This window comes from Syngnathoides biaculeatus, chromosome 7, assembly GCF_019802595.1.
Source record: "Syngnathoides biaculeatus isolate LvHL_M chromosome 7, ASM1980259v1, whole genome shotgun sequence".
Classification (NCBI taxonomy): Eukaryota; Metazoa; Chordata; class Actinopteri; order Syngnathiformes; family Syngnathidae; genus Syngnathoides; species Syngnathoides biaculeatus.
In genome coordinates, this window is record NC_084646.1 from 19,748,044 (window position 1) to 19,892,222 (window position 144,179).

General features: G+C 41.2%; 7 protein-coding genes and 1 long non-coding RNA gene across 19 annotated transcripts in view; 5 read left to right on the forward strand and 3 right to left on the reverse strand.

The window, feature by feature from the left end:
• Positions 1–3,742: 3,742 nt before the first annotated feature.
• dynlt2b (dynein light chain Tctex-type 2B) lies at positions 3,743–7,965 on the reverse strand. The gene is made up of 5 exons (XM_061825499.1): positions 7,601–7,965; positions 6,202–6,335; positions 5,977–6,046; positions 4,688–4,751; positions 3,743–4,588 (listed from the first exon to the last, which is right to left on the reverse strand). Exons 1-5 carry the CDS (start codon positions 7,645–7,647, stop codon positions 4,541–4,543), a joined length of 363 nt encoding a protein of 120 aa, XP_061681483.1. The 5' UTR covers positions 7,648–7,965; the 3' UTR covers positions 3,743–4,540.
• Positions 7,966–8,207: 242 nt separating this feature from the next.
• LOC133503673 (5-hydroxytryptamine receptor 3A-like) lies at positions 8,208–26,632 on the forward strand. 8 transcript variants are annotated; one of them, XM_061825494.1, is made up of 20 exons: positions 9,029–9,889; positions 9,958–10,069; positions 10,144–10,198; positions 10,381–10,544; positions 11,324–11,368; positions 11,450–11,556; positions 14,248–14,417; positions 15,950–16,116; positions 16,217–16,427; positions 17,269–17,448; positions 18,130–18,314; positions 19,827–19,878; positions 20,395–20,558; positions 20,647–20,691; positions 21,341–21,447; positions 21,571–21,740; positions 21,856–22,019; positions 23,143–23,353; positions 25,043–25,249; positions 26,231–26,632. In XM_061825494.1, exons 2-20 carry the CDS (start codon positions 10,025–10,027, stop codon positions 26,527–26,529), a joined length of 2,748 nt encoding a protein of 915 aa, XP_061681478.1. In that variant the 5' UTR covers positions 9,029–9,889; positions 9,958–10,024; the 3' UTR covers positions 26,530–26,632. The 8 variants fall into 8 exon arrangements, 7 of the variants coding, with proteins under 7 accessions (XP_061681482.1, XP_061681478.1, XP_061681477.1 ...); XM_061825493.1 differs by having other exon boundaries at positions 10,016–10,069; XR_009795797.1 differs by lacking the exon at positions 26,231–26,632 and having other exon boundaries at positions 9,029–10,069; positions 23,143–23,168; positions 23,245–23,353; positions 25,043–25,170.
• A 3,087-nt stretch (positions 26,633–29,719) lies between these two features.
• Positions 29,720–36,563, forward strand: LOC133503507 (5-hydroxytryptamine receptor 3A). Its single transcript, XM_061825207.1, has 9 exons — positions 29,720–29,846; positions 31,941–32,104; positions 32,358–32,402; positions 32,707–32,816; positions 33,251–33,420; positions 33,490–33,650; positions 33,718–33,928; positions 36,011–36,274; positions 36,343–36,563. Exons 1-9 carry the CDS (start codon positions 29,720–29,722, stop codon positions 36,561–36,563), a joined length of 1,473 nt encoding a protein of 490 aa, XP_061681191.1.
• A 3,080-nt stretch (positions 36,564–39,643) lies between these two features.
• LOC133503509 (5-hydroxytryptamine receptor 3A-like) lies at positions 39,644–47,382 on the forward strand. Its single transcript, XM_061825208.1, has 8 exons — positions 39,644–39,721; positions 39,919–39,963; positions 42,064–42,170; positions 42,329–42,498; positions 42,731–42,891; positions 43,576–43,786; positions 43,929–44,135; positions 47,087–47,382. The coding sequence occupies exons 1-8, from the start codon at positions 39,644–39,646 to the stop codon at positions 47,380–47,382; spliced, it is 1,275 nt and encodes a 424-aa protein (XP_061681192.1).
• Positions 47,383–47,787: 405 nt separating this feature from the next.
• On the reverse strand, positions 47,788–71,564 carry rubcn (rubicon autophagy regulator). Of its 3 annotated transcripts, XM_061825184.1 has the most exons (22): positions 71,345–71,564; positions 66,798–66,951; positions 65,544–65,627; positions 65,036–65,195; positions 64,846–64,952; positions 64,556–64,766; positions 63,842–64,267; positions 62,104–62,199; positions 59,776–59,891; positions 59,467–59,665; positions 58,721–58,828; positions 58,095–58,169; positions 57,756–57,809; positions 55,982–56,042; positions 55,417–55,549; positions 55,177–55,322; positions 54,958–55,022; positions 54,626–54,864; positions 53,584–53,645; positions 53,302–53,455; positions 51,913–52,006; positions 47,788–49,710 (listed from the first exon to the last, which is right to left on the reverse strand). In XM_061825184.1, exons 1-22 carry the CDS (start codon positions 71,380–71,382, stop codon positions 49,589–49,591), a joined length of 2,904 nt encoding a protein of 967 aa, XP_061681168.1. In that variant the 5' UTR covers positions 71,383–71,564; the 3' UTR covers positions 47,788–49,588. The 3 variants fall into 3 exon arrangements, with proteins under 3 accessions (XP_061681168.1, XP_061681169.1, XP_061681170.1); XM_061825185.1 differs by lacking the exon at positions 57,756–57,809; XM_061825186.1 differs by lacking the exons at positions 57,756–57,809; positions 58,095–58,169 and having other exon boundaries at positions 71,345–71,563.
• A 172-nt stretch (positions 71,565–71,736) lies between these two features.
• LOC133503500 (uncharacterized) lies at positions 71,737–73,151 on the forward strand. The gene is made up of 3 exons (XR_009795749.1): positions 71,737–72,054; positions 72,715–72,743; positions 72,839–73,151. It is a non-coding gene; the product is annotated as an uncharacterized LOC133503500 (long non-coding RNA).
• An 8,174-nt stretch (positions 73,152–81,325) lies between these two features.
• On the reverse strand, positions 81,326–114,810 carry tsc22d2 (TSC22 domain family 2). 3 transcript variants are annotated; one of them, XM_061824239.1, is made up of 3 exons: positions 112,044–114,212; positions 84,318–84,369; positions 81,326–83,315 (listed from the first exon to the last, which is right to left on the reverse strand). In XM_061824239.1, the coding sequence occupies exons 1-3, from the start codon at positions 113,627–113,629 to the stop codon at positions 83,034–83,036; spliced, it is 1,920 nt and encodes a 639-aa protein (XP_061680223.1). In that variant the 5' UTR covers positions 113,630–114,212; the 3' UTR covers positions 81,326–83,033. The 3 variants fall into 3 exon arrangements, with proteins under 3 accessions (XP_061680223.1, XP_061680225.1, XP_061680224.1); XM_061824241.1 differs by lacking the exons at positions 81,326–83,315; positions 84,318–84,369 and adding an exon at positions 89,375–90,103 and having other exon boundaries at positions 112,044–114,805; XM_061824240.1 differs by lacking the exons at positions 81,326–83,315; positions 84,318–84,369 and adding an exon at positions 110,831–111,597 and having other exon boundaries at positions 112,044–114,810.
• Positions 114,811–139,294: 24,484 nt separating this feature from the next.
• Positions 139,295–144,179, forward strand: part of LOC133503088 (profilin-2-like) — a 13,967-nt gene continuing 9,082 nt past the window's right edge. The window contains exons 1-2 of the mRNA XM_061824242.1: positions 139,295–139,453; positions 139,588–139,724. Of these exons, the coding sequence (XP_061680226.1) occupies positions 139,593–139,724 (132 nt within the window). The 5' untranslated portion in view covers positions 139,295–139,453; positions 139,588–139,592. The remainder of the gene's footprint in view (positions 139,454–139,587; positions 139,725–144,179) is intronic.

Below are 144,179 nucleotides of genomic sequence, written 5' to 3' on the forward strand. Positions count from 1 at the left end.
GTGAGTACTTTATATACTATAGCGTCACGCCGGTTCCGTGTACCTTGGTTTCCTTCCAGTCCGCCCCTGAATCCACATTATCGTTTCAGAAAACTTCATCTCCTTAGAAGCTGCCGAGTGTTCTGAATTAAAGTCGTGGCTAACACGGTCGCAGATGCTTGAAGCAATTAAACCAATTGGTGAACAACATTAAAGCAATACTGAAATTCTGGAGGCAACCTGACAAATGAAGTAACAACCACTCTTGGAAATAACAGCCACGATAATCGCCACGTTGCCAGGATCTAATGAGGTGGAAATCCGGCCTCTTCGATGCACAGGCACAACTGAGACCACGAGAGAACAGCCTCAGTTGGACCCATCTGGAAGCTAAACGGAGACATACGATGCAATGTTGTTGTTTTTTTTCAACCATTTTGAAAGTTACCAAGTGTCAAAATACACGTGAAACAGAACTCCATTACCCATGCACAGGTTTGAATCCTTCCGGGAAAAAGTCACCTTTTATTAGCTTCCCCAGATGACAACAATATGCCCTTTTAATAGGTCAAGACTTAAAATTGCCCATATGTGTGAATGTGAGCAAAAACTGTTGTTAGTCCACAAGTGCCCTCCGAGTGAATGACTGGCAACCAGTCCCAGATGTACCCCCACCCCCGGAAGACAGCTGTGAAGACAATTAGGAGAGAAGATTGATGGACTGATAGAGGAAAACCTTCTTACAATTTATTTACATATCTAAGGGGGCATTTGGTCACATTAGCATTTTCTGAGAAAAAAAAAAAGAAAAGGTGACAGAGCCAAATATATTTTTCATGTTAATTATAAGGTATATTTGATCCCTGTTCTTGACATGACTGGACAATCAACAGCAGGGTTGAAACTTGGAGCAATTAGAAAAATGGGTTTCTATAATTATGGATATTTCCCAAAGGAATACAACAGTTACAGGAAGAGAAAATAAACACACAAAGAAATACATCACCATACAATAAATAGTGTACAGTATATAACATACAAAGAGTTGAGAAAGAATGATTAAAATACATAGGAAGAAAGTGGTGTGAGCTGAGCATTGATTGATTTCAGTGTCTTGACACTTATAGACATCACTATACCATATTTAAAAGCTTCAACTTCATTAAATGCATGTAGTCCTGGCCATCTGACCTCAGTACAGTGGAAAATCCTTCTTAATCGTTCTTTTTTTTTTCCCAAAACTTTAATTTATTTATTTATTTTTTTTAAATCAAACAAATCAGCCTGTGCCACTGTCAGAAAATAGCTAAGATTCACTTCCAAGACAGGCAATAATATCAAGTGACCTTTTAATATTATTACTGGTAAACTGAAATTAGTACTCAACCTTTGATGAGATCTTGCACTTTTTTTTTCCACTTGTACAACCACGGACTTGACAGGAAGATAATGTCATGGGCAGGAGGCACGGGCTAGACCCAAATGCAGGACTCCCAGCCAAAGGCATCATGTTGAAAGTGGGTTTATTCCAAACTGAGGTCATGGTTTGAGCAGTCCAAAAAGCCAGAGGCACAAAAACGCAAGGTTACAGGCAAAGTCCAATGACTTTGAGGCAAAATTTGGAATCGTGAACAAAAACGTAACGAGACTATGAAGGCACAGACTCGCTGTGACAAATGGATGCTCTACACAAGCCTTATGAATTTACGCACAATAGTGAAGAATCCAACATGCAGTAATGCAACGCAGCGAATTTGCAAATGCCGATGCCACATTCAAAACTTAAATGTCTGGTCTAATTAGCGTCTAATGCGAAGCAGCTGTGTGACAGATGCCAGAGGCGGTACTGCCCAGGGCAGTGGTAAGAGATAATTGTGAGTGCCTGGGAGTTGAGCCTCTTCATATTAAGCTCTATTCACTCTCACTAAATAACTAATAGTATTTCTTTTTGGGTTTAAAAAAAAAAAAAAAAAAAAGGATGAGCATTTGTGTTCATTTTGTCAGCAGCAGTTTTCTCTGCCATTAATGTTGTATTTGCTCAGTCTGTTCTTTCTTGTTCCGTCATGACCTCTGACCTTTACTGTGGCAAGAGAGGCAGGAAGTTCTTTAAAAGTTGTCCTCAGCTACTTTGTGGCCTCCTGGATGTGTCATTGACATACTCTTTTGTCGGCTGGGCACTCTTGGAAAGGTTCGCCCCTGTTCCATGTTTTCTCCATGTGAGGATAATGGTTCTACCTATGGTACGTTACAATCCTAAAGCTTTGGAAATGCGTTTGTGACCCTTTCCAGATTGATAAATGTTAGTTGTTTCATTTCTCAACTCTTCTGATCAGATTTTTTGTCTGACTTGATTTTGCCGATTGAGATTCCTTTTAAGGCGGCACGGTGTATCCGCTGGAAAGCGTTGGCCTCACAGTTCTGTGGTCCCCAGTTTAATCCCGGACCTGCCTGTGTGGAGTTTCCATGTTCTCCCCGTGCCTGCGTGGGTTTTCTCCGGGCACTCCGGTTTCCTCCCACATCACAAAAACATGCAAAATTAATTGGCCACTCTAAATTGCCTCTATGTGTGATTGTGAGTGCGACTGTCTGTCTGTCTCTGTGTGCCCTGCGATTTGCTGGCAACCGGTTCAGGGTGTACCCTGTCTCCTGCCCATTGACAGCTGGGATAGGCTCCAGCACTCCCGCGACCCTTGTGAGAATAAGCGCCAAAGAAAATGGATGGATGGATGGATATTTTAAATTCACTTGGATTATATATGTCTAATATTTACATTGTTTTGATGCTATTAAACAAAGTCGGTAAACTATGCAAAAATGTAAGCATTTCAGAAGGGGGGCAATACATTTTATTCATGTGCAGCACGTTTTGGAAATGTCAAGGTAACATCATGAGAATGAGAAGGTTTGTTCGCAACACCTGTGGTACCACAAATAGCAGGGGAAAGACTCCAATGCTATGTTTATCTAATCAGTACGAGTCATTTCACTAACTGATAGACCCGAGGTTGATCACTCAATTGCGCCCTTCTGCCGTGTTGGAATTCGCCAACGTTGTGGCAGTTCACTCACCTGACTTCCATGCGGGGTTCAGTTTGCACTCAGTGACAGGAATGAATGATTGTCAGACTGACTGCTTTTCACCCAAAGTAATCTGGGAAAGGCTACGGCTCCCTGTGACTCTGATCAGGATAAGCGGAATAGACAATTGAAGGAGAGATGCCTCATTTGTCTACTGTGGCCTGCGTGAGAAACATAATATTTTCCATCTGCTGTAGATTTGCTGAAATTGACCAATGAGGGAGCCCATCTACTGGTAATTCCTAAAGCAATGGAAAGAACCCATTCTTCAAGTCTCGTTTTCCATACAAACTCCAGATGGGATTTGAACCCTGGTCCTCAGAACTGTAAGGGCAATGGTCTAAAGCTGCGACAACATGATGCCGTTTCAAAAACAGTAATATTTAAAATTATTTGGTTCATGTTGATGACATCAGTCTTTAAGTTGTGTGGTGTACATTACCAAGTAATTGGAATGGTTAAAATTATTTTTTTAATGTGATAATTATAAGTGATAAAGATAAGTGAGACTACTAAGTAAGTAAAGTTTGTTTTTTCTAACCCAGTTACTTTTTAAATCAAGTAAGCAGTAGCTTCTTTTTCACGCAACTTTGGCGACACTTCATTTGAGTATGTTTTAAGGTGGAAGAAGACTAAAGCATGAGTCCACCTGAACGAATAAAAAGACATGAAGAGATTGCATACATCAAGTGGATTTCTTTATTTGGCTGATGCGTGCTGAATCTAAAATGGGTTCAGCATAGGAGAGATGCCATTGCTCATTATGATCTACATCTTAAATAAAAACTATGTTTGCTTCAAGACAAAAAGCTGTGAACATTTTGGAGTACCTCTTCAATCACTGAGACATGGAAAATAAATAACTATTTCCCATTTTAAATTACTTCTGTCTTCATTTTTATGCAAGGCACATAGTCTGCAACCTTTTGAGTGGGGAAAATACACTCACCGGACACTTCATTAAAACAGCACAATTTGGTGCGATTCTGTGACGATGTAAAGCAAAGTTTCTGACACTTTCTACAAAGCTAAGAATACTCATTTTTGACAATGTTGGATCAGTATTATTCCAACAATATGAAACAATTATTATTATTATTATTATTATGATTCTGATAGAAGTATTTAAATATGGTAATGAAATTATTTGCTTGTACAATGTATGTAAAATGTCATCCTCCTAAAATATACATTATTTTTCTCAAATCATTATTACTGTACATTTATTATAGTGATATACATGCATTGTTTACATCTTTCATTATATTTGAATACTTTTTCCATTGCCCTAATTTTTCTGTTCTCACACAGTTCTATTGCTTAAGTAAGAAACAAGTAGTCCATTTCAAATTTAAATAATAAAAGCCTTCACACAGTCACGTAAAGTTAAAGAAAGGAAAATCGGACTGACGTCGTGCCATCGGCAGATTCCTGTCTCATCTTTTTCAGTGCCGTCATCCTCCTCAATCGTCCTCCCAGCTCCTCAGTAGAAATAGCTTCCAAACACAGCCACCGCACAGAACAAGGTTTCCTGTTAACGTGACAAAAATATTCAGGGAACAAAAAAATACACCAACACAAATCCCCTACAAAAATCATACAGCAGACTGAGAAGAATAAAAATACTAACATTCATGAAAACATCTTCTGCGTAGTTGTCTGTATCAGCATCCCATAAACACCTTGAAGACATCCTGACAAAAGACACAAAGTCTTCATTAATTGGAATCCACATTCCAGAATATGTGAGTGACACAGTCTCAGTCACAGCACTGACTCGCTGACGGAGACTGTTTAACACAATGTTTATCACATTCTGAATGTTTACTGTAACACTAAACTGTAACTGTAAAGTGCTGTGATAATGTCGGTCAGTGAAGGAACAGATGTGGTGTCCATAAGATTCTAAAAGAATTATACATATAAATAAATGTTGACAATGGAAATGGCTGAAATGCTCGACTTCCTCATGAAAGTTATTACCACCAAGTATCACAAAAAACTATAAATGCATGGTGATAAACTATTAAATATACAGTTGCTCTGCTAAGTGGGGGAGTTGGTAAATTGTTGTTTCATCAAAAATGTCATAAATGTGACAAATGTTAAAGAAGTCTTTTTTTTTTTTTTTTTAACTCTGATGAGATGCTATACACTTTGTTAAAACAATGGTACATTTTCAACAGCAGACATACAACTAAGTTAGAATTTATCCATGTATGATATTATTATATCCATCCATTTTCTTTTACGGCTCATCCTCAAGAGGGTCGCGGGGAGTGCTGGAGCCTACCCCAGCTGTCAAAGGGTAGGAGGCGGGGTACACCCTGAACTGGTTGCCAGCCAATTGCAGGGCACGTAAGACAGGCAACAGTCACACACACAAAATCAAATCTCGGGGTAATTTAGAGTGTCCAATTAATGATGCATATTTTTGGGATGTGGGAGGAAACCGGAGTGCACAGAGAAATTCCACACAGGCACGGGGAGGACATGCAAACTCCACACAGGCAGGGCAGGGATCGAACCCGGGTCCTCAGAACTGTGAGGCCAACACTTTACCAGCTGTATCACCGTGCCGCCGATATCATTTTAATCTCTATGTATTCATACAGTAGGGATTGGCAGCCGTTCATCTATGAAGAATAAGTAGACTAGGACAAACTGGACATCATGGTTCAATTCCGGGTGCGGAGACGCTCGTGTCTACTTCCAAGGTGGCCCACAAATTCTCTTTTTTCCCCCCCTCAGAGTTTCCACAATTAAAATTTAACACCATTAAATATAAATTCCTAGTAAAGGCAATCCAAGTAAATAACATGCACTTTTTAAATGGTGATTTTTGTTTATCGAGGGAAAAAAAAGATGAGCTACACAGTTCGGAATGAATAATAATTCAAATAATAATTAGAAACTTACTTGACACCTTGTCCACGCTGCTCTCCAATGGTCACCTGCACAACAAACTTATACCTGTGAAACCCTAAATCTATGAATGAAGAAAAATTCAACAACACGGTGATCAGTAATGATGAAAACAGTCAATTGGACATCCAATTTGACATTTGATTAAGGATTTGTTTATTTTCACTGTCAGGTTAGGTTAGCATGCCTGTGTTTGTGTGGTGGACTTGTATCACTCACTCTTCACTTTATTCTTCACACAGTCTGCCACCGTGCGGGTGAGCTCAGGGACCTCGTCTGGGTCGTATTGTACTTCAGACAGGCGTGCCTTCACCGTTTCGCGGATGCACTCCTTTACGACTGCAGGCTTGAATCTAGAATAAAGACAATGGCCAGAAAGTGGCCCAAATACACCTTGACAATAATGAGGTGCCCAAAATTATACTTGATTTCCATGCAACAATTCGAGGAACATTCTTTCAAAAACTAATGTACAACACTCACATGGTGAAACAAATTTCTCTTAATTTCAATGTTCCTAGCTCCTTCCTTAGATGCTTCGAGTCCAACCCTGAACTTGTTGTCATCCTGCAGTATTAAGCAGTATCTTAATTCTGCTCAATGCAGCAAGTAACAAGGATCGAGACTCGAGGATGTTCCACGGAGGAGTTATGAGGAGGAACCGCTGATGCTTCAAGTACGGAACCGTTTTAGCCCCTGAACAGCTATTTCAGTTTGAATGTGCACCATTTTGGTGAGCCTGTTTTATTTTGGCTAGTATTCAAGGTTCATAATTTTGTCAAATACATTGATCACATCAGAAAAATGAAGTGTTGATGCTTCGATGTTCTTACATTCCACGTAATAAATGAGCTATGGGTGCAGGGAATCTACAATATTGCCGGTGGACTATAAATTTGATTTATGGTACACATTTGGACGTTAACGACCAATTGCAAATAATCTTGATGATGGCATTGTGTCTGTCTCATTGGGAAAATCGCTTCAAGCAAATTAGGCCACGAAGATTGCCAGCACCATTTTGTTTAACCTGACTGGCAACCAGTTCAGGGTGCACCCCGCTTCCAACCCGATGACAGCTGGGATAGGCTCCAGCGCTCCCGCGACCCTTGTGAGGATAAGCGGCTCAGAAAAGGGATAGATGGATTTCTGTGGTTCTGAGACAGATGAACATGTTCCTCGATTTCAGCACGGAACTCGTTTTGGGCTTCAGCCCCGTCAAGATGTATATCAATAGTAAATGATTATTTATTTTTTATTATGTTTGATGTAAATCTGACAGTTTGCTCTCTGTGTCACTCAAAATGAGATTGCTCGAACAGACATCGCCCTTGAAATATCTAATAGAAACTATCGTGTATTTCAGCAACGTTATTTGGCTAATACAACAGTTTCAAATTTCTTATAGTGCACAATGGTTCCGGAGGTGATTTGAAAAACGTCCCTGCGTCATTGTAAAATGTAACATGAGAGCAACAAGTAGTTCACCAGCAGAGGCTTCCCTCACAACCGGGAAGGAAAACCTCAGTTTACGGTAGCTGGGAAACGCGAACGTCAGCTAGGCTTCAGCTACACGCTAATGTCACAAGAATATGAGTATGGCTTTAAAGCAACTCACTTGTGCTGATAGTTGGGGCGTATCAAGTATGTGTCTGAGCCTTCCATAGCATTCAATTGATTCAATAACTCAACAAAGGAAAGGTAGCAGAAAAATAAAAGCGAGGACGCCTGTAAAGTAAGCACGACATCGCCGGAAGTTGATTACACTTTCAGCCGGCATTCACCGGAAGTGACCGGAGGAAACGATTGCAAAAAGTAAAAATGGGTCGTCTGTTGAACAAAGTAATTGCAGTAAATTTTAGGATTTTGTTAAATCTATAAATATAAAACAATCAAATAAAATCAAGACAAGGTCGTAAATGAGCATGGCTTTTGATTCCTAATAACACATGACGCCACCTCGCAAACTATTTCAGTGTTTAACGTTCATACACCTGCAAAGATAGATACGTCCATCCATTTTCTTAGCTGCTTATCCTGACAAGGGTAGCGGGAGTGCTGGAGCCTATCCCAGCTGTCATCGGGCAGGAGGCAGGGTACAGCCTGAACACCCACTCGCAGGGCACACAGAGACAGATAACAGTCACACTCACAATCACAGCTAAGGGCAATTTAGAGTATACAATTAATGTTGCATATATTTGGGAAGTGGGAAGAAACCGGAGTGCCCGGAGAAAATCCACGCAGGCATGGGGAGAACATGAAAACAGGCGGGGCCTGGATTGAACCCGTGTCCTCAAAACTGTGAGGCCAACGCTTTCCAGCTGTCCCACCGTGCCGTCAAAAAATAGAATTACAGCAAATTCTGGTCCATAGAAGAATCACATGAAAGTAAGTACAGGAGCATTCAATGAGTATCGTTTGAAAATTTGAAATATCATAATTAAAGTAAATGTTGGTATGAAAAAAAAACCTTGTTGCGCAGAAAAGAAAGTTGTCTCCAAATGTGAAGCTCATTTTATTTTCGTGAAATAGAAAATACGGCCAAACAGATAAACAATACAGAGAGATTTGGAAGGAATGATTCTAAGAGTGGCGGCACAGTGATTGATTGGTTCAAGCGTCTGCCTCAAAGTCTTGAGAACTGGGGTTCAAATCCCGCCCCCGCCTGTGTTGAGTTTGCATGTTCTACCTGTGCCTGCGTGGGTTTTCTCCGTGCACTCCGGTTTCCTCCCACATTCCAAAAACTGGGATTAAACTACTGGGATTGGCTCCGGCACTCCCGCAACCCTCATGAGGATAAGCATCTCAAAAAATGGATGAATGGATGGATGATTCTAAGACCGGTTGAATAATTGGTTCGAGTGTCTGCCGCACAGTTCTGAGGACTGGGGGTTCAAATCCCAACCCTGGCTGTGTGGAGTTTTTATGTTCTTGTCCCGGCGTCCGGGTGTACCCCGCCTCCTGCCTCAAGGTAGCTGGGATAGGCTCCCGTGACCCTTGTAAGGATAAGTAGCTCAGAAAATGGATGGATGGATGGATGGATGGATGGATGGATGGATGGATGGATTACAATAGGTATCACATTGTTAATATTCAGTTATATTTGCCAAAAAAGCTGAACAATTTTGTGAGTTTCAAAAAGCAAAAAAATAAATTCAACATTGCTCAGCACTTTTTCAAGTATTTTTAAAAACAAAAATATGATGACACTAGTAGACACCTCTTTGAAAACAACACATTGTTCTGATGTGAAAAATTTAAATGGCACCCCATTAATTCATGTAATCTGTCAGAGAATGGTGTGGGGGATTACGTTGTAAACTCAAAAATACATTTGGCTATTTTTTGCATTAAAAAACACCGGCCGTCTGTTTGGGAAGAGGTTTATTAGCAGATGATATTTTTTTTTGATTGATATTTTTCATCACAAGAAATAAAAACTGCAATGCCCAGAAGAGTACACAGCTTAAGAGATGTAAACACATACCAGTACAGTACTTCATTCACACCGTGATGACGTGATGACTGCAATTCATATTTTTTTTTTCCAAATTTGTTTGACGGTCATCTGGTGATGTTGTCAACCTAGTATGTTTGTAACAAAAATTTGTTTATTTTATCAGAAGTGCGGTGAGGGAAAAAAAATATTACTGGTTGTGTGTAGTCATAACAGAGCGTGTCTCTTCCTCATATGGTGGGAACACCGTATTTGTTTGTGACCAACAAGCGTGACAATCAATGACCGTGTGCACTGAAACCATGGTTCGTTTTTTTTTGGGAGGGGAGGGGATAGATTCCTTGCATTGTCATGCAGAGTTTTGCTTTAACCACATTATTTGCATGTTTTAAAAATCCCAACTTCCCGCTACAGTTGCAGTACCAGTATATATGCCATATGTACAAGGTAAGTGATAAGGATGACTTGAGTTTTCTAGGTAAGCACTTCTTGGTAATTAATGTTTATCCTGTCAGCATTTACAGCTATTTTAATAATATCATAAAGGCATGCTATATTACCGGTTCTCTGCAGCCACACACGATGAAGAGATTAGATGTTATGACCTTCAAAAATCCTTCACATAAGGTAGTTTGTTCTCCAATTGTATGTTTTGATCAACTTGTAACTAACTTGTAACTAACTAACTGTTTGCATTCTAGTGTGCCCTCCTCTCAATTAGGTCCTGGGTAATTATGCTGTTGGTTTTTATTCCAGGTAAATTTGTTTGCCACCATTAGAACGCACAGGACAGATCAGTATAGAGCGAGTAAATATAAGCTATTGTCTGTGTGGTGTGTGGAGTGTGAGTTGAATTTCCCCTTGGGGAATTTTAAAGCGTATAGTAAATTATATCTTCTTTTGTTTTAATTAAAGACCTGCTGTGTCTGACCTATCAGCTCCTTGCAGCACCATCACGATAAACTGCTCTCAACCGAACCAACTGGCGCTGCTGGAGGCCCTGAAGCCGATCTTTAAGATGGGCCTCATAAGGCCAGTCACAAACATGACAACCCCCACCAACGTCAGCTTACACTTCTTGCTTTATGGAATATTAGGAGTGGTATGTTGAGCTCATTATGAATCCATCTATAATGGTTCTATCCCATTTATGCTGTTCAAGGTCATGGGAAGCTAGAGCCAATGCCAGCTGACATTGGCCGAACGTTACAAAGAAACCCTCGACTGGTCTGCTGTAACTACTGTATATCAAATATGGTATTAGGGCTAAGTTTGGAGCCTCTTCTCTCAATAATTGGATTGGCTTTTGTATTTATGAAAAGTAATATTAGTGGATAATGGCACTATAAATGGTAGACGTTACTTTAGATGGCTTGAAAGAGAAACATCAATATTGTCTATTTATTTTAACAACCCCAGACCCATTGTGGATACTTTACTTAAGGCAGTTCCTACATATGCAGATGATGGAGTACTAGAAAAATAAGATTTGTTGCATAATTTTGTGATAATATCACCTTCATTTATGAAATGATTGGTGATTATTGCATTTGAAATATGGCAAGCTTTCCCCAGCACTCTTACAGTATGCACATAAGGTTGTCTGTAGGTGTGAATGTGGGTATGAGGTCAATTTTCCAAACAGCTGGAGACCAGTCAAGGGTGTGCCCCGCTTATCTTATCAAATTCAGCTCATGAGGATGGATAGGTGGATACATGGATGGATTAATTGTTGGGAAAATAAAGGCAACAGGCACTTACCTTTAAATCAGTACAAACAATAGGTGATATCAAATTAACGTATCAGAATAGGAAATTGTGTCAATTGCTGTAGTAATAATTGAATGTATCACTGAGATAATTGAAGCGTCGCTTCTTCAGGATGAGAAAGCCCAACTCCTGACAACTTATCTTTGGCAACATTTTGTAAGTAAAGTTTCCGTATCAGTTATTCTGTGATGGTGATTTATGATGCATTTATCATGTATCTTCTCATTCTTTCATTAGCGGTGGCAGAATGAGTTTGTCAGTTGGGACCCAGTCCAGTGTGGCACTGACAAGATTTCTCTTCCCAGACATAAATTTTGGGTTCCAGATCTTATCATCCGAGAATTGTGAGTTTCAAGCCCTAATTTTTGCATCACTTACACTAGATGCACAGGTACATCAGTATGTCGTCAGCACAGTCTTAGATGGCCATTATATGTGTTGTTTTAAAATATGTTTTAATGCCCAAATCAAAATGTTTTTTACTGACTTAATAAGAAAACACACAATAAGCAGTTTGAAAAATGGCGTAAAAAATTCATTTAACCATTTAGCTGTTTTCTTGAATTTACACATTTAAGGAACTTGGCGACCACACCAAAAAGCAAAAAACAACAATGTACAACAATACAACAACAATATAACATAATTATTATTATTTGATGCTGCAAATAACGCAATTACAATCAGGAAAACCTGAGAATTCTGTTTTTGGAGTGAGAGAGAAACCTATAATCATAATGTACTGATAATTCAAAACACACCTTTTCACAAAGGCTTTTTTGAATCCCCCTTGACTCTGTAAAGGGACCCTAGGTATTTTCAAAAGTGATATATGAATTGAAGTTATCATGACAAGTATTATTATATTTCTCTTCGTCCCTCTCGTTGCGCTCAAAAAAAAAAAAAAAAAAGTTTTCCCACCCGTTATCTGGGTGGGTTTGCACTCAGGCTCGGGTCCTTGACCTGAGGCCAAGGAGCTTGTGGGTTCTGTGCAGATTCTTAGCTGTTACCCATATCGTGCTCTTCTAGTTGGAGACATCGGACGTCAGCCATCCTCCCAGTTCACGGGTTACTGCCCCAACACCCCGATCACATCAATATTTCCTTCACCATCCACATTTTCTCCAGTTTATCCCCTAGCTCTTAGTAATTCTCTAGCTTTTCATGTTGCTTTTTCTGGATATTGCTCTCACTTGGGATCACTACCTGTATCACAACAGCTCTCTTCTGATGTTTCTCCACCATCACAATGTCTTGTGTGTCCTATGTCCTACATCACTCTGCTGTGATGTGGGGCACTGTCTCTCTCTACGACTTCCTTGCTCAGCCTGCATCTGGTGTCCTGTCTAATGTGGCCTCCCTCCATGGTGTCTTTCAGTGCAGATTTTTTTCAGCCACTTGGATGTTTTCTCAGTGTCAGGCAGTTCTTCAATTTATGGGTGATACATGCCATGCAGCGGCTTTTTTTTTCCTTGACAGCCCATCTGGTTCCTTTTTCTTACTGGGCTTCTGTTACCTGAAGCATTTATTTAGTAGCTCCTCCCGGAGAGTCTTCTTCTTCAGGTATTCTTAGAAGCCTATTGCTTTCTCCTGGATAGAATCTGGGACCCTCACTTGTCTTTTCCTCCCACTTTGTGTATAGGCATGGGATGCTGAACTTGGAGTCCAACCCTCCATCCATTCTAGGGAGCTTTCTTCTTCTTCCTTGATAACAGTGACTTCAATTTCTTACATTGGCCAGGGTATTATGCCAGTGGAATATGTGACTACTGGCGGAGCATTTGTGTGAATGGTGTGGGGTATTATTTTTGCCATTTACCTGACAATTTACAAAACAGTGGTGAGGCCGGCCATGATGTACAGATTAGAGACGGTGGCACTGAAGAAACAACACGAAGCAGAACTCGAGGTAGCAGAAATGAAGATGTTGAGGTTCTCGCTCGGAGTTACCAGGTTGGATAGGATTAGAAATGAGCTCATTAGAGGGACAGCCAAAGTTGGATGTTTTGGAGACAAGATTCGAGAGAGCAGACTTCGATGGTTTGGACATGTTCAGAGGCGAGAGAGTGAGTATATTGGTGGAAGGGTGCTGAGAATGGAGCTGCCAGGGAAAAGAACGAGAGGAAGACCAAAGAGAAGGTTTATGGATGTGGTGAGGGAAGACATGAGGACAGTTGGGGTTAGAGAGGAAGATGCAGAAGATAGGCTAAGATGGAAAAAGATGACACGCTGTGGCGACCCCTAACGGGACAAAACGAAAGGAAAAGAAGAAGACCTGACAATTTAGGATTTGTCTAGTCCTCTTTCTTTATTTGGCTTTGGCTGTACTTCCATTCTGCCTCCTTGTGTTGCACAGAAGCTGTCCTCCACATTCATTATGCTGCCGAAAGGTTGGTTGTGATAATCTTCCCTGGTCTAGATATTATTCTGCCCCACTTATCTAGTCTGAATGACATTCCAGTGTCATTGCTGCGTATACTTGTGACATGACCCGAGGAGTTGATGTCGCCTTTGTTGTTTGCTTACAGTTTGATGTCATCCATGTAGAGGAGGTGGCTGATTGTTGTTCTACTTTTGAACTAATACCCAAAGTCACACTTGGTTATGATCTGAATGAGGGGTTCAGGCCTATGCAGAATGCTTGGACATTTGACACTTATTCTGGGAGTTTACTGTGGTTCACTTGTAATTCTGCCCGGTCATTGGGCATTGGTATTGCATGACTACATTATCAGTGCATAGTCATTTATAAAAACTTACAACTTTCACATGGAAAAGAACGTTGCATAAACCAGCGGGTCATCCCTAAAACCTGTATATCTCCAGTTATTTAAAGAACTTTCATTTCATGTAATTTATTGGTTCCAAATGACGAAGGTGAACATTTTATTTTAAACATATATTTTTGTGGTAGTGTAAGACGATTGACAGGTTTGTACTAACACAAATGAAACATCTCCCTTGCTTTCGAGAGCTATAAACAAATGTAAAACATGATTTTGTACACTCCTGAGTGTGTATCTGATGTGTTTCAGTATGGATCAAGATAAAGCTCCATTTGTTCCCTATTTGAATCTGCACAGCGATGGAAAAATGCATGACTCAAAACCAGCCAGAGTTGTCAGTACATGTAACCTCGACATCTACACCTTCCCCTTTGATGTACAGGACTGCACACTTACCTTTGGCTCCTTCATCAACATGGGTAACGGTCTTTCCATGGTGACTTGATCAACTGTGGAACTCTGAACCATAAAGAAACTGTAAAAATAGAGGTTATTTAGATGTGATTTGTGTGTTTGCTGCTGAACTTGACAATTCAAGTGTAAACAACAAGTCAATTCAAGGATAGTGACATTGATTCCATTCTTAACATCCTTATGAAGTTTTTTGTGGAACGCATCCATTTCACTGTAAAAAATTACAGTCGAGATATTATGGGCTCAATTCTGTGCTCCAGCTTTTCTGTATAGTTATGTGGGTTTTTGCCTAGGTACTCCAGCGACCTACCACATTCCAAAACAGGCATGTTTAACTAACTAAAATAGTTACACCATATGTGTAAATGTGAATTTGAATGACTGTTTTTCTATATGTGCATTGTGCCCTACCATGGGTTGGGGGACAGTCCATGGTGTACCCCACCTCTCATTGAAGTCTCCAGTTTCCAACTCACCTGCATCTCTAATGAGGCCAACCGCGACAGAAAATGGATCAGATGGATAGATTTTAATTGTAATGCGAATACGTGACATAAATACAGTGTCATTGCCTCACTGTTGAGCAGAAGCCTCTCAAGTCCAAATTTAGTTAATTTTCGATTTTTCCTCAAATGGTCAGTGCCCAAATAAGTCTCTTATTTTTACAAATCACCAACCAAACAAAGTTTTTCTCTTTGACGATGCAACATTAGTGGTTCAAAAAAACATGGCTTTTTTTTCCCTAGTGATGTACTGTCTGACATAAATGACTTTGATGAAGGTGTGCGTACATTTGATTCCAGTAATATTGAAATATTAATATTGATTTATTGTCTCTTTAACAATACAGTATTGTACTGTGCACCCAAGATGCAACCAGTCATATGTACAAAGCAAAACACATTTGGAAGTAATCCCCCCGAATGGAAGTTTCAAACTCGTTTTTGTCACTATTCCGTTTTGATTGTGAAAACCGTTTGACTGTACGTATAGTCACCTTATCGTATTATTCCAACTGCACAGTTTTCTTTGCAATTGATTTTTAGATATTTGAAACACCAAGTTGAATTTCAAACCAGAAGTCATGTTAAGAAGGGATTTGGGTGAGGGAAAAGGCTTGTAATATCTGTTAAAAGTGAAGAAGCGCTCCAGTTTCAGTACAAATTTTCTGCCAAAATGAAAAAAAAGCAACACCTTTAGAAAGAAACAAAAAACACTTTATTTGGCCTTATTTCTAATTAGTGGTGATCTTTGCTTATGTTTTGAGGCATCTTCTTCAAAAAATGCTGCTTCAATTCTAAATTTGCGAATATCAAAATGCTACCAAAGAAGTATACAAAGAAACAAGTCCAAATTTAAAAAAAAAACCACAGTGAGTGGTGTCATTGTCTTGTTACTGATACTCTAAGAAAGATGACAGTTGATTGTTTGACATGCAGATCAGACTCCAAAATACTCAAACATTGTCATGTTCAATAATGCATATAGAATGTGGGTGGTTACTGGCCTTTAGAACTCAATGTTTTCCTGTCTTCAGCAAGTGACTTGAAGTTGTCCCTATCGACGTCTGAAGATTTTATCACAGCGAGATCCAAGAGTGTCATGACCACTTTAGGGGAGTGGGAGTTGCTGAACATTACTGCCATAAAGGAGATTTATCAACATGACAGCGAGGATGCCTATGTGGACAACCTTCAGTTTCATGTATGTCGAATTGTATAGCACACAAATGAATCGAATCCGACCTTCTGTGTCCAATGAACACTAATACTGTACTATTGAATGTTGTTTATTTTTCTGCTAGATCATATTGCGACGCAGGTCTACGCTGTACGTGGTGAACCTGCTTATCCCCAGCATTTTCCTTATCACAGTGGACCTATTTAGCTTCCTGCTACCTATACAAAGTGTGGACCGCTCCTCCTTCAAAATGACCCTCATCCTGGGCTACACCGTCTTCCTGCTCATCATGAACGACCTGCTGCCTATCACGGGGAACAGCATCCCCATCATGAGTAAGTGCCAGACTCGTGCTGAGTTTCCCTTTGTATAACGTTATTGAAGTGAGCATAAACATACAGGTTCATTATGTCTCAAACATATCATGATTAAATTCACCAATATCATGTGTGACCATCTGTCTACAGTATTTACTGTGTCAGGACTTACAAAAATGTGGTCCTCGCTGGCGTAAGTCAAGATTAACTTTCTGCCATAAAAATGGCACTCTGCCGGGCCCACAACCCTTTGCTCCACCAGAATGACTCAACAACATGTTCCACTGCAAAAATAGAGCGCGTCTCAAATGTGTCATCCACTTTAACACCGTTCCACAAAGAGATGACACCTCTCTCCACTCAGGAAACAATATAATGCCACTCGCTCCATGCAGTTAATGTGCTTCTTATAATCACATTTCCACAAGCCAGTACATTGCACCACGTGTAACAAGTCTGTTCTGGTTGTTTAGAAAATGTCTCCTTAGGAACAAAAGTGAAAAATGAAAATGATTGGATGAATGGACTTCTGTCACGGCTTTGCAATTTTCATTAATAAGTTCATGTTCAAAGCGCTCCCCCCTTAGCTCAATAATAGTCGCGCAACCTATGATTTTATAAACAAATGCCCGAGGTGCAGGAAGTGTGCTGTAGTGCTACAGTGGCAGTACTGAAAATTTGCATGATCCATAAACAGCGTGGGCAAACACGTAGGCCTACCCATTTCCATGTCTTCACAATTCAAATGCCAAGCAAACACGTTTTACCACGAGAAGCAACTTTTATAGGTCTCTCTGTTCATCTATGTATTTCTTCACCGGTGAATGTGTGTGTGATTTACCCCTGTCTTTCACAACAGATGTGTTCTTCTCTTTGTGTCTGGCTCTGATGGTGGCCAGTCTCCTGGAGACGATCGTCATCACCAACTTACTTCTCACCTCCCAAAATGTCTCTCCTGTTCCTCGCTGGATCCATGTGCTTGTTCTGCGCATTCTAGGTCGTCTTGTTGGTCTGCCTTGGGAACAAGTCAAAGATTCAGGTATTCTTGGATTGGTTCTGCTTAATACACACATATTGATTATAATACAGTATTCCAAAAAAGATTTTGAGATTTGATATACATGGTGTATCGGAAAGGTTTCAGGACTCATGTACCAAAAGATATTTCAAATCCAACCTACAATCTACAAGTTGTCTCCGTTGAAGTCACCCTCTTCTAGAGTTTAACATGTTCCAACAGCCGTGTGGTCCACACCTTCATGCACTGCTGAAAGGATTCTTCTGGGATCCTCCACATCCAGCTACTGTAAATGTCAGTATCCTTAAAGCAGGTAGACTGGATGACTCTCCCCATCCCACCCAAGCTTTGGAAAGAGAGGAGAAAAAAAAAAAATCACACGGCGCCAGGTCAAATAAGTAGGGAATTTGCTCTTGCACGGCGAAGATCTTCTCGGCTAGGAACTGTCAGATGCTCAGGTCATTGTGAGTATGTGTATTGTCATGTTGAAGCAGCCATGAGTTGGCCTGGCACCACTTTTGTCTCTTGTCACGTACTGAAGAGAGCAAATCCCGCAGGATCTTTTTCTAGACGTTCTGGTCGATCATCTGGCCCAGAGTGAAGGGGAAACCTCACAGTTTGGGTTTGAAATATATCTTTTGTGACACCAGTCCTGAAACCTTTCTGATACCCCTTGTTCACTGAATCTCTGTCAACCAACAGACACAAGAGGCAGCAGTGCGTCCACACACCATGGAGCTGAAGACGACCCTCATGAGGAGAAAAGACAAGCAGTGCAGGACAGGGCAGTGCAGGAGCTGAAGAGCCTTGGTGGAGACCTGAAGGTCCTCCGGCAGCAGGTGGAGCAGCAACTGGGGAGCAGCTGGAGCTCGAAGGAGTGGATCCAGGTGGGTTTGATCTTAGACCGCCTGCTATTTGGCATCTACCTTCTCTTCATATCTGTCAGCTTCATGACCATCATCATCATCTGGGTCAAGTCCTAAGCAGTACATGACAGTTGTGAGTCAATGTTTTTTTTTTTATATATATATTTTTGGTGTGTGGAGGGGGCGGTTGATTGATAGGTCATTTTGTCATGCTTATTTTATTAATTGTATTACTTTTAAGAGTAATTTTTAAATGATCCCTCAACAACAGTGCTGATAAAATGCTGTGTGAAGGTTTACAATGTTAAAAAAATAAAATGATATGAACAAATACCTCATGATTTTGGCTGGTATTCATTTCAATCATGTTATTCCTCTGAGACACTTTAATTTCAGTTACATATCCTTTCCAATATGAGAATGAGGGGGAAAGAACTAAGTCAATCAGACATCAGTAACTCAATAGATAATGGATAAAAATCTAACCATGTGATAATGTATTTGTCAATGTGAATGATAGTATGAATGTATGTTTGTGTATATGTCCCTTCCGATTGGCTAGTGACCAGTCTAGGGTTTACCCAGCCTCTCACCCAGTCAGCTGGCGAAAGTCCAGCTCACCCATGACTTTAATGAAGACAAGCCTGATAGAAAGCGATATAGATGAGTGGATGAATAGTGAGCACAGCATTTTGAAGACAATGGTTTTGGGTTTTTTTCCAAACTTGCATAGATAACTTCAATCTTAATAGCAAAATAGCAAAAAAAAAATTTTCACGTGTCAGAACCTCTTAACAGTTTTCAATGTCTTATTATATTTAAAATGTATTAAATAGCCCTTAATTATGGTGGGTAGAATTTTTGGGTTGCATGTCAACTAACAGTCAGATTTTTTAAAATGATTGCTTTAAAAACAAAAGAAAATGGTGCTGATTTGACATGAAACCTTTTTTTTTTTTTGATTAAGTGAAGAAAATGACAAAATAAAACCGCAATACTGTTGTAGACTAAAAAGTAATCCAGTAATGTGTTGCATCTGGAGGCCAGACTAAAGGAAGGTCACATCTCTTTGGCTGCGTCATCTCCGAGAAGAGTCTCAGTGTTCAAGACTTTGTTGATAAACACAGTCGTTAAATACTGTGGATATTTCCATTGAAAAGAACAGTATTTAAAATACTGAGTGAAGGGTTTCGTGTCCCTTTTGCAAAACACACACGCGTACACACACACACACGCATACTGGGAAAAAAAAAAAAAAAACACTGTAAAGATGTGCTTAATTACCGGTAATGTTTGTCCTGAATCAAAGATGCATCAATATTTACATTTATGACATGTGTCCAAATAAAATTGAATACCTAAACTTGAGTTAACAACGAAGCAAAAAAAAAGAAAAGAAAAAAAGTAAAAAAAAAACATAATTAACTTTCAGTGAATGGGAGCACTTCACACACCATCCAGCACGAGTAGCATAATTACCCTAACAACCACTTTTGACACACTGTTATGTAATATTTTTCGTGCTGCCCGCAGAAAGTCAAGCCTTCGATGGTTCTCTTCATCTTCGTCTCGCTCTTCATGCACGGTAAGAATATGCCGATCACGTATTTTTCCAACCTCCCTTTTGTTTCCGGCTTTGTGACGCATGAAAATTTACATGAGAGGCTGAATGGTTTTAAACATCTTCAGCGAACTGAGAGTGGCAATGAATATGTCCAATTTAATTACTTTCCTGATATTATGTATTGTAATTATCCATCCATCCATCCATTTTCTTTGCCACTTATCCTCACGAGGGTCGCGGGGGTATTGTAATTAAGTACAACAAATTTGTGTATTACCTTTTTGTTGAATGAATCGTGATCTTTCATGATAAATTATTGTGTTGTTATTGTTATTGTTCCTGTGGGAACGGTGTTTCTACATACCACTGCATGTTTGGAAAGATTTTTGGTAATCCTTCACCAGAAAACATCTAATGAGCTGTTTTTATGGAGCGCAAGCAATAACACTCTAGTTTTTGTTTCGTAACGGGTACCCAAGCTAATACATTTGCACTGCCTGCTCCCAATATTGCTGATGTTCTTTGGTCTTCGTGCAGCGTCATGCATCTCCATCATGTCGAACTGCTCTCGCCCGGATAGCCCCGCTCTCCTGGAGGCTCTTAGGCCTGTCTTGAGCCTCAGCTCCATTCGACCCGTTGTGAACATTTCAACTGCCACGCTTGTCAGTGTTGACTTTGTCCTAATTGGCATTCTCGGTGTGGTAAGCGACAATGACACCTATTACAAATAAAAGGTCACCAAGATCTCTGACTTTATGGCAACTCCGGCATTTTGACTTCTCCTTTCAGGATGAAAAGGCTCAGGTCCTGACAACATTTATCATCCAACTGTTGGTGAGTCATCACTTTCCAGTTTCTCTAAAACTGGACGATCTGCTGGCAGCATGGTACACTCTTAGTTAGCAAATCTGCCTCACAGTTCGGAGGTTTGAGATTCATAGCCTGGCTCCAGCTTTCCTGTGGTTGTGTGACTTTTCTCCATGGCCTCTGGCTTCCTCCCTCATCCCAAAAATCTGCATGTTATATTCACTGAAGACTTTAGAATATGAGTCTCAATGCTTGTTTGTATGTATGTGGTCTGCAAATGGCTGGGAACCAGTTCATGGTGTACCACACTTCTTGTCCAAAGCTCTCTAGAAAATGGAAATTTGGATGAATGAATTAACTGGCAAATCAACTCAAAGGTTTGGAATGCATGATAGATGAAATACATATACACAATTATAGTACAGTGATTTCAAATAAGTGTGACATGGGCCATTAATAGACAGTGAGAGCTAATTCTTGACCACAAATTTTGCATCTTTGTTCAACTATCTCAGCCAGCAACGTATACTGACAGACAGAACAATATAATACTCTTCCACTAGATGGCAGACCTGTTTTTGTGATATTTTTTGCGGTCAGTGCTACACTTCTAGGACAACATTTTACTTGACAGTATGTTAGGATGTGACTACTTATCACTGTTCCCACGTTGCAGAGGTGGAGAAATGAGTTTATTAGCTGGGACCCAAACGAGTGCGGTGCCCAATGGATTACAATCCCAAGAAAAGTGCTTTGGGTCCCCGATATTGTCATCAATGAGTTGTAAGTCATTGCGACGATCAAGGAGGGCCAATAGTTTGTACCCCAAAATAGTTTCAGTGAAACAAAAGAACAAATCAACTCATTCCAATTCAAGTCGCGTTCAACAATGTCCTCCGCCTGCAGTATGGAGAGGAACTCGGCTCCGTTCACGCCATACACATACGTGTATCACGACGGTTTTGTGATGGATCTCAGGCCTGTCCGAGTGGTGAGCTCCTGCAGGCTCGACACATACACCTTTCCATTTGACATCCAGAACTGCACTTTAACCTTCAACGCTTACCTGCATCTTTGTAAGTACGGAGCGATCCATACTGCTTTTCTTTTACGTTTAAAAGATTCAAACACCTTTGTTGTTAATGTAAAGTATTATATAAATTAAAGGAATAAAAAACATTCTTCTTTCAGTTCCTTCTATACAGATTGGCCGCTTAATGTCAACAGAGCAAATATTCCAATATTCCCGAAGTTTGATGACAACTATGGGTGAATGGGAGCTGATTGGAATCAAAGCCGTAAAACAGAAGATACAATCTTCATATGGTGGATTTTACGAAGAGCTTCGCTTCTTTGTAAGGACTTACTTACTCCCTTTACATATCATTTATGTCCGAAAGGATGTAAAGCTACAAGAGAGGTGGGAAAAGTTTGGGGCTCAGGAGCCGCACTTGATTTTTGAAACAGGCAAAAAGTCAATCATAGATAAGTTTAAAAAAAAATGCATTCTTAAAAAAGCTTATTTTCAAAATAAAAGTAATCGGTACGACTATTTAACACTGTAATATCTCTCATTTTAACAAGCCACTTATGACAAATTTTATTAGTATTAATCAACTATATTGTGTATTATTTTTCTTATTCTGCAAATATTTTATACTTTATGTAAGATCGTTTATTTGAATAAAAGATTTCATAAAATTTTATATTAATGGTCATTTGTACTGTATATTTATGTTGAACTAAACTGTAATTGCTTAAACAGTGATTTAATAAAGTTAAATTTGTTAAAATGTTTATCATGTGGGTGGCACGGTGGATCAGCTGGAGAGCGTTGGCCTCACAGTTCTGAGGTCCCGGGTTCAATCCCGTACGCGTCTGTGTAGAGTTTGCATGTTCTCCCCGTGCCTGAGTGGGTTTTCTCCGGGCACTCCGGTTTCCTCCCACATCCCAAAAACATGCAACATTAATTGGACACTCAAAATTGCCCCAAGGTGTGATTGTGAGGGCGGCTGTTTGTCTCGATGTGCCCTGCGATGGGCTGGCAACCAGTCCAGGGTGTACCCCGCCTCCTGCCCATGACAGCTGGGATATGCTTCAGCACTACCGCGACCCTTGTGAGGATAAAATGTCTGAATAAATGGATGGACATTTATCATGTAATCTGACATTTTTTAGGACAAAAGTTTTTTTCCATTTTTCTATTTTGTTAATGAGCATTAATTCGCCTATGACTGATTGACTAATGCCAATTACAGTATTTAAGTCGCCAGTGGTTCTCGCCAGCTCATTCAGTATTTAATGAGGTACTCGCTCATCCTGTCTATTGCCACACAAGCCAAGAGTAGTGGCAATGAATGGATCACTGTGATTACGCATTGTCGTCTCCATGCGAGACTGCCATTAGGCCACATTTAAAAGGATTGAGAGGACTTTTGATTAGTGGTGAATGAAGTCGGGTACATTTTTCACCGACAGATTTCGGTGCGGCGCCGGTCCATGCTGTACGTGGTGAATCTTCTGATGCCCTGCTGCTTCCTTATCACAGTGGACCTCTTCAGTTTTCTGTTGCCTCCTCAGAAGGTGGACCGCTCCTTGTTCAAGATGACCCTCATTTTGGGCTACACGGTCTTTCTGCTCCTCATGAGCGACCTGCTGCCCATCACTGGAAACACCCTACCCCTGATAAGTAGGTTGATGAGGATCTTGAATAATAACAATAATAATAATGAAATAATAATAACAATAATACATTGTTTTTATAGAGGGTGTTTAAAAGGTTTTGAGAGATACTACAGTGAAAAATTACAAAATGGATAACCGAAAAACGTTGGCAAAATACATTGGAATGAATGAAAAAAAATAGAAACAACAAATATTTTAAAGGAGGAGAATGAGCCAATGGCTCAGTGATGAATGCAGAGTAGAAATGGTGTATTTTGAGGAGTGATTTAAATGATGAGACATCAGTGCAGTGTTGTATCTGTTTTGGGAGAGAGTTCTATATGGTAGGGGCAGCAACAAAGAAGGTTGTGTCCCCCCACGTGCTGTTCGGTTTCTGGTATAGAGAAGAGAATTGAGCTAGAAGAGCGGAGGCTGCATGCAGAGGTGTGGGGTGCAGTAGGTTTGTGAGGTATGAGGGTGCCTAGTTGTTGAGTGCTGTATTCGTGAGAAAGTTGAGTTTGAAATCCGGAAATGTGGTGCCAGTAGAGGACAAGGGTGAGGCAAGGGTGAGATGGGAGATTGTGGCACTGGGGATGCTGTTGCAATAGTCATGATGGAAATTGATGAAGGTGTACATAAGGGTTTGGGCAGCAGTGAAAGACAGTGAGGGTTAAGGCGAGAGATGATTTTTCAGTTGAAAGGAAGCTTTTTTTCGGTGACGTGATTGGTGTGTTGGTTGAAGAAGCGCCTGGCATTGAAGGTGATCCCAAGATTGCGGTAGTCAAGGGAGGCTCACAGATAGACTGATTCTAATTACATTTGGTTGGTCCTTATTGAGTTGTGGAAAGTTTGTTTGTATCCAGGATTCAGAAGAAATGTAGCCTGGGGGACATCAGCTTGGTAGAGAAAACCAGAGTGATGTTATACAGTGGGAGGAGATAACAGGTGAAGAGGAAGCGGCCAATCACGAGCCCTGGTGGACACATTAGGATTGGGTGGTTTTTGAGGATGAAGAGTTGTTAACGAAGATTGTTTTCTCTCAGTCAGGTTGGTGTGAAACCAGGTGAAGGCAGCCTCAGTCAATTAAGTCATTACATTCTTGATAAGCAAAGCTACTATTTTTGTCATGTTAAGAGACTCACTCACATTCTGCTGGTCCAATCAGTATTAGCACTAATAATATATGTACATATATATACATTTTTTTTAGATTTATTTTTTATATTTTGTAGACCGCACGATTCATCACCTTAAACTGCTCCCTTTGGACAATTGACGTGGTTGACACACTTATCTAAATGGATTTTACATCTTGCACATCTTATCAGGAATAGTTTCTATAAACAGAAATGTGTCTTACTCTTTGTTCTTGTTCTTTGTTCTGAATGTCGTACCAGGGCAGCACGGACTGCCGGAGAAAAATTCCTCGTGTGTTTTTACACACGTGGCCATTAAAGCTGATTCTGATGTTGAAGAGTTTTTGAAGTGACGTGGTGTGGTTAATGGTTGATGAGGTAGTGAGTCGGATTTATAATTTTATGAGCCAAACAGGGTGACATTTTTACCAAATTACCAGCCTGCCTGGTTAAAAAATAAATAAAAAAGAAAAAACTACAAAACATAACTTTGTGGCTTATTAGTAATGGATGGATGGATTAAAAAATATATATATTGTTCACAAAAAATGATGTCACACAAGTTGTATTCATTTCAGATGTGTTCCTGTCTCTTTGTCTGGCTCTGATGGTGGTGAGTCTTCTAGAGACCATTCTCATCACCAATCTACTACACAACTCTGCTCACTACTCAGAGTGTCCTCGCTGGATCCGATTGTTAATCATCCAAATAATGGGCCGCATGGTTCTGCTTTCTCCAAAGCCCACACAAGTGGCCCAGATCATCCGAAATCCTTGCACACTAGGTAAGACCAAGCTGTGTGCAATTAAAACCCGATCACAAAAGAGGAGTACTGTAATTTCTTGTGTGTAATGCAATTTTTTTCCCAAAATAAATTCTCAAAAAATCAATTGTGTCCATTACGCAATAATATAGAAGGGAATTTTTTTTTTTACATTTTCTATATTTGTGTCCCCATCTAAAGCTTATGAAAAATCTGTAGACTTTCATTCCAAGATGCCACCACCACCTAGACGTAACCTGCACTTACATTCAAATGTGACTGGGTTACGTACAGTGAGTACGAAACATATTCAGGCCTTAAATACATGATTGAACCTCCAAGGAGGAATGACAGAGGATCCCTGAGTGCAAGTCAAATACTTGCTGTATCATTCTCAAAAAGATTCATGGCTGTATTAGCTCAAAAAGGTGATTGTACTAAAAACTTGGCAAAGGGTCTGAATACTTATGGGTGTGTGACGCTTCCGTTTTTCTTGATTAATAAATCAGAATTTGGTTAAATGTTTTTTTTTTTTTGTTGTTGTTGTTAAAGCAACTAATGACTGAACAACAATCATCACTAATTTCTTTATGGTTATGTTTTTTCCATGACTATAATTTCCTGAAATGCTTGACAGTTTAATTTGAATTCCATTAAAATAAAATGTGTTTCGCCTACTCCATTTTTTTTTTTTTTTAAGAATTGTACCACTCTTACAAATTCTGCCTGGGAAATCAAATATATGAGCACAGCTGTTTGTTTTCTCACTAAATAGAGCAGTGAATTATAAAATATGAGCAATTATATTCAAAAGGATATATATTTTTTTGCTTTTTCAAATATTTCATGTTTTGATCACTTAAAAATGTATTGCACATACCAGAATTTTGAGGTCAACTTTGGGACTGCATATTATACATGGGTGCACATTTTTCATGAGAAATTATGGTCAAAGTTTCCGCTTTTACCGAGTTGCATTCTCACTTTCCACCTCCAAAACAGAAATGGATGCATTCACTCAGAGCAGAGATGAAGTAGACCCCCAAACACCGGGAGGCCCGCTGGGCCAGGACAAGGCTGTGGAAGAGTTAAGGAGCCTGGGAAGGGACCTCCGAGTCATCCGGATGAAAGTGGAACAGGAGCTGGATGTCAGCCAGAGCGCACAGGAGTGGATCCAAGTGGGTTTCATCATCGATCGCCTGCTGTTTGGCATTTACATCATCTTCATATCTGTCAGCTTCATCAGCATCATTGTTGTCTGGTTCAACTCATACAAACCATCACAATTTGCTGTGCATTAATGCCATGTTTGGATGGACTGTCCTGTTAGTATATTAGTTGCTTGACAATGTAGTAGCAGCATAGTGCATCCGCTTTTAAAGCATATTATTACTCAACCCTAGTTTATTTAGTGGGCTTTTATTCTGATAGTTTAAGGATTTTTATACTTGTTTACTTACACTTAATGTCACTTCACTCGTGTATGCTAATTAATTTGAGAAATAAAGCAATTTTCTTTGGGTTCAAATTTTTTGTATGTTTCTACGTGTGAATGCGTGTGTGTTAAATCAAAAGTCCAATCAATTGTTGCCAATGACCTTAAGTGTGCCACACGCTAACAACAAGATTTATAAGATATGTTGCTGCTCCTTGATGGACAAATCCTCTTGGACCCAAAGGACCTGATCATTTTGCACCTAGAGGGGTGGATATAAAAAGACTACACACCCTTCTTCAAGTGCAATTTTGAGTGAAAAATTAAGAAAAAAATGTGTCTTTTGAAAATTTGGTGGGAGAGTGTCAGTCTAAATGCCTACTGGCACCACGTCTAAGAACAGTGAGGTACGTGGACCACTGATCTAACCCTATTTTGTTGAAATTGATCAGGGCACAAACAGACCCATTCTGATCTCCGCTGGATTCTACAGTGAAGAAAATAAGTATTTGAACACTCTGCTATATTGCAAGTTCTCCCACTTGGAAATCTTGGAGGGGTCTGAAATTCTCCAGACCTAAACCCAATAGAAAATCATTCCTACTGTGAAGCAAGGTAGTGGTAGCTTCATGCTTTGGGGGTGTTTTTCTGCACATGGGAAAGGACGACTGCACTGTATTAAGGAGAGGATAACCGCAGCCATGTATTCTGAGATTTTGGGAACAATCTCTTTCCCTCAGTCAGAGCATTGAAGATGGGTGGCGGCTGGGTCTTTCAACATGACAATGACCCGAAGCACACAGCCTGGAAAACCAAGGAGTGGCTCCATAAGAAGCATATCAAGGTTCTGGAGTGGCCTAGTCAGTCTCCAGACCTAAACACAAAAGAAAATCTTTGGAGGGAGCTGAATCTCCGTGTTTCTCAGTGACAGCCCAGAAACCTGTCTAATCTCGAGAAGATCTGTGTGGAGGAGTGGGCTAAAATCCCTCCTGCAATGTGTGCAAACCTGATGAACAACTACAAGAAACTTTTGATCTCTGGAATTGCAAAAAAAGGCTACTGTGCCAAATATTAACATTGATTTTCTCAGGTGTTCAAATACTTATTTGCAGCTGTATCACACAAATCATTTTAAAAAAATCATATATTGTGATTTCTGGATTTTTCTTTTTAGATTATCTCTCTCACAGTGGACATGCACCTACGATGACAATTTCAGACCCCTCCATGATTTCTAAGTGGGAGAACTTGCAATATAGCAGGGTGTTTAAATACTTGTTTTTTTCACTGTAGATGTAATTCGTTCATAAATGTGTAAACAGCGGGGATTAAAAATGCTTTATTTTTATACTTTTGTAAACCATGAATTATTTGTAACATTTTAGCAAGTTCCTGAGAAATTAAATTTAGATGAGTCTGAGCCAGTAAGACCGAAGCAAAAATGATGACGAATCATGGCTCCTTAAATTATTGGTAGCACAAGAGCAACAGTTCATGCATAAATATATCCGATAGCCTTCTGTTGTGGGTGACGCTGACTGTAGCCGAGTACTCAGCCGACCGACCTTGCGTATGCCACAGCATCGTACAGTCCAGTATGGTGTACGGCCTGAGCGCTTGATGTGCTTTTGTCTTTGCTGGCATCACACAGGCTCCCTTACATTATAAGTCGTTCTCATCCATCCATCCATCTTCTGAGCAGCTTCTCCTCACAAGGGTCCCAGGAGTACTGGAGCCTAACCCAGCTATCAGGCGGAGTACACCCTAAACTGCTTGCCAACCAATTGTAGGGCACAGAAACAAACTACCATTCGGTTGTGGGCAATTTAGAATCTTCCAATCAAACTTCCATTCATGTTTTTGGGATGTGGAAAGAAACTGAAGTTCCTGGCGCAAACTAACCCAGGTATGGGGAGGACATGCAAACTCCACAAATGCAGGGCCAGGAATCGAACCCCGGGCCTCAGAACTGTGAAGCAGATGTTCTAATCAGTCCACCATGTCATCCTGTGTTTGTTAAATTCTTAAAGGGGAAATTCACTGATTTGCATTAACAATGTATCCACTAGGTCGTGTAATATGTACTCTATTTTGATATTGACAATGCAATGCTAAATCCTCGCTCATTTAATAGTGTTTTGAGAAAAATTTTCAGGGGCGCTGCCATTTTCGCAAGCCACATGATGTACGTCGCCGTATATGTGACGTGTACTGTGCCGTTCCAAACGCTCGATTACATGGGACACCATTATGCCCAGTGCTGATTTCTCAGATTTATCCCCATCTGATGAAGAAATAGAAGTATCAGTCGATCAGGAAGACGGAGGAATACTTCCATACGCAGCTGTGAATGGTGCCACTCACGCTACTTTCACGACGCATCGAAACGGAGGGAGGACCCAAAGGCAGGAGTCAGGAGACAAAGAGGTAATTCGGGAAAAACGTTGATTGTTCCACGGTCGGGGATCGGGCAGGCAGTCAGGTGCAGCAGCCGTAGTCAGGATGTCAGGCGTAGAGAGCAGGTCCGTGGGCAGGCAGGAGTCGGTACACGGGAGACCGATCAAGGCAGGCAGGAGTATCAAAGAAGTCAGGCTTACGGGGTCGGTCGGAGAACAGGCGGAGGTCAGTACACACAGGTTGACGATCATAGATACGGGAGTGCTGGAACGGGGCATGAACTGCAACGATCTGGCACTGGACCAGTCGTCCCCATGGTCCTATAAGCACCGGGGCCAATCAGCCAGCATGAGGCGCAGGTGTGCGCCTCCCAATCAGTCCGACCGCACGGGCACCCGCACAGCCAGGGCTGGACCGGCAGGATCATGACAGCCGCTGCACGCCGCTTAACTACTTTGCACGGCTGTACTGAAGCCAGCAAACCGGATTAGGGGTATCTGTACCCTGCATAACACGTGTCACTTACGCCTTTTTCCTACGCATTGTGGAGGAAGAGCCAACATGGAAGGATCAAAAAGCAACGTCACTATGAACGCTTGGCCGCCACAAGCCAGTTATCCCTGTGGTAACTTTTCTGACACCTCCTGCTTGAAACCCACATGCGCACGTCCTCCGTCCCACGCAAGAACGAGCTCGGAACCGGGCTGCCAGTGGAGATCTTAATCGCGGGGCGAGCCCTCCCGCAGCCGCCGCCGGGCCAGGTCCTGGTTAATTCCGATAACGAACGTGAGTCCGGCATGCTAAGTAGTTACGCGTCCCGCGGTGGCGTGAGCGGCACCACTCATGGCTGTGTATGGAAGTATTCCTCCGTCTTCCCGATCAACCGATACTGCTATTTCTTCATCAGATGAGGATAAATCTGAGAAATCAGCGCTGGGCATAAATGGTGTCCCATGTAATCGAGCCTTTGTTGCGGCACGGTACACGTCACATCCGCACACGTAGGTCATGTGACTCGCGAAAATGGCAGTGCCCCTGAAAATTTGTAATTGTCGATAAAATCTTCTCAAAACACTATTAAATGAGAGAGGATTTAACAATACATTGTCAAAATAGAGTACATATTACATGATGTATTGGATACATTGTTAATGCAAACCAGTGGATTTCCCCTTTAAATGATGTTTTGCAAGACAATGGCCAGGTTGGTCTGCCCATTGTCCCGTCAGAGCTGTACCAAATTTCCCAATTGCCTCACCGCCTGTGCCAGTTACATCACTCGTTGTGCCACATTCATGCCACTCAAGATAATAAAACCCTTTAGGTTCATATCATCATCATCAACCCTTAGTTAGGGTAGTTACTGCAACATATACACGTAGTATACAGGGAGTCCATTCAGCAGTTTTCCATGTTTAGTCATGTGTCATTCCGCATATTGCAAGGGTAGTTGTGACATCAATTCCGATCTACACCAGAGGCGGATGGAAAGTGCACACCATGGCGGCTTGCTGAGATGAATGAAAATTGATGAAATCAGGTGTTTTAATTCTTGTATATATATATTACATATTATAAATGCAATGTTAATCAGATGTCCACGTTTAGACTAGTCGTGCCACATAAAACGTACAGTACAGTGTTATTTTAAATAAAGCAAAAGATGGCCCTTTAGTTCTGCAATGATATATGGTCTTAATAGCGGTTTAATGGCTCAAAATGTATTTAATGCAGCGTGGGAAAAAAACCATTTTCATGTTGAGTACTGAGCAAATATAGTGATCTGCTAGAGTGTAGCGTTCACCAGCCTTCAAATCCCTCAGGTGAAAGCGTTCAAAAATAAAATGGATGACTGGTCATTGGAGGTGTTAAACAACAAGTGCAAGGTGTGCTTGGTGAGTGAATATCTGAATTCTTTTTCTATCTCCCAAACAAGTGTTCTGCGGATGTCAAAAATGTCATGATCTAGAATTCAAATTAATTCATAAATCTATATGAGGACATTACAGGTGAGTAACATTTTGCTATGTTTGAAATTGTGTCTGTGGTGTTTACTGTGCATTGAAGCTTTTTATTCTGTGAGCGCAACTATATTATGTTCATAATAAAACCCCAAGACCTACCATATTTTGTGTTACCAAAAGGCAAAACAATATTTACTTGTTCAAACTTGCCTCCCAGTAAGGGTGAAACTTAAATTTGCCATTTGGGCATTAAGATGTTGCCAGTAAATTGCAGTAATCCCCAGAGATTGTTAATATCATGCGGCCAATGTGAGGCGACCGTAATTATAAAAGTGTGTGCGTGCTCACGAATTTGCTGGCAGTCGCTGTTGCGTCAAGTCAACTCAACTTGATATTAGACCTTTTTTTCCCCCAATAATATTATGTTCTAATTATATTTGAACAAGGATAAACTTCCAACATGTGTTTGTTGCATCAGAAAATCAACCTCATTTCAACTCTACTGTTGATTACAGGTAATAACATTTTGACTTATTTGCTTGTTTTGCCTGAAGTGTTTTTAATATGTGCACAAGTGGCATATCTGCTTGTCTTTTATGTCAATGCAGTGGGACATAAATGTGAGAGTACTTTGATTTTTTTTTTTAGGCATCTCTACTTCACTTGATTATATTCTGAATACATTTGCCACCTATGAATATTATTTTATTTTGCTTATGATGAACTGTTGGATTTATCCGCATTATTCATGTTGCAATTTACATTACATGCATTATTACATACAGCTCAATCTGTTGTAGGGTCGTAAAGGTTCAGGAGGCTAACCCTAAGGCTGACTACATTCTGATTCATACGTTTAATTGCCGTTCTCATATTTTCTCTCCACTGGTTTGTCACTCATGCATTTTGGTTTCAGCATCACACTGTGACAGCAAGCTGTCATGTGAAGAAGGGGAAAGCGGTCCATCCCATGAGTCCATCCAGGCTGTTTTTGATCTTAAAGCTTTCCGACCAGTGATGAACCTCAGCAATCCCACAGTGACCAACATCTCCTTCACACTGTATGCTGTGCTCGGGGTGGTGAGTTCAAGCGTTGTGCCTTTGAGTTCAACCCAGGAGAATTCATTTGTCGAAAGAGTCAGGAAAATCACAACTGTCCCAAGTAATCCATTAAAAGTCATTTTCCATCATTTAACAATTGTCATCAGCCTCATACATGACTAAGAAGTTGTCAGCACTTACTTTTTGTGTATATGTGTGTGTGTGTGTGTGTGTGTGTGTGTGTGTGTGTGTGTGTGTGTGTGTGTGTGTGTGTGTGCACTTATGTGTTAAGAATGAGAAGACCCAGATACTCACAACATTCTTATGGCTGAGACTGGTATGTAGCATCCTTATTATGTCAAAATTGTACATTTATTACATTTTTGTTTTATTTTTAAAATCATTAGGTTGATAATAATTTCATTTAATGCATTTATTAATGAATATTCAAATAAAATTACTGTACTATATAGTGCAATGTAACACAATAAAAAGTACTTTGATCATTTTAAAAACTAATATTATTGGGATTTTTTTTTAATGAATCTTCATTTCTGTAAAGCAGCACTTGTTGCTTTAAATATCTCAATAGAGAAATAAAATGGAAATCTGCTCAAGAGGCGCTGATCACTATTTTGCAGTACTGGCATCACGAGTTTCTAGTTTGGAATCCCGACAAATGCGATGGAGTCTCCAGGATTTCTCTCCCCGTGAAAAAACTCTGGTCTCCAGATATCATCGTCTATGAATTGTACGTCTTCCTTTGCATGAATTTTATCTATCCATCTTCTATAAATAAATACAAATCTCATTTTTTCATACAAAGTGTCCAGACAGCGACTTCTGTTTGAGCCACTTTTGTATCCGCTTTGTCCATATTTGGCTAAGACCGCCCCCTCTGATCTGATTGGTTGCATCCAGTCAGAAGCCCCACTTGTGCGAGCAGGCGTGTTTGACCTGTTGACAGCGCCGGCTCAGGAGGCAAAGATATTTGCTAGCAATGTCGAGATGGATAAATAAAATCGGAATGAGCTGATTTCTGACCCATCGCAAGAAAATGCAATGCGTGGACGATTTAAATTTATATTTCACATGCTTATTGGGGGACCATAGAAACCATATTAAATCACTAATACTTTACCAATACATACTTTCTCTGCCTTCCCACCGCCTTCTGCCCTCCAGCGTGGATGATGACGTCTCGCAGGCTTGTCCGTACGTCTACGTCAACCACACAGGTCACATTCGCTGGGACAGGATGCTTCGTCTGGTCTCAGCCTGCAACCTGGAGATCTTCAGCTTTCCTTTTGACGTGCAGAACTGCACTTTTACCTTTGGGTCCTACATGCACACAAGTAAGGCGACGTGTCCTCAGAGTTGTAAGTCGTAAGCAACCAAACCATTCAAAGGCATCGCTTTTCTAGTACGTGACGTGAGGGTGAGCCCGGCACTGACCTTTGAAGAAATGTCTGGGAACTCGAAGCGTTACCTGGAAGCCAGCGGAGAGTGGGAACTGGTGGACTTACTCGGAGAGGCCTCCATCCTGCAGTTTGGGATTGACGAATGGGACATCATTACTTTCTGGGTGCGGGCAAACATTTACATTCTCGTTTTCCCCGTTTAAACAACGCCTTATTTTTCTTGCCGTTCAGGTCGTGATAAAGCGACGCCCAGTGCTCTACGTGGTCAACCTGCTCATCCCCAGCGCCTTCCTCATGCTCATCGACATCCTGTCCTTCTACCTGCCCCCGCACAGTGTGGACCGGGCCTCTTTCAAGATGACACTCATCTTGGGCTACACCGTCTTCCTGCTGATCATGAACGACTTGCTGCCCAGCACCGCCAATGGAACACCCATCATAGGTCAGAATCTGACCTGTACATCTGGAATGGACAGATGCAATCAGGATAATCCATTAATGCATTGCTTCTCAAAACCTTTACTACGTGTAGCACCGAAAAATAATACTTAGCTGTCCAAGAACAACCATCATGACAACTTCAAAATACAGTTGCGTAGCAGGGCCTCTTGTTTTAGTTATTGTTTTTAACATTTATAAACCTTGATGGCGTTTTATCAGGTTTTGTGCGATACATCTGTCTGGAAATGGCCAAAATATGCTTTTTCAAGCAATTGCACTTGGTCTTTTCTGCCTACTGTTTCGGATGATCGGATTTCTCATTAATATGGGACGTGTAACAGAGCATTGCATCTTCTCCAATTTAAAAATGGAAAACAGCTTGGCTCTGATTGGCCCATATCACATTGTCTATTAATGGGGAAGCTTGTTGCCCCCCCCCCCCCCTTTACTGTCATTGTGGAGCACACGTCACCAGATGTTGGCTTGTTGGCCCACTAGTAGGGAACTTGATCTTAAAGGGGACGAGTGTGAAAATTAAAAGTGGGGAATATTTGAGGTTATAGTCAACACCCGCTCCCACTTAAATTAAACCTGTCGTGATGATCATCGGAGTTGAAAATGATCACGAACTTAACAATTTTATCCACGTTTACATCGTAAATTTGTGTTGTCAAACACAAGATATGTATACTTTATAGACTGTGTTTTCATAGCTCGGGGGCAGCTGAGACTCGCCGTTTAAAACCGGAAAAAGCAGTGTTGCTGTTCAGCTGAGTTGAGTGACTGGGTACCAACCGCGAAGTGTTAGGTAGTTGAGTACTACAATCTTTTTCCTCCCCTCTGGTTGTACTTCAAATATGATGCGGAATCACACTGTGTGGAGGTAAAACCTACAGTACATCACATCAAAGTGACATTTCTGTTGTTGCAATTCCGAATTCCAACAGAAGGTGAACGCTGCAGCCTTAATCAAAAAATGTTAAATTGACTTTTGCCACATTTACCTGGAGCAGGTGCACTTCATGTATTCTAGTGGTGGAAATTTATGTAAATAGTCAAAGGCTTTTTAATTGGCAAATGTCATTATTTAAATGTAATATTAGAAATAGTAACCAATGTTTTTCAATTTTAAATTGGTTTTGGTAAAAAAAACTGAACATGAACTTGAAATTAAACAATAAAGTTTAATCAAAAATTTAAAATCCATCCGTAAGCCTTGCAAAAACGCTTATTGTCCATTGGGCTTGCTGTGTCTTAGCAGTTCTCGCTCGAGGCTCCAGACTGGAGTCAGGTGTGCAGAGGAGTTCTGTCTCCTACTTGTGGCGCTGAAGTCGGCCACACCTGGGCTTCGAGGCCAATTCCCATTTCTCCTCCAAACAGACTATGGTTATGGTTTTCTGTGCTTTCACTGATATTCTTGTTTTTAGTCAAAAGGTTAGGTAAACCTACTTGAAGACCCCACAAACTCTTGACAATTCTTGGGTTGCAATCAAGTGATAATCGCCCACAGACAAGCTAGGCATTGCAGACGATATCACCATGGTACCGTTTCCTGCCAACTTTAATTCACTCGATGATGTCGCCAAAGCCAAATATGTACAGAACATTAAACTCTGTCAAGATATCGATCCATATACTCTCCACAACAACGTACTTTCAAAGGATCTGAAAGACTTCCCTGAGGTAGAATATCCGGACAGTAGAAATAAACACACTTACCGCTTACAAAATGATCAGAACACACTTTTAATTAACCATTTGCCTTGTGTACCCTTCAGATCTGCACGTCATATATTTGCAAGCCACTTTTGTTGCAGTTCTTTTTCGATAACTCCATTGTATCTTCTCTTTCATGCAATCTAATCTTTGGAACACGGAAAAATCGCTTCCCAATGTCTCTGCTTCTACGGTTTCCACATGTGTAGACGCAACAAAAATCTGGCATGATGACGATGGACAGTTGACTGCTTGTCTGCAACAATGGCGGTCAAGTACCCGGATGAACAAGCGTGACGTCAAGTGCAACCCTGCCATAAAACGCGTCCTCAAATGTGTACTGATCCACGTACCTTTCTTAATGCAGGTATCTACTTCTCAGTGTGTCTCGCCCTCATGGTCATCAGTCTGCTGGAGACCGTCATCATTACCAATGTTCTCCACAATAACTCCATGAAACACCAACAAGTCCCAGGGTGGGTGAGGCTGCTGGTCCTTAAACACATCGCCCACCTCATCTGTTACCGCCAGCAACCTCTCCACGCTAATCAGGAAAAGCCTTCGGAACCTCCAGGTCAGCTCACCCAGTCACAAAGCAGGACGTCGAATGAAAACCCGATCAGCAATGAAGGTGAAGACATTCCAGGCTATTTATTTTTTTTGCCAAGCAATTTTAAAGTGAAGCTGACACCCATTTAGTAGGAAGTACTGTGATGGCGGAGCTCCAGCAGATCTGTGAGCACCTGAGCGAGCTCCGTGCTCACCTGAGTTCGGTGCAGAAGGAGAACGAACTGCAGGAGCAATGGTGCCACGTAGGGTACGTCCTTGACTTCCTGCTCTTCCGCATCTATCTGCTGCTCATCTCCTGCTACGGCCTGGTCATCATCTCCATGTGGTGCATCTGGATCAATCCCGTTTAGCTATGCGACAATAAGATTTCACCACAGGATTTGGGGTTTAACGATGAGCACAACACTAGAAACAAAAGTAGGTCTGTTCAGTTTGATTGATTACTAACTTCTTCCACACCCACCTTATCCAGGAATTTGCTTATTTCTGTGAAATATATTATGTGAATATTTACCTAGTAGTGTAGTAGTACTGTATAACAACACGACTGAACAAGATTTGATCACAGAAGACTGCGATATTTAGAACTATGGTATCTATGTGTCATTGATCAGTAATTGACATACTTATACAACTGCAAAAGGGGGGGCATATATTGGCTACTTATTGTTTTATAAAATAATGTTATATTAGAATATATGTTAAATGAAACAGGAGATAGAAAAAATGTTATTGAACTGACATGGCATTGTGCTTAGAATACGGTAGTTTTTCTTTAATGTAATGTGACATAAAATCACTGCACGATGTGTTTTTGAAGAATGTTACACGTTTTGTTTTGTTTTTAATCAGTAGAACTGGCTTCAATGTCTATTCTTCTGAATAAGTGAGTCATATGGAACCATCAATATGGCCTATGACCAGAAAACAATAGAATATTTTTCATTGTCACTGGAGTGTACAAGAAATTAAAAAGTCACTAAAGTCTTAACTCACAAAAGAAACTCAAGAATGTTTGACAGTACCTTCAAAGTTTGTACTATAATTTGAATGGCTGTCGTTGTGGTCCAAAAAACTTCAACCAAGCACTTTGAGGAAGAAAAAAAGAAAATAACATATTTGGTTCGCCCACTTTTATATGTATTGTATGTTTTTGCAAGTAAAGGATTGTGAGGGCAACAAACTCAGCTTTTGAGTAATCAATTCAAACCTATTTGGAGAAACAACTTCATGACTTTGGGCTCTATTTTCGAGACCAGCAGAATTCTGGTCCTTCACCTGGCCTAACTCTGCGAAGGGGCAATCTAGATGCAGTGATGATCATTTTGTGGACTGTTGTACCCAAAGCAAATTTAAAAGTAGGATGTCAGTACTAGTCTGGACGTGTTCACAGCCAATTTGAAGCCTGTCAAATTGAAGCGGCCTCTCCCATTCCCTTTAAAAGCCATGCAACAGATGTTGCGGTGATCCATGTGTGATTGGAGTATTGAAGATTAACCATTTCTGAGCTGCTTATTCTCACAAAGGTTGGGGGAGCTCAATAGCTTATCCCAGGTGTCATCGGGCAGAAGACTGGGTACGCCCTGAACTGGTTGCCAGCCAATCATAGGGCACATAGAAAAATACAACCATTCGCACTCACATTCACACGTAAGGGCCTTTTTTTTTTTTTTATTCTTCAATTAATGCGAGGATATGGGAGAAAAGGGGAGTGCCTGGGGAAAACCCACGCAGGCACGGGGAGAACATGCAAACTCCACACAGACGAGGCCAGGATAGTAGAAACGAGTAAAGTTTCGATATGACGCAAACTTTGAATGGCTTATTTCTGACAAAGCAGTTAAATGCATTCATGTGACTTGGCGCCTTACCAATGGCTGCTTCATAACAGCCTGGCCGCAGGTCATGCTCTGAGGAACACGAGTTCTTCTCATAATTCCACATTTGAATAATGCTAGCTTGCGGGTTGACAGAAGGAAGAAGCCGCTCGCCCACGACTATCAAGTGATATTTGCTCAAAACTTAATTGTTGCACCTTGGAATTTTGGCACAAACCCTAGAGCTGAAGATTGTTTGTGCATGTTAAGTGCACCGTTTTCATAGTAGATACTACATGTCATAAACCTCACACAGGCAAGTTTTACTTCAATGGAAAATGACAGACGCAAAGGCAGTCGTCATCTTCTGTTTGCTGCTATGTCAGGGTGAGCCAAAAAAATTTGTTTTATTATTACACTGTCTACTTTTCATTTCAAAATTATTAATATTATAGATCAAATCTGAGTGGTAGTGATTTAAGTGATGCATTTTTTGGCCTGGAAATTAATATTTTCATAATAATAATTTTAGCTCATAATTTAAAAAATGTACAGTTGTTATTTTCAATGTTTTTGATATTTTGACAATTACGTACTCACCTACCTTTGATCTTATTGGACATTTACTGCACATCAATCCTAATCAACTGTACTGGAAATATAAAATGTTACATATGCATTAATAATTTCACACTGTAATGTAGCCTGCCAATAGGTTTAAAGATGAGTATTAATAGTTGTTTTTCTACGCGTACCCTGCAATTAGCTGGTGACCAGTCGAGAGTATACCCCCTCGCACCCCCCCCCCCCCCAGCCCCACAAAGTTACTTTGGATTGGCTTCAGCTCACCAGCGTTGAATACATTTTGCAAACACATTTACATTCTAATGCTGCTTTGCCGGGTTTATCATTTCGAGGTTTCAGAGATGCAAATTATGACATGTAGTTTTAACTGTGTGTGACTGAAAATAAAATCACGAATGAACTCAGATTTGACAAGCAAATTTATCATACCACCGAGGAAGAAGGTTAAAAAATAAATCAGTAAAAGTCCAAAATTAAATAGACTTTCTTGTCCGATAAAGAGTCGCTGTAAATGTTGGAGTGCAACGTTAAATGCATAGTCAAATTATGAATTAAAACATCAAAGTGTGGTATTTTGATGTTGTAGAATAGTGCCAGCTAGATCAAAAATTCAACCTTAATTAATCAGCATCTTTGATTGAGACAGCGAGTTTCGCTATTAAATCCACAATTACAACGTTACTGCAATGGTGATGATAATTCTTGCATTACAGTGTCTTCCTGATAACCAATCTATTATTATTAATGTTCATCTATTATTTTCCAAGACTATCATCTTTGTTTTTATGGAAAACATTTCATCCCATTTTTGTAAGCTACTCGGTTACCCTAATACATCAGTATGAAAAATGACCTGCGTCCAAGTTTAAAATCGCATTTTAATGGCATAGAACATTGCGATATTTGTGATCCTACAAGGTTTTCTACTGTACTTCCCTAACGCAGGCCTTGTTGCGGCATTACAATGCAGCAGCCAAAGCCCAGAATCCATTTATGCAGCGCTTGAGATGGATTTATTCCCTAAAAAAATGGTGCCTCCGGTGCAAAGCTTTTGGAATCCCATCAACATAACCGTCACCATGAATGTGTTGGCAATTTTGGGAGTGGTGAGTCTACACGAGCATCAAACATACACTCCTCACACAAAGAAAGATTGGGCTTGACTATGTGTGCATATGGAACATTCAACCCATCTATTCTCAAATTTAGAAAAATTGTGGGCTATTGCCAGCTTTTGTGAAGAGAGTACAGTGAGTAACAATTTGCAATGTAAATGTTAACTTCCAAAATGTCTCACATACAGGATGAGAAAGCCCAGACCATGACATTGTTCATATCACAATATCTGGTAAGAATACACATCACAATACAGTACAGCACGCTATGTCACCCCACACACATGATAGAAATCGTATATCTTCTAGGGTCTGGGAAGATTAATGAAAAAAACCTTTTCGAGCACTATAAGACAGTGAAGAGTTACAGTGAAGAAAATGAGTATTTGAACACCCTGCTATATTGTAAGTTCTCCCACTTAGAAATCATGGAGGGGTCTGAAATTTTCATCATGGGTGCATGTCCACTGTGAGAGAGATAATCTAAAAAGAAAAATCCAGAAATCACAATGTATGATTTTTTTTTAACAATTTGTGATGCAGCTCAAAATAAGCATATGAACGCCTATCAGGTAGAATTCCTAACCTCAAAGACGTTAGTACACCTTTAAAAGTCCACCTCCACCCCATGTATTATCCTGAATCAGATGCACCTGTGTGAGGTCGTTAGCCACATAAAGACACGCGTCAACGCCATACAATCAGTAAGACTCAAACTTGTAACATAGCCAAGACCACAGAGCTGTTCAAAGACACCAGAGGCAAAATTGTACAACTCCACACGGCTGGAAAGGGCTACAGAGAAATTGCCAAGCAGCTTGATGAAAAAAGGTTCACTGTTGGAGCAATCATTAGAAAATGGAAGAAGCTAAACATGATGGTCAATCTCAATCGGAGTGGAGTCCCATGCAAGCTATCAACTCATGGGGTCTCAATGATCCCTGGAAAAGTGAGGAATCAGCCCAGGACTACATGACAGGACTTGGTCAATGACCTGAAAAGAGCTGGGACCACCGTTTCCAAGGTGACTGTTGGTAATACACTCAGACGTCATGGTTTGAAACCATGCATGGCACGGAAGGTTCCCCTGCTTAAATCAGCACATTTCAAGGCCCGTCTTAAGTTTGCCAATGACCATTTGGATCATACAGAGGAGTCATGGGAGAATGTTTTGTGGTCAGATGAGACCAAAATGGAACTTTTTGGTCATAATTCCACTGACCGTGTTTGGAGGAAGACGAATAATGAGTTCCATCCCAAGAACACCATCCCTACTGTGAAGCAGGGTAGTGGTAGCATCATGCTTTGGGGGTGTTTTTCTGCACATGGGAAAGGACGACCGCACTGTATTAAGGAGAGGATAACCGCGGCCATGTATTGTGAGGTTTTTGGAACAATCTCTTTCCCTCAGTCAGAGCATTGAAGATGTGTAGTGGCTGGGTCTTTCAACATGACAATGACCCGAAGCACACAGCCTGGAAAACCAAGGAGTGGCTCCGTAAGAAGCATATTAAGGTTCTGGCGTGGCCTAGTCACTCTCCAGACCTAAAATCAATAGAAAATCTTTGGAGGGAGCTGAATCTCCGTGTTTCTCAGCGACAGCCCAGAAACCTGTTTGATCTAGAGAAGATCTGTGTGGAGGAGTGGGCCAAAATCCCTCCTACAGTGTGTGCAAACCAGGTGAACAACTACAGGAAACATTTGACCTCCCTCTGTAATTACAAACAAAGGCTACTGTACCAAATATTAACATTGGGTTTCTCAGGTGTTCAAATACTTATTTTCAGGTGTATCACACAAATAAATTGTTAAAAAAATTATACATTGTGATTTCTGGATTTTTCTTCTTAGATTATCTCTCTCACTGTGGACATGCACCTACGATGAAAATCTCAGACTCTTCAATGATTTCTAAATGTGAGAACTTGCAATATCGCAAGGCGTTTAAACACTTGTTTTCTTCACTGTAACTCCCAGCGCCATTCAAAATCAGACATATCATTGCTAACCAAAACAGCAGCAGAGGGATTATGTTGCACAAGTTGCAAAAACGGCACTGTCTTAAAGTCTTAAAGATGACCTGACATTATGTGCTTGGACGTTTTTGGTGTCCACTCGACTCTCACATGAGATCTTAGATTCTGTTACAATGTTGCGGTTATTGTGAGGAGCCACACAATGAATGCGATCTTGCCTACATTTCGTCAGCTTTTTGGGGTTTTTAACTCCAGTTTCCCGTGATGCTAATTGGAATTTGCCATTACGTTTTTATTTTCTCCATTCATTTTCCGTGCCAGGTTTTGATGGTTGGCTTTCACATCTTTCTGTTGCAGACATGGAGAATCGACGGGTTGCACTGGAGCGAGAGGGACTGCGGAACGAAAAGGGTTTCTGTCTCTCGGGAAAATCTTTGGATCCCAGACATTCACATCTCAGAGTTGTATGTGTATCTCAAAACTCAACCCGCTGTACACAATTTTGTCTTAATTTTCTAAAGCAGTTTTCAATTAAGGAGTAACAAACGGGAAGAAAAGTAAGATGAGGACATGAAAATACATTGTTTTTATCCTCTTTTTTAATTTTATTTTTTTCATCCAGCATGGATGAGGACAACTCTCCCCAAAACATGCACGTCTTCCTATACAACACCGGCCTTGTTTTTGACAGTAAATCCATTCGAGTGGTCACTTCCTGCCAACTGGACATCTACCCATTCCCCTTTGATGTACAAAATTGCTCCCTGACATTTAGATCCTACCTGCACCAAGGTAAGACTGCCCACACCTTCGGTTGGTCACAAACACCCCAGAAAGTCTGGAAGAGACCATGCAGCTTGGAAACAGATAAAATATCTTGAATTGCTCCATAAAATGAGATCAGTTCAATCATGAAACTCATACTATGCATGGAATTGGTTAAAAAAAATAGAATCCATTATGTTTTTTCAATGAATCAAATCAAATATTGTTGCTTTATTACTCATGTAATGGATGTGCCCAGATTCGGAGATCAAACTGATTCAGGGCGCCACATCAGAGGAAACCCTGGAAGTGTCCAGAAAACTCATTCAGACCAACGGGGAGTGGGAGCTTGTTGACATCAAAGTAACACCGTCTGTCCTAAAACTAAACGGAGGAAGCTACTCGGAAATGAAGTACTATGTGAGTACATATACTAAGGGGATAGACCTTATAGTATTCGCGACAGAACAAACAAAGTGACACTGGTGGACTTCCAAATTGTTCAGAATACTATGACTGGGAACCAGTGGATAGGTCAACCCGGGGGATGCCTGACCGCAAGTATGCAGAGCGCTGCTGTAATTTACAAGCTAGTTAGTAGTAGCACGGAACTTTCTGTTCTTAGCTGGCGGACGGAGCGAATGTTTTCTACCAGCACTGATGAAAAGGCAATTCCTTGGTCTTCATTAGCTGTTGGTGAAACTTTCACTAGGGGACTGGGCATCACCTGTGGCGTGAGACCCCCATTTCCATAAAACCTAGTGACACCCCGGCAGTTCTGTTAATGTAACATGAGGTAATTGTATGTTAAGATTTTACTTTCAAAACAGCTTTCTGAAGGAAATCACTAAGGTATGTGACAGCAAAAAAAAAAAAAAAAAAATGCACTCCACAGCTTTAGATGATCACTGAACAGATTTGCTGACCTCAGCTACTCTAGGTGGAACTAAAAAAGTGATCAATGCCATCAGGTAGCAAATATCGATCCTCATTAAAAGCATAGAAATACCTTATAAATCTCAGTACGTTGTGGCTTCTTCTTGTGACACACGTCCTCCACTGCTTTGCGGGAATAACACACTCGGCTGGGTGTCGTTTCTGCAGATTGTCCTAAAACGTCAGCCCATGCTGTACGTGGTGAACCTGCTGATCCCCAGCTGCTTCCTTATTACAGTGGACCTCTTCAGCTTCCTGCTCCCTCCACAAAGTGTGGACCGGGCCTCCTTCAAGATGACCCTCATCTTGGGCTACACCGTCTTCCTGCTAATCATGAATGACCTGTTGCCCGTCAGCGGCCAGACCACTCCCCTTATCAGTGAAACATCATTTTTGCCTTTTTGTTAAGACCATTTCAACAATTTTTGTCAAGTAAAATTAGTTGTTGAGACTTCTGAACCTGAAGGTTTTGGGCAAAACCCGCGTGATAGTCACTCGAGGTTTCATCCTTATATGTGCAGATGTTTTCTTCTCAATCAGCCTGGCTCTGATGGTGGCCAGCCTGCTGGAGACCATATTTATCACCAATATCCAGTTCACCTCCAGTCAATACAGCACAGTGCCTCGCTGGCTCAGCATCCTCGTCCTGCGGTACCTCGCCCTTGCGGTTTGTCTGCCCACCCAGAAAAAGAGCAACAGAATCACTGTGTCGCTACAGCCACCCAAAGGTATTGTTCTCATTAGTAGTACTGCAGTAGATATGAGTATAATTTGTGGGTTTGAGCTTTGTTAGAGGAAACTTGGCAGGTGGATTGCTGTGAACAAGACTCCCATTTTCTCTGAAAAATTTGTCATTGTTTAGGCCAATCTGGTATATGAGATGCATTGCTGTGAAAATCTATTGGCCCCGTGATCAAATTCTTTTACATTTGAAGTTTTCTCACTTTGTTTAAGGTCAAAGTTACCCTATCTAAACATAAAATGCTGTATTTAAATGGTGATTTTTACTGCGACTGGTTAGCACATCTGCCTCACAATTCTGAGGACCCGGACTCAAATCTGTGTAGACTTCTTCCTGTGCCTGCATGGGTTTTCTCTGGACACTACGGTTCCCTCCAACATCCTCAAAATATGCGTGATAGTTTTATTGAAGACTCTAAATTGCCCACAGGTATTAATGTGAATGTTCGTGCATATGGTTGCTTATGTGCCCTGCAATTGGCTGGTGATCAGTTAAGCATCTACCCCACCTCTCGTCCAAAGATAGCTGGGATAGGTCCCAGCACACCCAGATCCCTAATGAGGATAAGTGGTATTGATACTGGATGGGGAAACTATTTATAACTATCATGCCATGTGTGAAAAATTACCCCCAGCCCCATGTTAAATCGTGATTTAACTATGATTAATCACATTTTTTTTACAACACACACCCAAGCCTGATTACCACCAGACCTGTTCAATGAAGAAAACACTTAAATAGAATATTTGACAAAATTAAGTTGGCAAAAAGATCTCAAAAAGCAAGAGTGCCACAATCCGAAAAAATTCAAGAACAAATCACTAAGGAAGCAATGGACATCTTTCAGTCTGGAAAAGCCATTTCTAAAGCTTTAAGATTCCAGCAAACCACAGTGAGAGCCATTAAAGTATCCACAACTGGAGAAAAATTACCCAAAGAGCACAGCGACGACTGATCCAGGAGGCCACAAAGGAACCTCGGACAACATCTTGAGAAATCAACAATAAGGAAGAGACTGGACAAAAATGGAATCTATGTCAGAGTTCCTTCATTAAAAAAAAAAAAACATGACTGAGCTAAAAAGGACACCAAGGCCCAAAAAAAAAAAAGAATGATTCCCAAGACTTTTTGAATGGGGAAAACCTTTTGGAATGTGTGTATCCCGTTAAAGGTGACATAAAATGTAACAGTAATTCAGCGGGGGAAAAAACATGATGGATTTGGAGTGGCTTAGTCAAAGTCCAGAGTACAATCTGATTGAAATGCTGTGGGATGACCTAAAAAGGCTATTCGGGCTCAAAACCCCTCCATTGTTTCTGAATTGAAACAATTCTGCAGAGGCTAAAATATCTCAAAAGATGTGTAAAATATTTCCAATTGTAGAAAACGTAATTCAGTTGTTGCTGCTGAAGGTGGCCAAACCAGTTAGTAGGTTTTGGGCCCATCACTTTTTCATACAGGGCCGGGTAGTTTTTAATATTTTTTTTTTCCTTAATAAAAACCACTACCATTTAAAATCTACACATTATGTTTACTTAGTTTATTGTTATCTGATATTTACATGTGCTTAATGATCAACTACACACACAAAAAACAAAAAAAAAATCTGAGAAGGGGGGCAATACTTTTTTTACAGCACTAGAAAAATAAAAGAATTGGTTAGACTGTTACAGACTGAAACTAGCCTACAATGCATTGAAGCATCTGTATTAGACCTACCCAAACATTTTATGTTTTGGATATTTTTAATTCAAGTAAAACTTCAAGATGAACCAAAAGTGCATTTTAACCTTTACTGCAGTGGTCCAAAACCTTTTTATCACTGTGGTCCAGTGAATGCTTGACAATTTTTTTTATCGTGGACTGGTAATTATTAAACATTCCATGAATGTTATTTTTCAACAGCTGAAATATATTTGTCAGTTTGAAACATTTCCCTCTGATGGCGACCACAGCCCTAGTACTCTCTTAACTGGTCGCTGGAGTAACGTTTAAACAAGCCTTAAAAATGAGATGCATCTACGCCACGAAAATGAATATAAAGTGGATGAACATTTTAACTCACCATAACGCTAAATCAATGAGAGCAACAAGATGGTAACGTAATGGGAGACAATGACACCCGAAGTGTGTTGTTTATATCCAGTCTATTACATTGTTTTGCTTTGGTTGCTGTCACTCCAGAAAACCCCGGTTCACAGATATCTCGGAAATGAGAGAAATCTTTGCAGTGGCTCTCGTAATTTAAACACTCGTGAGCAATTTCCCTCTGGATACCAATCTTATTTCCATGCGTAAGAGAAGCATCTGCGACCATCTCTTCACAATACGCCTCAAAAAGGCACGAGTTAAAGGAGTGCTTTGATCTGGTTAATAACTTTGTTTTTCTTGGAAGCTGTAGGCTCTTCTTCGATCTCTTCACTGAGCCTTTTCCCCATCGAAAATACATTTTCCAAAGACGTGTTTTTTTTTTAGCATGTGGGGGTAAATTTGGCCCTCAAGTGACTGAGATGTAACCTAGAGAATCCGGTCATTTTTCAAAATAAAAGGTTTTTCAGACTCAGATAATGAATACAACGGAACTAAATTATTACGGCCAGGTACCAATTGATCCACGGACCCGGTGGTTGGGGACCACTGCTTTACAGTATAGTTGAACAGACTGTGACCTACGCTAAACTTTTGAATGCACGTCCAACTATTTATAATGTGTCAACATGCTGTTCTCAAACTAGGAGCTGAGCAGCTAAATACACAACTGTTGTTTTATTCTTGAAAATTTTCAAAGCGCCCTACTTCTATACCTCTCTATGAATCATCCAGTCTCTCTGGGTCTTACAAAAGTCCAATGTCCCTGCACTGGTTACCAGTTATGACACCAGTAATGAAAGGTACTGGACACATGGGTCATGCAATCCTTTTCCTTCCCTTTGACAGAATTACAAATACATAACCCAATCAGCAACAGCCTTGTGAACTCATGCAACATCTCTGAGGACAAACCTCCTCCAGACCCTCACCAGCACCTCCTGGATGAGCTGAGGAAGCTAAGCAAAGACCTGATAGCCATCCGCCTACACATGGACAACCACTTTAAAGGTACCAAAACTTCCCAGGAGTGGTACATGATCGGAATTGTGGTGGACCGCTTGCTCTTCGCAATATACATCATCTTCATCCTTGCCAGCTTCCTCGCCATCACATGCATCTGGATCTGGAGTGACTCGCTTTGAAGTGACTTTAGAGACCCACATCCAGGTTTTTACCTCCAAGGGCGATGCTAGAGTTTTCCAGGATGCCCAAGTGACTCAATGAAATCTGAGAAATCTAACACTACCCTTAAAGGTCTTAAAATATAGCGCTTTATAACTTACTCTGTGTAAGTTGATCCTCTGTAATAACATTGTCACTCTTCAATGCAAGTCCCATATCTTTAGCTCGTTATTTGATTTTTTTTAATTGAACTACATCTTCTGTGGGCACAGTGACTGACGGACTGACTGACTGACTGGTTAACACCCACCAGCCCCCACCGCTAGGAAACAGTAGATTATTATTGAAACAGTAGATTATTACTGCAATCTGATGGCTGTCAGATACATTCAAATGTGAAAAAGTGAAGCAAACAAGAACCAACCTGCGTTAACAGTCTGGCCATTCTTTTATTGTCAATACAATTATATAACAATGATAATATAACAAACAAAAATAATTATAACAATTTAAATTGAAATTTGTAGAGCACCTTCAGTCCTAGAAGAGTGGAGGGTGCTGAATACCTAGTATAAGAAGCTAAGGTGTAAATGTATGGTAAATTGGTCACTGTGATACTAGTGGACATATTTGTGGACAATAATACTTTGGTCTCCTGTGTGCGGGCCGACAAAGAGGACTTGAAAAAAATCACTACGTCACCGTTTGAAATGGTAAGGTGATGAAAGATGGGAGGGAAACAAGTACTTTTTGTGGTTTCCCAATATTGTCTGCTGTTACTATCTTGAGTAAGTATTGTTGAGGAAAATCCGTCAAGAAATACATTTACTTCGAATTTGAATGCAATTATGGAATAACATTGTCCATTTTTGAAGGAGGACATCTATGCTGTTTTGCACACGAGTAAGATTGAAGAACCGTCTTCTGATGATAAATATCAGGACAGAATCTCACAAGTGACGATTCCATTCCATATTCCACACAAAAACAGACATCAGTGCAATAAACTTGATTTTCTCCAGGAATGCCAATAGTTACATTTGGAGGGAAAAAAAAACTAAGTGCTGATTAGACTCGTGTAAACCTTTGTTGTGCATAAAGTACAGCAACTTAGACATACATCCGAAATGTCATCAGTCACTAATGACAAAAAACACAAAACAGTACAGTAAAATAATTATGCGTCTTGAGAATGTTTTCATCACCCTGAAAGCTCACCGGATCAACACAAGGAAGTAAGAGTCAGCTCTGCCCTCGCTTTAGCTCAATGGCAAACGTAGTCCTGGCTTCATCTCAGTCATTCAGTCCTGGTTTTAGCTCAATAGCTAAATCTAGTCCAGTCTTAAGTGCTGCTGCTAGCTGTAGCTCAATCATTCAGTCTTGGATTTAGCTCAATGGCTAAATCTAGTCCAGTCATAAGCTGCGCTGTTAGTCACAAAGGTAGTTTTAGCTCACGCCCAGCATTGGCTAATAATGCTGTGCCAAAATACTTGCAAGTAAGAAATTGTTGTGAAGCTATATTTTAAGTCCTAAAAATTATTTTTTAAATAAAACATTAAATAGGTGGATTTTGTTATCAACATACCCACTACCTTTCAGCTTTTTAATGTACCTGCTAAAGTGGATTACTGAGTAGGCCAGTTTTCTGTTTACTGCCGACAGGTATGGTCCATAAAATAAAGTTGGTCTCATAGTTTTTTTTACTCTTACTCACAACTCACTGCCAACGTTTTTGGTCTCAAGGCACGTCTCTATTGCAAAAAAAATAAAAATGGATGTATATATCTCAATTAAAACACAATAATGAAAGGAATGTACATTGAAAGTCAGTCTTTTTTTTTTTACTTGACAATTAAAAAAATGATAAAGCACCCATTTTAAATCAAAATCACAAATCCTCAGTAGGCCTGAAGCATGTAAAACTGTTGCCAGGAGTTTAAAAAAAAAAAAAGACATTTAATCAGGTGTGTTTTACTGCAGAGGAAAACAAATTAAGTGCCAATTAACAATCTTTGGCTGTGTGGAGCTGCACCATAGCTTGCCTTTCTACTAGAAGATTTGAGACATCTCACCTGGGATGGCAGCAAACGCTCACTTCTCCTTTTTCACATTGAACACATTCTCCAGTGTTAAGTGCTAGAGTGAAAGGTGGAACGGGTTCTACGGGAAGCATTACAATCACCGTCATATTGTGCTCTACTTCTGCTCGCCTGCGGGTTTTCCTCACTAAATTCCGCCACCCTCGTCCTCTTGTTGCTCCATCTTCTCTCGCCGATCGGCCAGCCTCTGACACCGGGGGCAGTCCTTCGTGATTCTGAAGCAACTGCGGTGGTAACAAGCATGACACTCTGTAGGAGGGAAAAATAAAATCAACATAAAAAGTTATGTTACCACACCGTCAAGTCACATAAAATGGGTATTGCAGAGCTTAAAAGTGGTTCATGCAAAATAACCAGTCCAACCAGTTTTGCTCTAGGAGAACCGGGCTAGCCAATCAGAATGCGAGGCAGGCTATAAAAAGGTGTAAGGGTAAAAAGCAGAGAGGCAGAAGGCACTAGCAAGTAGGAAGCTGACACAACCGACCGCACTTTTGGCCATTTCGGACACATCCACTCCCTCACACACTACGAGGCCTCGACATGACTTCCACACTATATGATCCGCTATGAGGGACAGACTCAGAATGACAAGAAAAACATTCCAGAAAGTGTTTATTTCATATTCATGTGGAATGAAGCTCAAATAACAGCATGGGAATGTCAACATGTTGGAGAAAGTCAAATAAAATAATAAAATGCCTCCCATGTGTCGTGATCTGCATGACGGTGACACGAGCAAAGAATGAAATGGAATGAAAGCACAACAAGCTGAGAAATGTTCCAACTGAAATGCACGAGTGTAAACATTGGGTCCTTTCATTCGTCTTCAAGATAAAGTTAGCTGGCGTTCATGGGCTCAATCATAAGTTGAAGATCTGACTTACTTCTCCTACCCTACTACGTACAAAACTATTGTTGCAGTCTGACATGTTTTGCATGTCAGACCATGCATCACGCATGTCTGGCTGCAATATTCTGTCTCGCTGTGTGCTAGTGCACATCCACAAGCCACGTAACCACGAACTATAAATTCCCCACCACACCAAAGAACAGAGCGTTGGAAAGAACATCAGGAAACCACCATGCAGCCAAAAAGATGAGGAAGGAGTGACGAAACATTTCATAAAAAAACGGTGCAACTCACCTTCACATTAAAATTAAGATTTCAATCAATTTTCATGAACGTGTCTCATTACATTTTTATTGATAATCCATGCAACAATTCTCTATCCACACAAGGAGCAAAGAAAATGTGTGATAGTATCGAGAAAGCCTATCTCACTTGATTTACCTTTTAATAAATAATTACTTTAAAAAATCTAATCCTATCCTCCCCACATAGAAAAAGCAAATACCATAAGAGAACCCTAAGCACTGCCAAATGTACACAATGACTTGAGTTGCTGCTTCAATATCTGTTCTGAGAAAATGGCGCTTACAAGATAGCCATTTATCGAATCAAAAATAAAAATTTGGCGCAGAACTGTGTGTTATTTCTCAACCATGAAATTCATCTGCACTGCCCCCCCATCATCTTGCGCTCAACCTCCTTCCCCTCACAGGTCTTTCTGCCTCTAGTGACTCTCCGGGCTCTGCGAGTCTTTCGAGCTCGCCAGTTGGTTTGGATCGGAGCCGAATACACTTCCCAGCCACGTGTGCCGCCACTGTCTTCCTCACTCATCCTCGGCTCGTGAGAATTTGCTGCCGCTTTGGAGATGGCGACTTTCTCTGCTTTTTCTTCACTCTCTTTTGGCACTTCTCTGGCTTTCCCCTGGGCCACCTCCATAGCGCCACCTCCTGGCTCTGGTAACATTCTCTCAGGCTCTTGCGCTTTCACTTGTGTTTTGCTGTCGCCGGAATTTCCTTTAGAGAAAGTCCTGCCTAGACGGCCAAACCATCTCTCCTTCCTCCCTTGACCTGTTCCCAGTTCATCTAAACTTTCTTGACTGGTACACGTCTCACTGTTACTCTTGGAGAGGCTCTGCTTCAGTCGCTCTAAGTGGAGAATTTTAAGTATACTGATTCTTTTCTCATCACCATCTTCCCCTTGTTCACTCTTTAACCTGTCTTCTCTCGCCTGACTTCCTTGATCACAGTCCCCTCCTTCCTTCCCAGAATCGCTGCCTCCTGACAACTCCTCCTTCTCTTCAGTTTTGTGGTGCCAGGAAAAAGCTTTTGCAAATTTCCCAGGAGAGAAACCCTGAAATAATCCCACTTTTCCCACTCTCGCTTCTGTACGGTCTTTTGACTCCTCTTGGTCCCCGCTCTCAGCTCCCTCAGTTGCCTCTAAATCCTCCTCCCCACCCTCCCCATCCCTCCGGTCCTTGGAGAGGGCCCTTGCCAGCCTACGAGGTTTGGTGATCTTCCAGTCTATCCAGATAACGGGAGCGGAGCTGCGGCGAGGGGGCGCTGGTAGGCCGCCTAGGCCTGCTACCAGCAGAGAGGGCTCACCTTCGCAGCGCTGGCACTTGCTCAGTTGAAAGGGAAAGATGATGTCTTTTTCGTTGCCGCAGAACTCGCACACGAAGCCCTTTGCCTGGCACAGCTGGGGAAGATCAATGCAGACATGAGCAAGAGCATTCACGCCGGACACATTTTACCAAAATGAAGCACTTCAGATTGCTTTCTGACAAGAATCATCAATACAGAAGGTACTTGATTAACGACAGTCCCATCATACCGTATGCGATTTATAGATTAAGTGACTCCCTTTGCATAGTGATGTCCATTCCAAAAATGATTTAAGAAAATATTATCAACTATGCCAATAACATTTAGTGAGAGACAGGACAATCATGACAGGGTGTACAATTAAATTGTTCATCTACCTGTTATAATTCATACAACAGAATAGTTTTGTGTTGACCTAAACGGGCCCAGATTTCACACCCAGTTACTAAATGTGTACGTAATTGAGACAAGACCATGATTATTTTAGTGCACATAAGCACACTTTTTTCATGACATTAGTTTGGTTGAGTGCTGTGAGATTTTTCAAATGTAAAATATGTCTGCGCTACATAAATTTTGGGCAACACTGGCTTAGGTAAACAACGCATACAAATATGGGTTACGTCATCACCATGAACCCCATAATTAATAAAGTAATTTGTTTGATGTGTATAAATAGAACAGGGCGTGTTGTCCACAAAGAACTGAGAGGAAAAAAATATGAAACTTGGATCGGACATCACCCGATTGTGTTGCAGCCATGAAATGCCAAATTAATGATTTGCAAAAAAACAAAATGTATCCAATGTATTCAATTAAATATTGATTGAAGATGATGTGCAAATTTTTGTATTCCGTTTTTATTTGTTTAACTCAATTTCCCAACATCATTGGAATTGAGTTGATATAACGAATTGTTGGGGTAAACTTGCTTTACATTCATTTGATGATTAAGATGTTACTTTAAAGCTTACTGCACAGTTAAACGTTTTACAGTGGTGACAGGAACATATTATTTATCATTTCCTCTGGAAAAATTTATTTTTAATTGAAAATATATCAAAGGTCAACTTTCATCCTTCAAATTCAACCCAAAAAGGTACTACTAAAATTCCCTAAAAGTTTTACAAATATCAACAAAGAATTGTGTTTAATAAGGCTAAGACATCAACTACCTCAAATATTTTGGAATTTGGATGACCTTTGGGATATAGAATACTACAACAGGGAAAAGAAACCCCTTATGATCAGTTATAGTCTCTTAGAATACTACAACAGGGAAAAGAAACCCCTTATAATCAGTTATAGTCTCAGGTTAAGTGACAAAAAAAGAAGGTTCATTAAAGAAAAAAAAAAGTGCATTCTGAATAAAACCCAAGGTTCTCTTACCACACAGCCCGCTACATGCACAGTTCCAAGTTTAAGCAGCTCCTTCATTCGGGGGGCTAATTCTCCATTGCGCATGGCCGAGAGATCATTTAGGGAAAACAAGTGAAGGTCCTCGGTCAAGTGACCAGGAAGGATGTCAAACTGCTCAAGGACCCTGAGAGACGACAGGCGCGCCCATGATCATTGGTGTGTGATGTGATGTGACACAGGAAGACATTTTGGACACACGAGCCCAAATGATGGGACATGACGGTGACAGTCACAACAACAGAGAAAGCTTACTCTTTTGAAAATCGACACGTCTTGAAGAGGTTTTTCATATGAAATAGCTGCATTCTCAAAACCTAAAATTGAAAAACAATAAAAGCATTAAAAAAAATGGATAGACTGCAGTTTGAATTAGGACTTAACGGAAAGTCAATTCAAAAAGTATTCAATGCTTCGTTGGGCTCTAAACAGTGTTTTGTTTCTAAATACCTTCAATATATTTGAACAAAAATCCTGAAAACGTACATTTGTTGTTAAGATGTAGCTTTAACCCTTTACGGGCAGGGGTTGCAAATTAGCAACAGGTTTAATATAATCGAAAATTTTAAGTCCGGAGTATCATTTTCTGAAAGTATCAGATTTTTCTCTCTGCAAAATTTTATTTGGTTCAGAGAGGGTTAAGCATTTTTTCACCATTTGAATTGTCCTGAATTTGGGAAGGGGTTGGGGGGGGGGGGTTCTTGGGGGGCTAAAATACAACCCGGTGATCATATACTTTCTAGCAGAATTTCCTTCCACCGCTATATGAGGACATTGTGACATTTTTGGGGGGCTGCTCAATTGAGTGCTGGCCGTGCTTAGCTTTCACAACAACCCCCATTTACCGCAAAACGGCTATCTGCCGACACTCTTCAGTGAAACCTGATGGAGCTTGAAGCGCTGCAAAGAGGATTGGACGAAACTACCCAAAGATAGATATGCCAAGCTTGACATCATCATATATGAGGTTGTAATTGCATTGCCAAAGGAATATCAATCAACAAAGTATTGAGCAAAGGATGCGAATTGTATTCTTAGTGTGTCTTAATAAATTTGCCAAAAGGAATTGACCTTGCCGTCCCAATACTTTTAGAGGGCACTATATATCCCTTATCCTCCTCCTGTTCCTCATACTTATGCAGCAATACTTCATGAAGTACTCTTTCGACTTTCCCAACCTACTAATCAGTGGCCACGTAGCTTTCATTAAAGAATTAGCATCCTTAACACGCACAAGTCCCATTTTGGCGACAACTGATGGCATTTTCTACTAGTTATAAACATTCCAATGGCTCACCCTAACAGACTCCAGAGCTTTAACTTTCTTGTAGAGGCTGCTGTTGATGTCATTTGGATTAAAGAGTGGGTCTCCCGCAATCTTGCTCAGCAAATCACGGGCAAAGTTGCTCACGTAGTATTTGCTGAAGTCCCACTTCATGAGAATTCGACCGGGAACCACCGCTTGCGCATTCTCGTGGCAGCACTGGCAGAAGTAACGACCAAGGTACTCGCAGTAACGTAGTCTTTTAATATAATCTGTGCAGCAAAGGGTGAAACAGTTACTGTAGACATATGTAAGAAGGGCCAATCAGTGTTAAACAGCTGAAGTAGCGTATGACGCTTTCGTACCTGGGTCGATGCGAGTGCCGCAGCCAGCACAGCGGTAATTTTGTTTTGCCACAACTATCTTCCTCCTAAAAGAAAAACATGAAATCAGTTCATTCTTGTTGAAAAACAAAGAATAACATTGATGAAGTATGTTTCATAAAGCATCAAAGGATTTCAATGTGTCAAACAACATAACACTTTGGACAAACAAAACAAAAGAAACTACTAGGGCTCACGTACTTGGGTGGAGAGTGAATGTTGAAGATGATTTGTGGTCGGGGCGGTGCCCACTCCAGGTTCCCTCGTACGCGAATCCTTAGCTTATAGATGTCTGCATGTTCTCCATCATCCGGGGAGATAGGCAGAGAGTCTGGGATGGGCAGCAGCTGAGAGATGGCCGACAAAAGGTGTTATGACCTTAGTTGGAGCGTCAGTAATGTTATAGCCGGCGCAGTGCTCCACGTGAACAGGAAGGCGTACTTTCTGTGGCGCATCATGTTCTGGAACCAGCCAGTCAAGCTCAGAGGCGGCAGGAAGCTGCATGCCCTCAAACTGTCGGAGCAAACCCATGGCAACCGACTCCGCTGAGTTGGATTGAAGGAAGGAGGTGGAACTGAAGGAGAAGTCAGTTACTATCCATGAGGTGTGTTCCGATACGGATACCAATACCAGAAACCTTCTACGACACCACACATCAATACCATATAACATACAGCATTATCACCAGTACCATGTGGCCAGGAACCAAGTCGGCTGTGTGAATCCCTAACTCTAGACCTATTACGTTTGCCAAAGGCATCATTATTAGCTATACCTGCACAAGTGACTGAGCTTTAACACAAGAACAACATAAAATGTTCACTTCTGAGGGACACTAAAGACATTCATTAGATTGTACGTTTATAATTGTAGATGTCAAATGGTGTTGAACTTTACTGTGTCACTTAGAGATATTTACATTATTTGGTGAATGTCTAGGTTCAACTAAGTGTACCAGTGAGCGACAACACTGCAAAGCAGAACGTTTTCTTGATTTTTCACTTACATTGACTCAGAGCTCAGAAATGACTTGTTGCTGGAGCTTATGCTGCGCTTTATGTCTGCTTCTGGAACATATAACAACATCAAAAATGATAACTGAACTAATCAAGGCAAATAATATGAGGGGAACAAACTTCTATACTATAAAAGTAACTGCAAGCACTCAGTGGAGGATGTATTACCACAGGTCACATGACACTACCTACTAAAGCTAAGCAGCCCAGGTTTTAAACAAATTTTGGAGGTAAAAAATGAGGCTCATATATTTGGGCGAGCGGAACATTGCAGACATTATAATAATATTCTAAATAAAGTTATTTCAACATAGATGTATTTTTATATGCATATCAGAGATCAAAATTCCGATATACAGGACAGGGTGTCCTCAGGTTGCAAAGTCCTGTAAGAATACCGATATACAGTCATGTGGCACAAGCCGGACAGCCGTACTCATTTTTCTTGTTTTTTATTTGATTGGGCAGTTTTTCATGCAAATATTTATTGTAATTATGACTTGACTATTGCTTTGGCACAGACCAATGCTTTTGCAATGCAATTATGATTTGTGCTCAAACATTGGCATAAAAAAAATCTGAACTGAATCATAAAGTGAGGACTCCTTGCTGCGGTTTATTTTTCTGAGATGATACTAAAGGGTCACTAAAATTACCATTTTGTTGTAAGACTCAAAACAAAAAAAAGGTAGAACTGAGCTGAATACAGGGGAGTATGGAAAGTATTCAGCACCCTTAATTTTTTTCCCCCCAGTTATATTGCTGCTATTTGTCAAAACCATTTAAGTTTCTCTCTTACCCTTACTCAATGTATACATAGCACCCCATGTTTCATTTTTTGCCAATTTATTAAAACAGAAAAACTGAAATATCACACTGTCATGAGTATTCAGACCCTTTGCTGTATATTTAACTTGGGTACTGTCTATTTCTTGTGTTCATCCTTGAGATAATTCGACAGCTTCATTGGAGTCCAGCTGTCTTTGATGATGCTGACTGGAAGTGATACTGGTGGCACCATCCTGTTGTGAGGGTGTTATTGAGCTGCAGGGACAGGATGACTTCCTGCAATCGTAGGAAGACGAATGTGACATATACAGAGATATCCTCTGCGAAAACCTTCGGCAGAGTGCTCAGCACCTCGGACTGGGCTGAATATTCCCCTACCAACAAGACAATCATCCTTAGGACACGGCCAAAATAAAGGAGTGCTTCAGAAGATCTCTGTGACTGTTTTTGAATGGGCCAACCAGAGATCTGACTCAAACCTAATTGAACATCTTTGGAAAGACCTGAAAATGGCTATCCATCAATATTCCCAATCCAAACTGCCAGAACTGGAGAGGTACTTCAAGGGGGAAGGCAGAGGATCCCCATATACAGGTGTGAAAAGTTAACATGATTCACAAAAACACTCATGGCTGTATTAGCTCAGAAGTGTGCTTTTACAAAATACTGAGAAAAGGGTCTGAATACTTATGGCTATGTGATATTTTTGTTTTTCTTTTTTAGTTAAGCTACAAAAAATTAAACTGTTTTTTCTGTCAATATAGGGTGCTGCGTGTACATTGGGGACAAAAAAAATAGTTTTAGCAAATGGCTGCAATATGACAAAGTGTGAAACATTTAAGGGGGTCTGACTGAATACTTTCCGTACCCACTGAAAAAGGAAGGCATAATCAAGTGTATGAATGAAAGTATGAGAGAGCTAAATGGCTTTCAGTAGGGCTCTGAAAGCCTGACAGAGGAAACAAGGGGACTCACGAGAGGATGGATGGCAGCTATACAAATAACTAAGCAGTCCCTCTGCAGGCATCACTGGAGGCAAAAAAATCACCAGAAAACTGAGAAACACCTGCAGAATAGCTAGCCAGCTTGACTCCAAATTGAAAACATTAAACATCTCCTCAACATTCCTCTGTGGTTTGACACATGCGTCATGACCACCGGTTAACTGATAAAAGTCCAGTTAATTGTTATGAGGGTTGAAGTGAGTACTTCCATTAGATTTATCAGGACAGATGAGACAGAATTTGTCAGTTTGGAGTCAAGAAGTGTGCTTCCTTTATGAGGACCCCATCCTTCCTAACAGCCAACAGATACCTGAGAAGAGGGAGGCAAGTGACAAGGAGAGGCCGTTCTGAGACACCACCAGCAGGGACTGACCCTCACAGCCATCTGAGGGACAAAAACTAACACTCAGCACCGCCATCACCAAACAGCACCCCCATTTCAAACAAGCATTGCTTTAGTTATATCCTAACAAAAACACAGACAGACACACACGTTGTCACCTGGGCCCCAAGATGCACAATGAAGCAAATCTCAGAGGAGTATAACATAAAACATGTATAGATGCACAAAATAAGTTAACCTGGAGGCTTTACAATAAACCACTACACATCAGAATAAAAAATAGCACAGGCTGCCGATTCGGAGCAAAAAAATACACAAATTTCCTTTCGTACATAAAACTTAGAAGAGGTGGGAACCTGAGACTATGCGCTATTAAATTGTTATGGTCCAATAATTCAGAGATAGGGACTGGTAAACCATTACAAAGACAAAAAAAACTTCACCCAGCTGTTGTGCACACTTAGAATGTGTGGTAAATGATTAACAGTGGCATGTTTAGTTAGCGGGATGAAGATAATTTGATGAAGGGGTTATGAATGTGGACCCAAAACTTCCTGTTCACTGATTCAGCTCAATTCTGTCTGCCATTGTACCTTGCAGTTCACACTCCTCCACCTCTTCAGCAGAGTCGGAATCTAATAGGCCGTGACTGGAGTCCTGGGAGCTCCTCCTTGAACCACTGCTATCAGTCGAAGTGAACACTAGAAAAACAGAATTAGATTGGCATACAAGAATAATAATAATTTAATTGAGTTGCTGTCTTGTAATACATTTGATAATCGAACCGACCGCAACGTAGGAAACCAAAAAATAATGCCCTATATAAATACTGATTTCATTAATCTGGGTTTGGACTAGGCTTTAGTTGTCACCGAACCTTAATTCTTCATCTTACCAAGACCATCCATCCATCCGTTTTCCAAGCCGCTTATCCTCACAAGGGTCGCAGGATTGGTGGATCTTATCCCAGATAATTTCAGGCGAACTACACCAAGTCATTTGGATTAAATTGTATACTTCCACCTTAGTGGGAACAGTTTGGGAAAGGACAGTTTCTGTTCCAGCATGACTTTGTCCGAGTGCACATAGCAAGGCCGAGGAAGACATGTTTGGAGGAGTTTGGTGCAAAATAGCTATCCCATCAAAGCTTGCGGATGAACTAAATCACAGACTGAGAGCCAGGTTTTGTCTGGTTAATCAATCAACCCTCTCAGCCACATTTTTTTCCCCTTTTTTTTTTTTTTCTTTTTTTCTTTTAAATCATACATCACGATGTGTAACAGTTCTAAATGCCCATATTCCTGTTGTACCGTGTCTGGCAAGTTTAACTGCAGCTTACGGTGCTGGGAAGCCGTGCAGGGCGGTAAGCGGTTGCGACGGATCTGCTGCCTTCGCAGGCGGATCTTTTGCTTGAGCTGCTGAATCTCTGAGTCACTGTCCCCTTCCTCTTCCCTCTCGTCCTGTTGACACCGCAGGTTGTACTTCATCAGCTCAATGGCCGCAATGAGAGACTCGGAGATGCTAAAATGAGCGTTCTCCTACAAAATGAAAGAGAAACAGATGCTTGTGTTCAGGATGTGACCATTTTTTTTCATGCAGTGCATTAACAACATTGCAATTTCAGCATTTAAGAACTGTAATTGAGCACCTTTTCAAGGTCAGCACAGCTGCCAAAGTCCTGCTCTGACAGGTAGCTGATGAGGCTCTGGCCCTCTGATGGCTTCCTAAACAAACCATCTGGTGTCCTGCTGTGCTGAGACCCATCTGAATCAATCAGAACAAATATATAAACTGAACGCTATGAAAGAATCAAATAAAAATGCATTGTAAATCCCCTATTTATCAACGTCGTTACAAAACCTGCAAGAGGTAAAAAAAAAAAAAAAACACATGGCAATATACTGTATGTTGAGGCTCAAAAATCCTTTTGGTTTTCATTTTAATATTCTCATGCCTCAAGCCTGTGGCCCTAAGAAAAATGTATCCAAACTAATCAGGAGAGGCTTCATCATGCAACAAGACAATGACCCAAAACACAACAAAATACTACATCAGAGGGAGAAAGTGGAAGATTTTAGACTGACCAAGTCAATCAGTGCACCTTAACCAAATTGAGCCTGCATCTTACTTCCTGAAGAGGAAACTGAAGGGATAAACCCCCAGAAACAAACAAGGGCTGAGTAATGGCCCCGTCACACCATGATGTTCTGGTCAGCGTTCTCTGAACATTTCAATTGTTCGATTTTTCAGCGTTCTCAAATGAGGATGACGCATCTGGCGTGTGATTAACGTGTGTCTAACGCACGAGAAGCATGTAACAGCGACCAAATAAGATACCCCTAAAAACCATTAGCGTGTACTCACGTGTCACTGCCACGCGACGAGCGATTTGTCAATGTTAGACGAGCGTGTTGAGCGTGTGACTAAACGGGTGAATAACGACAAAATAGCGTTTTGCTGGCATGTAATTTTTACAGTGGAACGGGAACGAAAACGTTGGAAATTTCATACTCACTTCAGTTGTTCTCGTGAGTTTGAACAGTCAGCATCATGCCGCCAACACGAAAAAAAGGTGGGGTGCGGACTTCAGCAACTAGCGCTGCAAGTAAGAATGCAAAGCATCGGTTTATATACCCATATGCTTGGACGTTCAGGAAATGGACGAATGACGCTCAATGGACGCCAAAGGACGTTTGTTTGACTTTAGTTACACGCTGTGCGCTAGGGGATTGTTCAGTGGTCGTTGACAGGTCGCCAGTGAGTCGTTCACTGCAAAGCAAACGATTAAAGCCCGGGTGTCGTCCCTATAAACATTCTAAAATAGATATTGTAATGAAAAATACATTTAACAGTATTCACTTCAATGTCTATACAGGAAAAAAAAAGTGAGCGGAGAGCGCGTCATCCATGCACAAAGTTGCGCAATTGAGTGTCCTTCGACATCCAAGTGGCCATATTAGTCGCGTCATCTGTCCTTGACGTCATCGTCACTTCCGCCGTTGAAAACGCGCAGTGCCTGCTACTATGGAAGCCGAACAACAGAGATATTCGCATTTTTACGACGCCCCTTCTGACACCGAAGTTCTTTTCGAAAAGGAAAACACCACACAACCGAGTGAAGTTACCGGGGCAATATTACACTATTGTTTCGAGCCATATTCAGATGATATCCGATCACGGCCAAACCACATCCCGTCCGATCCACTCCCGCAGTGGAGATAAGCCATCGCGGCTCATCGCAGCCAGCCAGTGTGGCTTATGACAGAGCCGAGCGGTGCTGCTTTACTCACAGTTAAGCCGTGTCGCTTTATGCGCGCACACGACTGAGTAACGCATTCTCGGCTGCTTTCTTCAGAGCCGCCCACGTCGCAAAGCCCAACGCGTAGCCTTCGCAGAAGCTGTGACCGCCGAATGCTGCGCTTCAGTCGGTGTGGCTGCGTTTAGGCGCCCATAGTGGCATATAAGGAGGAGGTGGAGCCCAGCTATGTTGCTTTTAGGGGTATGTTCAAAGTCACCGCAGTACTCGACCATGGGCGACTACCAACGTTTCCTCAAACGCTATAGAACGCTGACCAGAACGTCATGGTGTGACGGGGCCATAAGCATTTCATGTGAAGAATGAAACAGTCTGCTGAAGGCAAAGGGTCGCAGGCAGTAATTGCAAGTGAGGGTTATGCCGCCAAATATTATGTTATTCACTTTAAGTTAATCAGTCAATCAATTAGCCTGTTCCACTACTATTCCTTACTTGAAAAGTGGGTAGGTTCCTAAAAAAAAAAAAAAGGTGATCTGTCCTGAGTTGTTCATCCCATCTAGATGTAAATACCATAAAATGAAAGTTGGGATTCTGAATTTTTGTCTCAATCACCTTTTGATCTCCCACTCAAATGTCTACAACAAAAACAAAGGAATTGACCTTGCTGTTCCAATACATTTGGAGAGACATTGTATGCTGTGTCAAGACGTATAAACTTACAAGATTCCATGTAAAAGGAAGTCGGCGTGTTGGGGTCATTGCACTGGGATGAGAAAGGGTTGTACTCCTTAATGCTGCAGTCTTCGCTCATCATTTCTGAGGGAGAAAGCATCCGCTTTTAGAAAAGTCACTTAAGGCAAATCATTCATCTGAGATGACATGCTCTGGCGACCCCTTACGGGACAAGCCGAAAGAAAAATACTTATTCCTGAAGATGGGAAAATAAAATGGCTTTTGATTATTTTTCTTTTTTTTTTTCCACAAAATGAAAGTTTTTTATGTTTGCATGCAGAAACAAAATTATGGATGCTGCACTTTGGCATGACGGCCCTCTATTAAAAACTCTGTTATAAACATCACACATGATTTCTGCTTAAAAGCTTTACTTCAATGTACAATATTACTGATAATGCAACTCATGAGGATGTAACGATCACTGCAGAAACGGACAATAGCAAAGAAGGTGCACATGATGGTCTCAAAATGAATAATCTTGGACAACAAATGGAACTGGATTTAAGGGATGAGAAGCATTCATCCACATGCAGTGGAAAGGAAAGAAGGGAGATGGTAATACAGTGGAACTGCACTGACAACCTGCTACCGGATCCTCTATTATTATGGTGACTTTCCGGTGGGCCCCTCCTTCACGCAAACAGAGAGGTAGAGCAGAAAGAGAGAATGTTACCTCAACCAAGAAAGGAAAACAGTGTGAGCAAATAGAATACTGTAAAGCAGTTTTAAGTTAAAGAAAATGTGAGTCTATCAGTCATTCATGAAGCAAATTTCCACTTTTTCCTGGTTGAATTATACATTGTTTCAAGACAAGACTCAAATGTAATTAAAAGTCATAATGTTCTTTCTCTTGTGTACTCTGGCTATAAAGGTATTATGTGTCACGAGGGATGAATATAATATTCCATTTGTTAACTTGAAAATTACTTTGATGGTGCTCCACGTTTAAAATACACGAGCAGACATCAGAAGAGGAAGAGCTTCAAATGAGACTAATTTTTGTGAAAGATGTAATTAAATTAAAAGTATATATTTTGCGTTTGTGCATGTCGTGCGGTGTCGTGCTTTGAGGCCACTAAAAACTATTAGAAGCCAGAGGTAGCCATCTTCTTCTCCAGGCAACTAAGATAGATTCTTCTTCTACGTGGAATGATGTAGGTTCTTCTTCTTTTATGTGCACTGAAAATAAAATCTTCTTCTACACATTGGAGGCATTTCCGTATGCCCAACCACAAGTGCATTATAACATTTGGACCATTTTGTTCCAACAAGTGTTGTTCTACTTTTAAACTCGTAGCTGCTAGCAGCAAAAAAAAAAAAAAAAAAAAAAAAAAAGTAACTACATTGTTAAATATGCCACAGGGTTCACAGCACCTGGAAAAAGTATCAGCTTGTCGTTCGGAAAATATTGTATGTAAATAAATAAATAAATAAATAAAATTTAAGAATACATTTTACAAAAATTCTCTACACAGACTGTGCGCGTTTTAGAATCCGGTGCACTCTGTAGTCCGGAAAATAGGGTATACAAATGTTCTATTCACCAATATTTTGTGTTGTGACTGATTCCGGTAATCATTGCAGTTCAGTACCAATCAAACCAACTGTACTGTTTTAAAACATTCCACAAAGCGAGTATGTCCAAATAATCAAGAATCACCTCATCATCCCCGATTAATTTAGGTATCATATTATCACCTGCCACCAACTCAGATTCACTTACCTTTCCTGAGTTTTTGGCCAATCCCTGTGTCGGAAAACGACCGGGTGTGTCCTCGAGACCCTCGGCCTGGTTCTCTCTGGCCCTCTGAAAAAGATGAGCGCCTAGGTGGAGGTAGAGCCATAGATTTTGGCTGTGGGGACAGGTCCTTGCTCTCGCTGGTCTCACTGCTGTGTGTGGAGCTTTGAGTGTTTCGGCGACTGTGTTGGCCCCGATTACCAATGGCCAAATACTCTGGACCGTCATCAAATTCGCCATCGCCTGAATCTCCTGTGTCAGGTTGTGGGGAGGAAGGTGAGGGAGACTCTGAAAGAGAGATGGATGGTATGGACGCATGTCCAGGAGGGGGCATCACACCCTGCTTGCTCTCCTCTGGCTTGGTCAAGCACACCCAGGGAGGACCAAGGCTGCTGGTTCGTGAGGTAGTATCTACAACAGAATTCAACAGATGGAGAGATGAAGTCACAAGCCGTGCTACAAATACTGCAGAAAAACATGAATAGTCTACTCCCCCAGATTTGCAACTTATTTTTTTTCAATAATATTTAAAAATAAATGTGTGTGGAGATTAACACTTCTCATTGGCAATCATAGTTGAGTGTTTTTTTTAGTTAACAATGCAAGCAAAAATGTTGGCCTGAAACTAAAAAGAAAATCTTGTCATGTAAATTGGCCACCGGATTGCATGTTTTGAGGGAATCAGCAATATTTCCTCACTTGCGCTATTGCTGACTCCTGTCATGTTGCCACTGGTGGTCAAGGCAGCCACATCTCTAAGGGAGTTGTCAGATGTGGTGAGCCTCCGGTTTAAAGACTCTCTTGGAGGTGCCAAGTCAGCAGTTCGCCAGTTCCCGCCAGCCCCGGGCAACACACACAGGCTCTGGCTTTTCAACAGGCCAAGGCACGGCGGGTTGTTGAGAGGGGAGAGCTGCAGGTAGTAGAATGTATATGTGTTCAAATTACAGATAGGATCAGTAACTAGAACAAAATCAAACTCCCAGACCCACCCCCACTGTGTCTATTTGGGCTAAAAGTTTGGGGTTATTCTGCTCCACAGCTTCAAGACACTGGAACATGGCGGTGACATGTGGCTCGCTGAGCAGGTAGGCATCCTCTGAAAATCAAATACGGCAGGACAGGGGTGAGGAAATCAATGACAGAATGTTATGAACATAATTTCATGCAGAAACGTCATACCGTTGTAGTATTTTCTTGTATGTCCCCGATGCCTAAGCAGAGGTTTCAGCTGAGCTGACAGCATGTGGACCTGCAAGCTGTAAAGGAGCCAGCGGTCAGCCTTGTAGCTCTCACCAGCACTCTGCACCCTGGTGCTCAGTACAGGCTCCAGTTGACTGAACTATCAACGGCAAGGAACATAAAATAATTTAAATAGAGAAAAAAAGGACAGAAAATGTATTATTCACTTCTATAGCCGATGCTGGTGGTAGATTGCTGCTCATATTGTGACTCGCTCATTTAATGATATGAGGGAGCACAATAGTAAAGAATACAACACATCCACTCACTAACACCATCGGAGAGTTCTAACATTTTTTTAAATGAAAAGAACTTAAATTGATATTTAAAATTATATCAGCATACATACACCATATTACATAATATGCATGTACAAGTCCATAACACCTATTCATTATGAGCATAAAGGCATGCATTAGGTGTGCTTAATGTGTTTGTTACAGAGTACCTGTTCAACATGTGAGGCAAACTGAGGGTTGATGTAACGAACACACCACACAAATGGCCAGTAGTCTCTCTGCTTGTAATAAACCTGCAATCTCGCAAAAAAAAGGATCAATTATTTTATACATAAATGCAAAATGCTTAGAATGGAGGCACCTTTGATGAAACGTGTATCGGTACTCAAAAGCAAGCAAGCGCACAGCTGTCTTAGTGTTTCATTTGTCATCATGAACTCTCAATGGCTTTTAGGGCAACGTGAACATGTCAATGATATTTATTTTGGCAAATAAGAGATTTTTTTTATCGGAAGCCAATGTTACAATGTCACAGGTTGAACTGGTTTTCATTGCCAAATATTGATACACTTTGTTAGAGAGAGTAACTATCATTTCACAACTACAGCAACCCAAGGGAGAGAGAGTTTCGCTAAGAATTTATTGGGCTGATTAATATAAAATTCCTTTGCCTTTTTGTGATGCTGTCAAAGAAAGGTAATGTGATGGCATACTAGATAAATATGATAACCATAGTGCCAGAAAGGGGACTATTTGCATTGTACTTAAGATTTACATGCATCTCTTTCATGGATCAGTACAATTTAACTAAAGTGACAATAATACAAAAAAGAAGGGAATGTGCATTGCAACGTTGGCGCTGTGTAATCTTCATATGAAAAGACTCACTAACCAGGAAGAACTTGCAATCCGGCACTTTTGCCACATCATCACAAGTCATGGTAATGGTGTTCATTTGTTTTTTTTTTTTTTTTCATAACTGGCATTTTATTGTTCAATGATTAAATAATAGTCACTGACGGTGTAGAGGTATACATACTGGACTTAAAACACACCTTGTGCAACTGATGAAGGTTTTATGAATCTAGAACACTTTAGTTCTTTTACAATATTTTGGTCTAGTACAAACTGGCCTAGTTTCATAGAATCTGGGTTGTGTTGGAAATCACAGTACATTGATGAAAACATTCTATTGTTTGAGGTAAGACGATTCTCCGGTCTGACGTAATCCACTTTTTTTAAATATATATATATAAACAAGCTCTCAGCAGCTACTTTATAATTAACCATTTTCACACACAACAGATGCATCAAGAAAATCACAAATTATATGTGTAAGGTTAATGTATTTATTGTATACCCAGTAAAGCAGGCTCATTTTGGCTGCACTTCATGCTATCACTGATCCGAGGTCAGGTTGTTTTGACAAACCTTGTGATTTGGAACTAGATTGTGTGTCTGACCTGCTCATTCTTCAGTCCATGGCTGAGAATGTTGTTCATGTCCTTGTGCAGGCGCTGAAGGCCTCCGTAGCGGGACCAAACGTTGGGGTTGTTTGTGGACAGGAGGCCCTCTACTGTGGTCTTCAGACTGGACAACAACTTCCAGAGCTCTCGCCTGCGAGGGAAGTCATGTAGAAGAGAGTAATGACATGAGGGGAGGACGTTTAGGAATGAGGAAGGACGCAGAAGTGCTGGCATGAGCAGTGTTGTGGCTGAATTTATTACTAGCGTCAACTAAAATGAAATGTATTTTAAGGAATTAATTGCTAAGTTCGAGTTACTGCACTGAAAACTAGAAGCAGCTAAAAAGAGTAAGTGCTGACAGCTAGTAAATCATTCCATGCTAACCTTGCTATAGATTAATCCTTTTGAGTTCAGAATCCTCAAGAGTAGCGGTTTTGAGAATTTCCATGGTCGTATGCCTCAAAAGTTATACAACCTGTCCTAAATTTTTGTCAGTACATGCTGAAAGATTTCAGCTTACTGAGCATCTATTCAAAAAGATGAATTCAAAAAGCATGTCTTGCTTTTTCTTTGGCATCCGCGCAATATCACCACAAAAACAGTGAAGGCAAACCAGGAAAGTGTGGTGAGACCCACAAAAAAGTAAATTGAACATACTGCAACATAGACGAGGCTCTGACTGCTCAGTAAAACGTGATCAATATAATTAATAACTGGCATTGGCACATTAATTGCACCAAACAACATGTTGCTGAAAGCATAGCTTTAGTTTGACCTTCTGTTGGACAGCTCTTAACTACATGTTGAAAACTACTTAAAATGTTGTAGTGTTAATAAATGCTGGCGGTTCCGCTGCGCTTTTAGCCAAACCTGAGCACATGTGCATGATCTCATGTCAGCCATCATCTGTTCATTGTGTCTGCAAAGGAACACTCATAAATGCAACATGGGTGCATTGTCTTCAGAAACACTTGGAAAATTCCAAACTGTAACTAACCCGCTTCTCAGCTATTCTGCATTTTCATATTCAAATCATAACTGTGGAATGCTGATGCACCAAATATGTAAAAAAAAAAAAAAAAAAATGCTACTTTCTTGAAGCAGTTAAGCACTGGCTTGTATCTTCCTTTTGGCTCAAGTCAGCAGACAGGAAGGCTGCTGAAACGCTGCCACTAAATCAAAGCAACAATTAAATGTCAACTCGGACATTCCTCGATGGTCAAGTAAGAAACACTGGTTATGTAACTTCAGATGAGATGTCATGTGTTGTTTAAAGGGTCATGATATGCATGATTTTTAGAATGTTATGATATGATAATGAAAAACGGTAGCCGGTGTGGACCCATGCCATTTTACACCGCAAAACATGATTTTGACGTATATGGCTTTTTGTAACTGCCGCCATGAAAATCCTCTCGAGGGAGTTGTTTTCGAGAAGAAGCAGGAAGTGACGTACAGTGCAGGAATACCCTCAAGCGGACTCGTTTGTTTCTATTGGTTTTACGTGCAGGAAGGTAGCTCGCTGTTCCTTCCTTGACTTCCAACGCCAGCTAGTTGAATTGCTGGATATTGCTCGAACACTCAGGAGGATGGAGTTACCCTTCATAAGTTTGCAAGAGACCCGATTCGTCGTGAAAAATGGATTGCACAGGTGCAAAGGGCGAGAGCTTCGTGGGTTCCAAATGGCAGGTAGGTGTGTATACAACCCCTAACCCTAAAAAAAACAAAAAAAAACAATAGTTGAGGGGGGCATAATCCGTAAATCAGGTGTGCTAAATATGTCAACGTGCGCATCGGATGGCTTCCGTGCAGCAGCCGCTCAAGGACGGCCTCCGCAGGCCTTGTGGATCCTACCGGCCTCGTTGACAAAGCCAAGCCCGCTGGTTCGGGGATCCTGGCCTTGTCTACAAGGCCAAGCCGGCCGCCGGCCTTGTCGGCCGGGGTGGCTTGTCGCAGTGCCGGGCAGCGGCGGCTCGCCTACGCCGCGGAAGTGGGCATTTATCACCGCCACGCGGAGGTGGATCGCGCGGGGAGGTTTTGGCAAACCATGATCCATATCATCTAAATATGGCTCGAAACAATGGGGTAATGTTGCCCCGGTAACGTCACTCAGTTATGAGAAATTCTCTTCTTCGAAAAGAGCTTCCGTGTCAGAAGGGATGTGTTCGTCTCCCACAATAGGGGCCACAGCGTGTTTTCAATGGCGAATGTCCGGGGTGACGTCACGGTCAGGAGATGCAGCCAATATGACGACCACTTGAATGTCGAATGACACTTCTGCAAATTTGCACATGGATGACGCGCTCTCCGCTCATATTTATTTTTTTTGTATCGACATTGAAGTGAATAATGTTATATGTAATTTTCATTACAATATCTATTTTAGAATTTTTATAGGGATGACAGTTGACCTTTAACAGGCAGTCTGGAAATGTGTTGGGAGGGAAGGAAGGATGAACAACAGACTAACAAGAACTCCTTGGCTGTGTGACTGCACTCTGCACAATGACAATAAATGTAATCAGATTTTAACGACACTGCTGACTCATGGAAGTAGGTGTGTAAAAAGCTACGGAACCTGCAAAAGGCACTGCAAGGGTTATATCTGAGAAACAACTTTTCAGATTACATTATCTATTTGATAAATCATGTATTGTACTTCTAACTATTGTGGAAAAGTAATTAAATATAATGAAAAAGTGGTATGTCCAGCAAATTTTCACTCAAACAAAGGTGATCATTTTTGGCATTGAACAAACAGGCAAAAATCATGATTAACTTCACTAGGACAGAAAGAGTGTGAAATAAGTTCCTTGCAGTAATTGCGGATGATAACTGCACAGTGAATGGCTGGTTAGAGCATCTGCCTCACAGTTCTGAGGACCAGGGTTAGAATCCCCGCCTGTGTGGAGTTTGCATGTTCTCCCCCCTGCCTGTGTGGGTTTTCTCCGGGCACTCCGGTTTCCTCCCACATCCTAAAAAAATGCAACATTAATTGGACACTCAAAATTGACCCTAGGTGTGATTGTGAGCGCAACTGATTATTTGTTTCTACGTGCCCTGCAATTGGCAGGCAACCAGTTCAGCGTGTACCCCATCTCCTGCCTGAAGATGGCTGGGATTGGCTCCAACACTCCTGCGACCCTCCCACGACCCTTGTGAGGATAAGTGGCTCAGTTCATGGATGAATGGATAATTACTGAGGATAAAACTATGCTGGAAATGTTATATAAACGATGTGAAAACCAAGATGTCAAAAAACATACACTGTTCAGGTACATATATCTATCTATCTATGGATCTCCTAATCTAAGGATGTCATAAACCACAGGTGTCAAACTCAAGGCTCAGGGAGCCAGATTCGGCCCATCACATAATTTTATGTGGCCTGTGACTGCAAATAATATGTCTTAACTTCCATGATTCTTGTGAAAATCTGTGCCAAAAATTCAAATTGTCAGATATCATAAATGAGAATGAGATATTTAAGCATTTTTGTTACCAAACATGAACAATGGTTGAAAAACCCATTTCCCTTGATTTCTGATTCCAAAAGTACTTCATAAATGTCATGTGCAAATGTAATGAGGCAATTAAAGATTTTTTTATGGTGTTACAGTCATAACGGCCGTCTGAGGGAACTGTAACTACAACGTGGCCCGCAACAAAAATAAATTGGACACCCCTGTCTTCAACACGACAACATTATACAACTTTCATTCATCTTTGATCCCATTTTGTAGAATCTATGAGCAATTAAAACTTCTTGAAGAGGAGTGGCATCAATTACTTCATGATTTTCAATGTTAGTTGCTAGTCGTGTGTTCTGTAGCGCCCGCAAATGGTGGGGAATAACTGTATAGTTGACTTTATAAATTACAGGAAGCAATACTCTACACGTTATTGAATCAAACCATCTAATATTATGTCATATACTTGACATTTTTGATGGGGAGCTTTCGACTTTATTACCTTAGGGAACTGTTACTATAGTAACCTAGGGCACGTCTCGACTTTAATAAAAAATTTTAACACATCGACCCCCAGCGCAGTAATGTATCAATAAAACAAATTGTAAGGGGGGGGGGGCATTCAGACCAAAGCAACAGCATCAGGAAAGCGCTAAACTCTAACCTGTCGGTTTCTGTCAACACTCTGTACCAGGCAGGCCTGACGAGTACAGAATACGAAGAAGCTAAAACACAAGGGCAACGCGCTCGCTTCCGGCGCAACCACACTCCGTGTGTGTGTGTATGTATATATACACACACACACATGTACAGTATATTTGGAAAAAAAAAAAAAAACGTTTCTGTTTGTGAACTTGACAAGTGTCAAAATGAATGCCACCCCAATAGCTTAGCAGCTAGGTGTTAGCTTGATGAATTTTGCCAGCTGCCAGGCGCCCGTGGAAAGTCCCAATTTTGGAGAGCGGTGTCACGCAGTCAACATGCCCATCGTGGCCGACATTTATCAGACACGCGTTGAAACCTTTCGCCGACGACCCGTGCGGAGACCACCACACATCTCCGGCTGTCACCCACCTGCGTTCCGCCGCCTCTCCGTCCGACGTTATCTCCATGTCTTCTGTCAGGAAGGCTGTCCAAGTCACTGCATGCAAGTCGCTTGAATTTCCGGATGTATCACATTGGCTGCTTATGTTTCTTTCTCAGAGAATATGCACGCATTAGCTGTTATCGGCCATCGCGGCCCCGCCTGTCCCAGGCGAGTCCTGAATCCAAACAGTAGCGGAGGCCACGTGACCTGCCAACGTCCGCAAACTGTGGACCTATCAGCGAGTGGGCGGACAGCGCCGCCTCTTGTTCATCCACGACGGCGCACTATTAGCAGTGAGCCAAGATGGCGGCTAATCGACGCATGCGTAGTATTGATTAGCTTGTGGTGTTTACATAATTCACCCGCGGGACCTCGAGTTGGGGTGCGGGGTTCCGCACGGACTGTTTTTGTTGTTGCGCTTTTCTGTTACCCAAAAGAAATCACAACCATTGTAGACCAGATGATGGCGCCATTTGTCAACTTGGGTTTAAAACAAAGTTTGAACTCTCTCGTATGCCAAAAGAAAATAGTTCCTTTCATAATGAATTATTTTTAAACTAAATCTATGTTTTTTGGAGTACATAAATGGTACCAACCATCCATTTTCCGAGCCGCTTAAACTCACAAGGGTCGCAGGAGCGCTGAAAGCCTAACCCATCGATCTTCTACTCCCAGAACGGATTCTCCTCCAATCGCGGTGGGTTAACACAGGTTTGATTTAAAAATTATCAATCAATACTAATAATATAATCACTACAATAAAATAAATACAAGTGAATGCCGTAGGTTGTAATGGAAATAATTTCATAATAAAAATAAAGTTACAATACAATCCAATCTCTATCATGCACTGGTTCTCAAACTTAATACACCAAGCGCCGACTAAAAATACTTCCCTGCCTGTCCTAGTTTACAGTACATGACAAAAACAACGCATAGTCGTTCAGTGAACATGCTGAGCGACGATGAACCTCAGCGATGGATGATTAATTGAATGAAGAAGTATTTAAATGATTTTGTGAAAAAGAATTGAATTATTTGGCGAATGAATCTTTTGAACAGACCTTTTTAAAGAACGGATTTCAACGATTCAGGACACTCAAAAGAACTGCAGTGCCCATCCTAAAAATCAAATGCATCCAGCAGAAACAAAGTCCAAATCCAATTGGATTTTTCAAATCTTGGCAGCATGTTTTCCTGATCATATTTGTAACATTCATCTCTTGTTGTTTTTGTTACTGGCCTCTTCTTTGTTTTTGACACCCTTATGTAACCATTGCTTCGCTTCTTCTTCAGTGACAGTAAACACATTCATTAGCATATTCAACAAAGTTTCTCCTGTTTCCTGTTTCTACAGGATGATGACAGATGTTTGATCCAGTTCACGTATGTAAACTCCCCCGTGGCTGCAGTAGGGTGCATCACACGTACTGTGACTGTAAGTCTTCTTTCTCCGTAATAATTATGAGGTGTGGTTTCAGATGACTGAGTGGTGAGTAATCACTTCATACCATGCGGGCAGCCATTGAAGAAAAAGAAATGGATTACGCAAGATCCTCTCCGTGGGGCCATGTGACATTGAGATACTGCACATCACATTCCGTGTGGCTTTAATGCGATGCTTGTGATTGTCTGCTACAGTTATAAGCGGACGGAAATTTTATTATATTCGCTTGCTGGCTCGAAATGGATGAATGAAGGTATTGATTGCGTTTAGAGATGACCTATGACATAAGAGGGGTAAATTCACAGTTTCCACACTTACGCAAATAGTTTAATTATTGTGTCTTGTTTGCAAAAGCCTGAAAACATGTTTCTGACTGACAGAATAACAGCAATGATTAAAGGTCAAGTGTGATTTTTAGTATGTTATTGATGAAAAAACGGCAGCCGGTATGTACCCATGTGTTTTTTCACCACAAAACATGATTTTGACGTATATGGCTTTTTCTAACTCCCGCCATGAAAATCCTCTTGAGGGATGATGTTTTCGACAAGAAGCAAGAAGTGACGTTGGAGGCAGTAGCACGCTCAAGCGGAGTCGTTTGTTTCTATTACTTTTACCTCCGGAAAGGTAGGTCGTTGTTCCTTCGTGTTAGCCAAAATGCTGGCTTGTTGCATTGCTGGATATTGCTCAAACACTCGGGAGGATGGATTTACCCTTTATAAGTTTGCAAGAGACCCAGTAAAAAATGGATTGCACGGGTGCAGAGGACGAGAGCTTTGTGGGTGACAAATGACAGGTAGGTGTGTATACAGCTACTAAAGAAAACAATAATTTGGGGGGACCACGTAATCCGTCTCTCATAACGTAACAAAAGATCCACGTACGTATGACAGGGATGCTAAATGTGTCAATGTGCGCGTCGGACGGCTGCCGCGTCGGGCTCACCGGCAAAGGCTTCTGCGTCATGCCTCGCAGACGAGCACAGCTTCAGCCGGGTCGGCTCATACATAGTGTCAGGGAGTCTGTTGTTAGTTAGAAGTGATCCGTGTATCATCTAAATAAGGCTCGGTAGGGTAGGGTAATATTGCCCTGGGCACTTCACGTGATTGTGAGATCTTCTCTTCTTCGAAAAGAGCTTCCGTGTCTGAAGGAGCATTTTCAATGGCGAATGTCCGGGGTGACATCACGGGCAGTAGATACAGCCAACGACCACTTGGATGTCATCGAATGACGTTTCCGCAACTTTGCGCATGGATGACGCGCTCACCTCTCCTATTTATTTTTTCGTATGGACATTGAAGTGAATAATGTTACATGTATTTTTCATTTCAATATCTATTTTAGAATGTTAATAGGGATGACACTTGACCTTTAAGAAAAAGATGTAATATGTTTTATGGTTATGAATGCAAAAAAAGCTTTAAATGTTGATCCAAAGGAAGAAGTGTTGAATGAATAAATGTTCCTGCAAACCCGACTGAGCAAGCCACACCTTCACAGAGCTCATGCTGGAAGAGAAAATGGTCTTGCATCTTTCCTGTGATGTTGAATTGAAATGCAAATGGGGTTTGGCCCAGACAAGCATAGTGAGCTAGCGATTTGCACATCTTCCTCACAGTCTGTGATTCAGGGTTTAAATCTTGGCTCTGGCCTCCCTGAGTGGACTCCCCTGCAATTTATTGGCGACCAGTCCGAGAGCAGCCAACCTCTTGCCCATATTCATCAGGGATTGGGCCCAAATGGAGACCATTGCTCCAGAAAATGGATTGATGGAGGCTCCAGGCCCTGATTGATTATTTACCAAATTTGTTGAGGGTGTTGCTATATCTGCTGACCTCAAGTTACACGTCCGCTTTTTTACTTCCAAGAAGTGTGGCAAGTCTCAAATACGTGTTAAGGAGTCAGGACGAGTGTGAGCAAGTTGATGACAAAATTGTCGGGGAGGCAAAAGTTGTGCAGACGTCCGCGTGACTCACCACTTAAAATAGATGCGTCATGTCCGAACAGCATGAAAGTGGAAGATCTGTCACAATAATGCACATTTGCCTTTTGAACCGAGCAGATCAGTGCAGGTCCCAGGTTTCGTTTGATGTGTGCAGTAAAATGTGTTTCTGCATTCTGACTTTGTAGTTTGGCTGAAATTATCATGGAAAGTTTTTAAAGGGACGTTACCGATGGTGTAGTGGTACACACGCCTGACCTTTGGTGTGGGCAGCATGGGATCGATTCCCACTCAGTGATGGTGTTGATATCTGCCCTGCGACTGACTGGCGACCAGTTCTGGGTGTAGTCTGCCTTACGCCCGAAGCTGCCTGGGTCAGGGTCTGGCTTTCCTGTGACCCTTGTGAGGATAAGACGCTTGGATAATGTATGTTTGGAAGTTTTTAAAGGGAACATGTTGTGGAAAATTGACTTACCATTGCTTGTATACAAGTACTGAATTTGGGTCTCTGCAGTGGCTGCCTACACATTGAGTATTTAAGTGCCACTGACATCCCTATATACATTGTAAAGAAGATATTGTTCTAAAAATTACATATAATATTATTCACTTCAATGTCTAGACGAAAAAATAAATATGAGCGGAGAGTGTGTCATTCATGCGCAAAGTTGCTCACTCGACATCCAAGTGGTAGCCATATTGCCTGAAATGTCATCAGTAGATGTCACACTGGGACATTCGCCATTGAAAACACGAAGTGACATCTGCTATGGGAGAGGAACAACAGAGATTTTCCGATGTTTTTTCAATCCCCCTTCTGACACGGAAGCGCTTTTCGAAGAAGAGAACATCTCACAATCGAGTGAAGTGACCGGGGCAATATTCGCCTATCGTTTTGAGCCATATTTAGAGGAGATGCGGATCACTTCAAACTAACAACAGACTCCCCGACAGTATGACAGTATGTAGCGTATTCAGGCTCGAGGGATGAGCGGCCGCGATGGGCCAGGAGATGGCAAGAATGTGCACGCTTGTATGAGAAAATACTCATTCAGCCCTGAACAAGCTGGTTCACAAGACCAAAAAAAATTAGGTGACTAAATGGTAACATAATTCTTAATCCTTTAGGTTTTTATCAAATGCAAGTCAAAGATGTTACTAAAGCACCCGCAGAGTGTTTTAAATTTGAAAAAAAATGTTCTTTTAAGCAGGAACAGTGGCACCGTTATTTATGCAGTATTACCCAACACCTACCGCGTCGTCATTACTGCTGTTGTGTTCGCCAGTGGGAAAAAAACTACCTTTTAAGGCAACTTGATCACATCCATTACGTTAAAATTAGAAATAAATGGTCATCCAAATCCCATTAGAGTTCTTCGGGACTAAGCGATCATTGATCAGATTACATGAACTGCATTCTGTAAGACATTATAAACACAAAGTGATTTCACATGGAGGATTCGAGAAACCCAGAAACAGGCAAAGGTTCTTGGGAGCTGCTGTTTATTTGGGACAAGTGTACAACAGCCTGCTCTGAAGTTCCCTTGTTTTGAGAATGGCCATCAATAAAATGGGCCAACCCACCTGAGGAGGAAGCAGCTTTTTCAAATAGGTTGACACGCTGGCTGAAGTTTTGGAGAAGGCTTTTACGAGTTTACAGTTTTGCTGCAGAACAGAAATTGGTTATTAATGCTCCACTGAGATGAAATGCAAGATTTTTAGTATGATTTTAATGGGGAAAGAAGACAGCCGGAATAGACTCATCAGTTTTTTTCACCACAAAACGTGGTTTTGACGTATATGGCTTTTTGTATCTCCCGCATTGAAAATCCTCTCAAGGGATTTGTTTTGGAGCAGCAAGAAGTGATGTTTGTTTCGATTAGTTTTACCTCTGGGAAGGTAGCTCGTTGTTCCTTCATTAAAGCCAAAATGCCGGCTTGTTGCATTGCTGGATATTCCTCAAACACTCGGGAGGATCGATTTACCCTTCATAAGTTTGCAAGAAACCCAGTTCGTTGTGAAAAATGGATTGCACGGGTGCAAAGGACGAGAGCTTTGTGGGTTCCAAATGACAGGTAAGCGTGTATACAGCTATTAAAAAAAACAATAGTTTGGGGGGACCACGTAATCCGTCTCTCATAACGTAACAAAAGATCCACGTACGTATGACAGGGGTGCTAAATGTGTCAATGTGCGAGTCGGACGGCTGCCGCGTTGGGCTTGTCGGGAAAGGCTTCTGCGTCGTGCCTCGCAGACGAGCACAGCTTCAGCCGGGCTGGCTCATACATACTGTCTGGGAGTCTGTTGTTAGTTAGAAGTGATCCGCATATTATCTAAATATGGCTCGAAACAATAGGGTAATATTGCCCTGGACACTTCACTCGATTGTGAGATGTTCTCTTCTTCGAAAAGAGCTTCCGTGTCTGAAGGGGCTTTTTCAATGGCGAATGTCCGGGGTGACATCACGGACAGTAGATACAGCCAATACGGCGGCCACTTGGATGTTGAATGACCCTTCCGCAACTTTGCGCATGGATGACGCCCTCTCCTCTCCTATTTATTTTTTCGTATGGACATTGAAGTGAATAATGTTATATGTATTTTTCATTTCAATATCTATTTTATAATGTTTATAGGGATGACACTTGACCTTTAAGAAAAAAATATATAGTTATGAATGCAAAAAAGCTGTAAATGTTGTTCCAAATGAAGAAGTTTCGGCTTGGGTACCGCATCCGCCGATCACGGCTTCGGCCGGGGTGGCTCATCACGGCACCCAGCTGGATTGGCTCATCGCGGCACTGAGCCCAGCCACTTTATGGCGTTGTCGTCACTCACGCCTGAGTGTGCCATCGTCGGCGGCCATGAAGAACACGAACTGATGAACAACGCCGCCAACGCCGTCAGTGATAAACAACGGGTGACTCATTGCAGCGCTGAACCAGGCCATGATGAGCCACCCCGGGCAAAGCCGCAGTGTTGTTGTCATTCACAGCTGAGTACGCAACATACTGTCATACTGTCGGGGTGTCTGTTGTTGTCTGTTGTTAGTTAGAAGTGATCCACATATCATCTAAATATGGTTCAAAACGATAGGGTAATATTGCCCCAGTCACTTCACCCGATTGTGAGACGTTCTCTTCTTCGAAAAGAGCTTCTGTGTCAGAAGGGGGGTCAGAAAAATACAAAAATCTCCGTTGTACCTCTCCCATCGCAGGTGCCACTACGTGTTTTCAATGGTGACTGTCCCAGTGTGACATCTACTGATGACGTAGCAGGTAATGTGGCTACCACTTCGATTTCGAGTGAGACTTCCGCAACTTTGCGCGTGAATGACGCACTCTCCGCTCATATTTATTTTTTCATCTAGATATTGAAGTGCATAATGTTCCATTTATTTTTCATCTATTTTAGAATGTTTATAGGCATGTCACTGGGCCTTTAACGAGCAGTGTTGTAGTCATTCATGTATGAATGATATGTTTGGATGACTTCATTCTGGATTTTACACATGCCACAGGTATCTTTCCTTCCTTCCTGTATTGGACTGAAACCTGACACGTACTTCACCGGCCTCATAATGATGTGTCAAACACACAGCTGAAAAGCAAGTGATGACAGATAGAAGAGCTTACAAATAATTTTATTGGTTGGTTTGGAATTCACCAGTGGCAGGCACACGCAGCCCTCAGTAGAAATCTGTCATCAGTGAACTTTTTAGCCAATTCTCAAGTGAACACAAATGCTTGCAAAAATATTGCTGATGATCTGTGGTTGAATTTGTTGTTTTATAACTAAACATGTAGCTGCGTATGCTTCTTTTTACAAGACTAAATGGTAAAGTGAGGTTTTATAGTATAGTATGCATCTATTATACCATTCATTTTGAAAGGGAAGCAAATGATTTGAACAAATTTCTTGGCGTTTCACTCATCTGTGAACTACAGAAGTGAGAAACATTTTTGCCGTGACAATATTGAACTTGACAAATGTAATAATCCAAGGCTGTTTTTTATTCATGCAAAAAAAAAGAGAGATAAAGACAGATGGGACATTAAACATGTTAACAGCAATTAAAATACGTTATTGCATGGAGCCGTTTCCAGCAACACATCAAATGATCTATTATCAAATTGGATTCTGTAGAATGGGGAACTCTAGTTTTGAGTTTTACAAAGTGTCATTGTGAATGTTATTATTTATGTCCTGTGATAGACAGTAATCAGACTACTTCAGAGTAACGCAGCATGGTAAGATATAATAAATAAATAAAGACATTTCAGAATCAGAGTCACTCTTTATTTTGCCCAGTGTGTCAAAAACACACGAGGAATTTGTCTTCAGTAGTTCAAGAGTTGATCCAGATGCAGGTACTGTAATACTATTTGTGCCATAACCCCTCCGATGATCACATTTTAATTCACTTAATACCTACAGACAGGCAAAGATTTAAATGGATGAAGCCGCAGGTGAAAGCGGTGAAAAAGTGGCACAATGAAGCAAAAATAGAACTTAAGACTGGGGTGTTTTTGAAAATTCAGCTGGCAGCCTGGATGAATACACGGAGACTGTTACATCTTATATCCGTTTCTGTGAAGAGGTGTGTGTACCAACAAAGTCATTTCGCACATTCAATAACAACAAGCCGTGGTTCTCTGCAAAGTTTAAGCAACTTCGCCAGGCTGAAGATGTTGCATATCTTAGTGGAGACGGGGCCCTGTACTATTGCACTCCAGTTAATGCTTATTTGGGGGATCTGGGACGAAACCGGAGTGCCCGGAGAAAACATGCAAACTCCACCCAGGCGGGGCTGGGATTTGAACCCCAGTCTTCAGAACTGTGAGGTCAATGCTCCAACAAGTTGCTCCACCGTGCTGCCCATTGTGACCATTAAATAGCGCAAATGTTGCAACAACATCTGCAACTTACTGCAAGGTGTTTTTCTGAAGTTACAGAACTCGTGACCATGACGTCACAGTTTGCAGGGCGCCATATTGCCGGTCAAACCTAGCTGCTCTGCACTGCGTGAGCCGTTGAACCACAGCAGATTTTTCAAATTGCCCGAGACCTGTTGTCCTGTTGGTTGTCACAACAGACGAGACAGATATTCAAAGAGATCATTCTATGGAATAACAGCTGAAAAGACCAGAAAATATCAATGGATTTCGGCAATTAAACAAGATGGACAGTGCCCACCCAAAATACATACACGCCTGTGTAGCGATCGCTTCATTTCAGGTAGGAATGATTCTTCTCAATCTTAAATTACCAAGAAGTATTTATAATGCCATACTGGCTCATTTGAGAACAATGTGTATTTAAAAAAAGAAAATAAACCATCTGTAGCAGCAGAGATGTTTACAGAGGTTAACGTGTGCTCACAATTGCTTCCGTGTACATTCTCTGGAGATGACTGTCCTCTTTTTTTTTTTTTCAATCATAGTTAATGAATGAAAGTTTGTGTAAAACCAAAAGGTCATTTATTTAAATATTGATACTCGTATTGAATACCCTCGGAAAAGATCGATGGATTTCGGCAAAGGTTAACGTGTGGCCGAATACGCTTCCGCGTTCATGAGCCGTCTCCCCGTCACTATGTGGGATTATTACTGTATTCCTGATTGAGAACAGATCCAGCAACTAAGTATTTGTACGTGTCCAGACTTGTATATTCTTTCAAACTTTTCTGTGTAAATTTTGATTTATTCACCAGATCCATGTGTAGATCCAGTTGTCCAAGACAAGGAGAAGCGGGTTAACAGTCCAATTTCTAATCGGTGAAAACGTCAACTTCAGCATTAAATTTGGGTCCTCTATGCCAAGTGTCTCTAATTTTTCCACATACCTTCGTTTATTATCACCTTCTAAATGTCTAACGGTATCAGACAAAACTCTGGGTGTCGTGCTATAAGACATTTTTGTTTTGTCAACGGACTTACCATTGAACAGTGCTTTGTTTGACGGGCAATATGCCAATGTAAACAAAGGTCACGTGATTTTATGACGTAGGTGCACGAGCTCTATAAATAGGCTGAAATATCCAAGTTTAGGTCATGACAGAACTATGCTACATGTTAAAATCCATGTTCAGGTAATGACAGAGCTATGCTACATGTAAAAGCTATTTTTGTAGTCTATAACGTAAACATGAGTCATGCGCAGCAGTCGCGACAAGTTTTGATTGGCCCGCGAAACCCAATAGTAGAATTTGTTTGCTGACATTACTTTCTTGTCTTGATTGGTGAACCAAAGTCAGTGTGGCAATCACAATGGATTAAAGCAACAGCACAGAGAAATAAAAAATAAGTGTAAAAAGAGATTGCGCACACATGCAAATATTGATAAATGAAAGTAGCGAGCGATACGTAGATTACTGTAACTAAGTAAAACTGCCTTTTCTTAAATACTTGAGTAAAGTTGAAAACCATGCTTCCTTAAAACTGCTCAAGTTCAATTGATTCCAAAATGTTACTTGAGTAAATGTAACAGTAAATGTACCGCATTCCTACAAAACCTCTGGTTATTTTGCTGATCTAATGAAATGTAATGTGCGATTGGGTGACTAAAGACAAGCATGTGTTCTTAATAAAACGGAAATTTATTGTCTGAAAACAAACTGTCTGAACAGCACATTACAAGGGCATCGTTAAGATTTTTATTCAAGGCTCAGTGATCACTTCCGTACAGTACACTTGGTATGTACAGGGTATCTCCTTCAAATTAAACACACACACACAAAAAAAAAAAAAAAAGAGTTCAGTTTAAAAAAAAAAAAAAAAAAAAAAACAGTCCATCTTCTAGCAAGATAACTCATTATACAATCACCAATTATTTTGGTTTGGTTCTAAGCCACATAGACCGCATCAGAATCACCTGACGACAGCAGGTGACACAGAGGAGGCACAACAGACAAGACAGAACACGAACATCCCAATTCGTCGATTCTCTCTCATGACTGAATGAGTTCCAGCTTAAGGTTGAGAAATGTTGCGGTTTGGATTTTGGAGATTGTTGCATGTGTTGGAACGCTACAATGAAAATCTGAATGCTGAATTTGCGAAAAAAAAAAAAAAATTAAAATCTGTTATGTAACAAAAATGGCTCCTTTTCTTAACCCCTGCTGGACTTGTTCCCTTTCACTTGAGTCACAAAAACGTATACGCACGCACGCACACACACGTTGACAGAGAAAACCGAGTGCTAGATTAAAAACATGACTTTATGAAAGTGGTTTGATTATACGGTCATGCAAAAGAGTCGAAAAATAAAGGGGGAAAGTGTGCGTTAAAAATCATAATAAAGGGGTGAGAACAGGGAAAAAAAAAAAAAAGACTTACACAGCTTTGCGTCTTTGGTTATGAAGTAGGTCCAACAAATTCACAGCTTTTCATCCCCCAACCAAGACCGTAATCTTTTTGTTTGTTTTTTTTACCCATTTAAACAAAGAACATCGAAAGAATTAAGTTTGCTTTACCAAAACCTCCCAGCACATATGCCTTGTCTTGTCAGGTTCTCTGCTGTACTGTACATACCTTGTTCAATCTTAATACTTTACAAAATATACATTCAACCTGGATTTCACAACTCGTAAATTCTGCTTTAGTGTTTTCTTCCAATTGTCTACTCTACTTACTGACGCTTGTTCGTGAAAGAATACCAAAAAAACCTGACGGACTCTAAAAAGACTAGTCGTTGTGTCTTTTGTGACATTGTTTGTGACGTTATGAAAATAGCAGCCCTGTAATAAATAAATCCAAATACTAAAAGTGAATTAATGATGTTGAAAATAGTACATGTCAAAGGACGGTGGTTCTGAGAAAACAACAACAAAAACTAATGAGCTTTTTGTTGCAGCATATCATGAAGGAGGCACTGGACTTGCTCCGCCGGACTCCTACGCTGATGACTCCTCCCTTCGTCACTTCCGACCTCTGTGAGCGATGTGGCATGTGGAAGCTTAGAGGCCGTGCTGGACATTGCGAGAGCTCCATTTGCCGCTGGGGCTTTCCGACATGTAACGTGCTGCCCGTTTCAACCACTTGTTGCCCATGTGCGGTGTTATGGCATGCTCCTTCTGCCTTGCCCTGCCATCTACTTCAGCCAGTAGGCACAATAAGACTTTTTAAGGGGTGATGACAGCTCTCTTATAAGATGATGTCACTATTTTCCTTAAATGGAGCATGTTAAACGCAGCGCTGCAGGGACGGTCTACTTTTGTCTCTGATCAAGAGAGGTGTGGAATTGAGCGTGTGGATCAGTCAATGCGCTTGGGTGCCTGGGAGGGGGGTCACGCCGAGGTGATGTTGGGCTGGTGGGGGACGCTCTGACTGACCTCATGTTGTGTTAAGGGGGCGCTGTTTGTAACAGCTGAGTGTTGTTGTTGCTGTTGCAGAGGTGACGTGCTGCCGTGGTTGGAAAGGTGGTTGAGCTGATCTGAGTTGGCCAACGACTTGAGCACGGCGTTTTCGCGCTCCAGCATGGAGTTCCGCTCATACAGCTCCTTGATCTGCTCCTTCAGCACTTCCACCTCCTCGCGCACAGCGTACATGAGGTGACTTTTCACCAAATCCTGAACAAAAAGAGATAATTATCGTTATTATTCATATCACCTAAGCAGGGTACATACACAGCAGTACGAAATTTTGCTTGGTGTTCCGTGCCAAAATGTGAGTTACAATTGAGCATCAGATACATTGCTGCACAAGTGAGGAGGGGGGGGGGAGCAAAACAATTAATCAATAATCAAGGTTTAGGCAATACTATTTCTGCCGTGGTCAAGACCAATTGATTCCTGGGAGGGGATCACCTATCCTGGCGACACTTTGTTAAGACATCCTTATGAAAACAGGACAGTCCCTGTTTTTACCAAAGTTAATTTAGAGAAGCTGCGTACACACAAAGTATAAAACCATGCCAAAAGTGAGCATTTCTTTCTGTTTCAGTGCAAGTCAGCCAAGGGAGGATTATCGGATTGCTTTAAGAATACCGTGAAGGTTTAAGTGTTGTGGGTTTTCTTAAGAATGATTTTTTCCTGCTGGATTTACTGGGAAAACAGCCAGGGCAGAAAGTTGTAAATTTAAAACCTGTTCAATACTTTCAATAAGATATTATTTTGGGCATGTTTGTGACATAACACATAGCCAATTAAGAAGAGACCTGAAGCTCGTGATTCTGGATGTTATAGAGAAACGACTGGTTGTGTTGAGTTTGGATAACTGGTCTCTCGAGTTATATGGCACAATAATAATGAAAACAATAATTTCCAACTGTGACGTAACAACCAAATAAGAGAGCCTAGCTTCATCTATTTCTTCTATGACTAATTTATTCTTCTTAGTATTTTCCCTGTGGTACAATGCTGCATCCCAGGTCAAATTTGATACTAAGACAGACATCTGTTTTAGGGCAAGAGACTCACGATTGTCGGTGTCAATATCATTATAGTCTACATAATATTAGAGTTGCATGCAAGCACCTTGTAATTTGTTCCTCTCATTTAAAAACAAATGCTAAAATTCAGAACAAGTGTACCCAACTTGCAAGGTTGTGTGTGTGTGAGGGGCTAACTCACCATGGCCTGCTCGATCTTGTTGTCAATGGCAACGACGCTGGCACCGGAAGCACTGTGGAAAGAAAAAAAACATGAAAACCAAACAACTTATTACATGCTTTGCATCGGTATATCACTTCCTTCAACCAGCGCTCAGCCAGATTTTCGTGACACAAAGTGTGACACAGAGTGACACAAAATGAATTGATTGAGGGTTTTGCTAGGAGTCAAAAAAGCAAGCTAAATAATGACATGGAAATAGTTGTGTCATGTAAAACCCCAATGCCCGGTCCGTGGACAAGTACCGGTTTGTGAGGCATTTGTTACTGGACCGCATAGAAATGATGACTAATTTACATAATTTCCAGTCTGTTGGGTTCTGGACGTAAAGTGTGCTTTATTTTGAAAATTGAGCAAATTTTCTCTGCTGCAATAGCTTCATGTTGCATTGACACATCAAGACTCCACAGAACACTTTTGTTTCCACTCCCACCCAACTCACTCACGGTGGCAGCTAAGCTCAAAGAACGAGTAGTTTCATAAACTGATTCAGTTAATTACATTTACTGAAAAGATTGGTTCTTTTAACGAAACAAACAGACTGCACTTCTGGGTTACGTGACACGTTACTAAAAGTAAGTCTGCAAACTAGCAAAAATAAGTAAAAAAATGAATCTTTGGAGAGTGTCTTTTCAAAAGGAAAAACGTCACCTGAGGAGCCAGAAGACGACCCTATAGCTTAAAGAAAAACAAAGTTTCCTTTAATAGAAACGATCATGACTACTACTTAAATACACCACACTAAATCTCCTCTGCATAATATTCTCTGATGACAAGCAAGCAAAACCAAGACCAACCATCCTGGACTAAAAGACAAACAACTGAAGGTTTTGAAATAAAGAGAGATCAACTGAATAACTGCTGCTGACATTTCCAACATCCAATCTTAAGCAGGCTTTTCTGTAGGGAGAGTGACAGTGTAATAAACACAAAGACAAAACTAACTACAGCGCATACTGGACATAAGAAGTGTATACACACGCCCACACACGCACATACTTGCCGATACACACACGCCATACCTTGACAGCTGGTTTGTGAAGGGAAAAAAATTCTTACTTTAAACCAGTCCGCAATGAAAACAAGGTTGCCCCCCCCCTTTTTTTTTTAAGATGTACATGTAAAAAAAAAACGTACATGCCTGGCTGGCCAGAAGTAATTAACATTTGTGGAACAATTATATCAAGTTTAGTTCCATCAAAGTTTCAGTCAACTCAAACATGAAGTCACACACAAAACTAATCTATTTATACAAGATCATGTAACTAGAGTTGCCCTTCTCATGGGCTCACCACCTGTGGGTTGGGCCATACGGGTCGAGTGTAATGTGAGCCTTTGTCATCGATTCTGTTTATAACTTTTGAACAAAATCTTGAGGCGCAGCCAAGGCATAGAGGAGGTCCAGTTTGGTGACCTCAGTATGGAATCTATGCTTTTTGCAGATGATGTGGTTCTGTTGGCTTTATCAAACCATGATCTCCAATACACACTGTAATGACTCGCAGCCGAGTGTGAAGCGGCTGGGATGAGAATCGCCACCTCCAAATCTGAGACCAAGGTCCTCAGTCGGAAAAGGGTGGGTTGCTCTCTCCGGGTCGGGGATGAGATCCTGCTGCAAGTGGAGGAGTTCAAGTATCTTGGGGTCTTGTTCACGAGTGACGGAAGAATGGAGTGATGCAGACTTTGTACCTGTCCATTGTGGTGAAAAGGGAGCTAAGTCATAAGGCGAAGCTCAATTTACCAGTTGAGTCACGTTCCTACACTCACCTATAGTCACGAGCTGTGGGTCGTGACTGAAAGAACAAGTAGTCAACAGCCAATGGCAAGGAATAAAAACCCAAAAGTATTGCCACATATTAAAGGATGAATAAAATGAAAAATTTCAGAGCCCAGGTTAACTAATTTAATTATCACAGATATTTGAGTCCATTCAACCATTTAATTGCTGTTGCACTTGTTCTCAATTAGGGTCGCAAGTGCCTATCTCAGCTGGCTTTGAGTGAGAGGCAGGGTTCACCCTTGGCTGGTTGACAGCCAATTGCAAGGTACTTGGGGAATTTTACATTTCCATATATGGACAATTTTGCCTTTAATGGACCTTTAGAATTTTTTTCTGTGTAAATTTCCCATCAAATTTCCGTTATAAACACGCAGAAGAAATCCATGAGGTTGGAAAAGGACGAAGCCTTTTAAAACCTTAACTCCCAACCATTGTCGTGTGAAAGCTTGTCAAGTGTGCACTGGGGAAAAAAAAATCCAATTTAATTTAATTACTCAGAAATGTATTTACGTCAAAGACTATCTTTATCCATCAATGGAAGTGATGGCAGATGGGATAATTAAAGTTTTACTAGATTCCAAAAGGTACAATTAACCTCTGTATCGACCTGCAGCTGTTCATAAACAGAATCATCTGTCACTTAGTTCAATTCCGCAAGCATATTAGCTTTGTGTTAAATAAACAGGCCCAATTTCGGACTATGCAGATTTACAATACAGTTGAGACAGGCTCATCATTATTTCAAAACACTGTATATACTTTTTTTGACATCTTTATTCTGTGTTCTGACAAGTGATATCTAATGTTAAATATTCTTTTGTCCCACTGGGATACTCGAGCACTGATTGGTGACAATGGTGCTGTGAAATTATTATCGGTTCCTCAGGAAATCCCCACATTTCAATTAATTCAACGAGATGGCTCAAGATCCATAATGAACCACAGTATCCACGTTTTGTGACAGTTTGTTTGCTCACGTGCTGTAAGAGTTAAATGTAAAATATTGTATGTGTCATACTCTCAAAGGTTGGGAATCATTGCAGTATAAGACAAAGTTGCCACTAACTAGTTGTGAGACATGGCACAAGAGTCATTCAAATGACAACTACGGTTGGTTATTTACTAAATTAAAATTTGAGTGCTGGAATGTGAGCATTGCTCAACATCGTCAACAACACGCGGTATGCTGGAGCTCACATCGAGCGCGTTACACGACCATAGCACGTAACACACGTAGACGACCCACACGCGCGTGCACACACGGAGCTTCGGGTTATACCGAGCGCGGCACAAATGATTAAAAAAAGTCATACACATACAATACGATAAAGGAGAAAGACGTCTCAAAAAATATGTTTGTTTTTTTTTTTTTTTTTTTTTTACCTGACGCATCTCGCTCGATAGGACTTCAAGCGTCCGGAATAAGTTGAGGACCCCGGCGAGCACGATAGGCTGTAGTTCATTGTGCAGCGCATTTTAGAAGCTCTTAATGTTTCCAGCTAGCTTTCACCTACTCCCGTTTCCCGCTCAGCAGCTCCTTCGCTGTCTGCATTCAACAGCTGGTAGATTTGGGCTGTCTTAAAAAGGCAGCTCGCTTGGGCACGTCGGACGTCAACACAGGGGCGGAGTTCAGCGCGCAGCACGCCTACCGGACACCGAAACGGATTTCTTTCGGACAGGTTAGCGTTTTACTCAGCAGCTTGACAGACAGTCCACTGTGACTCCCGAGGACAATCGTGAATTTTTAGTCTTTGATCGAACGTCCCCTTTTTTGTCTCCATTCAAAAGGACAACTGTTTTATTGTCATGCCACAAACAACGTTGCTCGGGTCATGACTTACATAATTCGCTATACATTGACATAACACTGGGTTGGGTTTATTTCATTTTAAATGTAATTATAGTTGTAGCCAATTTCTAATATGTAATGACACGATGTAACAGAGTATGTAAATGTATGTGGATCTCAAATTATAAATTACTTTAGCAGTTAAACCCACAATTTGTATGAAAAAATATTTTCAGCATTGAAATGATGTAAAAATCTGCATTCTGAAGATGTGTCAATGTGTTTAATGAACCCGTATTAAAATGCATTAATCTTGGTAGGTGTTGTTAAACTCACTGAGGAAATGCAAAACATTAATATATAAAATTCAGCTTTTACTAAAGGAAATCATGTTTAGTTTTAGTTTGACATGTTCAAAGATATATATTAAATACTTTTATTACTGGGGTTAGCACTAGGTATTTAGCATTTGAAAATTGCATTGCATAATGCGCACTGTGACATCACTGAGTTATGTCATGATTATTTGTAACAGCTCTCAGTACTATGCAGTGCACCAATGTAAACTACAACCACATTAACACGCTAAATAAATATTGGAATGGAATTAAGCATATCTACAGCCTTATGTGAAAATGAGGTTATTTTTGTCAAATACACACTATGTGGAAATTGTGTCTTGGAAAATAATGTAAATGTGACAGCTGGTGCACTTTAGGTTAGTAGCAGCAGTAGTAGTGTTCGTAAATTTTAAGTGTATGCTAATAATTGTAGCAGATGAGCTCCTCTCACACTGCCTGTAAAAGCTTCCATTTTTCCGTGCCACTGTTGTATATAAACAGCACCAATAGAGAATGGGTGTAACATTGTCAACAAGGAAATTTGAACACTTACTGCATGCATGTCCTCAGTTTTAGAACATTTCCATTTTTAAATGGGAACAAAAATAAACACTTTTAGATCACTCGCACTTGACCAATTTGTTGTCTCCAAAATGCCCGTTCTGTTCTGAGTTTGTACATTTGTATGGTTTGAAAAGAAAAAGCAACCATGAGAAATGAAACATGACAAATAACATCTCATTTTTCATTTCACCTGAGGATTTTTTGTAAGACCATGTATGGAAACAGCAGGTTAAATATGTCACAATACACAGAGGTTGTGTGATTTGAGAGTCTGATAAGCGAAACACATTCCAGCCTTTTTTCTCCCCCAAACACGTGGGATGAAGAATGAAAACAACTTTGCTAGAAAATGTGTTTTGTAACACAAGCGAGTGACACACCAGTTTGATTTAAATTACTTCAGTGATTGAGGTGACAACATGGTGGGCGACTGGTTAGCAAATTTGTGTCATAGTTGAGTAGCTTTTTTTCCCTTATGCATCAGTGGATCATTTTACAGTGACATGCCGGACGACTGGTAAGCACATCTACCTAACAGTTCTGAGGACCTCGGTTCAAATCTAGCCTTGGCTGTGTGTGGAGTTTTTTATGTTCTCCCGTGCTTTTGTGGGTTTTCTCCTGCTACTCCAGTTTCCGCTCACATCTCAAAAACATGCATGGTAGGTTGACTGAAGACTGTAAATTACCCATAAGTGTGAATGTGAGTGGGACTTGTTGTTTGTGTGCACTTTGTGATTGGATGGTGACCAGTTCAGGGTGTACCCTGCCTCTCACCCAGAGTCAGCAGGGATAGGTGCCAGCACCCCCGAGACTATAGTGAGGACAAATGATAAGGAAAGTAGAGAGATGGATTGTGATTGAAATGCTTCTTGGCTAAAGGCAGACAAAATTCCCTCGTCTAATTTGTTACCATTCCGTTTCCAACAAAAACAAAGTACCCAGTACATTCTATTCAAGAGGGAAGACATGTGGTGGTTTATATAAGGACCCCTTGCTGCGCTGACCTCCACACGGGCCTGCCCTGTCGACTGCAGCGGCATCCACGCACGCATCCTCCAACGGGGACCTTCAGTACATTCCATGCGTGGACACCTCCGGCCTCAAGGCCAGTGCCTCTAGAGCCAGACATCTGTGTCAGAGCCAGCGTGATGCTGTGACACGACACGGTAAGATCCTGCACAAAGTACTTAAAGGCATCCATGGCAATTTGTCTCTACAAGCTTTTTGGTTTTGTACCAACTTTTCTGGGGATCATCTCTTTGGGACACGTGACCTGCAGGCACACAAGGTGACCACTGTAAATAGACTTCACACAAGTATGGCATGAGACAAGGACATGCCACTACATCACGACTCACCATGGCGACGCATTAATCAACAATCTATGGCACAGATGGACCAACACGCGTTCCAGTCCCAAAGCATACAAATACTCCCAGTGGGGGGAGGCAGCTGCATAAATGAGACCTCAGTCTTTGAGAGATAACGGCCCCTCCAACAGTGACCTGATTTCAAAACAATAGTGGGAGGGTGGGGACTACATCAACAGAGGAGCACGCTCGCTGATGACTCACTGTTGCTCTTTTTCCATTATCTTCAAGGTGCAGTTTCGCCTCATCACCATATGATGTCAGCAAAGTTTCCAATTATATGACTATGACTCAAAGTACGTCTTCCAATATTTATCAAAATTATTCCCATGTGCTTAAGACCAGACACATCTTCGGTTTGTTCATGAAAACTCAAACATTAACAGCTAATTACACTAATTTCCATTTTGTGATGATTAGGCCAAAGAAAATGTTGTGGTTTCGATTTCCTACATTTTAGGACTAGGTCGGTAGTTTTTTTTTTTTTTTTTTTTTTTTAAACCAAATATTTTTACTCTGTCTGGTGCCGTCAGTTTCTTGTTAATTCGGGCTCTCTCGTGCATAACAAGACCAAAATTAGTGAAGGCTTGGTCCAAAAAACATGAAACAATGTCAGAAATCGGACATGGTAAAACCTGAAAATGTAACTTGACTTGATGTGTCAGTGACCTATGACATGGGACGAGGCACTTACGCTAGCTGACGCTTGTGAACACATATACATATACTCCACACAACGATCTAGCGACAAGTGGGATGAAAAACAAGGCTTAAATACACAACATAATCAGCGTGCACAAGGAAGTGGCACAAGGCCACGCCGCCTCCCACCATGACTGCTGTCAAATACCAGACTTTATTCCGTGCTTCCACATTCTTGGGGGGCGCAGCAAGTGCACGTGTGGCCGTGGGGAACCACGCCCTTGACATTTTTATTATGTGGTTTAAAAATGTTAGCGTCGGCGGAAATTTTTAGGGTCAGTCGGGAAATCAGAACCACAAGCTTTTTTTTTGTAATGCCTTATGGTGGATGATGGGTTACTACATCTGCCTCACAGTTCTGAAAACCCGGGTTCAAATCAGACATAGCCTGTGTAGAGTTTGCATGTTCTCCCCATGTCTATTTGGGTTTTCTCGTAGGATTTAGTTTTCCTCCTACATCTCAAAAACATGCATTGCTAGGTCAATTGATGGCTCTTAATTGTCCTTAGGTGTGAATGTGAGTGCAATGGGTTGGTTGTTTACATGTACCTGGGAATTGGCTGGCGAACAATTCAGGGTGTACCCCGCCTCTCACCCAAAGACAGCTGGGATAGGCTCCAGCAAACCCGACACCCTCATGAGGATAAGTGGTAAGGAAAACTGGTGTTGATTATGTTTTAACAAAATGTAAATGAAAATGTAATTAATGAATGACAAAAGATTATATAAATCAAAAAAGCCAGGTTGAGTCTGACTTGGGCTTCTTGATGATGAACTTATCAGGTAACAACGAGACAGTTTCTCAATGGGGGGCCTCAGAGCCCCTCATATTTGCCTATTTTGCTACATAAATACAACGGAGGCAGAGGTGCTGCAAATACAACAGAATCAGGGTGAGCAAACCAGCCTTTCAAATTAGGAAAGAGGTTTGAATGAGCGGAATCCTATAGAGTTTAAGAACCGCTTTGCACCACAGGCTGTGGGCATATATTTTATGAAACAGAGAACCCCTAAAAGCACTTTGCAATCACTGTGTACCCAATGTCCACTGAAAGTTGTTAAAATGTGAACAGGGGAAGGGAATTTAGAGAAAAAAATTAGACCGTGGTAGGATCACCAACATGGCACCTGGGACCACCAGGTAACCCCCAACAGTCATATGCGTAGTTTCTGGGCCACTTTTAAAATTAGCCTACCAGTGAAGGGAACTTGTGATTTTTCTAGGAATGTTGTGATCAAATCTAAAACATTGCAGAGACTTGTAAAAATTGGACTATGACTATTAAAACAGCTGTTTTTGTGCCCATTGCTCTCTCATCCCATCATCATTTTGATTGATTCAAGTTAAAGTGTGACATATTATTTGTTTTTAACTAAGTTAAATTGTTGATAAATGTTGTGAGAAAACATTAAAATGGTCTCTTCACATAGACATCAGAGCCAAGAAGTCGCTTTCTATGTCAAAAAGGTCGCTTTTTGCACCTAACCCCAAAATGAATCAGAATCAATGATTATTTGGAATTGGAATTGAAACAAGATCTCTGGACCGGAATCGTTCATACTCCAACAATGGTCAACCTTAATTGGCGTAGATAGCAACTAAAATCAGAAAAAAAGTTTCATTTGTTCTTTAGAATCAGCAAAGTGTCTTAAATTGAAATTGTATTTACCGCAATTTCTCAATTATAATGTGCACCTATGTATAATACGCATCCCCAAAAGCTGACCTAAAAATTCTGGAAAACCTTTCTACTGATGTGTAATGCATTTTTAAAATCTGTGATTTTGCTTCTACCTATATCAGAATCAGCTTTATTGGCCAAGCCTACATGATCAAAACAAAGTATTTGTATTTTGAGTTTTTTCAAAAAAAGTCTAAGGCTGAGGACTTTATTTGAACACAATCCTATGTTAATTTACTTGCTCTTTTAAATTCACAGCACTATTTTTATTTAGTAAATTAGTAAACACACAGTTGTGGTCATATGTTTAATTATGCAGCCAGAATTTGTGAGATTGGTACAATTCTTTAAGGAAAAATGATGGACCTGGCAAAACATTTAATTGTATATTAATGGGATTAAAATTAAACATTTCAGAAATGCATTATCATTAACCAAAACATAATCACAAGGAAATTAAAAAAGATATTTCGCAAATTCTTCCAAGGTATGTAAACTTATGAGCACAACTGTACATATAAGCAGTCATACATACCACTGTCATATTGGAAAGAAAGTGTAGGATATCCTTTTTATAACTACTGGCTGGCGGTGGAATTTTGGAATGAAAGTGTACAGATTTGTCATAACCACGAGATGGCAACATTTATAAAATGTGAAAAGTTTGCCTCTATACCCATGTTTAACGCATACTAGGTAACAATATTTTGGGGGAAAAATGCACTTTATACACAACAAAATAAGGTTTGTTTTCCAAGAAATTTCTCTCTGCGACATTGAAATTCAACACACTCTCATACCTAAAGTACGGATAATGAGTTTTTTTTTTTACATTGACATGAAGTTTTTTAAATGTATCAAGATGATGGACATTACCTGGAAGTTTTTAAATGATTATAAACATTTGTTCAATAAATAACCTTCACAAGCAGCTGCTGTCCTCAATGTAACGTGAAGTTAACCATGGCAAATGCAGGATGCTGCGACTAAGTTAATATGTTTCTATGAACAAAAGGATTGTTGAATGTGTTGTCTACCAAAAGGGGAGGCCCAAGTATAGACAACAGACTAAACAAAAACTTACATGACAGATACTTTGTCTGAGGTTGGAAGTTTTATTTTTATAGGACAAAATCAAGTCGTTAATAGGTGTGCCTACAGCTCCCAAGGCTTCCGCTCGAAAACATACAGAAGGAACAGTCCCACTAACTGCCTTGCTTGTTACATAATCCTCAGACTTGTGCATAAACAAGGCCTTGGTGCTACATACTGTAAGTCTCAAAGCCTACCAATGACCCTCCCAAAGGACACAAGTACCGGATGATGAAGGGCATAAGAAAAACAGTAATCAAAACCCTTAAGCAGTTGAGCTTATTAAAAAAAAACAAATTAAAATACATTTTTGAGAATAAGGATGAGCTTTTGGTATAATGTTGAATGGGTTATAAAAGGTCCCGTTATTTTATACCCCTTCCATAGTGATAGGAGTGTTGTCAACTTGGGAGAAACGGAAAAATTAGCAGTTAGCACTCCACCACTTGGGCTCCTGAAAATGTCAGATGATGGCTGACCATCAAGCTCTATTTGCAAACATAGCAGGGGCCAGTGTTTATAGTTGTTTATTCTAAAGTCCTCAATGTCAAAATGGTGTTTGAGTAAAACCAACTCTTTATATGTACCCCTGGACCACTTTACCATTCTGTTCCATACATAATTTGAGGGATTTAGAGTTGCCCCATTTTCTTCTTCTTGTGCAATTTAAGCCCTACTGCATTTGGTGATACTGGACTTGATGCCAATTTTATCTTCCTGATTGGAATCTGACAATAATGAGCATTTTATTCTGATCGGCTTTAATGTCATAATTTGCTGATCGTCACTGATTGGCTCCGCAAAAGACATTTACTCCAAACTGCCATCCTGCACGATGTATCTGAATCCAAAAGTTATTTTATTTTAGTATCATAGTATTATTATTTGTATTTTTTTGCGTGTCTTTTAACGTAGTACAGTAAATAGCTGATGGTCAATAAAGTTATTTAAAAAAAACATTTCCGAAGCATGAGACAGACAACACGTAATGCTGGATCAGACGAGAAGACAGATTTGCTCTTTCACGGTTAAACTGTCAGACTACTGCAATAAAATCTTGTATTCTGATACCAACACGTCCCATTTTCTAATGATCATTGTTATTTTTATTATCTTGTTAACTCAAAATGCGACCAGATACACTCATTACCACCACAACAACAATGGATCGCGTCATGTGTATTATAAAAACTAAATGTTGGGAACCGTGGTCACCGGTGCTTGGGAGGAAGACTTTAATTCAAGCATTCCTAGAGGCATGTTCACATATTTTTAATACCATTTTTAATCCACAATTCACGGCAAAGGAGCAGCAGCATCCCAGGCTCAAGGATGTTATCTTTGGGTAGCATCTCTCAAGAAGATTCATTGTGTCTGTCTATATCATTGGGGACAGCACCCTAACATGTTAAATGAACGTAAGATTGGATATTGCTTGCTTGGACATGTTCAGAGACGAGAGAGTGAGTATATTGGTGGAAGGGTGCTGAAGATGGAGCTGCCAGGCAAAAGAGCAAGAGGAAGACCAAAAAAAAGGTTGATGGATGCTGTAAGGGAGGACATGAGGACAGTGGGTGTTAGAGAACAAGATGCACGAGATAGATGGAAAAAGATGACATGCTGTGGCGACCCCTAATGGGAAAAGCTGAAAGGAAATGAAGAAAATTTGGTATTGGTTGTAAGTCACAAACAGAAATTGGTTTCTGAACAAATGTTTGATTCCTAAAATCCAAGAGTTTAGGGAAATCTTTGCTAATTCCAAGATGCGCAGAGAGTTTGTCAAAGGCTGAATAGAATCATCTATGCCTGTAATAGGTCCTTCCTGAGCATTAAGTCTGAACCAATAGGACACTATAAGGAGGCATGTGTGCTGTAAATGCTCATGGTATAAATACAGGTCAAATATCATCCAAGTTTCCAAAGATAAAGATGACGAGATGCAAATGTTGCCTCCAAACAGGAGGAACTTTGAGACCTGTGGTCAGTTACGCAAGTAGACCAATTTGTGGTGATGGTTAAGATATCTGCCCATCAAGTCCTCCCTTCAACTTGAAAGTCCTGCTTGTCTTTGCTTGTCTAAAATCACAGTTTGGCACAATATACAAAGGCGTGTACTTCAACCTCAGTAAACCGTTGAAAATTGTACTCAAGGTCTTTGAAGAGCGTTTCAATTGAATTTGGTTGGGTACTCCAAGTATGCCCCACAGCCTGTTAGTAAATGTGCTTCTGATTTTTACACAGGAATGTGATTCCAATTCAGTCCTTGCCAATGAAAGTATTTTGGAACAAAAGAAAGCTTTTATCGGGTGTTACATAAACCTGATACTCTGAAATATTTGTTATTTACATTCAATGTTAGCTCAGTATATCATCAGTGTAACTGCTGATTTACAGGAAAATTATATTAAAATGTTTAACCTTAACTCCTAAATTTAAATTGACATTTTCTGATTGTCAATTATATAAATCTTTTTTACTGTTATTTATAACCATTTCCAAAGAAAAACTTCAAGCACTTTAAGTCCTTAACTTCTTTCCAGCATCATTCGCCTGTTCTAGGCATGGATTATTTTATACTGAACTGATCGAGTCATGTTTCTCCAAAGCAGACAAACACGTCAAACTCTTGTCAACACTCCCAATTCCAAAGGGGACGTATGGCACAATGTGTTTCATGTTTCCCACAGGTGTCTCTCCATTCATGTCCTTTATAAATATGTGCGTCTTCTATTTCTGATGGGAGCCATGTCTGTGCAGGAACTCAATCACAGGAATAGCACATGGGCTAACTATGTAAATCCAAACGAGCGGCAGCATTACAAAATACAACTGGTCGAAGTACTTTTTCACCTTAACAACACACCAACAAATATTTTCCATCTTTCATTCATAACAGAACATGAATGCGTACTTAATTCCAAAGGCCTACAGCAAAACACCTTAATTGGTCCATAAAGCCTCATATGAGGTATCCGTATGACACAACAGAACCAAAGCATAGGAACAAGGGGTTCAAGAATGCAACATCGTATAATCAGCTTTTCATCTGAGAAAATAAAATGATGCACGTCAAGAGAAATTACATGATCTATCACAGCCATGGTAATGTTATTTTGATATCTTCTCTTTGCCATGCTAAAACCTCCTGGTACATTGTAGGAAAGAGAAAATCAAACCACCAGTGACTCGTGACTGACAAAACGTTATCACTGAGGCCTGACAAGCAGCCAGCAGCACTGACGTTTACAAGAGTGCTGTGGTATCTATCGCCATGCACTATAAGAATTCAGCGACTGAAATACCCACCATGACAAGTCATTTGATTTGGCAACCAGGTCTTCAACAGACCTGATTCTATTAAAGGAGTAAACTGTTGGTGAGTCCCAAAAATTATGAATCCAAATTCTAAAAATAATTGTGCTATCATTTATTGATTTAAAAAAAAAAAAAAAAAACGAACAAAAATGCCACAACTACAGAATGGTGTGTAAAACACCTTAATGAGAATTTGGTAATCATATAAGTAAATGTAATAGGTATATCATACTGACATTCCTTAAAAAAACGGAATTACAACACAGGAGCGAATAGTGAAACTTGCAAATGTTGACCGTAAATTCCCGGTTTAGAATTATCATCTGTCAACCAATAAAATGACATACGATTTGTGACATTATATCTAGATCTGTTCTCACGTTGTCAAATAAAATGATCTACTTGTTAGTAAATTACACCTTTGGGTGACATAAATGTCAAAGTAATACAATAGTACTGGTGAACTAATTTTAGTAGATTGCCTAAGTGCATTGAATGAGTACTGAGCCACCCACTCCAGGCAACACAAACATGTAAACACACCCAAGCTCATAGCCATTGCTGACAGTCTTTGAATCTCACAATCTGCTAGGTAAAAAACCCTGGTAGAAGGCAGGAAATGGGTTTCTGTATTTTTTTTAGTCGGGGGAATAAGGAGACATATGAATGAAGGAATCGAGATATTCTTTGAGCATGAAGGTTAAAAAAAAGACTCAATGAGTGAGGACGGAAGAAGATGCTCAAGCATCCCAGGAGGTCAGAAGAAATGGTGAGGCAGCACAAATGGCTTTCAAAAATGCCATAATATAATGCCAAATCTATCGTGGGAACATTTCCCATTTTTAAAAGAGAAGAGTTAGTCCCTCACATTTTTTTGTTCTCAAAATACGAAGACGGCGGTAATTCAAATGAGATATTTCTGCATTTGTCAGTTAGCAATTCACTACACGACCACCATCTGTTCACAGTTTAAAAGATGTGTTTTCACAGAAACTGAAATAATCATCAGACAGATTTGGTGGAGAATAATTAATATGAACCGCATGAGGGTTTTTTTTCTAAAAGTCCTTCTTTAACTTTGAATCCCCCAAATGTCTTTTGCAGAGCCAATCAATCAGCAAATTATGACAATAAAGCCGATCAACCAATTAGGCATAAAATGCTCATTATCAGCCTTCTCCCCATATCAACGATCAACTCAGTGTATAGTATAATTGTAATGAAATCACTTCACACACACCGAAACTTTAAAGAATGGTTCAACATAACGCCGGCTTGTTCGCATACAACCGTTAGTGCTAGCACTAGCTTACTAGGCTACATAAGATTTTGTTGGCTGCGTGTGATCTGTATCGTATTAAAAGTATGTGTATATACCTCAAACAATCCTTGAATGAACATCCCAAGTAACGGTAACCACAACGACCACGTTTTTCCTCACATTCTTTTTCCCCTTTTGACCTACACATGCACGATTAATTGTTGTCATCATGGCCACAGTGCAATCGTGTATCTGATTGCGTTTGATTTGACGAATCCGGGTGATCGTAAATTGACATCAAAAGACCCGCAACAAGGCTCAGATCGGTGTAAAGTCCAAAGGTTACAGATCAGATTTTTTTTTTCTTTTTTGCCTAGCAGCTACCATTGTGGACATCGATTAACAATTTCATATACTGGTAATTGCTCTTCTTGTGCAATAAAAACCATGATGTCAATGGTTCATTTATTGGCAACATGAGCTAGATAACTGGTCCTCTACTTTGAGCATGCTATGTTCCTTACTGGAGTACTTTGTGAACTTTTACGAACATGTTTCATGTTAAGGACTTAAGGGGAAGAGAAATAGTGCACTGGTCCATCACCAAACTTTGCTATTTAGTGTTGCTCATCTAATGTCAACGCATGAAAGGTACAAATTTAAAACCCATTTTATGATATAACAAACATTCTTTTTCCTAAAACGCAAATTCAGACTTTAAATAGGTGTTTGTGAACATAATCATTATGGCATGCACGTAAAGCTAAAAGGTTTTGCAAAGTGCAAATTTTTGTTTAAAAAAATGCTGGAAAAGCAGTAATAAGAGAAAAACACAGGTCCTGATTTACTGAGATCACAAATAGCTGTTCATAAATTGTGCATTCACTCTGACAGACAACCTGTTGTTGGGGGGCGTCTACTGATCTATTTGCATTCCTTCAGGCAAACTACATAGTTACGAATGTTTGAATAACTCTGGATTAATGCAACCAAGTAACCATTTGTCAGAAATATAACTGTACATCTACATGTTCCAGCAAGCTTCAGGTTCATGCTAGACACCTTAATGTTAGCACATTAAATGTAAAAATGTCAATGGGGCCATCGTTCACACAGACCAAGGGTGGTCCACAATTCATAAAGTATACAGTTAACCACACTGAGGAATAATTCAAGACAGCCAGAAATACCTTGAAGAAAAGAGAAACCCTGCATAATTATTATTCTGTTTCTGAACTGCAGGGTCCTTTCCAATTCACTTTTCATATCGGAGCTCATCAAACCATTATCGGTGCCCAAACAATCGTACAGTGACAAGCCCCACAATCTTGCCTTCACACCCGGTTTTGTCAATGCTCTTAAGGTTTAAGACCTTACTTACCATGTATTTCATTGCAACAGATATGAGCTCAGCCCTCTTTACAAGTGAAATTCCTGGTTTCATAGGTAGGCTGAGGGAAGTTTGAAACCGCAATGACTTCAGGCAGCAAAGAGGGGTGTCAATACATCCATCCGTCTATCTATTTTCTTAGCCGCATATCCTCACAAGGTTCACGGGAGGCTGGAGCCTATCCCAGCTGTCAACAGGCAGGAGGCAGGGTACACCCCAAACTGGTTGCCAGCCAATCGCAGGGCACATAGATACAAACAGCCACACTCACAATCACACCTAGGAGCAATTTAGAGTGTCCAATTAATGTTGCATGTTTTTGGGATGATGGAGGAAACAAGAGTGCTTGGAGAAAATCCACACAGGCATGGGGAGAACATGCAAACTCCACACAGGCGGGGCCGGGGATCGAACCTGTTAATATAGTCCCCGCTATAAGTATTGAAGTTACAAGGTCAATTCCTTTGTTATTTCCTTTGATTTTGCCTGTAGTCATTAAAACCTGAGACTGCTGCTTTTTTGGGGACCGGTATTATGGTGGAGCGTTTAAAGCAGGTTGGTCCTTCACACAGTTGTAGAGAGTTGTTGAAGATCTTTGTGAAAACAGAAGCTAGTTGGTCTACGCAGACTTTGAGGCAGGATGGAGACACAAGGTCTGGGCCCAGCACTTTGTTGATCTTTTGTTGTTTGAAGATCTGTCTAACGTCGCTTTCATGGATGTTAAACAGTGTAGTGGAACATGATCCTGCTTGTGGTGCGGATTGGTGGGTGTGTGGTGTCTCATTGTCTATATGTACATTATATTGAATACTAATAAAATACAATATATATAAATAAAATAAAAAGACTGAATGTATACTGAAGACATTTGGGTGTCAGATTAAAAGATGAATATTAGACGAAAGTTATTCTGGCATTTATTTCTAGTTAAGATTAAGTTAAGATCTAGATGTGTTAAACAACTCAGGACCATAGCACCATTTGTTTGCAGCCACCCACTTTTCAAATGAGTACAATTATTGGAACAGACGAATTTACTTTAAGTGTATAACATTTCATATCTGGCATACAGTCCCCTCCAAAAGTACTGTATAAAGTCATCAAAGACGTCAAAGTCATTTAATTCCTTTGTTTTTGCTGTACACTGTATACTAAGAGACATTTGGGTTGCAGATCAAAAGACGACTATGAGGTAAATTTTCAAAATTCCATCTTTCATTTTATGGTATTTACATGTTGATGTGAAATCTCAGGACAGAACACCTGTTGTTGGAAGCCACCGACTTTTCAATTGAGCAAAATATTGGAACAGACATGATTAAATTAACTTCACGACTTCACCAGATGGTTGCATTCTTCATTTAAAATGGTTTTCTAGGCATTTATGGTAGTCCCCCTCCAGTTTGTTTCTGGGGTTTTCTCCCTTCATTCTCCTCTTTACAAGGTAAAATGCATGGTCTACTAAATTGAGATTCAGTGATTAACTTGGTCAGTCTAAGAACTTCCACTTGGAGTCCTTTTTGGTGTGACCATGTGTTTTGGGTCATTATCTTGTTGCATAATGAAGCTTTTCCTGATTAGTTTGGATACATTTTTCTCTAAATTGACAGACAAAATGGTTTTGAAGCTTTCAGAATTCAGTCTGTTGCTACCATCATGAGTTACATCATCAATAAAGAGTCGTAAGCCAGTTCCAGAAGCAGCCATGCAAGCCCAAGCCATAACATTGCCTCCACCACACTTCACAGATTAGCTTGTGTGTTTTGGGTCATCAGTTCCTTTCTTTCTCCGTGTTTTTACATTTCTGTCACTTTGGTAGGTATTATCTTGATCTCATCAGTCCATGAAACTACATTGGGCTATATTTTGTCAACTCAAATATGATCGAATACACTCATTACCATGGCGACGTCAACAAGTGTGGATCGCTCAGACTGTTATGTTGTAATGTTGGTTTGACCTGACTGATTAGAATACATGACCCGACCAGAGCAGTGATTTTCAATCTTTATGGGGCCAAGGAACATATTTTACAAATGGAAAAATCTCATGACACACCAGAAAAGAAAAATGTCATAAAAAGTAGAAACATTATTGCTGTATGTACTTACTGCCATCTAAAAGAAGACCATTAATCTGTTCTGTCACTATGAGTCACTGGCATAAATAGATCAACAAAGACATTTATATTTACTGAGCAATTAAGTATAGGTCATTTTATATAGATTCACTTCTCAATCTTGTGATCAGATCGGTGAGCGGGTTTTTTTTTTGTTTTGTTTTTTTTTTTTAAACTCACTGATCAGTAATCGGCCCCAAAAATCCTGATCATGTAAAGGTTACTAATAATTATTTTGCTCTCCCCCTTTATAGTTAAAATCGTTCATACAAAAAAAATGTTTTCTCATGGTATTATCCTTACCGCTGATAAAATATCAGGGTAAGATTGTATCAAAAGTTACCCAAATGAAAATAAGAGATTGATTGGGAGCATACCCTGGAGAGGGTGTGACATTCAAATTGGACTAGAAATCATCCAGGGTTCAACACAGCGCTACCTATGTGGCAAGTACAGGGTGGTAACAAGCAGCTGTCAACGGGATTTCTCTTTGGTCTGAGGACTCCCTATGAAATGAGCTGTGCATATTTCACATACTGTAACCACTCAAAACAGGGGTCGAACCAGATCTGGCTCGAGAGCATTTTGGAATAGCCAATAAACACCAGTTGTTTACACACAATTCTCATTCCTAGAACAGCATTGAGCATATTGAAAGACCTGTTCCATTACAAAGAGAGTTAGTTATAATGGGCTCCTAGTTGTTTACTTACTATGGCTGGTCCAGTCTAATTGGACATAAATCCTGATACCTTCCCGACACAATAAGGTGGGTGCTATGATCATAACGTCTTCAACCACCGATCTGTTTTGAGCGTTAGCATACTATAGAAATTACAGTGTTTATATGTACGAGGACCTTGGCAATCCGATCCCCGACTACAGAAACTAGTTCTAGGTACATGGAATGTCACCTATTTGGGAGGGAAGGAGCCACAGTTGGTGGATTAGATCGAGAAGTACCGACTAGATGTAGTCGGACTCGCCTCTACACACCGCTTGGGCTCTGGCACCACTCCTCTTGAGAGGGGTTGAACTCTGTTCCACTCTGGAGTTGCCCAAGGGGAGAGGAGCCGAGCAGGTGTGGGTATACATATTGCCCCTGGCTCGCGGCCTGTGTGTTGGGGTTTGCCCCGGTGGATGAGAGGGTAGTCTCCCACCCCCTGCAGGCAGGGGGACGGGTCCTAACTGTTGTTTGTGCTTATGCACCAAACAGCAGTGCAGAGTACCCACCCTTTTTGGAGCCCTTAGAGGGAGTGCTGGAGAGCGCCCCCTCTGGCGACTCCATCATTCTGCTGGGGGACTTCAATGCACACATGGGCAATGACAGTGAGACCTGGAAGGGTGTGATTGAGAAGAACGCCCCCCCGATCAGAACTCGAGTGGTGTTCTGTTACTGGACTTCTGCACTCAACACAGATTGTCCATAACAAACACAATGTTCAGGCATAAGGGTGTTCACACGTCCCCTTAAAACCAGGACACCCTCGGTCGCAGTTCGAAGATCGACTTTGTGGTCGTGTCATCAGACTTGGGACCGCATGTCTTGGACACTCGGGTGAAGAGAGCGGCGGAACTGTCAACTGATCACCATCTGGTGGTGAGTTGGCTCCGATGGTGGTGGAAGATGCCAGTCCGACGTGGCAGGCCCAAACGTATTGTAAGGGTCTTCTGGGAACGGATGGCAGATTCCCCTGTCAGAAGGAATTTCAACTCTCACTTCCAAAAGAACTTTGCTTACGTCCCGTAGGAGGCAGACGATATTGAGTCTGAGTGGATGCTGTTCCATACTTCCATTGCTGAGGCGGTCGACGGGAGCTGTGGCCGTAAGGTGGTCGGTGCCTGTCGTGGCGGCAACCCACAAACACGGTGGACACCAACAGTGAGGGTTGCTTTCAAGCTGAAGAAGGAGTCCTATCGGGGATTTCTGGCCTGTGGGACTCCCAAGGCAGCTGGTAGATATCAGCTGGCCAGGTGGAATACAGGTTCAGTGGTCGCAGAGTCAAAAAAACGGACGTGAGAGGAGTTCGGTTTGGCAATGGAGAACGACTTCAGGACAGCTTCGAGGAGATTCTGGTCCACCATCCGGCATCTCAGGATGGGGTAGCAATGCACCGTCAACACTGTGTATAGTGGGGACAGGGCGCTGCTGACCTCAACTCCGGATGTTGTGAGTCGGTGGGGAGATACTTCCTTAATTCCACCAACATCCCTTCCCACGAGGAAGCTGAGTCTGGGTGGTCTGAGGTGGGCTCTTCTATCTCTGGGGTTGAGGTCACCGAGGTAGTTAAAAAGCTCTTTGGTGAGTTGGATGAGCTTCTCCCGGAGTTCCTAAGGGCTCTGGATGTTGTGGGGCTGTCCTGGTTGACACGCCTCTGAAACATCGCGTGGACATCGGGGACAGTGCCTCTGGGTTGGCAGACTGGGGTGGTGGTCCCCCTTTTCAAGAAGGGTGACCGGAGGGTGTGTTACAACTATAGAGGGATCACACTGCTCAGCCTCCCTGGTAAGGTCTACTCAGGGGTACTGGAGAGGAGGGTCCGTCGGGAAGTCGAGTCTCGGATTCAGGAGGAACAATGTGTTTTTCGTCCTGGCCATGGAACAGTCGACCAGCTCTACAGCCTCGGCAGGATCCTCTAGGGTGTATGGGAGTTTGCCCAACCAGTACACATGTGTTTTGTGGACTTAGAAGGCATTTGACCGTGTCCCTCGGGGAGTCCTGTGCAGGGTTATTCGGGAGTATGGGGTACCGAATCCCCATTTACAGGCTGTTTGGTCCCTTTACGATCTCTGTCAGAGTTTGGTCCGCATTGCCGGCAATAAGTCGGACTCGTTTGCGGTCAGAGTTGGACTCCGCCAAGGGTGCCCTTTGTCAACAATTTTGTTAAAAACTTTTATGGACATAATTTAAAGGCACAGCCGGGGCGTTGAGGGTGTCTGGTTTGGTGGCCTCAGCATCGCATCTCTGCTCGTTGCAGATGATATGGTTCTGTTGGCTTCATCAAGCCATGATCTCCAGCTCCCGCTGGAGCGATTCGCAGCAGAGTGTGAAGCAGCTGGGATGAGAATAATCACCTCCAAATCCAAGACTATGGTCCTCAATCGGAAAAGGGTGGTGTGCCTTTTCCAGGTCGGGGATGAGACCCTTCCCCAAGTGGAGGAGTTCAAGTATCTTGGGGTCTTGTTTACGACTGAGGGAAGAATGGAGCGGGAGATCGACAGACTGATCGGTGAGTCGTGTGCAGTGATGCAGACTTTGTATCGGTCCGTTGTGGTAAAGAGGGAGCTAAGTTGAAAGACGAAGCTCTCAATTTAACAGTCGATCTATGTTCCTACCCTCACCTGTGGGCATGAGCTGTGGGTCTTGACCGAAAGAACAAGACCCCGGATACAAGCGACAGAAATGAGTTTCCTCCGGAGGGTGTCCAGGCGTTTGCTAAGAGATAGGGTGAGAAGCTCGATCATCCGGTAGGGGCTCAGTGTCGAGCCGGTACTCCTCCACATTGAGAGGAGCCAGATGAGGTGGCTGGGGCATCTGACTCAGATGCCTCCTGGACACCTACCTGGTGAGGTGTTCCGGGAATGTCCCACCGGAAAGAGACCCCGAAGATGACCCAGGACACGCTGGAGAGACTAGGTCTCTCGGCAAGCTTGGGAAAGCCTCGGGATCCCTCCAGAAGAGCTGGAAGAAGTGGCTGGGGAAAGGGAAGTCTGGGTATCCCTGCTGAAGCTACTTCCCCCGCGACCCGACCCGGAAAAGCGGTAGATAATGGATGGAGGGACACATACGAGGAAAGTTTAGAATGTGGCCTAAGGCAACAGATTTATTTGGCCACACAGGCCCAGCAAAGGGATATGGAGTGAAGTAACCAGTCTTTTGCTCAATTTACAGCTAAAGCACACATACACACAAATACAATGTCTGTTTTCAACCAGATTTTGCCCTTTCCTAACAAAGGATGTCAAACACCAGACTATCTTATACCCCATAAGGTTATCCTTTAAGTTTATCCTTAATTGTGAGGTATGTTCAGAGTTGATTTTTCTCAAAAATAGTTTCCGAAATTGGCGGGTTCGTACTATCCCAAATGATAAATGTGTTCAATATTTACAACCCAAATTCCTTGTGTGTGTGGACAAAGTCGACGACTCTCCAGTCATGAATCCATGAACTGCAACATGGTACGGAATATGACACTGTGCCTTGACTGACGAACATGTTAATAACCTATCATAAAAACAGATGTTTTACCCAAGGTCTTTTTTTGTATAAAAGTGGGATCCCCAGATAGCATGAAGTATTTTCCAAAGCAATTCCTATTTTGCTGACATTGTGATATTGCATGGTCCAGCCTTGGGAGTACTTCAGAAACACTCTGGAAACATCAGATCATATTTACGAGACCAAAACAAGAAGCCACAATTTATATATACTATACTGCAGATGAACTACAGAAAGGTAGAGTGTTCCAGAAGATTTAGGAATATATATCTGATATAGCAGATTATCCACATTCAGTCAGTCGCCCAAAATCAAACTGGCACAGAGCAGTGATCTTAAATTGACAATCAATGGCATTCAAGGCTCCAGGAATTTGTCCCTTGGAAGTTAATGCAGCCCTAGCAGCAACCCATTTATCAACCATAACACATGTCCCCGGTTTGAATATCCATTGCACCCCACCCATACACCCTCCCCGTAATTGTCAAAAGAGGGAATGGAGGGAGGAGCAGGCATGGCCCTATAAATACATAACATGCACATCCTTATATCTAACCACGGTGGGGAAAAAAATTCTGGCGTCAACTGTACCATGAGCTGTCACTTCTATCTAAAAGTCTCTAACATAATCCCCATTATGAAAATTGGATTTTAATGGGGTGGTTAAAGTGCATAAACTTTCAATATATTACACATTAAGAAACAATTGCCAGAATGTGAAGAGTGATAAAACATTTTAAATACAAAAAAGAAGAACAAACATGACATCATGAAGAAGAATTAAAGACTGTGCCACATTTTATATCACTTGGACTGACTACACTGTGCTTTGCAGCACTAAGGCGGTCCTTAGTGCCGGAAAGCATGCTAGGAGGATGTAAATAATGTTTAACCAGCATGTTTTGTGTCTATTTCTTCATGTTTGCTGTGGTGTGATAATTTTAGTTTCGATGTGACACCATGAGTGTCAACAACATCTTAAGTAATAATTTAAGCATCTTCTGCATACAAATGTAAAATGAATGAAAAGAATGTATGAAAAGTTCTGTAGTCAGGGATTAGATTATCAAAGTCCCCGCCTTTGGCCACCTTGCAGCTCACACTGCACCCAATCCCGATAGCATCTCTCTCCCTTGCAATTTTGAAAATGTGCTGCAGTTCTTCTCCAAGTCAGAGGTGTCGCTCCGGCTGGTATTGGCTAGGACACCACCAAGTGGAGTTTTTACAGCAAAATTTTGCTAATTTCCAGCAACCGTCTTTACTTTCCTTTCCATAACAAGGAACAAAGCAACAAGGGTGGCCGTGCAACACTGTCTGCTTGAACAAATGGACCTAAATGACCAGATGATACTTTTAATCATGCTTCAAAATCGATCAAGCAGTGGCATAGGAATGGTGCCGGGAGGAATGGTGAGTACATCAGCATAGCATGTGACTAAAATGGACCAATCACGAGAGATGAGCTTCACTGCTTTCTCCGCATAGCAACGGGGCAATGTGTAAATCACGTGATGCAATGCGGGCGTTGACAAACGGAACCGCGTGAGTATAAAGTGGCCTTAGGAAGACTTGATTTGAGCATCAGACCAAAGGGCAGATATCATCCTTCCAGGTTATCCTATATTCATACACACATATTTACACACACAAACTTTAGATGCTCACTGTGGTTCTCATAAGTGTGTGTGTGTGTGTGTGTGTGTGTGTGTGTGTGTGTGTGTGTGTGTGTGTGTGTGTATGAGAGTAATGTACAAGTGATCATGCCCTCTTTTGTCTATTTAACAGCCTGTCCAGCTGCCAACATCGTTATAGCTACACAGGCGTGCAGTGTTGCAGGTCCACGTTCTGCTCTTTCCGTCTTTCCAAACAACAAAGGGGAACTGGGTGTTTGTTTTATGATTATATGGGACAACACACTGACACAGTTCCTGACTGGGGTAAATTATCAACTCAATTGGAGTGGTGCTGCAGGGATAAATTATGTTAGTAAACAACAATAAGCTTCATTAGTATCTAGACAGGGGACAATATAGCTCAAGCCTCCCTTCACCTTTGAAAACGTAACCCCCCCCCCCTCCTTCCTGCTGTACCATCTGATGTTAACACATAAAGGATGAACATATTTAGGATTTGCCAACTATGGCATTTGTGGTATCAACATCTTTCTTTCCTGATAATTTTTACAGCCAAAGAAAGTGTGGCAAGTGGCAACATTTTAGTTCAAGGAGTTTGGGAGCCCTGTGACAGCCTCTAAAAATAGCTGCTGTGTCTGTGAAGGGGTATTGGAAGCAAATAAAGTCTCAACATTCACATGGTTTTACAGCTAATGGGGTAGAATAGTGTCTCTCATACTCACACTAAGAAACAGAAATGAAAAATGAAGCCCTTAAATACTTCCTAGTGTGTAAGTTGCTTGTTAACACCTCTCTAAACTCCACCCACCCATGGCTGAATAGAGTTTTGCATGAGGGAGCAGACGACATCTATAAAGGATGTGTTCACCATGCAGGCAATCCTTTGAACCTTTTTAATGTCAAAGACTGAAAATTCCTCACGTCTCTGCCTGTTTCATTGGAGGATTAATCAATCATGACACCCCTTCCGAACAACAGCAAAAAAATGCACATTTTGTTTCATGGTTCTCCTGTGGAATAACCCTAATACTTGCAGTGTGTCTAATTCTGGTTGTGGTCAAAAGGGAGACATATAAGGCATGTCCACACTGCTGAAGAAACAAATGAGTTTAACTTGAGGGCATCTCCCCAGATACATACTGTACACGCAGACATTCACACAGAGAGGGATATACACATACAACGGCTGAAATATGTATTTCATACATCATCTTTCGTCACTAAATATAATTTCAAAGGTGCTACTAATCTAAAAAAATGATTTTGGGAAGAACCCAAGTAATCCATATATGCAAAGAAAGAACCAATAAGATTGGCTGTGTGTAAAAATGTGAAATGACACAGGGAAAAAGTATTGTGCAAATGAAGAAAGGGAGGTGCAAAACGGCCTGGAAAACAAAAACAACACCGAAAAGTTATTGATAATTAAACACCAATAAAGCCCCTTGTCAGTGCCAATGATTATCATCTTTTTTCAGTCTAAATTGATGGCCTACAAAAAGGTCTTATTGTCAAGATGGGAGTCAAAATATCACTTAATGGGTAAGAGCTGAGAGCTGTCTCAAGACCACTGCGAAGCAACTTGCAAAATATAACGATGGCATTGGTTACAAGCACATCTAAGCTTCTGAACGTTATAGTGAGCCCAGCTGGGGCCATTATACATAAAAGCCGCATTGTTGAAGAAAGTATGAATTAGGAAGTGTATTGAGACATTCTTGACAAAAATATGCTGTCATTTACAAGGATGACAACAATTAAACAAGGAAGGACATTTCATCAGGATGATGATCCAAAACCTACTGCCAAGGAAACTCTAAACTGGTTTAAATAAATAAAATAAACCTGTTAATGGCCCAGCCGATCACCTGACTTGAAGCCAATCAAAAATCTTTGGTTAGAACTGAAACTCAAGGTCCATAAAAGAAGTCCACAGAACCTTCAAGATTTGAAGACTGCTTGTGTGGAGGAATGGGCCAAAATCATATCAGAGCGATGGATGAAACTGATTTCTACATACATGGGGTGTTTTGAATCTCTCATTGCAATTAAAAAGGGGGGGGGTTTGTACAAAGTATTTAATAAATATCAGATGTCGTATTCAATATTTTTCCCTGAGTCATTTCATATTATTTCACACAACTTAATTTTTGATATTACTGTATGTACAGATTATTTGGGTTCTTCCCAGCATCTAGTGAAATTTTCAGGTCAATAGCAAGTTTGCATGTATATTTAATGAGAAAAATAGTGACATGTTGAAGACTTATTCAAGCCACTATAGACTTTTTGACCATGTGACTACATTCGGGGCACCTGATCATGCTGGATGGGTTCACTCTACTGACACGCCGTTCACTCTAATGCTTTTGCATATAGACCGGAGTAACAAATGTTCATACACCTGTTAAAAGTGACGCATGATGGGTAAAAAGACTGGAAAGTTATCGGGGCTTATTAGATGTTGTTTCAAGAAACCGTTACGACAAGAAGTGCACTTTTATCGATCATATCGACCCATATGCTTTGCAAGAAGAACAAATGGAGCACACGACAGTGGGCGTCGGTAACTTATCCAGACATTGTCCACTATCTCCTCTTCTCGACAAGTGCTTATACCGTGGACCAACTAAAGAATTACAAAGGTCTGGAGGGGTACAACCAATTTAAATATGGCTGGGTTCGTCATGCGGCGGTATGTATCCATCGTAAGTAAGGTGTCTCCCCACACTGCTAAGGTTAGTTTACTGCACAATGCAATTTAAATATGTATCGCGTGATTATAGTCAACGTTGTGTTAAATTATGTTGATGATACCAACGAAAGAGGTGTAAAATATTTTTGTTTTTGTTACCGGGAGGGGGGGAGCGAGAGAGCGAGAGAGAGAGAGATTCGACCTGCACGAGTCCCAACTGGAGCCCGCATGTTTTTCTCCACTTCCACATTTTTAACTCAACTCACAAAAAGGCTAGCGGTGCGGTAACTCATTTTTGCAAACTTATTATAATGAAACAGAAAATACAGATTTTGGAGGCATGCATTGCATTCACACACGAGTATTGTGCTTTATTGCAAGATCGGCTCTGCTAATACGAGACACGCACAGTTGTCACCATTTAGTTGCTAACTGCTCCGTTTTCTTGCACTGGTTCTTGATCACAGCTGGCAGTCGAAAGAAAGACACTTTACAACGCCCGTTTGAGCAACCGGTAACATAGCAGTGCACCCCCATTCATATGTCTTACAACCCCCGTTTGAGCAACCGGTAACATAGCAGTGCACCCCCATTCATATGCCTTTCTGAAATAATTCCGTGTGTTTACGTGAATTCACCAAACCAAGATGGCACCCGCGCTCTAAATCGGAATGTGTGTGACATCACTCGAAAACAGTCCATACATGCATACATAAATATACAATATAAGTGTATACACGTACAGACATCACGAATCACATCCAAAGCGGCATGAGGTGAATCGACTGAATTGCTTAATCCATACTGATTATCAGAGCGGAGAATTGTAATGCATTGACAAATTGATGCATTTACTCTAACCAGTTGCTCCAACATGCCACCTGCATATAATTTAGTAGGATGAAAATAATTTTGAACACTGTTCAGTTTCACAACATAATGATAACAGTATAATTGTATTCAATGATAAATTAGAGCTTCAATATTTATTTTACTGTATTTATTGCATCATCTTGGAATTGTGGACGCTTTTGCATACTTCTTTTAAATGCTCTTTTTGTATTTCCTGTGTCCACTATTCACCAAAGCACTTCAGCAATAAATACACACACACAGGTAAACAATGCTAGATTAGATGTTTGTGCATTGACGGGCACAGACTGGTCGTATTTTATGCCAGTAGTTTTAAGACAGAGGCGGTAGTCGGGTGCAGGGCTACCATGAACACTTTTCATTTACACCCACCTTGGGGGGCCTGAAAATGTAATCTCCAAAAAAGGGGGGGCTGCAAAAAAAAAAAAAAAAAAGTTTGGGAACCATTATTTCACGTGTGTCTTGGACACATGGGACGCACATCAACAAGATAGCTGCATATAGTTTTGTTTTTTGGGGGGGAGGGGGGGTAGGAGCGACAATTAGAAAATAAAATTTGGATTAAAACTCTCGAAATAATCCATCAATCATGGCTTTTCCTGTTCAGAGCTGCAGGGAGGTTGAGTCTATCTGAAGTCGAGAGCCAGGACTGATCAGTCAATCACAGGGAACATAAAGAAGAGAGACCACCATGCACAGTCATTCATACCATCACTTTGTGAGAAGTGAACTCACGCACCCGCAAGGGAGTCAGGCGAGGGAACTACAAAACCATCATGACTCCCAAAACAATATTTCTTTGTTATACGATGCCAAATTCAACAGCCTAACTTATACAATCACAACACAACTTCTTACCTGTCCTCGTCGCCATCCATGGTTATATGGATGCCGAACAGGCTGTTGACAGCAGGGCTGGGAAGGCCAAGACCCCCCGTGATGAAAGGCTTCATATTGTCTTTCCCTGGCAACACACTGCCACTGGGCTGAGGTAGGACTTCAGATTTGGACAGACCATCTTCTGCCTGGGTACTGAATCCAGTGAGAAGGCCTGTGGTGGCACCTCCATGGGCACCTTGGGGTTGAAGAATCCCTCCGATCCCCAGCCCTTGATTCACCCCACCTGTAGGGTTATTGGTGGTAGCGGGCAAAGTGACGGGCACATTCTGGACCCCGCTGGTGGCAGAGGATGTGGGAGCAAGGCCTAACCCTGCTGAGGGCTGTGTATGGTTGACCAGCTGCTGCTGACCACCACCTGGTGCCATGTGCAGCAGAAGGCCCTGGGCGGAGGGTGCCTCAACCCCTAGGCCCTGGGCTGATGACCCGGCTGGTAAGATAAGAGATGAAGGGCCTACAGAATGAGGAAGAGGGTTTGAACCAAACTGCTGCTGACGGTAATCTGGCTGGCCCGCAGGTGGGTTAGAATATGGAAAGTGCTGTACTTGTGTGGCAGGCGGCGGGATGGGAGACTTCTGCTGTAAGGAACCCTGGTGCACGCACTTGAGGTTATTTGATAGGAAAGTTTGGGGAGCAGCAGGTTGCATATTGACCTGAGCATGTTGTGTTTGTTTTGATGATGTCATTGAGTAACCTGTGGGCTGGAAGGCACTTGCCCCACTCCCAATCTGGGTGACCAAGCCAAAGCCTTGCAGCACAGTTTCGGAAGAATGACTGGGATTTGTAGCTGTGTGGCTGCTGTCCACAGCATTCTCCAAAGCCTGTGAGGAGGAAGCACTGCTCGAGAGAACAATGTTACTGATGGTCCCTATTCCACTGTCCCGTTCCATACTGTGATCAAGGGTTACAGCTGGTTTGATGCTATCCACGGTCCGACCGCCATTTGAATCTGAGTCTTTGTCATGGAATTCGGTGCAAGTCCATCTTCCTCTTCTAAAGGGCTCTCCGGTACCATGGTCTAATTTAATGACCCTGAAGCGAGAGCTGCAGGTATTCACAGGTGTAACAGTGGTACTTGGGAAGGGGGCAGCAGGAGCAGAAATTGGCTGAGCTGTTGCTGCTGCAGACGCATTTGTTGCCGAATGATAGGGGGCCAAAAGACCACCGCCTGCACTTTTATTATCGCCGAGACCCTCGTTGACAGGAGCTGTCAAAGCGGTCTGACCCTCTTGCGTGTCTCCCAGGTTGTTCAACGTTTCCTCGGATGAGCTCCTATCACACAAAGCGAGGTCGACTCGGGAAACATCAAATATTTCCGACGACACATCCTCTGTTCGGGACTCGTCGGGGTCGTCTTGACTTTCGGTGTCGTCTACGGTGTTGTTGGCCGCCACCTGAGCCTGCGTAACACTCGTGATTTGGAAACAACTCTTTTTTTTCGCTGGCATTTTCGACATGTTGGCTAGCTCTGTCGAATCAATGTATTCCCACATGAAACGAAGCGCCACACGCCGCTTCTTACTGCTCACTTCACTGGTAGAGGACATGAAACGGAGACGTACCAACACAGCACTTTTCCATATCGTTTATTTCTCGTCAAGTCCACCCGTTGAGAAGTCACAAGCTCAGTCCAAGATTCTCCCAAACTCCTGAGACGTTGCGCAGTGTCCAGTCACTGCACTCCTCCCCGGCCTCTCTCTGACACCCAGCCAGCCGCCCTTGTGTCCTCCGGAGTCCACCACAAGCAGCCGCTTGTCAGACTTGTTCAGTAGCTGTCCCCGGAACTTCAGTCCGAAGCAGACCCGGGTTTGTGAGGCCACCTCTCCCTCTTTCTCTAGATGCCGACTAGCCGAGTTAGCTCAAGTGAGCTAGTTTCGCCTCCCCCAATACCAACAGGTGTGGATTCATAATGTAAACATTCCCTTCTGGCTCTTCGAATAAGAAAGTATAATCCAGCAACGGAGAGGAGTGGGTGTGGAAATGACATCAAAGTCGTTGAAGTCTGGCCTCTTCGTGTCGTAAGTGACTTGTGGCTGTTAGCTGACAGACAGCCACTGGAAGCTTTCCGATACTTGCTGCTAGCTGCTGCCTGCCTGGGTGCCTGCCTCTCCTCCACCAGACAAGATGGCAAAAGCCAAGTGCATCCTGGGTAAATAGGTCAAATACATGTTACCCCCAAACGTAAGAAATATTTGTCATAATGCGACCAAAAAGTAATGTTAATTTTACTTGGAGTAATTTAATTTTACGGAGGCATCGAATTTCCTAAATTACAAATACGGAAACGTAATTCGTGTGTCGTCACTTCCGGCCAGTGGTTCATCGACTCATACGCAGATTAAGTATCGCAAGTACAGCGTTGCAAGTGTTAAAGGGGATATAAATTGGAGGTGCTTTGCAAAATGTGTAACGTCTCCTTTCTAGCCGTTGGTATTCAATTCCCATAAAAAAAAAGCTTTGAAAAAAATATGTTACTTCACAGTGAGGACGATGGACGACTGGTTGAAACATCTGCATCACAGTTCAGAGTAGGTTCAAATCCGGCCCCGCCTGCCTTGAGTTGTCTCCCTGTAGATGCGTGGGTTGTTTTTTTTTTTTTTTTTTCGGGTACACCGGTTTCCTCCATCCCCAAAACATGCATGATATCTTAAGTGAAGACTGAAAAAGTGAAGATTAAATACCCCACCTCTAGCCCAGAGTCAACACAGGCGGGATAGGCGGCACAACATCCTCCACTCTAGAAATGTGGTTCAAGAAATGGAAGGATGGATGAATAAAATGCATCCTTTTAAAACATTGACAGTCTTCATCAGTCACAAAATGGCTGTAAAATGTATTTTTATGTTGTAATAAAGTCGTTTTTTGAGCCTTGATGTCCACTAAATGAGGGTTAATCGATTTCTTTTCTGAAAGCTACTTCTTGAATTATTGCAAGGGGCTCACAGTTTTATATGCATCTGAAATTTGTCCAAATTACCTATAATTATGTGCTATTGTTAATTTTTAATAATGTTGATTTACAAGGTCGTCTACCTTGTGAATTCATTGTTGAAAATTATTGTGTTTATTAAACACATTAACCCCTATACTACAGGAACACAACAAAAGACTTGAGGCATGGCTTCTGAGATGGGAAAAAAAAGAGAGACAGGAAGTGGAACTTGGGCCTATGACACGTCTCTTATCAAGACAGGGACGTCACCCTCTGGTGATTTCACAATCAATACTTCAAATTCATGTGACCATGCTGAGTCACAATCATCTTTCGTAACAGGGTTAGAACATCAGCGTAATGGCGGTGCTCTTAATTATTCGGGCACTATGTTTTCAACATCAGACTCACTATAGGAACCCTTCCCTTCAGAGTGGCCTTTTATTTCTTTATAGTGTATTAGTCATTTATGAGACAGTCTGCTGCCTGCTGCCAGTTTATTGTGTAACACTCAACCGCGGAACATTTTGTCACAAGATTGGGACATGGCATTGGCGAAAAAAAGGAAAAGTTTATCCTGTTGATTCTTTCGCGACTGATGGTAGTCGGCATGATATGAATCACTTTATCTTCAACACAAGGGTCATGTTTTCATTTCACCCTGTCTGCTGTTTCAGATGGTTCTGATCAATTTTGAGATGATACATGAAGTATTTATCAGTTTTACAGTTTTACCATGAACCTGTCATTACCCTGTGATCTTTCGTTGTCGCTATGGGTTTTCGGGGGTTTTTTGTTTGTTTGTTTCTTGCAGCGGATGCCAAGAAGGGGGGTAGAAATTTGTGTGCACCCAATATGCATTACGATCGGCTTGGTTTTAAAGCACAGGAGCAACAGGTGATAATCGCTGCTCTATTATCTGCTCCCCACCAGTTTCTTCATGCTTTTTCTTGCCGTGCTAATGTTAAGTATTTCCTCTCCTTCCCTTCTCTGAGTCCTGTTCATAGACTCATGTGAAAATACTTTTCTGCCTCTTTGAAAGGTTTCTACAGTCTTGCGTAGTAGCTTCCATTCATTCCAGTTCGTCTGTTCTTTCCTCTCGAAATGTGTGTAGTTTAGTTTAGTTAGTTCAGTTTATCACTAATTGTTTATTTTGTTGACACGTACCCGAAAGAGAGCTACTCTATACATATATTCGATAACTGTAATATTAATAATACGTTGGGGCAAGTGAAAGTCTATTCAGAAATAATGCAGACTAGTCCAACAAATGAAAAATCCAATTTGACTATTTGACAACGATGTATTGATCCAGAAAAAGGATACACTGGCATGTTTTGAGTGCAGCATTCTCACTCCGGAAATGTTTATGCCACATCTTTGTGTGTGTGTGATAGAGAGAGAGAGCAAGAGAGATATTTACAGACTGCTACTTCACACCACGTATTATGACTGCTCTTCCCAAATACTACTATACCAGTATCAGGTGTGTACAATGACAGCATATGTTGTGGTCGCAAGTAGCGTTCTTCGTGAATGCAGGTGGCTTTAATTCAGCCAGTTCAAGAATCCAGAGGGCTTCATTGTCATTTCAGCCATTTACACATTCATAGTGCAATGAGTTATATACTAGTAAAGTCAGTTTTTGTTAAATATTTCAAAAGCTTGCTGCATGTGCCCCTGTTTTAACTTAGAGCACTTCTCCCCTCAAAGGCCTCTGCATGCCCCTGCTCAAATATTTTTCATTTTGCCAGTATGAGGCAATTACCGGCAGTATGTAGTCAAAGCTGTGAACATAGTGGCTGAGAAATTGCTATGGCATACAGTATTGCTACCCCAATAAGTCTCAGTAATCCTCAAATTACATGGTTACATAATGTGCCAACTCACAAGCTCTGTCTGACAAAATTTTATGCAGTACTCAGCTAACCTATTGGAGAAGGAAAATAACTCGATACATACACGTCTTGGAAGACTGTGATATTCAAGGAGATATCGATGCACGTGAAATGAGAAATCTTTAAAATGATGAGCAAAAAATGTCATCCATCCATTTTCTGAGCCGCTTATCCACACAAGTGTCATTGGGGCCAATCCCAGCTGTCATCGGGCAGGAGCGGGGTACACCCTAAACTGGTGTCCTGGGCGCATAAAGACAGACAACAGTCGCACTTACAATCAAAATCACACCTAGGGACAATTGAGAGTGTCCAATTAATGTTGCATGTTTTTGGGATGTGGGAGGAAACTGGAGGGCCCGGAGAAAACCCACACAGGCACAGGGAGAACATTCAGACTCCACACAGGCGGGCCGGGATTTCTACCACGGTCGTCAGAACTGTGAGGCAGACACTTTACAGCTGCGGCACTGTGCTTCAGCAAAGAACTTAATGTGATAAAATTATTAAGTTAGAAGTTAATTTTAAGTTAATATTAAATTTATTATTTAAATGTAGTATTTTTAGACAGTAGTTATTGACAAATATATTTTTGCTATTACAGTGTTATTATTAAGTGGTGCTCTTGGGTCTGTATGAGTGTGGACTTTGCTTTGAGAGCTGCACAACTAAATGTTGTTTTAGCGTGTAATGACACCAAATATTATTCTGACATGATCTGTTTGGTAAGTTCTTTGAAAAATCACAGATGAGCTTGTCTAATGGCCTGCGAATTTGCAAATGAAACAACATTTCATTCATCCATCTTTTTTTATGCTGCTCATCCCCAACGTCATCCTCTCCTCTGTGGCCAAGTCATTGGCCTGACCTGAAACTTATCATGCACGTTTTTCACTTATTGGATAAAGAACTGAAAACAGCAGTAAGTTCAGGTTGTTCCAGTGAAGTGCTGGCGAGGAACTCCATGAATGAAAATACTGTAGTACCATTTTCATCATAGTGTTTACAACTAATTATATTTCCACTTGTCAATTATTCATAGACATACAATTGAAATTGAAATGCCGAGAATTCCTAAGCATAAAAGTAATGTTTTTCTGCAGCGGTAGCGGATGCATTTAGTAACTGAGGTTTCAATGCAAAAATTACCTGCAATCTACCTCTTATTCCCACCGCTATCATTTCACAATTATAGAAGCCATCAATATACAAAAATGCAAGATAACAGCACATAACTGACAAAACGTAAAACATTCCAATTACATTCCTCCTACTCACCAGAGATGCCAATTATTAAATGTATTCATGTCTGCAGATGGCTCCAGACTTCATTTGCTTGTTGAACTTGGCTGTTTACCATGGTTTGCTCTGACCAACCAATCAGGGGACAGAAAAAAGCAGATGTCGTAAGTTGACATTGCAGCACATAGAGGCTGAAATATTATTGGACCAAAAATGTAAAGATCATGAAGCAGTACAACCAAAAGAAACAATTGAAATGAATAGGCCATTGGGAATAAAATAATACACTTTCATGGAACAAATATTTGAATTGAGGTTGAACACGTAGGCCAGTGCTTTTGATAATATTCAGTATGTGTCATGAACAAGGCTCGTGGGACTCTCCGCTTCTGTGTGTATGTTAGCGTAACCCCTAGTCAGAGCGATTCTGTGCCCTTTTGTTTGATCAACTCGTGTTAGGCTTGTTAGTTTTTCCCAGAGTCATCGGACCTTGCTGAATGTCTTTTTGGATCCTGCCCAGCCTAGCGTTTTTGTGCCTCTGCCTTGTTTTGGACTGCTTTTTGGTATTGGCCTGTTTCGTGAATAAAACCATGTTGAACATTATGCCTCTGCCTGGAAGTCCTGCTTTTGGGTCCGCCCCCGCACCGTTGGTTCGTAACAGTATTTTTTCAGAAGCAACATGGCCTTTTCATTTTTTGAAACATTTATTTATTACACTATGTAAACATAATCCAAATTTGTCTAGCCTCAGCTTTATGCATATTAACAAATAGTTTGTAAATGAACACGTAAAATGCTGGAAAAAGCAATATTGCAACATCACATCAGCCAGTCCGTATATATTTAGGCTCCCTGCTTGCCTTTGCATTTCCCTGCTTCAGACCATATATTTGTGTAGCTGTGTTTATTTACCCTGCACCGATGTTCAAGACTACCAGGCTGTATTTTCAGCATGTCACAAGCAGAAACGCAGGCCATTTTCAGCAAACCACCGCAGAAACAAGACAAACTTTGTGCTGTCTGTATTTTGGGGCCCGAGGGTCTGGGCCAGTGGTAACTTTCAGCAGGCCCAAGTTAGGAGACCTCTGGCTTATAGCAAAGCAGCGTTGATCCACGATCACTTAAACAAAGCCACCAAACATCACTCACGACTCACTAAAAACAGCTTCTCGGAAGAAACATGTACATGCACTTCGTTCAGGACTTCATCTTTAAAACATGGAAATTATGGAAAAAAATACGTGAAGATTGTGTATGGTGTTTTGGCATGTTTTCCAGCGGCATGTTTGTTCTGACCGGAATGATTCATTTCCCACTGTCTGACCACTAATCAAGACCGTAAATCTGAACTCAACGTATGCGTCAAGGTGTGTCTCTATTCACATAAGCTCTGAATACACGATTCCCAAAACAGGCTTAGTTAAATCCTGGTGTGTCTTTGGGAGATCTTTGGGTGTATTTTTTTAACACAGACGTGTTCCCTTGCATATTTTTGACAACCTGGTGAATTCTTTCACTTTTCATAACAATGAGCAGCTATTACATAAAAGTGGGTGTGATGGTAATCACTGTATCTCTGAGCATAAACATACTGGTATTGGTCTCAAAACAATGCACAGTTGCCCAGCAGTAGTCATCCCTGTCAAAAAGCAAATTGGTCATCAGGTGGAATGTATGAAATGTTCTTAGCATGTTCAATGAATAGAACCAGCAGGCGCACCAGCTCTGACCTGCGCCTGCACTGTTTGCTGTAAACATACATAGCATTATATCAAATATATATTCGATGAAAAAAAAGTCACGAAATGAAGGAAACACATTTTCAGGACATTTTAATCAGACCAGAGTTTGGTCATTTATTCCACTACATTTTCATGATGATTTAGGGTGCGTCTGTGTGTGTGTTAGTGTGTGGCATAGAAACAATAGGATTAGTGAATGGCAACACACCCGCAACGTAATATTTTCATAGGAATGTTCAAAGCTGTGGTGCAACAATACAAGACTAAATCTAGGAAAACGGTTTGAGCCGTTTCCTCTTTGGCTTGCTTTGATTTTAAGCCTCTCTATGATGTAATTCTTCAGGTCAGAGAGTCTGAACAAGCTTTTCTGGGAAAAGGAGGAAGAAAAATGCGGAGTTGCAAGATATTAGCTGTACAGAATCCTTATGTTCAAATTGTTTTGACAACAATGGTGGGAAGTATTTTTGTTCTCTTGCCTCAGACAGTGTCGACTCCCTTGTTGACATGACTTAAGGAGGATTGTCTCCTGATTAATTACCCTTTTAACACCATGAAGTTGGATTAGTTAACACATTCTGCCGTTTGGACCACATCGTAATGTCCTCTGTACACACCTCAATGACAACTCACTAAATAAATCAATTATCACGACTTGAAGTAATGCTGTCAATTTTTTATTTCTGATGAATATATCAATATGCGCAACCTACTTCTACATTTTGCAAAACAGTTTAGAGCACGGGCGGCACAGTGGTTCAGCTGGTGAAACATTGGCCTCACAGTTCTGAGGACTCGGGTTCGATCCCGGCTCCGCCTGTGTGGAGTATGCATGTTCTCCTCGTGCCTGCGTAGGTTTTCTCCGGGCACTCCTGTTTCCTCCCACATCCCAAAAACATACAACATTAATTGGACACTCTAAATTCCCCCTGGGTGTGATTGTGAGTGCGGGTATTTGTCTCGATGTGCCCTGCGATTGGCTGGCAACCAGTTCAGGGTGTACCCTGCTTCCTGCCGGTTGACAACTGGGATAGGCTCCAGCACTCCCTGTGACCCTCGTCAGGATAAGCAGCAAAGAAAATGGATGGATGAAGGTTGGCGCACATCCTGCCATGTCGGGTGAATGGCAAAGTAATCGTAGGAACATTTAACATCTACAAATGTCTTTTTTTAAACACGAGATGTTAACGCAGAGTCACAAAAGATTACAGCCAATGTTTTTGCGTCATTCCTGTTTACATATATTTGTGTAAATAAATGATAGACACGTTTACGTTTGAGCTTGGTCTTCAGACACGAGCCATAAAAAAAAAAAAAAACATTTTGTAAGCTCAGTTTCAAACAATCATGGCATAAAATCAATTTTGCTTGTTAGCGTAGCATACACAGGAAGTCTCCTTACCTGTTTTCTGGGTTGTTTCACATTCCATTCCACATATAGCAGATAGATATCATCATACTTTAATAAGCGTCCCATCTTTTTGGAGTGGTACAAGAGAAAATCCCACACATGTGTTTGTTATATTAAGCAGAGTCTATTTGGCAAAATCAACACAAGCCATGCCAATTTCCTTAGGAGCTTTCTTACTCATGATTTATCATGTTAAGAATTGTCAGCTAAGCTTTATCTGCTAGCCAAATGCTGTCCACAAAAGAGCCACATGTGGCTCGTGAGCCATAGGTTAGTGGCAACGCCATCAGCTGCTCATGAATAAATGTGCTTAGCCTATGCTTCTTTTCTTGCCGTTCATTCAACGGAGCTATTGAAGGTGCAATGGCTGTCTTTCCTTGACAACATTACAATAGTGGGGACATTACAATCCATTTTAATTAGAGAAGAATGAATGAATGACATTTATTGTCAACATACGAAACTGTTATCCAATGGTCATGTCAAACAAGAACAAAGAACAAATAAAAAGTGTAAAAGGGAATGTGTAAAAAGCATTGCTCAAGATATTGAAATCAACGTGCCTTTGCATTAATATTGTGGCTAAAGAAAAGATGAGCGTTCAGGGTGGTGATGGCTCATGGGAAAAAACTGTTTCTTAGTCTGTCGGTCTTTGGTTTTATGCATCTATACCACCTTCCAGTTGGCAGGAGCTTAAAACAGTTGACAACTGGGTTGTGTAGTGTCATTAAAGCGCCACTGTCATGAAATGCATGGTTTTTAGTATGACATTAATGAAAAAACGGCAGCCAACATGGACTCATGCATTTTCTCACCACAAAACATGATTTTGATGTATACAGCTTTTTGTAACTCCCGCCATGAAAATCCTGTCGAGGGATTTGTTTTTGGGAAGAAGGAGGAAGTGACGTACAGGACAGGACTGCCTTCAAGTGGACTCGTTTGTTGCCATTAGTTTTACCTTCATGAAGGTAGCTTGTTGTTTCTTTGTGTTAGCCAAATGCCGGCTCGTTGCATTGCTGGACATTGCTTGAACACTCGGGAGAATGGATTTACCCTTCATAAGTTTGCAAGAGACCCGGTTCGTCGTGAAAAATGGATTGCACGGGTGCAGAAGACTAGAGCTTCGTGGGTTCCAAATGACAGGTAGGTTTGTATACAGCTACTAAAAAAAATAATAGTTTGGGGCGGACCACGTAATCGGTCTCTCATAACGTAACAAAAGATCCATGTACGAAATGTGTCGATGTGCGCGTCGGACGGCATCGGGCTGCTGCGTCGCTTCGCCAGCGAAGGCTGCGCTTCGGGCTGGTGGACGGTGGCGGCTCTGAAGAAAGCTACCACAATGCCGCACTCAGCCGCGTGTGACGGCAACGCCGTAAAGCGCCCTGGCTCAACGGTGTTGTTCATCGCGTACTGCTGTGGCTATGAACAACCCCTTAAAGCAACACGGTTCGGCTCCATTATAAGCCACCACGGCGCCGAAAATGAGCCACACCGGCCGGCTGCAATGAGCCGCGATGGCTCATCTCTGCCGCGGAAGTGGATCGGACGGGGAAGCGGTTTGGCTGTGATCGCATATCATCTGAATATGGCTCGAAACAATAGTGTAATATTGCCCCGGTAGCTTCATTCGGTTGTGTGGTGTTCTCCTTTTCGAAAAGAGCTTCCGTGTCAGAAGGGGCATGTTTGTCTCCCATAGTATGGTGCACCCCAGGTTTTCATTGGCGAATGTCCGGGTGACGTCATGGACAGAGGATGCAGCCAATATGGTGACTACTTGGATGTCGGAGAATGACACTTCTGCAACTTTGCCCATGGATGACGCGCTCTCCGCTCACATTTATTTTTTCGTATAGACATTCAAGCGAATAATGTTATATGTATTTTTCATTACAAAATCTATTTTAGAATGTTTATAGGGATGACACTTGACCTTTAATAATTTTCTCAGCTCTGCTGAGACACAGAGAAGAATACAGTAAATGTCTGCCATGGAGGGGAGAAGGCGGCCCATGATCTTCTGTGACTTCTTTAATCGTCGTCTGAAGCCTTGCTCTTTCTGCCTCAGGGCAGGAAATGAAGACACCGTACGTCAGCATGCTTTCAATGAGCGGTAGAAGGCCAGCCACAACTCTGTGTCCAGGTTGTGTTTCCTCAAGATTCTCAAGAAGTGAAGACAGTGTTGAACCTTCTTGATGACCACTGAGATGTTGTCTGTCCAGAAGAGGTCGTCAGAAATCAGGACCCCCAGGAATCTGAATATGTGTACTCACTCCACACACTCGCTGTTGATGAAGAGCCGGTTCAGTTCTGTTCCTCCTGATGTCCACAATGATCTCCTTTTTTAATAGAGTTCGGTGCAAGATTGTTGCCTGTGCACTGGGTTGTGAGCTTCTGGATTTCCTCTCTGTAGGGTGTCTCGTTTTCCTTTGAGATCAGACAGAACAATTTGACAATGTTATTTTTGTGGACTGGGCTACAGTCGAAGGTGTAGACACAGTACGGGAAGGGGCTGAGCATGGAGCCTGTGGTGAGCTGGTCCTCAAGCTATTTTAAATTAGCTAGCATCAATGTGTTATCTTGAGTTGGGGATTGTCGACATCATGTTCTGGTACACATTGTACTTCATCTACCCTAGTGTGAAATGACCCCCAAACTTTGGATATTCTCTGTCTTTTACAAAGTCTTTGGTCCTGGCCCACCATTGCACCAATTTAACCTTAGACTGAGACTGTGTTGAAAAATTATCTCCACAAATGTTAGATCCAGAGATTTTTGCGTTGACCTTTTTTCAGACATTAGATGAGTTCATGTGACACATGAGTACCTCACATTACATTCTGACTGGAGTAGAGTAGTTATGTTTACAGTATATAATTTTTCATGGCTTCCAGTTGTAACAATAAAATCCAGTCAGTGTGATTAACTCTATCAAGTGTCACTAAACCCTGTTCGTTGACTTGGTTCTGAGAAAACTAGCCGAATGGTATGTCCCTGACTTGAGGTATCAAATGATGTGTGTCACTTTGAATACACTCTTTGCCATGTTCCAAAACGACTTCTAAAACTGAGTTGACGAGGGTTCTATGTGGCAATAATTCATGAGAATTATATCTTAAAACTACTCAAGGCTTAGACATCCTAAAGCTCAGCCTCAACTGGTAAACCGGCACCTCCGCTACCCTTTAAGCACCCACAATGGTATGATGACGTGCAGCCTGAGTCCAGCCGCATGTAAGCAAGATTAACAACTTGAAACAAGCGGCATGTTGTGGTGAAATAGTTTAATCGCAATGGTATTTCCAGGTCAGAACAACAAACTTGGGAAAACAAGTGGCCCGGGCTTAATCATATAACAATGGGGCGAATTATAAAAACTTCATTATTGTACTTGAGTAGATTTCCCAGGAATAATACCTATACTTGAGATATCTGTATGTTCTGCTTGTTACTTTTTAGATGACGACACAACGTAAAAAAAAGACTGAGATCTTGACTGATTGAGTGATTGAGATCACAGCATTTTAGAAAAAGAATGTTTTGATCATATTTCCATCATTCGTTTTTTTTATTTTTACTTTTTGAGGGAGCTGCTCATCATAAAGAGAATTTGATTTATTTGCCTTCATAGGTTCTTAGTAGGTACAGGGTCATCATCTGACTCCACTGTGAAGCACCTGCCTTTCACTTAGAAGTTACATTGTAGCTTTTATCTGAATATGAACAAGGACGAAACAGACAAGGCCATGCTGCAACACCGGCAGCACCCTCTTTGACTTACAATATGATGTAGTAGCTTTTGGATTAGGAGCTTCCCTTGTTCCAGAATATTCCTCGCTTTTATTCATGTCCATGAACACTTGTATTTGTTTTTTTTATATATATATTTCAATATCTTGGACATCCATCCATGTTCTGCAGCAGTAGACAAAATTTGGGTTACAGGTGAGTTGTACCCTATCACAGGTGACTTTGGGTGAGAGGATGCGTACACCATACATTGGTCAACTAGCAGCTAAAAGATGTGTACTATGGGTCAATAACACAATTAAAACTCAACACTTGTTCAAACTATTGTGAAATACATTTGGAACAGATCAGAGACAGAGAAGTCTAAAAAAAGGCAAAAAAAAAAAAACAAAAAAAACAAGGACGGGTGCAGTAGAAAATACAAACACAATTCCAATGAAGTTGAGACGTTTTTCTTCTTTCTTCTTCTTTTCCTTTTGGACTGTCCCGATTAGGGGTCGCCACAGCCTGTCATCTTTTTCCGTCTTAGCCTATCTCGTGTATCTTCCTCACTAACACCCACAGTCTTCATGTCCTCCCTCAACACATCCATCAACCTTTTCTTTGGTCTTCCTCTCGCTCTTTTGCCTGGTAGCTCCATCATCAGCACCCTTCTACCAATATACTCACTCTCTCGCCTCTGGACGTGTCCAAACTATCAAAGTCTGCTCTCTCGAACCTTGTCTCCAAAACATCCAACTTTGGCTGTTCCCTCTAATTAGCTCATTTGTAATCATATCCAACCTGCTCACTCCGAGCGAGAACCTCAACATCTTCATTTCTGCCACCTCCAGTTCAGATTCCTGTTGTTTCTTCAGTGCCACTGTCTCTAATCCGTACATCATGGCCGGCCTCACCACTGTTTTATAGACTTTGCCATTCATCCTAGCAGAGACTCTTCTGTCACATAGAACACCAGACACCTTCCGCCAATTGTTCCACCCCACGTAGACCCGTTTCTTCACTTCCTTACCATACTCTCCATTGCTCTGTATTGTTGACCCCAAGTATTTGAGTCGTCCACCTTTGCTATCTCTTCTCCCTGGAGCTTCACCCTTCCCCCTCCGCCCCTCTCATTTATGCACATATACTCTGTTTTACTTCAGCTAATCTTCATTCCTCTCCCTTCCAGTGGATGCCTTCATCTTTCTAATTGTTCCTCCACCTGCTCCCTTCACTGCAGATCACAATATCATCTGCAAACATCATGGTCCAAGGGGAATCCAGTCTCACCTCATCAGCCTATCCATTACTACCGCAAACAGGAAGGGGCTCAGCGCAGATCCCTGATGCAGTCCCACCTCCACCTTAAATTCTTCTGACACACCTACGGCACATCTCACCGCTGTTCTGCTGTCCTCATACATGTCCTGTACTATTCTAAAATATTTCTCCACCACACCGGACTTGCGGATGCAGTACCATAGTTCCTTTCGTGGTACTCTGTCATAGGCTTTCTATAGGTCTACAAAGACACAATGTAGCTCCTTCTGACCTTCTCTGTACTTTTCCACAAGCATCCTCAAGGCAAATAATGCACCTGTGGTACTCTTTCTAGGCATGAAACCAAACTGTTGCTCGCATATACTTACTCCTGACCTGAGTCGAGCCTCCGCTATTCTTTCCCATAACTTCATAGTGTGGCTCATCATCTTTATTCCTCTGTAGTTTCCACAGTTCTGAACATTGCCTTTGTTCTTAAAAATGGGAACTAGTACACTTTTCCTCCATTCTTCAGTCATCTTCTCTCCTGCTAGTATTCTATTGAATTAGTTGGTCAAATACTCCTCAGCCACCTCTCCAAATTGCTTCCATACCTTCACTGGTATGTCATCAGGACCAACTGTCTTTCCATTTTTCATCCTGTTCAGTGCCTTTCTAACTTACCCCTTACTAATCATTGCCAGTTCCTAGTCATTCACGCTTGACTCTTCTACTCTTCCCTCTCTCCCATTTTCTTCATTTATTAACTTCTCAAAGTAATCTTTCCATCTACTGAGCACACTACTGGCACCAGTCAACACATTTCTATCGCTATCCTTAATCACCTTTACTTGTTGCACATCCTTCCCATTTCTATCCCTCTGTCTGGCCAACCTGTAGAGATCCTTTTTTCCTTCTTTCGTATCCAACCTGGTGTCCATGTCATCATATGCATCTTGTTTAGCCTTCGCCACCTCTACCTTTGCCCTACGACACAACTCATTGTATTCCTTTCACCTCTCCTCAGTCCTCTCCGTGTCCCACTTCTTCACTCATCTCTTTCCTTGAATGACTTCCTGTATTTTGGGGTTCCACCACCAAGTTTCCTTCTCCCCTTTCCCACCCAAAGACACTCCAAGTACTCTCCTGCCTCCCTCTCTGAAAACCTTGGCAGTAGTATTAAAGTCTTCTGGGAACTCTTCCTGTCCGTCTAGAGTCTGTCGCACCTCTTTCCGAAAAGCCATACAACATTCTTCCTTTCTCAACTTCCACCACCTGATTCTCTGCTCTACCTTTGCCTTCTTAATCTTCCTACCCGCTACCAGAGTCATCTTACACACCACCATTCTATGCTGTCCTGCTCCACTCTCCCCCACCACTACCTTACAAGCAGTCACCTCCTTCAAATTACATCGTCTCCACAAAATATAATCCACCTGCGTATTTCTACCTCTGTTCTTGTAGGTCACTCTATATTCCTGTCTCTTCTGGAAATAAGTGTTCACCACTGCCAATTCCATCCTTTTTGCGAAGTCCACCACCACCTGACCCTCAAAGTTCCTTTGCTGGATGCCGTACTTACCCATCAGAAGTTGAGTCTGTTAAACAAATTTTAAAAAAGAATACAATGATTTGCGAACCATGCTCAACCTAGGGCGGCACGGTGGATCAGCTGGAAAGCATTGGGCTCATAGTTCTGAGGTCCCGGGTTCAATCCCGGACATTACCCATTTGGAGTTTGCATATTCTCCCCATGCCTGCGTGGGTTTCCTCCGGGCACTCCGGTTTCTTCCCACATCCCCAAAAATATGCAACTTTAATTGGACACTCTAAATTGCCCCTAGATGTGGTTGTGAGTGTGACTGTTTGTCTCCATGTGCCCTGCGCTTGGCTGGCAACCAGTTCAGGGTGTACCCTGCCTCCTGCCTGTTGACAGCTGGGATAGGCTCCAGCACTCCCCGCAATCCTTGTGAGGATAAGCGGCTATGAAAAAGGATGTTTGGATGTTCAACCTATATTTAATTGAATACACTACAAAGAAGATATTTAATGTTCAAACTGATCAACTGCAATGTTTTAGCAAATAATGATTAACCTAGAATTTGATGGCTGCAACATGTTCCAAAAAACTTGGCACAGGGTCATGTTTACCACTGTGTTACATCACCTTTTCTTTTAACAACATTTAATAAATATTTGGGAACTGTGGACAGACATTGTTGAAGGTTTTAGGTGGAATTCTTTCTCATTTTTATTGATAGAGAGCATCAGCTGTTGAACAATCCGGGGTCACCACACGACTCCAGAGCCGTCCTTCCTGGACCAACGACTCCACGGCCGCTCGTCCCGGTGACGATCCGTCCTCGGCCGCCTCATGTTCCTGTTCCGGTAGCGACCCGCCCACGGGCGCCTGATTACCACGCCTAGATGGTGACCGATCCTCGGCTGCCTTCCGCTCCTGTTTCGGCAGCGACCGATTCCCAGCCGCCGGATGATCACGCCTCGATGACGACCAATCCTCGGCCGCCTGATGACCACCATGCTGAGACCCTGAAGAACATGATTTTCCAAACTAGAATAAAGTGTAATTGCAAATCTTCTGCAGTAGATGGCAGTGGTGCTCTCATTGTTCTTGGCGTAGTCGTGTTTATTGCAATAGTACAAGCAATTAACAAACTTGGAAAACACCATGGAAACATTTTTAACGTGGATGAAAAGAAAGGCAGTGGGGGACGGATGGTGATTCTGAAAAAAAAAAAAAAACAATACATTTATTCTTGATTGTAAATTGATCATTTTTGTACTTTTTTCAATGTTTATATGAATTAGTTTAGATTGTCCTTTATACACAGTGCTTTAAAGAGGTGTACTCGCGGGGGTTGTGCGTGAAGTGGGTTGTAACAGAAAACTATTGAGAAGCACTGGATTAACACAACATCCCAACTTTATTGGAATTGGTTTTGGGTTAGATGGATGGAGGGACTCATTGTTTTATGTTTGCATTGTGCATTTACCACAGTCTGACATAATGGAAGCCTTTGAACTCGCCGACAGATATTCCATACTGTTTGTATTAGCACGTGTCCTTCAATTGTTTAAGATTCTCATCCAATTCCAAATCCAGGGTGATCTTTTCTCTTTATTGCCAGGATCAGGGTAGATTACACCGTGCTTTCCACTAATCTCTGAAGTCAATTGGACCATCAGGGAGCTTTGGTGGCAGAGGGATAATTTGTGTCCTTCACTCATCAGTGGACAGAGAATGTTCTAAAAGAGGAATGGGGGAAGTGCTGTTGCTAAAAAGAAGCAATAAGTTAATTAAAAATCCTGTAATGTTGCGGTATTGTTCGTTCCTTAATGGTGGTACTACGTACATGCCAGGATTTTCTTTTTAGAGTGCACAATGAATTCCACCACACCTCTATCTATCTATCTATCTATCTATCTATCTATCTATCTATCTATCTATCTATCTATCTATCTATCTATCTATCTATCTATCTATCTATCTATCTATCTATCTATCTATCTATCTCTATCTATCTATCTATCTATCTATCTATCTATCTATCCACATATACATACATACACATACATACATTTGAAGCCAGAAGTTTACATTGACCACAAATCACAAATTTAATTTTTTGTCTCACTATCTAAAGTGAAATTAGACTAAACCACTCCTATTTTAGGTCAGACAAGATCAGCAAAATATCCACCTTTCCATTTTCTTTGCCACTTATCCCCACAAAGTTTGCGGGGAATCCTGCAGCCTTCCCAGCTGTCAATGGGCAGGAGGCAGGGTACACCCTGAACTGGTTGCCACCCAATCGCAAGGCACATGGAGACAAACAGCCGTACTCACAATCACACCTAGAGGAAATTTAGACTGTCCAATCAATGTTGCATGTTTTTGGAATGTAGCAGGAAACTGGAGTGCCCGGAGAAAACCCACGCAGGCACGGGGAGGATATGTAAACTCCACACAAGCGGGTCCGGGATTGAACCCGGGACCTCAGAACTGTGAGGCCAACGCTTAACCAGCTGATCCTCCGTGCCGCCAGGATCAGCAAAATATTTTTTCTATAAATGGCACAATAGTGAGAGTGCAAATTTCTTCCACAATTTACATTATTTTCTTTGAGGTCAAAAGTTGACATGCATTTTCTTAGCATCGAGTAGCATTTCCTTTGAACTGCATGGCTTGGGTCAAACATTTTGGGTAACCTTGCACAAGCTTCTGAGGGTACTCTGCTGGAATCCTGGCCCATTCCTCCTCCCACAACTTGTGTAACTGAGTAAGGTTTGTCAATTGCCTTGCTCGCACACGCCTTTTCAGATCCACCCACAAATTTTCTATGGGATTCATATCAGGCCTTTGTGATGGCCACCCCATGACATTGACTATGTTATATTCCAGCCACATTTGAACCATTTTGGCACTGTGTTCAGGGCCATTGTACAGTACATTTAGAAGACCCGTGTGCATCCATGTTTTTGCTTCCTGGCTAATGTGTTGAGATGTTGCCTTAATACCTCCATGTAATATTCTCTGTTAATGATGCCATCTATTTTATGAACTGCTCCAGTTCCTGCTGCAACATGATGCTGCCACCTCCATGCTTCAGAGTTGGTATGGTGTTCTCAGGTCTTCAAGCTTTTCCCTCCAGATGTAACAGTGGTTATTATGTCCAAAGAGCAACACTTTACATGCTTCAGAGCACAGGACATGTCCCCAGAAGTTAAGATCCTTGTCTTGGTGTCTTTTTGCAAACTGTAAAATGTCTTTTTTTTTTAGGAGTCTCTTTAGGAGTAATGGCTTTATTATCAGTGAGTGGCCTTTCACCCCACATGACTGGACATGGCAGGACTCGTTTGACTGTGACAATTTCTTACCAGCTTCATCCAGCATCTTTACAAGGTCTGTAGCTTTTGTTCAGGGGTAAATTCGCACATTTTGGACCAAAACAAGTTTATCTCTGGAACACCGAGCCTGTCACCTCATGAGCAGTGTGATGGCTGAGCACTGACCATGATGTTTATACTTGCTTACGATGTTTGAACAAATGTACGTGGCAAATTCAATGATCTGGAAGTTGCGCCCAACGATGAGACAGTCTTATGGAGCGCCACGATTCTTTTGATTTTCCAATGATTTCAAACAAGAAGCAGTATTAGAGGTGGGGTCTTAAATACCATCTCCAGGTGTGCCATTAATTAACTCACATGTCACTTCACCTATCAGAAGATTTCAAAGGCATGAGCTCATCATGTTCTTTCAAGACAGTCCTTTTTGTGTATATAACTTCTGACCTTGACAATATGAAATTATCTAAGAAATTCTCACTGTCATGATTGTGGCATTTAACAAAATTAAATCATTTTTGTGACACTGACTGACATGGAACAGAAGAGGTTTAGTCTGATTTGATGTCATATAGTGAGACAAAAAAAAATGAAACGTTTGTTTTACACCATATATGCAAACTTCTGCCTTCAACTCTATAAAGAATATTTTTTATATATCCAGAAAAAAAAGTTCATTTAAATTGACTCAGTTTGAACAGGTACTGAACAGTGGTTACACATGACTAAAATATGGTAAAATGTGATAAACTAACATCAACACCACATTTTAATCAGAGGCAACTTTTACGTATTCAAATTAAATGAATTCGATTCTTTTTATGTATGTTATAAAATGTACGTAACTTATTTTGTATGTATATTTCGAGGCTGCGAAGATGCCAATGTCCAGTCTTAGAACATGTACACGTTCATTTAAATGGTGGAGGAGGTGGTAAAATTGTTCAGTTTTATCAGGGGGAAAAAAAACCTTAATATTGAAATGTATTGTATTGTACGTGATCACACTTCTGTTAGGATATTTTATATTTACATTTTACTATTTTTCAAAGTATTTAACGCTATTGAAAAAGACAAGATATTTTTGTCATGCATGCCGTACACAATTCTGGCCACGAGATGTCACCAGACGTTAAGCATCAAAACAGCCTGGAAAACATCCATCCATTATCTAAGCCACTTATCCTCACAAGGGTCGCGAGAGTGCTGGAGTCTATCCCAGCTACCTCAAGGCAGGTCCAAAAGACAGACTTAAAGAAATTGGGAAGTCCAGTTTTAATTTAACATCCAGTTTTCAGTGATGGTATCAGAGGTGTGAATTGAAAACCTTTGAGAAAACGTAAACGTCATTTGATGCCACTTTAGGGTAAACGGGTAAATGCTTTCCTTGAGGTATCTAATTTACCCAAAAACGGGACCATTTTGAGACCTCAAAGTCACACTAATTGTGTTCTCACCCACACAATTTCAATATTTATATTAGCAGGAAGTGAAATTTATTGGAAGGAAGAGTATTATAATAACATCAGTCCCTCGGGTCTATCACTACAGCACCACAAATAATGGAACTTGAACTGAATCACAATGAAATTACAACATTTAACTTCAGTTGAGCAAGTGTTGGAAGACTGAGACCTATTCGTAATTTTGATGTAAACCAAAAACACACGGGTTTGACTTTGGAATTGTATTTTATAATACAGCAGAACAAGTTGGTGTTACATCCATTTCACAGTTCTGAGATTGGGGGTTTGAATCCACCCTCGGCCTTCCTGTGTGCCATCAGAATGTCTTACCTGTCCTTCCGTCTGTTTCTCTGGTCCTCCAGCTTCCTGCCACATTGTAAAAAAATGTATGTTAGGTTCAGTGAAAATTTTTAACACTAAATCTTTCCGGGTATCATCAACGTGCAAATGGCACAAAGGCTTTTTAGACTTCCGTGGTTTATCCCATCTGTCTTTAGGTAAGAGGCCAAGACCGTGCCTCCTATATACTTTATATATCCATCCATTGTCTGTACTGCTTATCCTCACAAGGGTAGCAAGTATGCTTGAGCCTTCGGGCAAGAGGCAGGACCCAGAACTGGTCATCACGGGCAGTGAAATATTTTACTATGAATATTTTTATTTAGTTATGGTCACGGAAAGTATTGTGATGACCACCATGCGTGGTGGGGTGCCGCCCTACCATAGTGCCCTCTATTGACCGGTTGCCACTAACCTAACATGCATGGTTTTAGAAGAGGAGAGCACCCAGAAAGCACAGGAAGCGCATGAAAAGTCCACCACTGTCATCCATGGCACGCCTTTGCCTTCTTACCTTAACAGCATAATGTCGGTTTCCCTATTATGTCTTAAAGCTCTGGGGAAATACATTTTTTGCCATTCTGAGACGCCCTCACCTTTTTCTGCCCAGACAAATATTTGGACCCCTGCAGAGCTCATAATACAGCACTCACAAATTATGACAAAGACACCTACTTAATACGAGTAACAATTTAAGTATTAAAGTAATATTTTCCTGCTGTTTTGTTGCCAACCTCTCAAATGCACTCAATCTTATGTCATGGACAGCATTGGCCCCCAGGGCGATAAATTCTGAATAATTGCTGATTTTTTTTCTGTAACACTGCACCCAAGATTAAAAACCCAAACCTGTGAGGTAGTCGTGATAACCACTGGTCTTGCCATGCTGCCAAACTTTGCAAACAATTATAATTCTACTCTACTTGTTTCTATGACAATAATCATAATGAGTGCATACCTAGAGTCCATATATTCAATTCAAATACTGTATAACTCATTTGAAAAAGATGCAAAAATGGAGAGGAAGATATTGTTTGCACCATCCGTTGAAGAAACCAAGGCAGGCAAGTGTCGCCTAGTTAAAAAAAAATGTGATCGTAGCCTCTGCAGGAAACACAAAAAGGAAGTGAGAAATGAACAGCAAGTCTCAATGAAGCTGTAAGAGAGAGCATGATAAGAAACGCGTCATAAGAATGTCCATCAAGAGAAGAACGTACTTCATTCTACTGTGTGAATCCCGACTATTCATAGGCCAGGAACACTGCAGGCTTTCTCTCCAGCCTCAACATTACCATACAATGCTGTCAGTGTGAGGAGGACTAGATGTGAAGTAGGACAACAACCAGCATTGCGGCCAAATGTAGATGTCAGCCACAAATGCGTCAACAAGATGTGCAAACGTGATACCGTTACATTTCCTGTTTCTCACAATCAAGAGGGTACTGAACTTAAGAAGGAACAGGAAGCAGAAAGTAGCCCGAAAATATTTCTTGTCACCAGTCCTCAAATCTATAACAAGGCTTGTTTAAAAATACTACCTCACCTTGTTCATGAGTTTACTTTCTATCAGAATATGCATCCATCCATCCATTTTCCACGGCTTCTCCGAGATTGAGTCACAGAGGCAGTAGCTTTAGAAGAGATGTCCAGACTTCCTTCTCCCCAGCTACTTCATCCAGCTCTTGCCGGGGATAAGATTTTCCAAGTCTCTAACTTCGGCCTGTGCCTAACTCACACTGCACCCGAGCCCTTATGGCGCCTCCCGCAGGTGGTGAGCCCATAGGAAGGGGCTCCGGCTGCAGCAGTTTTGTATTTGCCTCACTGTCACAGCTATCTTTCCTGTGCCACCACAGCCCAGTCTAGTTAAGTCTTTTTTCCTAGTAGTTATCTGACCTGGTTTTCATGTTTTTGTACCTTGCCTTTTGCCACGTTTTTTTGTGCCTTTGTCTTTGTTAGACTGCCTACCTGTGTACGACCTCAGCCTGGAAAACCAAACCATAAAACCACCCTCAAAATCATACCACTGCCTCGGGAGTCCTGCATTTGGGTCAGACACCATGTCCCATGGTCATGACACACACACTGCTCCACCACAGCAAGCTGACAACTTCCAGGACAAGCAGTAAGAAATATCGTGCTATTAAAGATAATCTTGGTGTGTGTGTGTTAAAATAAAAATAAATAAATAAAATAACATCTCCAAATCATGTTGGGTGGTCCGTTCATTTAAAATATCTAACACTTTTAGCAACTGTTAACTGTTGTGACGCCGGGACCCATATTTTTCTACTATTACAAAGTCATGACCCACTTTCATAGATGCTAAGAATAAACATGTTTTTCGTTTTGGTTTTAAAAAAAAAAACATTGTATGGAACGTCATATTTTTAAAATGGAGTTTCAAATGAGTTTGCTGGACTGTCCAAGGCTGAGCTGCACTGTATTTGTTTATGGGGTAAATAACTGCCAATAGAAAACAAGGAAGTGACATTTCTTGTCACTTTACTACCCCATGTGGAAACTCGGTACGCTTCTATATTCTCCCCCAGAAAAAATCGGAATAGGAATACATGTATTTGTTTTATTAGCTTACTAGGTGTCCACAAACCTCCCGAAATAGCTCTGTGACCCATCTTTGGGTGCCGAGCCACCAGTTGAGGATCACTGCTGTACAGGCTGTGAGCACCAAAGTTTGCCAAACCCTGTTGTAGTAGATTCATTTTAATGGGACACTTGACACGTTTCTGGTCCAGAAAGAATAATGAATGAAAATGTTTATTCTCTTCCCCTCTGCCCAATGGAAACAAATATCTAAAATTCTTTCCTCCATGATTGATTTCCTTTGTGTCTGAGCAATGGTGTTGTGAGTCAAGAGGAGACATTTGCTAAGAGCTGAGGGGAACAATGTCCTCCCACTTCCTTCCTTGCTGTTCAGTATTTAATGCACTTCGCCTGAGTTGCAACAAGGGGGCAATTTCTACTTCTTAACTTCTCTAAAAAAAAAAAATCATACCAGTAATTCTGTTGTTCATTTTAGATTACACTGGCACAGCCTACCTTGTTGTAATGCAACTGCAAACACCATATTCAACCAATTACTTTGAAATAAATGCTAAAATGTAAACAATGTCAGTTCACTAACAACATCATTCGTCACAAATTAACCTTTGGGCAATAGACAGGGTACACATAAGACTTGGTAAGCAGCCAATTGCATAGGGGACATATTGATAAACAACCACTCACACTCTTATTAATTAATATTTAGGTGTTTTGTCTTTGAGGAAATTAACATGGTGACCCCCGTGGGTGGTGGTTGAGGGCTACTATTGACCAGCTGCTATTGAACAACATTCTAGGTGAATGAATAAAACTCATAAATGAAAAAGGCGTATAAAAATAAAAAACATAATCATTAAAGTTACAAAAATAAATATATTTTATTGGCTTTATGTCTGAATTTGGAATCATTTTGCATCTCGGCTTTAATGCAGCAGGTTTGAATCTGTTCTTCAGAATTTCTGCCCCCAACGAGTCTAAACACGGGGAAAGTATTTAGCTGAACTGTTCACCACCCGTTTTGGGACGTGAAATATGTGTGGCTTTGTCTTCATGCTGTTCAGGCTTGCCATGCTGATTTTCCGCAGTTTCTTGGAAACACATTCATCATACTGGAACCCTGAATTAAACACTATAAAATGTCCACTCACCCCTTTGCACGATCCACAGAACAGACTTGTGCAGTACTGGGTATCAAAGTACAGGGAATAAGGAATCACTTACTCATTTCTCAAATTAAATACCGGTAGTCTTCTAAATGTTAGCTGTCACATGTAATGTAACATATTGAAATATAGGGGTGCATGACGATTATAAGCTACAGCTATACATTTGTTTTGCTTTCAAACCTGTTTTGCACATCTTAATAATACTTATAGCATACAGTTGAATGCTACATTCCATTTACCATGGAACATGCACATGCAGGCTACTGAGGTGTGTCCCTCCTTCAGGATACTTAAAGACAAAGCATTTTAGTTACTCTCATAATCCCCTCAAATGAATCCTATGTGATTTTTAAATAGTTTTCTTGCTGCTTAATGATGGACATGTTCTTGTACCCGCTAAACAATATCCTTTGTTTTTATTTGGCATTGTGTATGCTGCATTTCCAAATTGGACCGCTATAATAAGACATTTCACGTCAGTCAGCAACAACTAAATCTTTTGCACCACAAATGAATTATTGATAACATCCCATCGGATGATTATGAGGTCAGGATATTCCTGCCTGCAGTAAGATGCAATAGGCTTCAGCACACCTAAGACCCTAGTGAGGATAAGCAGTGTAGAAAATAGACAGATGGGTAGTAATAATAATGGCGGCACGGTGGATTAGCTGGTAAAGCGTTGCCCTGACATTTCTGAGGTCCCGGGTTCAATCCCGGACCCACCTGTGTGGAGTTTGCATGTTCTCCCCATGCCTGCCTGGGTTTCCTCCGGGCACTCCGGTTTCCTCCCACATCTCCAAAACATGCAACATTAATTGGACACTCTAAATTGCCCCTAAATTGTGATTGTGAGTGTGGCTGTTTGTCCCTATGTGCCCTGTGATTGACTGGCAACCAGTTCAGGTTGTACCCCGCCTCCTGCCCGTTGAAAGCTGGGATAGGCTCCAGCACTCCCTGCGACCCACGTGAGGATAAGCGGCAAAAGAAAAAGCTTTGATGGATAATCATCCTGTAAGAAAGCCACTGATGGTGGAGTGGTACACACGCCTGACTTGGGTGCAGGGAGCGTGGAATCGATTACAGCTCTTTAATGGTGTCGATACGTGCCGTGCAACTCAATGCTGAGCAGTGCAGGGTGCAGTCCGCCTTTTGCGACGCTAGAAAATGTATGGATGGATGTTGAAAGACAATATTACTTGTGATTGGCTTCCTACCAGTTCAGGATGTATCCTGCCTGCTTGCCCAAAGACAGCAGGGATAGGCTCCACCACTTCCATGCGGCTCAGAAAATGTATGAACAACAGTATAAAATGAAAATAAAACACAATTACATACTACTGGTGGCACGATGGACGACTGGTTAGCACATCTGTCTCACAGTTCTGAGGTCACAGGTTAAAATTGGGCCATGTCTATGTGGCCTTTCCATCTTCACATGTGCCTCTGTGGGTTTTCTCCAGGTACTCAGGTTTCCTGCCACATTTCAACAACATGCGCGGTCAGTTAATCGAAGACTAAATCCCCCATAGGTGTGATTATGAGTGTGGCTGTTTGTCTCCATGTGCCCTGCGATCTGCTGGCAACCAATTCAGGGTTTACCCTGTCTCCTGCCCGTTGACAGCTGGGATAGGCTCCAGCACTCCCGCGACCCTTGTGAGGATAGGCGGCTAAGAAAATGGATGGATGGATGTTTATATGCCCCCTGCGATTAGCTGGTGACCAGTTCAGGGTGTATGTATGTCTCACTGAAACGTAGCTGGGATAGGCTCCAGCGCACCCCCTTCTCTAGTGAGGATAAGTGGTATGAAATATGGATGGATAATTATCAACAGTGGTGTTTTTGGGGGTGCTTAGACAAAGTAAGTAAAGTACAGTAATTATACTTTATTACTTCAAAGAGTGTACAACGGATACCTTTTACATGAAAGTCTAAAGTGTACAACAGCATTTATTTCTCAACCTTGGTGGAGGTGCATCAAGTCAAACTCATAAAAACGAACCGAACAATATCACAATATCCATATACAGTACTGTAGCCACTCGTACCACTTGTGGACCGACCAATAGAGTCGTTGAACATATTTGTTAACAAAACAATAAAGACATAAAGCACAGACGTAACAGTTAACATCAAACACATCGAACAAACGTCTTTTATCGGTCTCACGTCAGAACATTGGTGGCAACGTAACAACACACGGGCGTTTTACCTACACCCATAGAAAAGTACTTGGAAGGTATTTTCGAGCTCTGTTCGAAAGAGTTTCCCTTTATCCACGTAGCCAGTCGGCGCGAACTACCGCAATAGTAGTTCTGTTTATTTTTTTTGCATCGATTGTTGATGACACTCAAAATTCTGACTTGCACTTTTTTTTTTACGTTGAGTCCACTTTTTTTAAATGCCTTACGAGTAGTATAAACATGTTGACAATGGATGTACGTAGTCACATCAAACTAATCAGTGTACCTGTACTTTGTTATTGAAGCGTTGTCAATATATGTGGCAACGTGACTCGTGTTCTAGAAAAATCCTTGGACGTAATGGTACGTACGTGTATGTCAAAAATCGCAGGGTAAAGTAGGTCGTTCAAATACCAACGTATTCATCCGCCGCGTACTATATTACGCGACGAAGCAGTGGGCCAATCACAACCTCCGCGGAGTGATTTAGTCGGGGCTACACCCAGCAGGCCCTTGTCTGGCGTTTGTGGCTTCTCTTGGTTGGTTGGTGAGAGCAGAAGAAAACCGGGTATTTCTCCCTTTCACTTTGCTACTTGTACCCATTAAGCCACCGGCTGCTATTCTCCTGCTTTCCTTCGTTTCCCCAGAATACCTGTTTAACTTTCTTGACTCAACTTATTCTTTTTTTTTTTTAATCTTAAGAAAACATGTCCTGGCAAGGCTACGTGGACTCACTGATAGGCGATGGTTCCGTCTGCCAGGATGCGGCCATTGTCGGGTACTGTGGCTGCAAAGGCGTCTGGGCGTCATCTAACGGCGGCATGTTCTCCAGCATCACGGTTAGTTGGCTCTGTCTCACAATTTCGGGGCTCCTTCGGTACGGAAATGTACACAGGCGGGCGTGTGCTTTTCTTATGAGCGGGCCTAATCACAGCCTGTAGTTTACGTGGCTTCCTCTGCTTGGTCCTGCTGTCTCAAAACCGCTATGTTGTGTTGCAATATGTCGCGAATTGTGTGTGTGTGTGTTTTTTTTTTTTTAATGAATTGATTAATTGATAGGTTTTGCGCGAGCTTCGAGGCGTCAGCCATTTATCGTTCGCTGGCGCTTACTTTTCCGGAAGCCGTCAGAACGTATAAAATTATGCGGACAAAGTTTATTTTAATGGCGCGGCGAATTAAACTTTGAATATCCGTTAGTTTAAAATTGCGGTCTTCTCAGTGACTTTTAGCCAACGTTGTCAATTGTTCCCGTTTATGCCTCTTCCCGGTAGAATGTCAATCTGCCGCCCCACATCTTCCAAGATGGCGCTTCCACCCAGTTTTTTTTCTCCCGTTCGGCGTGGAGGCCAAAATCAAAGTTAGCGCTGTGTACCTTATTTTTATTTATTTATTTTTTTAAACATTAGCGGGGCGAAACTTGGCCTATTGATCTGTTGGTGACGTTAATTCAGTCTGCCTTTCCTGCGCGTTCTCGCTTTTCGTTTCTCTGGGTGTTAACCAGAAACGGTTGTTCCAAGGTTTACAACAAAAATCTTACAATCTGTAAGATACCAGAACTTTTTTTTTTAGTTGTTACATAAAATGTACAAGTAACGCGAGAGTTGCTCCTTTTCCTAAGGCGTGCTAGCAATTGTACCGGGGCATTGAGCACGCGATGTTTCATACGAATGTTATTTTATTTTTTTTTTTTTTACGTTTTTGTCCTCTCACCACCCACTGAATAGTGAGGACATATTTCGACTGGCAGTCGTGGCGTTGCCTCACATTTGGCCCCACCGTCCCGGGACTAACGTTCGGTCGAACTTCCGCTTCCTGGTTGCCGCGTGTTCTGTACTCTACTGCCTTATGACTTTGCACTTCTGTGTGCAGACTTGAGCAGGGCGAGGCTTTTTTTTTTTCCCCACTCAAGTGTAGACATGTTTGACAGAGTGCTGTGCAAGATCATTTTGGGGCTTTTGCAAATAAAGAAATTGACACTTGGAAAGAAGCTAGGTGACCTGAAATACTGAAGTTGACCAGTTCCCAAAAAGTATTTGTTGTGAATGTTATATTGGTGGGGCACTGGTGATGTTTTTCAATCTGTCCCACTATTTCGTATTGTCCCAAGTAGTGAGCCGCTAAATTGTGTATAAAGTTACTCAAAGTCTTTGAAAACCCGTTTTCCTATATTTGAATATGCTATATCTTCAAAGTGCTTTTCAGGAAGGACAGTCTAGAATATTTTGGGGAATTGATTGTTCCAGTCATCTAGTATTTAAATTTATTGTAAACATTTTTCAGATTAATTTTAGTAACTAATTATAGGGTTGCGTGACCATCTTGAGCATTCATAAAAAGAAATTAAAATTTCCTTCCTGTGAATAAATGATGGAACTTAAAAGGGTGTTAATACACCAGTAGGAACTTTTACATTTCTATGAGGTCTGGTTTTACTGTCTTAAAATGCTTCCAAGAAGATGGATGCTCAGACTTTTGTTTTACATATATTCGTGTAAAAGAATGATACACTTGTTGAACAGACCACCAGCAAGTTCAGTTCAAGTCATGGCCTTTGCCTGTTAGTCGTTATCGCATCTTAGACAGGAAGTCCGCCGATCATGTGGTGTTATGCAGGTAACGGATTTTGTACTGTTGATTGCTTGAATAGGTAAAAAATGTTTAACTGGTTTCCGGAGTGAAAGCCAATTTCTGCAAGTATCTTGTTTTGGTTAAATGAGCTTTCATAAAGTAACTGAAATTGGAGGATTTGAACAATTTTTAGTTGAATGTCATAAAATTATCAGAATTGTCAATTGATACCTGCTTTGCAGCGATGAAAGTCTTCTGGATTTTCCCGGAATTCCAGATTTTTAAATTTTCATGAAAATTGAGGAAAAACTGCCTAAAATTAATCTGGATATTGGTTGACAAAATTGAATGAACATGCGTTTTGAGTTCGTTGTTTTGCTTTCATGAGCGTAGCCATGTTGTCACTAACTCTAGTAATAGTAACGCCCCTCCCCTCACATTCTCTCAAGACGTTGCTTATTTTGTGTGGTCTTGACATTAATTTATTTCATAAACTTCAACTAAATCGGTAGTCACCCGTATACAGGAAATGCAAGTTAACAGTTTTGAGCATGTACGAAAGCCCATGTTCAGAACTGCTTCATGTAATGCGAGTGGATTTACGTCAAAAGTCAACAACATGAGCCATGTCAAAGGAAATTCAGTTACACCAGGGGGTGCTCAATGCGTCGATCACGAGGCAGTGTGAGGCGTTTATTTAAAAAAAAAAAAATATATATATATATATATATATATATATATATATATATATATATATAATATCGTTAGTCGCTTGATCCAGGTGTGGTCAATACGTAGCACATGCACATAAAGCAGAGTTCTCGCAAGACGGGTCTCCTATTTACGGCAGTCCCGTGGTGCGTGCCCCCATCCCCACAAAACAATACGTCACGATTGGTGACAGGAATGTTTGCTCCAATGTATCGCGAGCATGTTGCCACGAACGCTGATTATGTTGCACTAACTTTCAGCACTTTCGAAACATTGCGAGTATATCGTTCGTGTTTATTCCTTGACAGGCCAGTGCATTTACCTTTTCCTCAGTTTGTCAGATCAAGAATTTTTATGGATGAAAAATTTTAAATACAGTCTTATATCATGTTTTACTAATACCAGTTGAGATTGGAACTTATCATTTCTGAGTTTTAAATTTTAATTTTATATTAATCCAGTGAGTTATTTTAAGGCCATCCCTAATCACATCTGCATATTAAAGGCAACTGATTATACTATTAGTATTACTAGATCTGTATCTAAGATAGTGAACAATGTGGTCGAGTGTATCAGTAGAACGCAATATAAGTTTGAGACTTAAATGTTAATAGTAATTACTACAAATCAACTTCTTAAACATGTTTTGCTGCGTAGAAATTCTAGCATGTATTTTTGTGTATATACTATATAGTATAATGTGGGGGAAAAAGGACAATTTTAGATATCTTTTTACTGAATAGTTCACTTAATTCATTTGTCTTGAGATGAACTGGCATATTTTAAAGACAAATGTGATTTTGTGCTATCCAGAGATAGGGGAATGGGGGCAAAAAAATCTGGGCTTGCCCAATTATTTATTTTTTGGTCAGGACTTGAAAATTTTACATTCAATTTTTCAGAATTTTGTTCAGATATTGCCAGAATGCACCACAGCCTTCCATTTTTTTTATTTATCCCCCCCCAAAAAATGCCCCCGGACCACCCTTAGTGCTCGCATTTGTATTTTTAGGAATTTTCATGAAAGTCGACTTTCATCTCTATACTTTGAGCACCTTTTTAAAAGGAGTAAAAATGATGGCTGTGTCCAAAAAATTAATACAGTGGTACCTTGACTCGGTTGAATGTTAAGTGAGTAAGCTCAGAGCATTCCACTGCATATTTACTTGTCACCTATTGTAGTTTTTGAGGATGGCCATCACTTCTGAAGGGGGAAAAAAAACATCTTTTTGCTGTTTTTCTGCTTTGCCTAAAACATTGGCAAAGTGTCACCTTGGTGGCATCTTATGGTAATTAGATGTCAGGGAAAGTGTTGCCATTTCAGACATGCTAAACCTTTGTGTAATAAGTCGTTTTCTGCAATATGGCATTTATAGGTAACTTTTATTTTCATCAGGCATGTCACTCGCATGCAGCTTTTTGCAGTTTGTACCAGGGTCAATGGTGTATTGGGCTGTCACTCATCTTTTTTTACTTTTAACATTTGGACTATTTTATGAGGGCCGGACCTCTAGGCTTGAACTGCATATGTTGGGCCTGAGTGTATGGCATAAATTACTCATACAGAATTTAAGACTAATTTGCTGATGCAATTGAACCTAAAGTTAGGATGTTATTTTAGGTCTCTAAACACTTAAGATTATATCACTTGGATGTTTTTTTTTTGGGGGGGGGGTGTTTTTCATTGGCCCATTGCCTCTTCAGTCTGCAGTGAAGAAAGAGGTGTACAACTCGTGTCACAGGCCCACAAGAGTTATGGTTAATCTTGGAGGGCTGTATGATTGTAAACTAGGGATGGATGAGTACTGGCACCAGGTATATGTATTGAGCTGATACTGACCTTATTTCAAGGCATTGTGTATTTAGGAAAGCTACCAATCCTAACCACAGGTAATTAACAAAAAAACAAATCTGATATTGGTAAATCCACCTCGCTTAATCATTGTCACTACACTGGAGGTTGCCACATTGAGTAGGCACATAATCAGGATTTTTTTTTTTGGGGGGGGGCGATC

Coding starts and splice junctions, on each gene's coding strand:
- dynlt2b (XM_061825499.1), bottom strand. CDS start 7,647: ATGGAAGGCTCAGACACATACTTGATACGCCCCAACTATCAGCACAA. Junction 4,752..5,976: donor CAGCGTGGACAAGGTGTCAA/GTAAGTTTCTAA, acceptor GTCTTTTGTCAG/GATGTCTTCAAGGTGTTTAT. Junction 4,589..4,687: donor CAGAAGATGTTTTCATGAAT/GTTAGTATTTTT, acceptor TCACGTTAACAG/GAAACCTTGTTCTGTGCGGT.
- LOC133503673 (XM_061825491.1), top strand. CDS start 9,794: ATGCAGAGTTTTGCTTTAACCACATTATTTGCATGTTTTAAAAATCCC. Junction 10,070..10,143: donor TCAAAAATCCTTCACATAAG/GTAGTTTGTTCT, acceptor TTTGCATTCTAG/TGTGCCCTCCTCTCAATTAG. Junction 21,448..21,570: donor GATATTGTCATCAATGAGTT/GTAAGTCATTGC, acceptor CTCCGCCTGCAG/TATGGAGAGGAACTCGGCTC.
- LOC133503507 (XM_061825207.1), top strand. CDS start 29,720: ATGCGCACGTCCTCCGTCCCACGCAAGAACGAGCTCGGAACCGGGCTG. Junction 32,403..32,706: donor CATTCTTATGGCTGAGACTG/GTATGTAGCATC, acceptor ACTATTTTGCAG/TACTGGCATCACGAGTTTCT. Junction 32,817..33,250: donor GATATCATCGTCTATGAATT/GTACGTCTTCCT, acceptor TCTGCCCTCCAG/CGTGGATGATGACGTCTCGC.
- LOC133503509 (XM_061825208.1), top strand. CDS start 39,644: ATGGTGCCTCCGGTGCAAAGCTTTTGGAATCCCATCAACATAACCGTC. Junction 39,964..42,063: donor TGTTCATATCACAATATCTG/GTAAGAATACAC, acceptor TTTCTGTTGCAG/ACATGGAGAATCGACGGGTT. Junction 42,892..43,575: donor ACTCGGAAATGAAGTACTAT/GTGAGTACATAT, acceptor TCGTTTCTGCAG/ATTGTCCTAAAACGTCAGCC.
- rubcn (XM_061825184.1), bottom strand. CDS start 71,382: ATGGAGATAACGTCGGACGGAGAGGCGGCGGAACGCAG. Junction 59,892..62,103: donor TTCCTTTTACATGGAATCTT/GTAAGTTTATAC, acceptor TGATTGATTCAG/ATGGGTCTCAGCACAGCAGG. Junction 53,456..53,583: donor ACGTGTCGATTTTCAAAAGA/GTAAGCTTTCTC, acceptor GTCGTCTCTCAG/GGTCCTTGAGCAGTTTGACA.
- tsc22d2 (XM_061824239.1), bottom strand. CDS start 113,629: ATGTCCTCTACCAGTGAAGTGAGCAGTAAGAAGCGGCGTGTGGCGCTT. Junction 84,370..112,043: donor ATGGATGGCGACGAGGACAG/GTAAGAAGTTGT, acceptor TTCTTTCCACAG/TGCTTCCGGTGCCAGCGTCG. Junction 83,316..84,317: donor ACAAGATCGAGCAGGCCATG/GTGAGTTAGCCC, acceptor CTTTTTGTTCAG/GATTTGGTGAAAAGTCACCT.